The sequence below is a fragment of the Homarus americanus genome, unplaced genomic scaffold (genome assembly GCF_018991925.1).
Source record: "Homarus americanus isolate GMGI-L3 unplaced genomic scaffold, GMGI_Hamer_2.0 scaffold19318, whole genome shotgun sequence".
In the NCBI taxonomy this organism is placed as follows: domain Eukaryota; kingdom Metazoa; phylum Arthropoda; class Malacostraca; order Decapoda; family Nephropidae; genus Homarus; species Homarus americanus.
Genome location: NW_024732238.1, coordinates 2,788,159 through 2,913,199, shown reverse-complemented (window position 1 = coordinate 2,913,199; position 125,041 = coordinate 2,788,159). Strand labels below are relative to the sequence as shown.

Genomic DNA, 125,041 nt, shown 5'->3' with positions numbered 1-125,041 from the left:
TAAGTCTAGACGGGTCCGTCCCTCGTAACGATCATCTAGAGGTAAGTACTTCCCCGTCTGGTCCCCGAGATATGCTACTGCTAGAGACGCCTGTAGACTAACCTTTGAAGATTAACAGAATGCAAAATGACCTCTGATAATTTATCTCTCTTTCTGCCGGGTAAAGAAGCAAACAAGACAGAAGAAGACTGTGTGACTAACTGCATCCCCATGAAGACCTATGTCCCATGGGAATACCTCAATGAGTACCAGGCTACACACAGCTCACAGGACCACCCCTCCCTGTGCTTCGCTGTAGTTGTCCACAACAAGTACTGTGGTATAATTGACGACAAGCCTACGGAACGTACTTTATGCTTGAAATATAGAGCTGGGAGATCAATTAGTCGTCAGGTAGCTGTTAAGGCTGGAACAACATCTTGAATATTACCAAAAATTAATAAAAATACTCATTGGTGGTCTTGTTGGTGGGTTCATCCCGAGGTCACTTATTTTCACTTAAATCACCAATTATCACCCAATTATCACAGTTGGGGACTTTTCCGACTGGTACACTCAGCGTTGTCAATCCATGACCCGCTCCGTGAGATGTGAACCCAGAGAGTATTAACTTGTGAGCCCAAATCAAGTGAGGGGGAGAGGGTGGCCAGGGGATGATGGGGGCTGGTGTATGAGGGAGTGGCGGGTTATGGGGCTAGAGGTACAGTATATAGAGAGAGTAGGATCTGTGGTCAGAAAGTTAAAATTATGATAATTAAGTGTCCTCCTAGTAATTAAAACAATTAATTATAACATTTTAACATTTCGACCACAGATCCTGGTTCAGCACGTCGAGGAATACCCATACTGAGATTTTGAGCCGAAATAATTTTTTGACCCCCAGATTAAGGATTTGTGTTTAAAATGTTTTTTTTTATATAGATAAATAATTCTTCTAACAGTGACTAGATTATGAAAAAAAATATTTCCTCGTTAACTTGTTATATATATATATATATATATATATATATATATATATATATATATATATATATATGCAAGTAAATCACTGTAGGTGCGCGTGATCTAGGTATATGCTGATAACCACAAGGAAAGAAGAAAACACGAAGTTCCCAAGCGCTTTCGTGTAATTCACATCTTTAGGGGTGAGTACAGACTAGAGAGAGTAATACAAATCAAGGTGTATATATACAGAGGAGGGTGAGACCAGGTCCACAATGGTCAGGTATTAGGTAATGACCCTACTAATCTTTAAATAGCACACAACGGTTGGTGGTCAGGTCAGATGGTCAAGTGACCGGGCCTTCTCACCTGATGGTTATCAGCATATATATATATATATATTATTTACGAGTTGGGATTTAGAATATATTTAAAGATCTACCCAGATCCCAACAGGCAACAACAAAAAAAAAAAAGACAATCGGACTATAAAAGACAAAGGATGAGAGTTTTTGTTGTGTATAATAAAGTACCATAAATTCCTTAACAAAATATTCAGCTTTCTATAATTTACCCTTAACCATACTTAACCTAAACATTAACAGTATATTCATATTTATACAACATAAACAATTTTGAAGCAAGTGGACATGGGGGAGGCAATATAAGATTACAAATACTTAAGTGCGGAGCTGAGATGGCTGACGAGCAAGGCTGAGTATTGTAGAAGACGGTAGGTAGTCACTGTGCCGTAGGTTTCCAGGATAGGTGATCCTGTGGTCACTTCCCAGAGTGAACTGAACTCTCCTCGAACTGGAGCTGACGAAGAAGACTTTGAGGAGGTGACACAACAACCAGGATATGGAGAAGGGAAACCCCGGAGTGGTAACTAAGAGTAGTCATGCTCGGGTTTCGACCCTAGATGGCATTGCTCGTGGTGCTGGGTAGGTAGATCAGGACAATAGATGGTGTGGTTCGTAACAATATGTATATATATATATATATATATATATATATATATATATATATATATATATATATATATATATATATATATATATATATATATATATATATATATATATATATATATATATTTATTTATTTATTTATATTTATATATATATATATATCGGTATTAGTAATATTATATGAGTTTTGTCTTTCGGGGCAGAGGATAATGACAGGAACCAAAACATTGAATACAATACCCTGTACTGATGACCCCCCGCCCCCACACACACTCACATACTCACATTCATACACACACACACACACACACACAGGTCTCTCGCAGTCTGACCACATCACCCAAGGTTAATTCAGGTCTTATTGGAAGGTGACTCAGACAAGAGACTCTAAATTTTGCGTGGTGTTGGGTGAAACGAGGCTACATGTGGGGACAGACGAGGCCAATTTCAAACCTACAGAATACCATGTTAAGATATACTGTATAACTGTGTCTCATGTAGCAACTAAGCCAACCAGCCAGCCAGCCAACCAGACGTTAATGTGTTGTGTCATCCATCACCTGGGGTTACCTGCCCTGCCTTCTACTAAATAACAGTCACAGGAGTGTTATGTCTGACAAGGCTGCAGCGGCACGTCATCACCCTACTGTTGTGTGCTATGACCTCTGCTTACAACGAGTGTGGAGGCCGAGTGGCACCTTTAGTCCACCCAGCTGTGATTGGGTACCTAAGTTTACAATTGAGGAAGTGAAGACGTGCGACTACAGTGCCCGGCCACGCTGTCTCCTTGAGTACCGAAGGCTTAGTAATGAAGGAGATGTGTCAACACGGGCACCACCGCCCCGAGCGTCAGGGCCACGTCACTCACTTCCATTTCCAATATGATAGCGGCCCGGCTCATTAGACTACACGGGTCAGTGAGTGTTCACACCGCACCACTAGCGGCCCCCGTAGAAGCTCGGGGGAGACTCTCACTTCTTCTGTTGGGAAGTTAATATGCCAAAACGAACACCAGAACACCTTGTACAGGTACTGGTGTGCAGAATAACACGACAGATGTGTTCACTGATGTAAACGATAATTAGGAACTGTGTCACAAAGTGTTCAGGCGTGTCAAGGAGTGTCGTGCTGTGTGTCAAGGAGTGTCGTGCTGTGTGTCAAGGAGTGTCGTGCTCTGTGTCAAGGGCAGTGTCGTGTTGTGTGTCAAGGAGTGTCGTGTTATGTGTCAAGGAGTGTCGTGTTGTGTGTCAAGGAGTGTCGTGTTGTGTGTCAAGGAGTGTCGTGTTGTGTGTCAAGGAGTGTCGTGCTGTGTGTCAAGGAGTGTCGTGTTATGTGTCAAGGAGTGTCGTGTTGTGTGTCAAGGAGTGTCGTGTTATGTGTCAAGGGCAGTGGCGTGTTGTGTCAAGGAGTGTCGTGTTGTGTGTCAAGGAGTGTCGTGTTGTGTGTCAAGGAGTGTCGTGTTGTGTGTCAAGGAGTGTCGTGCTGTGTGTCAAGGAGTGTCGTGTTATGTGTCAAGGAGTGTCGTGTTGTGTGTCAAGGAGTGTCGTGTTATGTGTCAAGGGCAGTGGCGTGTTGTGTGTCAAAGATGGGTTTTATAATAACCCTTCTTTTAATAATCCAGGAATAATTATGACAAAGATAACGTATATCGAAAAATTAAAACATTCACGTAAATTCTGCCCAAATATTAAACATGAGGACACACATGATAATGGCTGCAGTGATAATTGTCTCGCCTTTGTAATAATTATATTCTGATGACGTCACTGTTCAGTATTTAATTAGATTTTATTACCTCGAATTTTCATCATTAATTATTGTAACTCAAACACAAGAGTACAGTCACAGACACAGGGACCGGTACAGAGTTGATACAGTAGTGATAATACATAACAATAGCTGAAGGTCATTACAAGGTCACTACACACAGGTCATACAAGGTCACTACTCAGGTCATACAAGGTCACTACATAGGTCATACAAGGTCAGTGCAGAAAAAAGTGTTAATGGTCATTCTACGTTGCTCGATAGACCACCTTCTTTAAAGACCTCACCTGGACCGACAGACCCTCCTTCACCTGAACCGACAGACCCCCCCCCCTCACCTGGACTGACACACCCCTTTCACCTGGACCAACAAACCCCCCTCACCTGGACTGCCACACCTGCCTTACCTGGACCAACAGACCCCCCTCACCTGGACTATCACCTCCTCACCTGGACAGACACCCTCACCTGAACCGACAGACCTCTCACCTGAACCGACAGACTCCCTCACCTGAACCGACAGACACTCCTCACCTGAACCGACAGAGGCCTCACCTGGAACTCACACTGAACCGACAGACACTCCCTCACCTGAACCGACAGACACTCCTCACCTGAACCGACAGACACTCCTCACCTCTCCTCACCTGAACTGACAGACACTCCCTCACCTGAACTGACCCCTCACCTGAACCGACAGACACTCCTCACCTGAACCGACAGACCCTCACCTGGACGACCCTCAGACCTCCTCACCTGAACCGACAGACACTCCTCACCTGAACCGACAGACACTCAACCTCACCTGAACCGACAGACACCTGAACCGACAGACACTCCTCACCTGAACCGACAGACACTCCCTCACCTGAACCGACAGACACTCCTCACCTGAACAGATTAGACTCCCTCACCTGAACCGACAGACCTCACCTGAACCGACAGACTCCCTCACTGAACTGACAGACACTCTCACCCTGAACCGACAGACTCTCTCCACCCCTCACTCCCTCACCTGAACCGACAGACTCCTCACCTGAACCGACAGACACCTCCTCACCTGAACCGACAGAACCACCTCCCCACCTGAACCGACAGACACCCTCACCTGAACCAGACCACCTGAACAGACACCCTCACCTGAACTGACAGACACCCTCACCTGACCTGACAGACACCCTCACCTGAACAAACCACTGACACCCTCACCTGAACCGATGACACTCACCTGAACCGACAGACCTTCACGTAAGTCAGAGAAATTCTTTTAGGTTCCACTCTCTGTCTCCATCCATTATGCCGGCAGAGATGACAAAAACTCGCTTCTTAAAGAATGACGCCAAAAAGTTTTGATTAAGACGAAGAAATGATTTAACAGGATGGCGATAAGACGGTGGTTCATGGGGCCCTCAGACAGACAGACAGACAGAGGGAGGGGGGTGAAGAGAGGGGAATAAAGAGAGACAGAAAGACAGAGAGAGATGGAGACAGAGGGATAGAGATAAAGGGGGGAATAAAGAGAGACAGAGACAGAGAGAGAGAGGAAGAGGGAGACAGAGAGGCAGAGACAAAGGGGGAGAGAGACAGAAGGGGAGAGGGAGAGAGGGACGCAGAGACAGAGGGGGAGGGGAGAAGAGACAGGCAGATAGACAGACAGACAGAGAGAGGGAGGCAGTGGGGGAAGAGAGAGAGAGGTATACATACATACATACATACAATACATACACACACGAACATACATACATTCATACATACATACATACATACATACATTACATACATACACACACACACACACACACTCACACACAGTATTTCACCTGATCTTCTGATGGTAACGGTACAAGTGGTCTAAACTCCAGCAAGAGGCGGGTAATTAAGGAGTTTCGAACTGGGGGAAACCAGAGTTTTTACGCCAACAAGAGTTTCCACATCGCAACAGAAACTTGAAGATAGACAGAGAAGTTTGTTAAGAAGAGAGAAATTGGGGAAGAGGATTTGAGATTTAGCTGCATTTTTCCTCTTGGAAGCTAAGTCAGGTAACATTGATTAAAAATTACCTGAGAGTCGTTAATGTTTATTTAGGTATATAAGTAAAGGTATTGGTTAAGCCCTTTGAATAACAAGAATCAGGTTACTAAGATCATGTCATCTCTTGCATATGATGAGTACATTGACTTAACCCTTGAGTACGATGTTTTAACCCTTGAGGACGATGTCTTAACCCTTGAGGACGATGTTTTGACTCTTTTGAATAAGATGGCCAATTCCATTCAGTACAGTAACTCCCTCATTCCCCACACGCTCACTCATTCCCCACACCCTCACTCATTCCCCAAACCCTCCCACTCCCATACTCTCTCCCTCATTCCTCACAACATCCCTCATTCCCCACACCCTCACTCATTCCCCACACCTTCACTCATTCCCCCCACCCTCCCTCTCCCATATTCCCTCCCTCATTCCTCACACCCTCCCTCTCCCCCATTCCCCACACCCACACCCTTACTCCCAGACCAGCAGACTCTAGAGGACACAAGAGACGCACCAGCAAAAACTCCGACCCAGTAGTTCCATCATAAACTCTTCAGGGGCTCCTCACTCAAAAACCTGAGGCTGGATCTGAGACGGTCCTGAGTCAAGGTTGGTGATCCGGGAGGTGTTAATTTATTTTATTTTTTACCGTGAGGCACCTTGGTAGATGTCAACCCCTTATTATGGACAGAAATGAGCAGATATTTTAGAAATAAAGTAGAACAGTATAAAAACAAACTCACGAAATATATAAAAAAAAGGTGTATTAGTATATAAGAATATCATCTGCATAACAGGAATGAAAAGCAAAAATAAAAAGTTTTGGTGTTTTATATAGTTCAAAGCAGATTAAACTGTTACACTTTTACTTTTATATAAGTATATTTTTTATCCAACAGCATCAAAAGTGAAAATCCTTTTTACAAAAATTAATTTACAAACATGGTGTTTTTTGTATTGTGGTGTGTGCGTGTGTGTGTGTGTATGTGTGTTACACTAAATAGGACAGGATTTTGAAATGCTATACAGGTATTTCCATGTACCGTATAAGTAAGACTGCTGAAGTTATTCAAATTAGAGATTTAAAGAAAACTCATATGTTACTGGTTGTGTCTGCTAGCCAACTGTAGCATCCAGCTGATTTGTAACTGCCTGCTGCCATTACTTAATATTTTTTAGCATAATTTTTGTTTGCCTTTACTTCCTTTGATAAATGTGTAACATATAGAAAATAGCCAGGAAAGCATCATAAGAATTATATTAGGTCACATCTCTATCAACAAGTTGTAGCCAGAGTCACCCAACAGTCACAAAGCATCAGTTTAGAGAGTATGACACAACACCGTATTCTTGTACACATTATTATAACAAAGATGTCACACAGTACTGCACACTATTCCAACTGAAACTTATAATATTCTTACTGAGGGAGAGGGGAGGGGGGAGTTGTACACATACTGTAAATGGTATTTATTTGTGTGGGTTTTTTATCGACTTTTTGGGTAACTGTTCAATATTTTTCCATGAAACATGACCTAAAAATACCTCCCAGGAACACAAACATACTGATTTACATTTTCTTAATTTCATGTTTTCAAGGAACCCATCCACTCAATTTTTCCGGGATGAGAGCTGGGCACCATCAAAATTCGTAATCTACATCTTCTCACGAACAATGACACCCTCACTCATATTAGTGCCACTTAGGATCCATCAGGACTACATTTATTGATAGACTTATAGGCATTACACAGTAGTCACTTGTGTACATCATCGCATAAAAAAATACACAGATTTATACACTTAAAAATTCAACTAAACAATATTATGCATACTGTAAATAAATATGTTGGTCATTTTACTGGCAAATGCTGTACCCAAAATGCTGGTTACTGAAACATGCCAGAAAATAAGCTTTTATTGTACACTCTGTTGAGCTGATATACAATACTGTACTGAACTATCCATTGTTACCATCAAAAGCTAAGAACACAATGTAGTATGTATTATAACACAAAAAATTAGGTTAATAAACTTTTATTTGAATTTTATGTAGTATAAATCTGTACAGTTATAAATCAATTGTACAAATGTATACAAACACAAATTTGATACATTTTTCATATTATACTTCATACTAAGTTAATGAAAGACTGTTATAAATATCAAGTGTTTTCCAATCACCCAAACAACCGATGCTATTCTTGTTAGGTGAAGGAATTTACTGGTACTGGGGATATAAGTCTTGTACCAGGTATGCATTTTATTATTCTGTTCAATAGCAAGTGAAATTATTGAAGGACCCTACATAATACAGGAGAGTACTTCTATATCTTTGATGTCAGTACAACAGTTTGACTGGTGCCAGGATACTCTGGAAGGTTCAGTTGATACTTGTCACTCATTTGTGCTGGTACAAAGCGTCCACCCAACACATGAAGCCGGCCTACAAGAAAAAAAATGTATCACACTATTTTGTTTTACCTAATCACTTTAGAACAATATCCCTGAGAACAAAGCTGCCTTACCATAAAGTTTGCAAAATAAAGAGTGTAGCAATCTAGTTCTCTTACAGTTACTAGATTTTGATGAAGAACCTTTAATGAGAACTAACTTTTTAATTGTTTGGGTGGATGATGAGATGCAGGCCCACAAGCCCTCAACCAGACACTGAGTCTATATGAACATTTGAAGGTGAGGAGTTTATCAAAATATTTGTGGCTTCCCATGGATGGTTTAAGAACTGCAAGAAGTGAACCAAATTTTACAGTGTTTGTATCAAGTGTGAAGCTACCAGTGCCAAAGTTTAGGCAACAGAGGAAATTCCTGAAATGCTAAAGGCTGTAGGTGAAGCAGAGGGTTACCCTCTGAATTTGGTATTCAAAACAGATGAGACAGGGCTGTTACTGTACCTGCCAGAACTTTTACCTCCAAAGAAGAGAAGGTTGTGAAAGCAAAGTATTGTTGCTGCAGGACAAGGCTCTACAAGCCTATGCCACACTTCTAACTTCAGATCACTTAAGAGAAGCATTCCAGTGGAAAATGTGTTTCTTCCACCAAACACAACTTCACTTCTGCAGCCCATCAAAGAATTATGGCATCACTACAACATCATGAAGGCAATCAACAATATCAGATGCATGGAGAGAAATGACTGATTGTTGCCTTATTGGTGTTTGGCAGGAAGTGTGGGAATGGCTCAGTGCACAACTTTCCTGGATTTGAGTCAGAGATTTCACCCATTATCAATGACATGCATGACACATGCAGTGGGCTTTAATGAAGTCAACATTCTTCCTCTGGGTACGAGGGGTCTCACTGTGCTGAATAAAATTGTCTGACGTAAGCCAAATAAAATATTACAATTGGTACCCAGAAGTGAAAGAGCTAACAATGTGCAATGGGGAGCACAACAAGGCTGAAGTGAAAATGAAATCCATGAACAGTAGCTGATACACACACTATGACTGAGAAGTTATGGTGCATGACTCACTGACTTAACAATAAGATACAAACCTTGAAAGTGTTTAGCACACAGTTTGGGGGCAGTAAGGGAGATAAGCATGTCTGGTGCTAGAGCATCAGTGTCAGCTGAAGGACCTCCTTCTACATGCCATCCTGAAGGTATGTCAATGCTCACCACTGGCAGTGAAGTCTGAAAAACAGTTAAGGGGACATCAAAACCCATTACAGTACTTCTTCAACTTGTCCCTTATCATGGATACCACTTCCATAATCCATCCGCCAATTTGTCTAAAATCTTTTCTCTATTCCCAAATGAGTGGGGTGAATATAGATATTTTTTTTTTTAAAGGGAGAAGCTGGTGAGAGTAAATGATGCAAGATTAGTGTGGAAAGCAACAGACATATTAGCTTCCAGCTTTACACATTACATGATACCTTCACCATTACTCATTTCTTATTTATTCCACACCCACTTGATCCTTCATATTACTGTATATTCTTTCACCATTCCATAAAGCTAAACCTACCAAAAGTCTCTTGCCCTATGAATTTTTTCCACAAAACGAGTCACCAGAAATACGCAACACTGTAATCATGTGAGGTTTTACAATGAATACAGTAACTCCTTAATTAATGAATTTCTATTGATCTATCAGTTAGGGAGGTTCTCTTTATTATATTTTTGTTTATACATAAAGATAAACTACATTCTAAATATAATGTATCTTACCTGACAGAGAACTTTCAAGACAGGAGTAAACAGAGGTCTTACTGGTGGCTTAAAACTGAATCCAAATAAAGCATCAACTGCTATGTGATAATTCCTGTGGAAAAAAAAGTTAATGTGTATAAATTCATGAATTAAAGGAATGAATCCTGAAATCCTATTTATGATTGACTGAGAATGGAACATTTGTTTGATTGATACAGTTGTATTTAATAAAAAACTGATAGAGGGATTTACTGAAAATAACATCTTATAAATTTTACCTGTTTAGAGCTTCTACGTCTGGCATCTCATAAATGAATGGTATATCATACATCTGACACTGCTTCACCAGGTTCTTGAAGAGAGGCTTATCAGTTGGCTTAGGGTACAGAATCACGGGAGAAAAACCCAGTAACTTGAGATGCCTAGAACATACAAGACCGTCACCACCATTGTTCCCTGGACCACAGCACACCAGCACACTTTTGTTGGGCTCATGACTATAGGCCTGTAAGAGATGGTTTGTTATACAGTACTGTACTCTCGGTCGTGGTTGTGCATGGGACGTTCAGAGCAGGGGCCAAGAGTTAACAAGAAGGGCACCTATCTGCCACCTCAAAAACAACAACAACCTGCTTATAGTAACAATTGATCTAAAAATCTTATTTCATTCATCAGTCATCATCATACATTTAATTCATTAATACATTTTACTTATTAGTCATCATCATCATCATTCATTTTATTCATTCATTCATTTACATTAATCATTACTCAAAACAAATCAGTAATGCAAAAAATCTATAAAAAATACATAATAACATATAAACATATAGCAATATACTGTACAGTCATAAATCACAGAGAATCAATGCAACAAATCATCTTGGGATCAAAGTACTGTACTATCTCCGCTTGTCCACTGCACTCCTGTTTCATATTACAGTATAAAGGACACCTAATTATTCCTCACATGGAAGTCTTATTTTATAAAGAACATTACAGTACCTACCTACCTCAGCAATAGCATGGGCACAACTGAGCCCTGCCAGTTCCATCAGTTGATCCACACTAAACTGATATTCATTAAACAACTCCAAATCCACATTGATAGCTTCTTGCTGATTCAAGTGACGAATTGTAGACATATTTCTGGTTACTGTTTCATATGGATTCTTCCTGATACCTGTTGGAGTGAAATGTGAAATCACTTAAAGTTGGTAAAAAACAAGACAAGGTTATGATGCAATGTTTCCACTCACTACGACTCAGCTTGTGAGATAGAGGGCGAGGTGCAATCAGAAAAAGATGATTCAGAAAAGGGACCACACTGAGCTAGGTCAAAAGGGAGCCACTAGTTTGGAAATATTGTACTGTACCTCAGAACTGCTTAAGGCTTAACATCACTTGCATGCAGCATCCAGGAGTGACAGAAGGAAACAGACTGTACAGTACCCCTACATAAGCCATGCAAACAGCAGAGAATTAAAGCAACCATATTTCTAGCAGCTTTACACTACACTTCTGATGCATTAAAAAAATCATTACACTCTTCACTGTTTTTTTTATCATATTCCATTCTAAAATCATGCTCTTTCTACCATCATGATCTAAAGTAAGCACTGCCTCACCACCACATCTCCCAGGTACAGTACTGTATTTACAAACCACTGAAGTAACCATTACCTGCATTTATAGTTATGGATATTTTTTATTAATAAATTTACTCTCACAGATTAAAAGTACAGTAATGGGAAGCTTTATAACCTAGTGAATGATGCAGAGGCAATAGCTGCTGACACTTCAAAGTTCCACACTGATTGACAGTAATTCTTGAAGCCCGTCTTATTGAACTAGAGCGCAATGCTGCTCCCACAACACCAACACATCCATTTCGAAACGCCGTCATTCACACTGTGGAAAAATGTACTATATCACACATTCATAATTTTCAAATAAAAGTAAAACAAGTTATATTATAATGCACATTCAGAGGCAGTTCACCTTTTTGAAAAAATGAGAGTTTGTCCATGAAAATCCATTTTATAAAAGAGTAAATAAGGAATGACTCATAAATGCTCACACACATACACAGAATATTGAGGGTTTTCCCAGTTAACCCCTGGACCATGGTGACTGGTGGTAATCCATAGGTCATTCACCTGTGACAACCAGTGTTCAGTGTGAGAGATTAAAGATCACAGTCTGCGATTATCTAGCATCACAAGTAGGTCCACCATACGATGAATTCCCACGAAAAGAATTCCTCCAAAACACTCATTGGATGGCATCACACTTATCCTCAATGATGTAACTGCTTTCATCATGAGCATCCTAGCAATGGGTTCCCATAACAGAGCAGGAAAGATTTAATACAAGAATAAATATATCATAATGGAAGAGATCTAATGAACCCTTTCTTTTAGTATGATACTTCTTTCCCCTTTACTTTAACTTTACCCCCTTCAACCTGTTCGCCTCTTGGGTGGTCGGCCAGACCTAACCTAACCAGCAGCTCCTTCACATTAATAAGAACACTCATTAAAATCAGAGACAAGCCACAAACTCCTCTGAGTTACACACATAAACACTTGCAAAAACACATGAGAGGAAAAGCATCTGCCCTTACCTCATACTGCACAACACCAGTACAGTATGTGGCCCAGTTTAAACCTCAAAGCCCTTATCTTATTCTCAATATATGAGGAATTAGATGCATTTACTTGAGGAGGTTGGCAACTGGAGTGATAGAGTAGTAATAATAAACTGGCTTTATAACATTAAAAAATAAGGGTAAAAAATAAGATGTGATTTGCACAGAAGAAAAATTGGGTGTACATCATAAGTCATCAGTCTCACTCCCGTCTCTGGACAAACTGAGTCTTTTTAATCTTTAATTTTATGGAACAGTTGTCCGTATTCAATAATTGCCAAGAATTAAACTTACGTAGGGTGACTTACAACCTCTATTTTTGATCTTGTGTTTTAATGACTTTAACTGGAAGTTGTTTAAATGTTTAAATATGGAGATGTGATCCTTTAACTCCAACAACAACAACAACGATTAAATCCCCCAAGGTGGACAGGGCTCAGGAGATGGGTGAAGCTGTGGGGTTAAAACAGAAGAAAAACACAAAACTAAGCTTTGACACCTGGCCTATCCTTTCCTAACCTAATAAAGTCCTCATAATATCAATAAAAGGTTACCTTGTGTAATTCTCTTTTAGTTTTTCGAGTTTTCCATCTTTCCTGTGTTGTGCTCTACGGGTTTTCGGTGTTTAGGATAGGTTAAATAATTTTCATGTAATGTATTATAGAATATTAAATAATAGCATTTAACAAGAGCCTAATGAATATTATATATTGATATTTCACAAAAAATAGAAAATGTAGAAATAAAAACAGAAATAAAAGTAAATATGAAGCGTGGTGTTGGCCTCCTCTTGATTATCATGAAATCTAAACTCGAGGTTCATAAAGTCCACAAGTAAAAATAAACGTAATATATCTATCATGAAAACGAACAATTTTAACACATATATTTTAATTTTATTACTATTTTATATAATAAACTACTTAAATATGTATCACTAGGGGGAGTTATTACCATTTGTCGTGTGGTTATTAGTATCCTGTAAATGGTAGGGGAGTGTAAGGCGGTAGGGACGATAGGGACGATAGGGAGTGTAAACGTTGAGGTCTGTCGGGCTCCTCGAGGTCTGTCGGGCTTGGTGTTCTTTAAACCATTCATTAATAAACCGGAAAAATGCCGCCCGTGGAAGCACCAGTCAACGAAGAGAAGAAAAATGTGGTGGGTTTTATATATCCCCCACCGGAAGTGAGAAGTATCCTTTTATGGCAAAGATTGATTGTTTTCGTTCTCTCTCCACAGCCACCTAAGGTCTGTGCTAGATATATGGCTCTACTGTACTGTATATGTGGCTCTACTGTACTGTATATGTGGCTCTACTGTACTGTATATGTGGCTCTACTGTACTGTATATGTGGCTCTACTGTACTGTATATGTGGCTCTACTGTACTGTTCTAGATATATGGCTCTACTGTACTGTATATGTGGTCTAAGGTCTGTTCTAGATATATGGCTCTACTGTACTGTATATGTGGTCTAAGGTCTGTTCTAGATATATGGCTCTACTGTACTGTATATGTGGTCCATGGCTCTACTGTACTGTATATGTGGTCCATGGATTGTGTAAACTAAAACACAACCTTGGCGAGTGTAACTTGGGTGTATTTTATCGTGGAAACTGTGTAAGTATGAAGTCATTGGGGTTTGAAGTTTAACCTCTTGTCTCGAGGCTTAAAAGTATACTACACTCTGTATACTTTTGATACTTAAGATGACATTTGGTCGTCTGGATAATTTTAGACTGGGAAAATGGTTAGTTTTATGGTCCACAGAACAGCAGTTGATCTACGGACTGAGTGTTGTGTTTGAGATAGTGTTTAGTTGTCGGTCTGGTCTGCTGGATCTGGGTAAGGCTGTGTTACTGGTATAGGTTTATTCACAAGCTTAATAATTTGGGGGAGATTTCCACTTGCATGTTTTTCATTGTTTTGTTTTTCTGTAATTGGGCAGATTATAGCAACCAAAGAATTCCGGAAATTCACTTCTCTCAATCGATAAATCTATTTTTTCTATTATTAATTTTTTACATACACTTCTGTCACAAATTTATAATAATGAATTTATTGGATTTTAAAAATAATTAAATCAGAGCACCTGACCCTGAGTAAGGTAAGAAATACAGTAATGGCTATTGTGGAGGCTGACCACACGACTCTGGGTTATTCCCTAGCTTATGGCCCTATCCGGGGGCGAAGACCACCGGGGCTCCGGGGCCAGAGCCCTCGGTTAGGTAAGTTTTAGTTTGGTTGTATTGCATAATCCACAAATCACTCGTTTTTGCTCTCCCCCATCCAAAGCCCCGAGTTCCCACTCTCTTCAACAATATTGTTATAGGAAGGGGGGAGGGGTTAAATCACAAACGAGTGATTTCTGACGAAAACGAAGGTCAGATTTGAATTAATCACATCAAAATCCATCAGAATTTTTTTCTTCAAATTCCATGGTTACTGTAATATGCATATTTACCATTTTACTTTCTTGTGAAACAGCCAAAGTGGTCTTAGCACCAATTTGAGGAAATTTCTTTCCTCGAAAAAATGGTAAATAATGGGTGAGGAATACATTTTACATAATATTACTTTTTATGTCTAAAATTGGCACAAGAAGACAGCAAGAAATTTCCTGAAACTGGACTTTTCTGGGTGATTGTACTGTACATGAAAGAAATTTCTTAAAAATCAGAAATGATCACCTGGGAAAGTTTCTTGGCATGGAATGACCCAAAAAGGCATGAGCTTTATTGCAAGTGTTTTAAGAATACAGCCACTGCACTGTATGCTTGTAGAGATCACTGGTTAGGTTTTGTCCTTCTACTGACTGTGTATTATATCCCACAGGGCTATTTTTCCCTTAACTCCAAGTCTCAGATATCGTTGACAAGACTGCTAATTTTGTGGCACGTAATGGACCAGAGTTTGAGGCTCGGATTCGTCAGCATGAGCAGAATAATCCCAAGTTTAACTTCCTTAATCCTGGAGACCCGTACCATGCGTACTACCAACACAAGGTCAATGATTGCCGCTCGGGTAGAACAGGTAGGTCTTCACTTTACACATTTCTGATGTATTCATTGACTTCTTATATGCAATGAGTCAATAGTTTATTTTATAACTGATACAGCGGACTGGGTCTCTCACCATTGACCAGCTTGTGGGTAAACCTAGTGTTCTATAGACCCTCTTGTGTGATTGGCTTATACTGTACTCCACCAAACCAGCAAAATTAGAAAACTGGAGACAGCATATGTCTCCCTGCTCAACCACAGCCCCAGTAAAGAGAGGTAGCACAAATAAGCCTTCCAGGGATATGTCAGTGGTCACAGATACGTTGGTTGATGAATGCATATTTTTAGGGTAAATTTTGAAATTCTTTATTTTCACTAAATTTGAGATAACCCCAAACCATCATGTTACTGTATTTAATAAGTTAATGCAAATTGGGGATCTGATCTTTCTGGCTGAAGGGGACATAAACTTTATATATGATTTGGGAGTGTACAGTATTCACTGAAGGACTAGACAAGTGGTTAACTGCTTCATATAATTTTATAAGTGTATATTTTCAACCCACTTTCCTTCTTTTGTAAGGGCAGTCTCAGCCCATTCAGCTGTAAATGGGTAGCTACCAGACTTTACAAGTTTGGGGATGGAAGGCAGTCGAGTGCAGTGCCAGCTATGCTGCTTCCTTGTGTACCATTGACTTAATATAACAGGGAGTCAAACCTTTAGGAAACACTTAGACTTTTTTCAAATACTGTACTAATGATTTGTTTGCCATCAGGAGAAAAAGAGTCTTCTGTGCCATCAATTGGACGATTGCCCCAGCAGTCTGTATCACAAGCACAGCAGCAGAAGCAACAAGAATTGCTGCGCTCTGCTGTTTTGGAAGCAACTGCTCCCAAAGAACCTCCACCGGACTATGAATTCATTGCCGACCCGCCATCCATCTCTTCATTTGATCTGGATGTGGTAAGTCATATTAAAGAGAATCTTCCATGTCTTGCATGATTAGCTTAGCTATAAATTCTTGGCAGATTAAAACGTCTATAATTTGGTACAATAAGGACTCTTCCCAAATACAGTATGTCAAAATCCACATTATGAGCCATACATTATAAATGCCTGTGAATAGCAGACAAGTACCATATACAGTAAATACCTGTACAGTATTTAAAGTGAAGGAACATCATCGAAGATTATAACCAGTGGATTCAAGGAGGTACAAGGGGGCCTTTGATAGAGTATTCTACAGTATTGTACAGTCATGATCCAAAATTTGTATCCAGGCCTTGTCGTATAAAGGGGTTCATAAGGGCTGAGTGACCAAACATCGCCCCCTCCTCCCACCAATGTGAGATTAATAATGGGTGATTGTTTATTAAGTTCATAAGTTTCACTTTTACATCATTTTATGTAATAGAAAAAATAGATGTTAGATTGGAAATTATAACTATTTCTATCATTACAGGTACGATTGACTGCCCAGTTTGTGGCCCGTAATGGTCGACAGTTCTTAACAACTTTAATGAACCGCGAACAGCGGAATAACCAATTTGACTTTCTGCGTCCTCAGCACTCCCTATTCCAGTACTTTACCCGACTGCTGGAACAGTACACCAAGGTTCTCATCCCACCCAAGGACCTTATGAAGCGACTCACAGAAGAAGCCCAGAGTGCACAGGCCGTCGTGAAACAGGTAAGTCCCAGGCTTTACTGTTAAGTGTGTGATTCTTGGCCCCAGTCTTCCTTGATAAATTAGCTTAACACTATATTTCTTACTAATGTTGCAGCTTTAGACTAGGGTTATGGAGTATTTGTTCTGTCCATTCAAATGTCTGTCTGTTCCCATTATCTTGAGGATTTTCGTGCTCATAATTGTCCACAGGATGTAATACAGTATAAGGTTATATGACTTGGTATTTGCGTGTCATCTTTACCTCACCATTATTCATTGTTTGGATGGTTGGCCTTGACTCGCAACACACTGAGACACCCACTACTAACAGGGCTATCTACACCTACCTATGTAACCAAACAATATTATAGGAGTACAGGTAATTAAATTAAACACTATGTACTGTATAGATAAAAGTAAAATCCACCAAAGCATACACAAACCCATGCTTAAATCTTGGTGCGCTGTATAAATTTAAAACCATGTGATTTTTTTTTTGCATAATGGACATGGAATTTGGATTTTTTTAACTATGTATTAATTTCACTTTACACATCACTTGATACTTTTTAGGAGTATAAATATCATGTCAACCAAGGAACATCTGCTTTTATACTGTATTATTAATAGTGATAATGCTTGTCCTTTAGGTGAGCCAACGTGTTGAGTGGGAACGTCACCAGGCCGCTGTTCGTAAACGTGAAGAAGAAGATGCTGAACGCGAGCGGCTGGAATATGCTGCTATTGATTGGCACGACTTTACTGTAGTTGAAACCATTGATTACCAACCTTGGGAAGTTGGCTCATTTCCTCCACCTACCACAGCAGCAGAGGTGGGTAGGCGTGTACTCTTACAGGAGCGCATAGAGGAAGGTGTTGCTCCCGACACAGACATGGTATTGGGTAGTGACGACGAAGAAGAGCCAGAGGAAGATCAGGGCGCTCCAGGCGACCGAGATGATACTCAGGTTCAAGATATGGAGGAAGAAAGTAGTGAGGAGGAAGACTCTGACGATGACTCACCAGCTCCACCACAACCGCATCAACCACAAACACAGCAGCAACATGAGATAAAATTACCACAACCTCCCCTTCCTCGAGAACCACCTCAGCCAGCACCTGCACCACCAGTAGCAGGACAAGTGGTAGTTAAGGATTATAACCCTCGTCAGCAGCCTCGCGTACCATCAGGTACAACAGGTGCCTCTGACCAGTACCTTGTGTCGCCCATTACTGGAGAGCGCATTGCACCTGACAAAGTAGGTCAGCATTTGCGTATCAATATGTTGGATCCACGTTGGCTTGAAGATCGTGACCGCCAGTTAGCCGAGCGATCCAATCAGGATACTGTATTTGCAACGGGGGATTCTATCCGTTCGTCACTGAAACAACTAGCAGAAAGACGTACCGATATTTTTGGTGCAGGAGATGAGGAGACAATTATTGGTAAGAAGATTGGAGAGGAGGAAAAACGCGAAGAGAAAGTTACATGGGATGGACACACAGGCTCCATGGAGGCAGCTACACGTGCTGCTCGGGCCAATATTTCTATTAATGAACAGATTCATCAGATTCATAAAGTCAAAGGTCTACTCCCTGATCAAGAAAAGGAAAAAATTGGTCCACAGCCAAAACTACCATCCTCCTCGGCTCCTCCCTCGAATATAAGTCATTCCCGCCCTGCTCCACCACCACCCAAACCACAGCAACCTCCTGCAAAACCACAGCCACCACCTCCACCTCCTAAATCTATTCCACAACCAGCTCCAGCCCCACCTCCACCAAAACCTTCCGTAGTTAATCCTTCTCAGAGTATGATGACTGTCAATATAGGTGGGCCTTTACCACCACCAATGGCTCCCATGGTTCCCCCGGGTGGTGGCGTAATGGTGGTGCCTCGTCCGCCAGTCATGATGGCTCCTCGACCCGGTGGTTTTATGCCTGGACCTCCTACTGCTCCTGTAGCTGGCTTTATGACATCACAGCCTCAACCAGCACCACCTACTGGATCACAGCCTAGTGTTGGAGGTCCACCAATGGGAGGCATGGGAGGTGGACCTGATAAGGATGATGATGAAGGCCCTGCAGCCAAAAGAGCCCGAACAGAGGAGACTCTGGTGCTGGAAGTAGAATGGGCCCGTCGTTTCAATGGTCCTGTCAAGTTTCAGGTGGCAGTGCCAGTTGTGGCCGATAAGCCAGAGTGGCGGTTAGCTGGACAAACTCTGACTTTGACTCTTCCTTTGACTGACCCGGTCTCTGTGGTCAAGGCTAAAGTACACGACGAAACAGGTTTACCTCCTGGTAAGCAAAAATTGGCCCGAGATGGTCTTTTCTTCAAAGATTCTCAATCACTTGCTTATTACAATGTTGGCCATGGTACCACACTACAACTTCAGCTCAAGGAGCGTGGTGGTCGTAAGAAATAAAGTAACACAAATTTTTCATGGCTTGGGATTTTATGTATACAGTACGTATATATATATATATATATATCCCCCAATATTTTATGGCATCACCTGTAATATATTCATGAAATATAGTTTAATAGGGTGGACACTCGTATAAAATTCCATTGAAATTCAATTGTCCCAAGGGATTAAATTTGAAGTAAATAATAATCTTTGAAAATTTACATTTGAATTTTATCATGCAGTTGAATTTGCCAGATGTTGAACTTTATTAATAGCCTCCATAAAAAAAGCTGTGTATGAGGACAAATTACCCAACATATTTCTTTAAAATATGATAGTTTAATTTTTTACTCCTTAACCATCATATATAAGTTCCAAAGCTTTGTTGGTATATCGCATGGATTAATTTAAGTTGACAATACAATATCTTAATTTTCAAAATAAGAATTAAGTGTCAATTGAAACATCCCGAGTATACATTTATGCAATTAAAGAATTTTTTCCTTTACTTATCTTTTCTCTTTTAGTCTTAGATTTTCAGTTGCACAAGACATGGTTGGTTGTTGGTCCCATTACAATACATAAATCAGGTAGCAGGCAGAATTCATATGAACACAGACCATAATCAAATAGCTGTGAATGCTTGTTAGGTTATGTGATGTATGTATACAGATAAAACATGAGGGACATAACATTAAAAGAGTTTGTTTGGTTAAGTTGAATACATAATCCCAGTAACATATTATACACCAACATCTTTATTTTGTGCACTTTCCTACCATGATTTTGGAGTCAGGTTAGTCTTAATTTTCCTGGATCCTTTCCTTTCTTCTCTAGCTCCCATACCAGTGCTGTTGTTTCTGGTTTCACACTTGTATGCCTTTACCATCAGTGCAGGAATGCTCCCAAGCTCAGTTCTTCCTTCACTAACCTACACTGTGTACAATTCTATCATACTAATCTAATCGCCACACTCGGTCATAACACCCGATTTATTTATTTTTTTCGTGCAAGGAGACATAACTCCCGGGTAGTAAATTCACTCTCATCCAGATTTAAGGAGGAAATAGTATAGCCTACAGAGCACACAAAATATGTTATTGCTCATTACAAAGTAGATTTATGCGCTTTATCTCCTCTCTCTTCCTGTTGGGGGTTAAAGAGTTTCATTTATATTTGTGCGTGTTGTTTTATTGTGATTAACTTAGTTTCTGCTTCATTTATCTCTTTATAATATCACAGTACAGTACAGGTATTCAAAATTTAAGTACAGAAGCCTAGGAGTATTTCACAAAATTATTATATTGCCACTACCTAAATTATTACCTTTTCCTAAATATTGCAGAAACAACTTTTTTAATTAACAATCATGGACACACTCTTCCCCAGCTACTGTATAGTCATGGCCTCACTCCACCATTACTCACCCAGTCAGTTAAGAAGAGAAAGTTAAAATTTTAGGTACATTTCATCTTAAGTTGTGGCTCACTGAAACGGTAAATGAAACCATGATATACAACATCAGTCTATAGGCTGACATGGTATGTGCAGGTAATGTGACGGGAGAATCGACAAAATGATGATGAGTACGAGAAACCCATAAAAATATCAGTTATATTTGGTTTCCAGGAAACACACAAAACCTTTGTTTTGTTTTTGTAGGTGTGCTAACTTGGGTAGACTTATGGCCTCAGGAACAGGGTCAGTCGTAAGCCAAATTGGTAATACAGTACTGAATGAAGGGGACATATTTTGAGGACATTTTCCATAGAAGATAAATCCTTTCTTACCTCATGGAATGTCCAAAAAAAGGGAAGGAATAAGTTTTTATAATATTTTTAAAAAATTTAATCCCAAACACATGCACGACCACAAGGTACATTCACCCACAAAAGTCCAGTCGCCTCTCCTCCTGAACCACGATCCCCAAGTTTCAGACTCTTGAATCCCGAGCATTTATGGACAGAATAATGCATCAATGTCTTATGTTTCGGGTACACGAGTCTGAATCTCGGGGCTCATAGAGCAACAACAGAGGCGACAGGACTTGTGTGGGTGACTGTACTACGCAGTAACTCAAAAGTTTACATCCTGGATGAATTCCGGACCATTTTTTGGACCTTTTCATGAGGTAAGAATGTGTTTATCTTCTGTAGTAGTTACTGCTTAATGTGTGCAACATTACTACTTATACTGAATTTTGGGGGTTTCGTACACTTCTCTTTATTTGTCCAGTGTACCAGAACCCTGTACCTTTTTTTTTGCCTGTGTTTGGTAAGGAAATAAACTTTTTAAGCATTGTCTGGTCAATTTTTGGGCACCTCAACCTTAATCCTTTTTTATGTATGTATTAAATTACAGGTGTTCTTTATATTGAAAGTTCTGTCTCTATTTTGTGAAATAATCCAAGGCTACAGTACATTATGAAAACATATTATAAAGGTAGCATATTCCATCTGTATCCTTATACTGTTGTCCAATGTGGAATAAAGTCCGAGGAAAATAAATTAATTCTATTAACATAAAGGACACTAAAAAGGTGTACAGTATTTTTTTAATATATATATATATATATATATATATATATATATATATATATATATCTATATATATTTTTTTTTTTTTTATTAAGAGAGAGCTTTTCTATAATGTAACCTTGACACAGTGTATGTCTGTGAAATAAAGTCCTGAAATTTGATAATACCAATATGAAAAACAGGAACTATAGAATGCCAGAAAATCTCTTCCCTTCCCTGTCCAAAAACATTTAAATCTTATTAAAGCTTAAAACTCTCTGAGTGCTGTATTGGATTATTCTTCAACTTGAAGAAGTGATAACTTGCATAATAATGATTACAGGTTTAAAGATTTCATACTCTAAGATCAGCAGAACATAAAAACAGAAGTGTATCAGGAAGAACAGTGTGGGATCAGGTAAAGAGATATTGAGTAAAATGTTTTGGGAGACAAAAGAACTTGGCTTATATATACCTGGGTAAAAGTTTATAATAAACAATCTGTTGAAAAAGGGGATGCATGAGCTGTTTAAATAAATGTGAAGCTGTTGTAAGTTATTTACTGGGAACAGTGAAGTGTGCGTTGTGAACAGTGAAGCTGGTTTCCAATGCAGAAAAGACAGGAAATAATTGGGGTATTTTGGAAAATATATTGAACAATTGTTTATGTTCTCCCATAGCAATGCATTATAATATAGTTAATATATAATACCCGAGCAAAATAAATTACCCGGTAAATTGGATCACAAATCCTTTCTTAACCAACGAAGACAAACAACACAATTTGTTTCCTATCAGTCACTAGCATTGGAGTTCCAGTTATATGAGATATAATTTACTTTCCATTTGTTGCTTTCCATTACTCTTTCCAGAGCTTCCTTCTTCTCAGGGAAAGTTACATTCCGGTGTACCCACCGAAGAACATCTTCAGTTGTGTTTCCAAAGTCAGAGGAATACCACCGTAGGAGTGAGGACAGTTGCACCACACCTCGAGCCTCATCTATCTGGAGACCTTCATCTGTCTCTAGGTATGCCTCTGTTGCCACACGTAACTCCTCATTAATATTCTGAAGAAAAAAAATCTATCATTTGAAGGACAAAGATCAATAGAAAATATGAATAAATACAGGTATATAATAATTATGAGAGCTACATGTACACAGTAACAATGAAAGTGAGACCCATATGCTGGGTGGCTCGTTGGACAGTATGGATACTGCACACTTAACTTTTACAAAAGGGGACAACGTAGCTGGCACTGCACTCGACCACCTTCACTACTACACCTAAAGTTAGGTACCTACGGTATTTACAGCTGGCTCATTTAGGGACCCCCTTATGTGGCGAGGTAACAACAGTACAGGTATTTTATCCAATTTACCCTTGCTTGTGTGTGAATTCTTAGTTTACGAGTTATTATTATTCAAATTAATTTGAATACAGCAGTTACTTTGAAAAATGCAACAGTTCTGCAGAGGTTTCAGTAATTTTCATTGGTGCAATAGAAGAAAAATTGGGTAAAATTCTTTTGCCAGTACTGTAGTCTAGGATGCACTTTATCACAACTGTGCCATGGTCTCATCAGCACTTCTATATATTCCCTCTGTCGTTATGATCCTGGTGTTACATTGTCTGCATAAACAGTGATCCCAGTTACATAATAAGAAGCATTTTAACAGTAAAATTAAAGTCAGGTTACTGTCCACCAAAGTGTGTTAAGTGATAAATGTTTTGTCTGCCAACTTAGTGGTGCCTCAGGCTTCTATGCACAACATTGTCACATGGCCAGTGTGTTTAGCTGTAGCCTGGGACAGTTGCACCATTTTCTGGCAAATTTTGATGGCAAAAAACACACCATCATATTAAATAATTTTTTTCTGGTAATAGCTACAATATATTTGTACATGCTTACCTCCGCACTGAATGTCTTAATTGGGGGACAGCTTTTGGCTCCACAGTTCAGAGCAAAGTGAATCCTTGGATCAACCTGTTGTGAAATACAGTCTGGGTTACTCATTAGCTGAGAAAAAATGAAACATAAGAGAATTATTCTTGCGAAACTGTATTTTATGGGTGGTTAAGGATAAAGACATGATCCATGATGCAAAGAAAATAAAACCATTTCTAAATCAGTTGTCTATACTGTATATGTATACAATATATATATAAAAAAAACTACTGTATTAATAAGCACTAGTAAAACTCCTGAGAAGCCACAGCAAATATAAAAATAGTTAATAACCTCTATCTACTGTTTGCCGATCAATGCACAGTAAATAATAAATGGGTGTAAATTTTAAACTAAGGACATCAACCGAGATACAGTATTTGAACATTACCTGAATAAGGCTTATCATTCGTCGAGGGTCTGATTTCCCAAAGGGTGCAAAAAGCTGGGTAACTCCACGTTTATTTGCTCGCAGCACACCATTTTCCATCTCGTTCAGGCTATAAATGTGGCCACCAACGATATATGATGTCTTGTCAAAAAACTGAAAATAATTAATACATAAAAGCCTATACTGCATCATAATATACATTTATATTGTATTCTTACATAACCTTTAGGAACCTCGTGTTGAATAATTTTTTGCCCAGTTTTTAACATTTAACCTGCACCTGTCAATGTGGTACATGAGTCAACTGATCAAATGTACCAATTGTAAAAGAAACAATTGCTAAGTACTGGGCTGCAACTTATGAAAAGATGATCATAGCATCCAGCCAGCAATGGAAGTGTACTGTACTTATTAAGTGTCAATTCTGAGTGGCATTCAAGACTGAACCAGGACTTGAATTTTAAATGAACTAGACTTGGCCCAAAGCATCATTGTTGTAGACAAAACGTTCAGTACAGTCATCTCATGAAGTAAATAATATATACAAATTGCTCCATGCAGTTTTTGCTCAATTATCAATACAGTAATCTAAATATCATATCCTGTCTCAGATTATGTACCTTTGAGGCTTATTTGTACCTTAAGTCTGGACAGCCAGTTGGAGGGAGGTCCATTCTCTACTGTAGCATGAATTACAAGAGCATTATAGATGTTGATGAAGAATGCTTTGCGTCCATCTTGGTCTAGTTTTTCAACAGCAACACGCTGCAACTCTCGGGATAGTTTGACATATTCCTTAAAGCCTTCAGTGTCCTTCATCTCCTTGTAGTTAACTACCTAATGGATGTTAAATCAGTGCTAAAAATAATAATTCAGTGTGAATTTTATCTAGACATTTCACAATCTGTATTTTCAAATACAAAATATTGTAAATGAACATATTGTAATATACAGTAAAACAAAATCAAATTTTAAAACTCTACAAAGTAACCCAGTGTTCAAGTGAAAGGGAAAGGAGACTCAATTACTTTGCCATCAAGAGATATGTGGTCACTGAAAAGTTGAAGTATTAGCTTGCGAAGTGTCTCAGACAACTCGGCAGCATTATCCAGCATACAGCTTTGAGGTGATCCTCCATTCAAGGCAGTTGACTCACAGTTGTCAATCAAACTGTCACATACATAAGAATAAAACATTCAACAGCACATAAAAGAAAATGTTGTAAACAGAACTAACAGAACATGCTCAATAATTAATAGTAATATTAACTAGCATTTAGCAACATCACTATTGTCATGCATACATAGTTTATAGAACAGTGAATCACTTTACCTATAGTACATCTTTGGATCATTCAAGAAAGAAGTCTGAGTAGAATCAAGAGGTTTTACGTATTTTTTCTCCAAAAGTTCTGATCCAATCTTTGTGGATTCTTCTTCACCTGGGAACAATGAAAAAATATATCAATAAAAAATACATAATCAACAATATCAGTAAGGTGGGAGAGAGAACTGGTAGAATCTGCTCAATGTGAAGTGTTATTTTAAAGTGCTACACATAAGATAAAATAAATCTCACTTTGATTGTGTCAATAGCTCTAAGAACACCAATCCTGACTGACTAATAGAGAAGTGTTTTACCAGCCTGTGTTTGTATAGCTTACAAAAGGTAATGATAGAAAGTTTAAACAAGTGTTGCAACCAAAACAAAAATCATTTACCGAGACTGGGTAAAACCTCGTTGGTCATCTGGGTATACATTTCATTTTCAAACACTGGAGATGTCTGTTCAAGATAGAATATAGTATTTTTACCAATAATGGAACTAATTTATTACTGACAAACTAAAGTGTTAAAAAATTACACTCTAGCTTTCAAAGACACTGAATATATCAACAATACAAAACAAATAATTTGATCTTACTAATATTCTTGGTTTCCATGATCCAGTTTATAAACTCTTGGCCAGAGAAAACATTCTTTGCACTGGAGAAGAGTGAGATGCGGTGATAGTGTGGGATGCCAGAAGCTCTTAATTCCTCTGCAATACTTGCTATTGGATCACTTTCACAGACAAACTTTATGCTATCCGCTGAAATTACAAGTATCGTATATAAATACATTTGATAAATGCATTTTGGAAACACTCCACACTTTGATTACATATGTCAGGCATTAAGACCTACCAGGCATACTGTACTGTAATAACAACACACTCAGGGACAACTACTCACATAATACAGTATTGTACATCTCATGAATGTTTTAGACAGCCTTTCAAAATATTTCTTTCTGATTTAATCGAAATCACACAACACCCAAATTGTAAAAGGTATTAGAAAAATGTTTATGTAATAAAAATGGTTGCATCATAAGACCATGTATTATGGAAAGATAAAAAAAATTATCACTGAGTAGTAAGCACAATAAGCAATGGGCCCACAGCTCACAGACTCCTCCCCACACTACCTCTTCCTAGGACCACACACACACACTCCCTGCCACCTTATCATGTACTTTTCACTATGTCTCCCAAGCATTCATAGGAAAACTTAAGGAAGAGGCTGAAACAATGATTTTTAACATTTTTTTTTATCCATTTTGGCCATATTGCTTCAAAATGTTAACTTACAAACAGTATCAGTAGCTTCTGATGGGTGAGGAATAATAAGAGCATCTTCTTTAGCTTCATTGACTTGAATGTCAGCCAACAGTTTATTCCATTCTTCCTCATCTTTCAAGAGTTTCTGTAGACTGTCATTACCACCAACATAAGTTTCATTGAAGAATATTTGTGGTACCGAGGTCTTCCCAGTTTTCTCCTGTAAAAAGAATGACAACTCTAATTATTTTTGCATAAATTCAGTGTCATCTTTTCCTAGTTTCAGCTCTTCATTACCAGGCACTTTCCTTCTATACAAAGTTAATGCTTTTAATCACGGGCAACCCGAAAGTGGTAGTACAGTACAAGTACTTACAGCAGGATTTTACTTATAGAACATTTGTTACTTAAATAATACTTAAAGCAAACTGAAGAAAAATGGATAATAGTCAGTCTACAAAGGCTAAGGTCTTTCGGCACTGCTAAATATGGTAGTTTCTATACTAAACAAGAATATTCACAAATTAATGTAGCTAGTTTTCCACTTATGTATATGTTCATAAAGCTTTAACACTTCATTGGGGCAGTTTAAACTATATTTTCTTAAATTTTAACTCATTCTCTTTGGTTTCTTCCCTATCAAATTTGCATTCTATAAATACTAATTAAAGATAAGGAAATTAGGTGTCGTCCGTCTGCTTATCCTTTATCCAATAGAGTAGAAGGGTATTTGGACGATTGGGCTATGAACACCCCTGCAGGCCCTTAATACCCCTGAAAACCTTTCAGTCAGGTTAGGTTAGAGGCTGTATATATATATATATATATATATATATATATATATATATATATATATATATATATATATATATATATATGCAAGTAAATCAAATATATAGGTATGTTTATCATATATATATATATATATATATATATATATATATATATATATATATATATATATATATATATATATATATATATATATATATATATATATTAATTTGATCCATTCCCTAAATGTCCAAAAAAAACTCTGGCCCAAATGTCCGTGGAACTTACTAGATTCGATAAAAATAGTTACCTGCAGCCACCTTCTCACTGCTGGGAAACGATCAACTGACACATCTATTAGCGGGACTCCAAGATCCCTCAAAGTCTTCTTAGCAGCCACACAGTGAGGGCAGCCCAGCACACTGTACACCACCACACGTCCTCGTACCTCCAACATGGTTCACTATCACCCTGAGACTGAGCCCTGAGCAGTATCACCCTCCTCCACTGGCTTAGTCATACCCCGCATTAGGTTGCTTAACACCTGAGACGAGACATGAATATAGTACAAGAAATATATTTTTTTCCTAATACTCAAAACTTATATATTACGAGTCCTTCCTATCTCGAATTGCATCAAACACACACAAATAAACATTGGACCTGCTCCCTCTACACACGTGAGTAATGTTTACGCTGCCATACAATAACAAAAAACAATAACATGAAACTCTTGAACCACAACAATTACAACCACACCTGTTCTCGGCTGCTTTAATTTTCCTTTAAACAAAATCTGACTCAAGTAAGAATAACAAACTTACGTAAGTGTATTATGTGAAGAACCAAGATTATCACAAGAATAAGTAAAATAATTGGTGTGGGGACTTATATGGTTCACAAATAATTATGAAATACAGTGTTTGTTAAACGAGATTAGGAACTATCTGAAGTACCGGATGTTGCTACATTATATAAATTATCTTAATTAAAATTAACTAAACTCACCTGATTAAACTAACCTAACCTAGATAATGTTTTAGCGAAGATCAAGTTAGGAGAGGTTACGTTAGATTACGTGGGTTAATTTGTATGAACGATAAATTATTATATGATGTAGCAGTATCAGACACTGTACCTGAAAAAAGTTGTCTAGCCGAAAGTTCACAAAGGCACTCTTAATTTTATACCTCTATATATAATATACATACTACAGTAGTCATTTTTATCTAGGATGGCATCTAGTGTTCCAGGGATGTCCCCCCTTCAATGATAACTTTCAAATACTGTTTTTAATGGCATTACCTATATTTTTCTTCAGTTTATATGTGGTTATCAAAAAATCTATATATACTGTGAATTGCATATGTATAATCAGAAAATAAACACAGCTACAAGACCTGTAAAAGTAAAGAAAAATGTTGAATATTGATATAGGAAAAGAGTGTAAGCAAGTCTCTAGAGCAGTGACGTCACTACGGCATCCGCATTCTTTATTATGAAAAAGCCTAACCTACCTCTGTAGTCCAATGCAAGCAGTGGCTATGTGAGTACACACCTTGATACCTGTGTGTGTGTGTATGTCACTGTGTTAGTTCAGACAAATGTCGCTTGCATCACCTCCATCAACAAGAGGAGAGATAACCCTGACTACTGTATTTAATTGTGCGTATTGAATATCTGTTTTGAACAAGATTACATATTGGTAGTTTTCTTAGAATTAGAATTGGTGATAATAAATCGTAAGTGAAGGGAAATCGGAGGAGAAAGTGAAGTGTAAAGACTTCCCTGAGTCATCTAGACCTACTGTACACAGCGCCCCGTCAGTTGGTGGTGTAAGGACTAAGGAGTTGCCAGTCACATGGGCCCCAGCCATCATAAACCCCATTTACCGAACCTCGGCCTAACCTCTCTATTAAATTTGAAAACCAACAGGATTGAAACCCATCAGGACTGGAACCCAGCAAGATTGGAACTCGTAAGTACTAGAACCTACCCATCAGGACTGGAACCCTTCAAGACTGGAATCCATTAGGTCTGAGTTTTTATTCCAACAGATAAGGGATAATAAATTTGGTCAGAGGAGCGTGTAAAGTGTTGGGGTGTGTATAAGTTATAGGGATTATATAAAGTGTTGGAAATTGTATAAAGTGTTGTGGGGGTGTTTAAGTGTCGGAGGAGTGTATAAAGTGTTGTGGGGGGTGTTTAAGTGTCGGTGGAGTGTATAAAGTGTTGTGGGGGTGTATAAAGTGTTGAGAATTATACAGTGTTGGAGTAGTGTATAAAGTTCTGGGGATTTAGACTAGCGCGATATTAAATTCTCCTAAACTCAAGCTTCTAATGACAGCGGCAACACGTACAAGTAGGCAATACTGTAAGGGACACACGCTAAGAAGGCGAGAGCTATGTCCACGTCTTATATTATTTTGCTAATGAAGAAATCTCGATGTCATTTCTTTATCTCTTGTCCATTTCAGGCGGTGGGAGTGTTGTAGACGTGAGGGGGACGACGCGTGGGCTGATGATGGGTGAGGAGTTGTCAGTGGAGGAGAGCAGGAGGGTAGGAGTGGCAGAGGGCGAGGCTCCTGCCCACGCCACCCAGTACTACGCCGCTCTGGCCGGTCAGTAATGTTGTCCAGGTTGGTTCATGTCGTATGTAGTTTTAACTGATGTATGCCTATAGCTCCCGCTCTTAAAATTTTCCCAACTACAGTTCACAGTTGTTTGGGATAGGACCCGTTAATTCCGCAAGTCCCAGAAGTTGACAGAATCCCTCATGTTCATAAAGGAAATGGGCGTAAAATAGCTGAGAGTGTAGTGACGGGCTTCTCTTAAAATACAAACACAGGCAACACCGGGCTCACCAGCTAGTGTGTAATAGTAACGAATCTTTACAGCAACGATGGGAGCGCTGGCGTTAGGATGTGTCATAGGGTACTCCTCACCCGCCGGTCCATACCTGCTGGCTCACACTACTGCGACGCCACAGCTGCTGACTAACCTTACTGATGACTCACAGACGCAGGTCAGAGAGAGACTTCAGTTGAACCAGGAGGAGTATAACTGGTTCTCGTCTTCACCTAACCTTGGAGCTGTGTGTGGCGGCCTGCTGGGAGGACCAGCCATCAACAGTGTGGGCAGGAGAGCCACCATGATGACGTCAGCTGTTATCTTCGTGTGTGGGTGGCTCATGATAGGTGGGTGGCTTATGGTAGGTGGGTGGCTCATGATAGGTGGGTGAGTTATGATAAGTGGGTGGCTCATGATAGGTGGGTGAGTTATGATAAGTGGGTGGCTCATGATAGGTGGGTGGCTCATGATAGGTGGGTGAGTTATGATAAGTGGGTGGCTCATGATAGGAGGGTGGCTCATGATAGGTGGGTGAGTTATGGTCGGTGGGTGGCTTATGATAAGTGGGTGGCTCATGATAGGTGGGTGGCTTATGGCCGGTGGGTGGCTCATGATAGGTGGGTGGCCTATGGTCGGTGGGTGGCTCATGATAGGTGGGTGGCCTATGGTAGGTGGGTGGCTCATGATAGGTGGGTGAGTTATGATAAGTGGGTGGCTCATGATAGGTGGGTGAGTTATGATAAGTGGGTGGCTCAGGTGGGTGGCTCATGATAGGTGGGTGAGTTATGATAAGTGCTCATGATAGGTGGGTGGCTCATGATGGGTGGGTGGCTTATGGTCGGTGGGTGGCTCATGATAGGTGGGTGGCTTATGGTCGGTGGGTGAGTTATGGTCGGTGGGTGGCCTATGGTCGGTGGGTGGCTCATGATAGGTGGGTGGCCTATGGTCGGTGGGTGGCCTATGGTCGGTGGGTGGCTCATGATAGGTGGGTGGCCTATGGTCGGTGGGTGGCGTCATACTACCTTGATAACATATCATGTCTCACTTGCCTTGGCTTATTATCCTCAAAAAATATAATTCTAAACCAAAGTTCCATTTGGTTTTTTTCTTGCAGCTTTTACCAACAACTTAGGCGTGCTGGTGTGTGGTCGAGTGGTAACGGGGGTGAGCATGGGCTTGACCAGCACTGCCGCCCCGCCCTATATTGGGGAATTGGCTTCACCAGACATCAGAGGCACTCTAGGTAAATGTTCTTTATTGTTACTGCAGTATCCAGTCCTGAAATATTCCTCGATTATCTCATGACTGTCTCCAAAATTTTTATTAGCCTTTCTTGTGAAGTATATTTCCGTTTCACAATGATGCTTTTCAGTGGTGTTGGAAAGAGGTTTCTCGCAGTGTTGTTTCACGTGGTGTTTCAGGTGGCGGGTTCCAGGTGATGCTGACGACAGGGATACTCTTCACCTTCGTGGTAGGGGAGGTGGTGAGCAGCTGGAGGTGGCTGGCGGCATGGTGTGTGGTCCCTCCAACACTCTACTTCATCCTGGTTTTCTTCGCTAAGGAGTCGCCCACCTTCCTCGTGGCTAAAGGGAGACATAAAGAAGCGGCAGAATCTTTACAGTATTTCAGAGGTGAGAATTTTTCGACGATAAAAGTTGGTCACGTTAGTTTCATCGACCATAAAAAAAAAACACGGGAATATTCTGGTTGACTACCATTGCAATCTTTATAGCAGCATAAACACAACGCTTCAATTTCTAAAGAGTAGATTGTCAAATGTGATTGATAGTTTGTTATCATACTGACAAATAGAAAAAAAAAAGTTAATATCTTGTTGTTTATATTCTTTATTGGTCATTCATAGCCTCAGGGGCGAGAGAGCGTCTATAACATAGTTCACGGTCACCATCCTCTCAGGCCAGCACTACAACATCCAGCCAGAACTGGACATGATGCGAAAAACACAGGACGAGGCTAAGGAGACCAAGGCGTCCCTGAAGGACTTCGGGGCCTCCAACATCCTCAAACCTCTCATCATCTCTCTGGCCCTTATGGTCTTCCAGCAGTTCTCGGGTGTTCCAGCGGTCATCTTCAACATGTCAACAGTGTTTAAGGTCAGCTGACTATTCTTCACAGTGTCAGTTTGGTGTTATGATCGGTGTTGGGTGTAGCAGCGTGCCATGGATGAGTGTTCCAGATGAATCACCTTCATAGTCTACTCTCTTAATCATGAGTGAGATGACTATGAAGCAGCCTGATTATATTACTTGGTCCAAATACTGTTTAGTGGTGTTACAGATGCATTTATATTTATCTCTTGAATAAGGCGCGGTGGTGTGAGTGTCACCACATGGAAGTTACTGCACCTGTACAGTAAACTTATATCTATACTTGATGATTTATTTAAAAAGAAATAGTTTTCTGACATTGCCATCATTATCGATTAAATTTCAATGCCGAGAGAAAAGTATATTTCGGTCGAAAAATTACTAAGGCATAAGGCTCACATTTTGGCGGTTTTTGGCCAAAATTGGATTTTGTTGAAAGTCTCAGTATAGATACTCTTGAGCATGCTGATTCCGAATCTATGGTCCACGATTCGATTGCGGAGTAATTAGTGGTTGTAATGCCGCTTGGGAGATTTTAATGACAATTTTCAATGCTAATTACTCGCCAACTATTGGTTTCCGAGGTGCGATTTTGGTGTTAATGTGTTATTCTGTAAGTAATTAAACCCCTTAAAGCTTTTCCTCACCACTTTAAGGTTGTGCCTCACATGCTTATGGAATTTGATGCTTCGTCTTCAACAATGACTTTCTGGAGACGAGGATCATGGGAGGGTCATGTCATATAAAGTGATAGATTTAATATGCTATTATACCTGGGCAGCAACAGTGACGTCATGGAGTCATCATTTATTTAATATATTTATTACACCCCTGGGGGGGGGGGGGACAAGCCTAGTCACAAGTCCACTCGGTCCAACACTAATACAGTGGTACTCGTGTCTCACAGTCATGGAGTCATATTAATATTTACGTGGATGACGAATTGACAATAACACACAAAGTAGGTTTATTACGCAAAAAAGCTCACCACCTTCTGTACAGACGCATCTAACGCACACTGAACATCTTCCACAGGAGTCTGGGAGCGGGCTGTCCGAGGGGGTGAGCGCGGTGGTGGTGGGCGTGGTGCAGGTAGTGGCCACAGGTAGCGCCACTCTCCTAATGGACAGGGCCGGCAGGAGGACACTACTGTTGCTCTCCGCCTCACTTATGACTGTCTCCATAGGTGAGTAGAGCTCCCCTATAAAGCACATTCACTGATATTTACATAACAGAAAATTTGTAGAAGATAACTCTGTGTCCTGTTGTAACTGATCCATACTAACAGTAATGAATGGTCCATCCCTCACTTGTCATTCTACCTCTTAGTCCCCACATTACACCTACACGTGAAAATGAACGTTTGTGTTGTTGTGTTCAGTGAGCCTGGGCATATACTTCTACGTGAGGGAGGCGGGCGCGACAATGGGCTGGCTGCCACTCATCTCACTCATCGTGTTCATCACCGCCTTCTCCCTCGGCTTCGGTCCTGTGCCCTGGGTCATGATGGGTACGTCCACAGCTTTGTTGTCATTTATCACCCGGCAGTTGTTAGCTCAGGGATATACGGTATTCATTCATATACAGTCATTGAGAACCATACAGATACTGTCAATATAAATGATGTCTGTATAATACAATACTTAATGTTTATTTTTAAATATAATTGGTCAGAAATACAGAATGCTTTCGCTTCACGATATTTTCATGGGGTAATGGTAATGTGTTGTGGTGGTGTTGTCAGGCGAGGTGTTCCCTGGCGGGGTGCGGGAGGTGACTGCCTGCCTGGCTGCTGCCATCAACTGGACCTCCGCCTTCATCATTACCCTCATCTTCCTGCCGATACGGGTACGCTCCCTCATTCTGCTCCTTGTCAGATTTACAAACTTTCATAATGCATATCTTTTGTGAACCTGTGTTTTATCTCCATAAAGTACGAGTAGATTGGGTTTTAAACTTTGTCATCAACTCAAAGTAGTGCTATAATGTGACCTCTTTTGTTTGTTTGGATAATGTGAATAATGTATTGGAGGTGTGATGGCCTTCTTCACCAGCTTATCTCTCTCTTACAGAACACCTTGGGAGACTACGGCGTTTACTGGCTCTTTGGCGTCGTCAACCTGTGTGCTCTCTTGTTCACCTTCCTGGTAGTGCCAGAGACCAAGGGCAAGACGTTGCAAGAAATTACGGCATATTTCAGAAACTCCTCAAATTCAACAAGATTCTTTGTTAGAAATTTAGATAACAGAAGGACAAGAGAAGTCACCCCAGCGCCAGTGTGGCCAGGCGCTGACTGCAGGAGAGCGTAATTATACTGTAATATCTCATAGGGAGAAGTAAAAAAAGGTTGATCTTCGAGAAATAAGGAAATAGATAAATGAAAGACAAATATATTAAACTGAAGTGTTATTGTGTATCAGAGTCTCCCAAGGCCGTTGCTCGACCTTCAGGACATTGGGTGCTTAGCTCTGAGTTCTATAAAACCACGAGCGCCAAAAGCGCGAGTTTTTTTAGGGTCCTGCCATCTGAAGGCAGTTAAAAGAAGAAATCAAACGGTCTAAAATACAGCAAAAATGTCTATTAAATTGGTTTTTTAGACTATTCCTGGGATGTGTATAATGGAAGTAGTAAGCCAACGTGTGTCAAGTTTGTGTAACTTGTGTATATGGTGATCAATGCTTGTGGAATGATATTGTTCTGTTGGAGTGCCTATGCGTGTGTGTGTGGTATGTTAGCAGTGTAATGGGACATGTGAGCATGCTCATTGGGTGTTAACGTTGGTTAATGCATTAAATGTTGCAAAAGTAAAATTGACATGTTTTATCCCTTCACTAACTTAATCACTGTTTACCACACCAGGTACACCTTTATTTTTTTGGAGGGGGGTGGGGGGGAGCATCAGACCATAAAAGAAAAAGAAAAATAAGAGAAACGTGACCGATCGCCCAAGCGGTTAACGAGTCGATCAGTGGTGAAGAGGATAAAGGTAAAGCAAAAAAAGTAAAGTATATCTTCTTGATTTGAGTCTGGCAAATCTGTTGATGACTTTATTATGTTCAATGCCATCCAGTGTATTCTTTTCAATGGACATAACTGCCAGGTGACTGAGTCTGTCCTGTACCATAGTGCTCCTTAACCATGTGCGTAGACGTCTCAAGGCACTGAAGGATTGCTCACACCTGCAGACAGGAATAGTCAATGCCACTTGAAAGATGGCTTTCAGAGTTGGAAATATCAGAATCAAGCAACTTGTATACACTGAGCATGTCAGGAGTGGCACCTGTCTCTTTCTTCCTAGCTAGAAAACTCTTAGCAACCAGTATTTCCTCTGATTCCTGCTGGATTTTGTAGTGTATAGCAACTTTTGTTAAGAACTCTTCAGAGAGGAAAGTCGCAGAGGCTGGCAGACAAGCCTGGGTACCTTTCATGGGATCAGCTCCCACACCAGTAAATCATTGGTCAAGCTCATTTGCCAATCTGTCAAGGCAAGGAAAATACAAGACCCTTTTCAGAAGTTCTGCATTGCTGAGATTGGAGTTTGTTCCACAAGAGGACTCCACCACATACTCCCCCATCTTCTTTTGTTTGCGTCTTGGACCCTTCTGCTCCTGGATGTGGTTAGTTTCACATATGGCTTTTGCTTTCTATTACAGATCTTCAGCCATTTCATCAGTCCTCTTTTCTCTCAATGTATCATAGACAGCATCTTTGAATTGCAGTGCTTGGGCCAAGTCCACAGTTTCCCTTTGAAGAAACTTATGCAATCCCTCTGTGGTGGAGAGCAAACTCTGGAACATGTAGATTGTTGGTAACCTGCACAGTTTTGCTCTGGGACCCACTGCTATGGTTGTTCCAATCTCCTCAAGGCACTGTGTAACAGCAGTACCAGGAGAAGTGATTGATAAATTAAGGACACTCATATAAAATTAATTTGATACGGATGGAAGTAAATCTTGAATTTAAAACATTATTAATTCTTGAAAAGATTCGGGATTAGACAAAATACATTCGGGGCTAAAGCTCCGGAGGCCCACCCCTAACGATGGCCATAGAGTCTCCTGTAAATAATCACACAAGGTGTCCATAAATTACAGGACCCATTTAAATAATTCGTCACATTAAAATACATTATAGAAAAAAACAAACGGTTTATTTTTTACTTAACAGGCAACTACTACTTTTCAGGTAATGTATGGTGTACAAATATTGTATCTTCAAGAATAAATGTAACTGATGTTTTACCCATATTGGTATATTTGTTTCTTATTGTGTTTTAAATGTCCCAGAGGTATGAGGGGCTGGGGCTTGATGGTGCGTGTTACCCTCAATAGATGGCGCTGATGTTTGTTTACCTGTGACGTGGCCTAAAACATTTTACACATTCGTTCACATCTTCTGACAGTAAATAATTAATGAAAACTAATGCAGACTATCTTAAATCTTACTGTTGATGAGGATAAAGTTCCAAGATTATATAATTGTACTTAAAATATTTGATATTGAATTTAATAATTAAATGAATACAATGGTGTTACAGTGGATGTGAACTAAGAGTGTCAGTGAGGGGCCGTGACACCATCGCCCGTCAGTCCCTACAGAGCAGTGGTCGTATTTACAACACTAACGTAGTAAGGCTTTTTATTTTGTAAAAGATTAAGGTAGCTTATAATTAAGCTTTAAATTTTAAGACTGTAATAAGTATAAATGTAAGTAGTTTTGGAGTTTCATGGTACCACTTTATCATTTGGTATTTTATGGTATCTTAGTCATCTTTTTACTTTTATTGTCTTCTTCTCTGATCGGCTCTTTAGCCGCTTGGGCGGTCGGTCACGTCACTTATACACTGTTGGCAGTACTGGACATGTACTGGATCCAGAATGTATCTGTACCTACGTCAGTGTTGCTCAAGTCTGGTTTTGAATGAGCTCACAGCCTCATACTCGGTGCCGTACAACACTCTGGCAGAATGTTCCAAGAGTTTTCAATTCTCACTCCAAAAATGTTTATCCGGACAATTTTCCAAACTTGTGACTTATTCAACCTTGAGCTGTGACCCCTAGTGGGACGGGCGTCCGCCAGTTCCAGGAATGAACACTCATAGGAGTAATACCCTCTGAGATGGTTATACACTTAATCACCTTTCCTACCTATAGTATTTGTTAGGCAAGTGTTGGCATTCTAATCTCTGGGTGGTAATATCTGAGAACAGCACTACCACCAGTCATTTTTTCACAAATGTACTTATCATTATATTATGTATTTTAAAAGGCGAAAACTTTTTATTTTAATTATAAGTATTTTTTCTGTTTATTTTAGTTTTTCTCTATTTATGATCATAAATCACCTGTAATGGGCAAGGCATTAAGGGTGATAATTTCCTTAACTTTACTTTTATAGCTAATCTAGAAATGTTAATTACAGATGATGCGGGTAGCTAAGTGTCCACACGAGGAGTTGTCCTTCACCAACTGTGTCATTGTGAACGAGAGCGACTTCCCTGCCAGTGTCAAGTACGTCTTATTTGCTAAATATTCTAGGATACAATTTGCTTCATCTGTGTCTACTCTCTTTTGCATAAGTGTATTCTCACTCTGTGCATTTACAGTACAGTACTTTATTCTCCTAATCAAAGTATTAATTTTTTATTCAATAGATTTCAAAGTAAGAGGATAAAGAAGAAGAACAGAAAAGGTAAGAAGATTAGGATGTAGATAGTCTATTGAGTGAGGTGATGAGAAAATGTTGCAAACAAGGGGTAGTGGGCATGGTCACAGTAATACCTTGGAGGTTTGAGGATGTGCCCTATGATACAGGCCAAGATAAGAATAGAGTTGCAGTAACTTGACCAATCTTTTTCCAGTGGAGTGGCTGATCTTCTGGTTAATCCCAGCTGCCTTAATAAGAGGCTACTGCACTTGGGCCAAATCACCTGGTTTTGGTAGACTTTATACTACACAATTTAGGTAATCTTGTGTGGCTCACTTTATCTAATGAATTTTCAGGATCACACTAATTTTTTATGATGTTACCAAAACCCTACTTCAGTACTGTAGTGTATTTTTATTGTGGCCTAAGTGCAGTGTGAAGGAGAGATGGTGATATGTTATGTACCGTGTATGATTATAAGTGAGTTGCTGGAATGAATGTACCTATACAGTACAGTAGATGTTAGACTTTGTATAAATGTAAACATACCAGTACAGTATACTGTAGTAATATAAATTTTCTGGGGTCTTAGTACTGATGAAACTGTATATTATAATATAAATAGTTATATTATTGATATATTGTATAGATATAGTACTGACAAGAGTATACTGCATTCTCTTTCTACAGTGTATCATAATAAAATGATAGTATTGAAAGTTACTTGTAGAATATACTTTTACATCTTTGTCTTTTTAGGTATGTACGGATTACTGCTGACCAGGGGAAGCAGTACTTATACACTATCAAGCAGGATCGTGCAGTCAGGCCCGGACACATGGGTTTTAATGCCATTCAGCGGAAGGAGGCCATGCTCTCCTTGGACCAAGAGGTGAGAACTTGTTTCCTGTTAAAGACTCTCAGTACAGTAGAGTATGTTGTTATCTCCTCTGCCATAACTTTTGCTTGTGTAATAAAAGATTGTTCTGCTCTTTCACTGCCACTAATTATATATTTGGTATAAATGGTTCTAAATACAGTATGTTACTAGTACAGTTCTAATTTAAGTTATGTGCCACAACAAAGTTCAGAACACAGTGTGCTTAAGTTATTTATGTGTGGTTCAAGCAAGATTTACATGGTTACTACAGACCTCATATTGTATGAGTGTGCCATATACAGTATAAGTAATACAGTTTAAAACGGCTACATTTGCAACCTTTTATTTCATGGTCGTAGTTAATTTATTCATAACTTATTATTCCTCATGTAGTCCCATACCTAACTCTATTGTATTTGTTTTGCAGTTAAACTAATATCTATTTACACAATCTGAACAGATCCGTGTTGAGCCGTTTGTTCACAATCTCAAAACACAGCTGATTGGCACATTGGTGATGGAGGCAGACTTCCTACAGAAGAAGAACACCACTAACCAGTCATATAATACTGACCAGATGGCACTACTATTTTTGGAACAGTTTGCAAAACATTGTTTTACTGTTGGTCAACCTATAGTGTTTAGGTTCCAGGACAAGAAGACTCTTTCTTTAACAATCAAGGAAATTGAAGGTAAGTGTTTGGTTGAGTTGTTAAGGGAGTGTTAGGTGAAGTTACTAAGTGAGTGTTATAGTGAGTTACTAAGGGAGTGTTAGGGTGAGTTACTGAGTGCTTGGCTGAGTTACTAAGAATAAGCATGGAATAACATAGCATTGTTAGGTAGGTATATATTGTACAGTAGATATTTATTCAGTAAAGTTGTCATAGAATGTTATGTTGATTTAGTATATACTGTATATAGACAGTAAGATATGCAAAACATTTTAGATAATGATGATTCATAGTACAGTACAGTACAGTACAGTACCAGTAGTTATTGAAGTTGCTCTTGTGAGGGATAGAGGAATTAAGTAAAAATGTAAACTGATGTACAGCACGAGAGTAAATATAGTACATGTATTAACATAAAGATGGTAAATAATTATATAAATCTTATTATTCTAACTGTACTTCATCTTGTAAAGTAAAGAAGTAGGTTATTGTGACTGAATTAGAGTTTAATGACATTGAAGGATTTAATGTGTTTTTATTTACTAGAGATATATTTGTGACTAACCACAAGTACAGTTCAGTAGTTGACTTTACATGCTGACAGATAGTTGACCAAGACAGTAAACTTACTTGTGTTCCCACAGTTGCTGACCCAGAAGCTCTTGCGTCAGGCAAGAAAAGTAAACCTCGTAATATTGACTTCGGTATTCTGCAGCCAAATTCTTCTGTTATTTTTGAGAAGAGTGAAGGCTCTTTCTTAATACTTACTGGCAAAGCAAAGGTATGAAATTTGCTTTTAATATCTATTGTAAACTTTTCCACAATGAATGGCAAAGCAAAGTTGATTGATTAATGTAGGGAGAATGTGTGTGGGGGGGTTATGTGGGCAGCATTAACCCCTTGTGTGCAGTGCCACCTCTGAGCTGAATAAAATCGTCTGGTATTAGCCAAATAAAACATTAAAAGTGGCATCCCCGAAGTGAAGAGGTTAAGCATGAATGAAAGGAAATTATGTTAGTGTGTTGTGCAGGTATGCTCTTGTTTGGTCATCTTCCACTGTAGTAGAAAAATGCTTAAAAGAATAATGATACTGTAGAACATCTCAGATTTATCCCACCATTAATGCTAGCACTTGACCCATACATCCACTTTCATTTCTGTTGTCAAATGTTAAATCTCCAGCTTTTATATGATCTTATGTTTCAGGCCCGGTCTTCCCACACAAGTCTCTTCACTGCAGATTGGGACTTCCAGAAGATGGGTATTGGTGGTCTGGATGAGCAGTTTGTCCAGATACTACGAAGGGCTTTTGCCTCCAGAGTTTTCCCCCCAGAAGTCACAGAACAATTAGGCATTCAACACGTGAAGGGACTCTTGCTCTTTGGACCACCAGGTGTGTTTTAAGTATTTGTACATTTTTAATTGACCCAATGATAGAATATTGTTTATTATGTATCTTTAATAATGGGATGTTTTGAAATATCTGAGTTGAGTGTTTTGTCTTGATTTGTATCTTTTATATTATTGACAAGGTTATCCCCTTACCCATGTGACTAATACCACATTAGGTCCTATTTCAGGAAAAAAATAGCCCCCCCCAAAAAAATTTTGTGTCATAAACAGGAAAAACTTTCATTATTTTCTAAAAGAAAAATGCTAAGTCTTAAATGATGTAACTCATTGATAGCAATAGCTTTACACTCTTTGCTGAAGAATGAGATTTAGCACGAAAAAGATGATTGAACTGTGTTAGCATAATTTGGGGAGCAAATGTGTGTAAATGATTTGTGCAGTTGATGACTGTAGAGGATAGTGTGGAACTGTAATAGATGGAGGTGTTAATACAGTAAACATTCATTTTTTAAGTCACTTGTCAGTTTACAGAGTTTAGCAGCATGGAATATGAATTCTTTTAGAAGCTTTTCCATGCTTATTGGGAAGGAGAATCCACTGTGAGAACACTGAATGTAAGATATAAAGTTTTGTCCAGAAATAGAAAAGTCCTTGCTGTGAACACCTAGATCAGGAATGTCATGAGGCATTTCTCCTTTGATAGACATTTTTGTTTAGGCACAACAGTCACAAACTAGGATCATTTGTAGCTCACTGAGAAGAACCATATTGTAAACCTTCAGTTTTAAAATAGATCTTTATAATATGTTATTTTCATTACAGGAACTGGCAAAACACTTATGGCACGCCAAATTGGAAAAATGCTTAATGCCCGAGAACCAAAAATTGTTAATGGTCCTGAGATTCTTGACAAGTATGTAGGAGAGTCTGAGGCCAACATCCGCCGCCTGTTTGCTGAGGCAGAGGAAGAAGAAAAGCGTATGGGTCCAAATTCTGGTTTGCACATAATCATATTTGATGAGATAGACGCTATTTGTAAACAAAGAGGTTCTGTAGCTGGCAACACTGGTGTCAACGATACTGTTGTAAATCAACTACTATCAAAGATTGATGGTGTGGAACAGTTGAACAATATCTTGGTGATTGGCATGACCAACAGAAAAGATATGATGGATGAGGCCTTACTTAGGCCCGGTAGGCTAGAAATTCAAGTCGAGATTGGACTGCCGGATGAACAGGGTCGTTTTGACATTCTCAAAATTAAAACGGCCAAGATGAGAGATAATAGTGCGCTGGACCAGGATGTTGATCTTGAAGAAATTGCTTCCTTAACTAAAAATTTTTCTGGTGCAGAAATTGAGGGTCTTGTAAAAGCTTCTGCATCATCTGCTTTGAAGAGATACATTCACCTTGGAAATAAGATTGAAGTGGATCCCAACGTGATCGATAAACTTAAGGTAACACGAAGCGATTTTATTTATTCTCTTGAAAATGATATAAAACCCTCACTGGGTACTAGTGATGAGGCACTCTCCAAGTTTATTGAGCGAGGCATAATAAATTGGGGAGCAACAAAAGAGCTTGCAGAAAAAGGAATGATGTTTGTGAAACAGGCACAATCTCCCGAGACGAGCAATTGCCTCCGTTTACTGCTGGAAGGAGCACCGACTGCAGGAACGTCAGCACTGGCAGCATACTTGGCAAAGAATTCTGACTTCCCCTTTATTAAGGTTATTAATTCTCGTGACATGATTGGATTTATGGAGTCTTCTAAGTGTTTGCGCATTAGCAAGATATTTGACGATGCTTACCGCTCCGAGTTGAGCTGCATCTTTATGAATGATCTGGAACACTTGATGGGTTATTCACCAATTGGCCCACGCTACCAGTCTCTTGTTCTGGATGCCCTATATTCTCTTCTGTCAGCCTCTCCACCCTCAGGGCGTAAACTCCTTGTCATTTGTACAACCAAACGACGATCTGTTTTAGAAGAACTGGGCCTCCTTTCAGCCTTCACTGCTGTAATAAGAGTGCCCTATATTGCACACCAAGATGATGTTAAGCTTGTTCTGGAGGAGTCACAAGCCTTATCTCCTAAAGAAGTAAGTACAATACACTACAGTATACCACTATGTTTAGAAAATGTGAAATTCTGTGTAAAATATAAAACAAAATACCGTATGTTAGTGGGTCACGTGCAGCCTAGGAGTGTAACTTTAGTACCGCAGATGAGTTGGTCTCAGTGGCTTGCCTCTCATAACTGCGCCTTAGGTTCAATGCCTCGGTTGGATGTGACAAGGGTATTATAGGTATCCAGTGCTACCCAACCAAACATGACAGGTTTTCTCTGGGTACTCTGGTGTCCTCCTGTAGTAACACGGGACAATCAGAGACAAACTCATCAGGGACAGTGGGAGGTTTAGACAAGCCACTGGCTTCCTGTCCCCATCAAAGCATTAAAAATAAGTACAACAAAAAGTATTAATAATATTTAAAAGAACAAAAACAAATATTTTTTTACTATACTGTACAGTAATTTGCAATTTTTGTTGACATAGAATAAGGACAGTATTGTACTGTACAGCAATGCTGTGTATGGTTGGGTGTTGAATCCTGGTACTGTAACATTCTTTACATCTTTTTGTTGTTTAACATTTATTGTTTACAAAAACTAATTGTTATTCATAAACACTTTAGGTTTGTCGTGTTTCCTGGTTGGTTCATAGACTGCTGTACTGTACACTACATACATCAGTTTTGTCCATTTCTATGTGTGATTACATAACTGATGAAAGAAGTTACAGTACTGTAATATTACATGATAGTTTTTGGTTGCCTTAGGCTAGTGCTCTTCACCTTTTACTTTCTTTCTCTCAACTACTGTGTGATACAGTACACTTCCTCCCTCATTGACTCAGCCACTCCCTTAAACAATCACTACATCACTTCTGTCTCCATTCAAAGTAAAAGACTCATTTCTCCCTCTTACATCTTCATGTGTTGTCATCACTTCACTTTCCTTCACATTCACTAATAACTTTCACCTACCATACCTTCCAGATTTAATGACCACCATATACAGATTTTACTTATTATATGGGCAAAACTTAACAAAATGGCTTATAAAGAAATGCATTGAAATGACTGAGTACTGTATAAGATTAGTGCATAATAAAATCCTATTCATTGTCATATTTCCTTTTTTTTTCTTTCAAAAGTCATAATTATAGCATATTTAATCCTTACAGATTGATGCAGTAATGAATCAAATTAGCCACGGGCGAATCTACGTGGGAGTGAAAAAATTATTAGGTCTTCTCGACTCCATGCGCGTAATGAAGGGAGTCGAGTCACGCAAGAGAGTGGCTGCTTTTGTAAACTTGCTGGAAGATGAAGGAGTGTTCACACCTCAACTCTGAATCTGATCTTAGGTTTATGATGTCACTCAGGTATTTGATGACAATGGTTGTATTAAAGTGGTAGTAAATATTAGATAACCTGGCCTAACCTAATGTAAAGATAAGAATCAAATACCCTGGTACAGTAACTTGAATAATTATTTCTGAAGTAATATTATGATGTAAATTACAGTACTGTACTGATTAATGTAAATGTTAATATATAAACAATGGAATATTCTGTAAAGAACAAATATACAGTAAATCAATTATTTATCACAAGTATATTTAAAGATAAACTTATAGAAGGAAAATTAAGGATGAAATAACCACTATCATATTTGCAAAGGAAAGTAAATTTATATACAGTACTGTACTGATATATAGTGTTCATTAAGTAGTCATCAACATTTAAAACAGAGAAATAACAGTGAAAAACTACATCATAACATGAAGTGAATAGTTAGGTTTTAGGGGAAATTTTTAGCTATGTCAGCCACTCTTGTCAATATCAGAATCCTTCATCATTATCATTTGGAGTTATGAAGCAAATGAACCTACAATGAGTTTTGATTTTTTATGTATAATCCTCACTGGTCCATAACACAAACTACCAATCTCAATCATAAATCTGACTAGGAGAGAATATTGAGATGATTCACACTGTTGTTAACTTCCATGTTCCTGCTGTAGGATATTGAACTGCACATTGATTAGGTGCTTGAATATTGTGCTCAAACCAGTATCCATTGTGTTGGGTCTAATGGGTCATTCCTAATACAGTACTGTACTTGTACCTTATCGGGCTTCAAAAAAGGAAGCATTGAATATTGTGTAGGCCATACCAACGCTACAGTAGTATTTCACATAACTGTATTATGAATTTTTTTTGTCATAGCAGTACTGTACTCTTCCCCCCCACCCCGCCTCCCATATACAGTGCTGTATTCAAATTATAAGGAGCAGATACAGTATGTAATGGGCCACACACTGATGTATTGTATATTGAAACTGGTGGACCACATATTTAGCATGTCAGGATGTAAACACTGCTTTATCTAACTCCTTCAGAGAGTTCAGTATTTCATCCTTGATATTAATTTTCTCTTTCACAGAGTTCCTTCTAAGTCAGGCACCTCATTAAACTATCAATCTTCAACATTGTACACCAAAAACAGAGGAACTATCAAGCACAAGAGGTATCCATTACTCCCTTACTGATCATTTGTTTCCTTTAGATATTGTAAGAGTGGTTAACACAATGATATTACTGTATTTTATGAATTTTTATGAAAGCAGTATTAAGAATTTATGATACAATTTATGATTAAAGTTACAAGGTGCCGTATGTATGTATGTTGTGAAATACTGGATAGCCGTGTTTATCAGCCATCGCATGAGCAGAAAATAGAATTAATGATAAATTAAAAATTATAATGCACGTATTTATGTTTAATTTGAATATACAGGGTATAGATAATGAAAATATTAAGTAAACTTGAACGAGAGTTAACTTTGTGTATGCGCTTAAAAGTTGACAAATTTTTTGGCTAAATCGTTAACTCATATGGCTGGGAGACTGCTCCCTATAGTGAGACAGACTCGGACTGTTTCAATGTATGTAAGAATATGTCTTTCAAGATTTGTAGAAGTTTAGTTGAGTGGTACACAATTGTAATGTAAAATTTAACACAGTACTTGTTATTGCTTAGGAACAACATTTCTCTTGCTAATATAATGTTGAAGGCTGTGAAGATGGCTCCTATAAGTTTGAAGGTCTTCTAGGGGCAGTGTTGATAAAGCACACTGAAAACTAAGCCTGCATTGCACAAGGAGACAACATAGATGCCACTGCTTTATACAGTTTTCTAATTTCCCAACGGTGTCAACAGGGAACGTCTTTCATAATGGCCAGCTGCAGTATTTGAATCGATATATCCACTTGCCACCACACCTCTCTAGAAAGACACTAAACATATGAAAATAACGTGAAAATAGACTTTAGAGTGATTCTGTGTATTTTCTCCTTATTATCATATACTACAGGTATTTATGTACCTACATTATTCTTTTCAGGTAATTTGTTATTTCTAAGTAATATCCATTACCCTGTACTGTGGATGATACATGTAATACAACTCTGCTTAAGAGATGTGTACCACTAAAGTGAGCATCTTACAAATCCTAAAAAAACTTCACTGTGACCTATCACGCCTTACGTAAGATATCACCACAACACTGAGGTTACATTATGGTCCCTTGGTGGTGTTATTTATTTGTTAATATTACACAAATATAATTGCTGGAGAATCTCCAGTTCAGTCTTGCAACATTCCAGATGTTTGATTGTTTGGCCAGTGTCTTTATACTGTATTTTGTAAAAATTTTGCCAGATTTTGCAAAATTCTATAAAAAAACACATTGTAGAAACAATTACTTAGCAGTATTGATCAGTTTGGTGATTTTAAACCCAAATGGATTAAAGTTTGCAGTAATTTGACCAGTAAAAAGATAGTTTGCTAAAGTTATGATATACTGTATTCCAGTCTTAAGCTTAATTAGAATAGGTACTCTGTATATTTAGAGGTCGTTTGGTCAATGGCAATATATTTCCAGGGACATAGAGTACTATACATATATACAGATAGCAACAATAATCAAGCCTTAAGTTTGCTCTGCGGTCATCTACCACCCCTTCTCCCTTTTTGTCTTTTATAATTCTAATTGCTTACTTCAGTCCTTCAAGTAATATGTTCAGTAGCTTCCGTCTTCTTCTTGCCACCAGGAAACATAAGAGGCAGTGTTGGGGCCTTCAGGAAGGAACTTGAACATTTTCTTTAAAGCTTCATGATTAACCAGGATGTATTGTAGTGATTATGTTGGTGTGCTGGCTGCTGGTCATAATAAAATGGTTAACCAGATTATTATTATACAGTATCTGAATCACTGTGGTCACCACTGTATAACAGGACATGATGCATTACATGTTAATTGATTAACTAGTTTTAATGTGTATATGATACTTTATTTATTGATTTTGTAACTGTGAGGAATTTATGAGTCTATTAGAAGTACTGTTGAATGATATGCATAAGGTTGTCAAAAGTCAGATTTTCCTGCTGATTATTTTGTCAGTGATTAGTTGCATCCCCTAAAAAGACACCACATTTACCTCTGGCAGGTGTATCCTACCTGTCAGGTGTGCTGCACTTACTGTATTGTCAGTACAGTATGATGTCTCCTCCATAAATTTCAAACTGCATCACCTTAAAACCTTCCATTTATACTGTACTCACTGACAGTATATTTTTAATTTTGAGGCTTAGTGGCAAAGTTCTGAACTATGATATACTGTATCTCAAGTACCAGCACATTATAAACTGTACAACAACAATAAATCTCTGTGTACTGTACAGAGAAATTATAATTGAGTAGCCCTGCACATCTATTTCTGTAATTAAACACTGATAGATAACTCGCACAAAAAATGGGAAGGCAACAAATACAAGATTGCTTTCATTATGCCGTCTATATGCCGCCCTGCCTTTAACTATGCCTAGGAAAGATTACCTCCAGTACACCATCAATACTCACACACATATGCACACATGTATGCACACTCACTCACACACACAGTTCTTTTTTTAGTTTTTATGGTATTTTACAGTAGTTATTTTTTTGCATTATATTGAGTGTACCTGTAAAGTATATCGAAAAATATGTGGTGAAAGTTGCCAGCTGCGAATGCATTCCCTCCTATTTACATTAATTCCTCTGGGGAAAATTGCCCCGATATTCACAAATTCATTATTCACAATGACTTTTAGAAATGCATCATTTGCGATAACGTGGGTATTATTCCTGTACAGTCATTGGTTTGAATTTTGCAATTGGGTTAGGAGTGATGGTGAGAGTAGAAGTGTATTGTGATGAAATGTATTGATCTGTGTTATTGACACCTTTATTTTGAAAAGAAAACAGATAGTAGAGTATTGTACTACACCTAAGTGTACTTTAAAACTATTGTATTATGGCTGTGCAAATAACATTCCAAATATTCATAAAATTAACAACTTAAAATGGACACACTCAGTGTTGTTGCTTTATATCATGAAAATTATGCAGATTTTAGTTATTGGTGATGGAAAATTACCATGTTGGAATGATATTTTGAAATGGCAAATAGTGAGTGATATGTACTTTACAGTAATGTGCAGTATGTGAATATTGTATGGTCTTTGATAATTTTGTATGGCCCCATATTTCAGTACACAGCAGTTCTTTGTTAATGTGTTCATATCAAGAGTTCTTTCTTATTCTGAATCTAGTAGCCAAAAAACTTCACACTTATAATTTTGTTTTAATAAAATTAAAAAACATTGAAGTTGTTAATTTACTTAATCTTTTCACTTGTAACTTTTGCCATAAACTTTATTATAATTCCCTTTAAAGATACTACACAGAACAGTACAGTACACCCTTTTTGAATATAACATTCATTGTTACATTTCCATTGGTCCAGCCCCAAGCCCCTCTTCTCATCTTGTACTTCTACAACTGATCTCCATTTATATAGCAATTTTGAAATACTTGAAACTCCTGAACCTGAAAATATGGTTTTTATGTTTAAGTGTTACAGGTCCTGCCAACACTACACTAACTCTGGTTTCTTAATTTGGAGGTTCTTCACTTTATTAATGTTTAAATTACAATAACTAATTTCTCTACAGCATATACTTTATTAATGAAATATGATGATATTTTATAATGCCAAATTGTTTAACAACATTATAAGCCATTGCTAAAACTGTACTCACAGGAATGAACATTTGAAATGTGAATGTTAGTATGCTGAAGAGAGGTTTACAAGGCAATGAAGCGTGAACAAGACGCATTCGTGAATGTGTTGAATAGTGAAGACCTAAGAAAACAATGTAAATTAACTTCATTGTACAAAAACCTATACGTACAGTGCTTTGATACTCAATGGTCATGTTTAAAATTGTAAGGTTTTGAAATTAAATAATTTTAATTTGATATTTAAGCTAAAGTATTGTACAGTGAGTGTTGGTTGTATGGTGCTAATACGTGTATCTCCGCAGTACTGTCCTGGGCTCAATCCTTGCAGATGATAGAAGGGTGTTGAAAGATTAAAACCTAGCAAACATCACTCAAACCTACCTTCACACCCACCCACTTCCATTATCAGATATTTAAATTTCTAAATCTTGTGTAGAAGAACCAAACCTGACATGAGGTACATTTTAAAATTAAGGTCTAATGTAATAAACTAACCTTATGTGGAGTCCACAATATAAACGTTGAATTTGGAAATACTTGATAAAGACAATGACACTTCCATTACCGATTCATCTGCGAGAAATAATATACAGTATTACCCCGCTTTATGCGGTTTCTCTTTACGCGATTTCTCATATACGCGGTGCCTCGCCAGAACCGAACTTTCACTTTCCGCGGTTCATCTACCCATATACACGCGCAGTGTCCGGCTCGACGGTATTTTTAGATTCGCCCCACCCGCCTCCGCAAGCCGCGCGGTAAGGTTGCGCAGTGCATGTCTCTGTTGCGTTATCACCGACGTCATATGACGTATCGGACTGTGATTGGCCATGCATCCCTACCCCCCTTTGCCGCAACCCACCACAGCCAGCCAGAGCCAGTGAAAGTGACTTTGAGGGATTTGTCAGGGAAGCCCTGACAACTGTAACTGATAGTGATGGTGATGCACCTAGTAATGGTGACTCACCTGAGGGCCAGTAATCTGCCTTCTGCCTCGGAACCAGCCTCCATCCCCGTATGCCGACCCATCTCTTCTACTAACGTAAGTGTTACACCTAACTTTTAGTTTTCCTAACCTAACCTTTATTTTTCCTAACTTAACCTTTATTTTTCCTAACCTAACCTCTTCTATATTACTTGTTTGTGCATACCATCATAAAGTTAAGATAAAATTTTTACTACAACATAGTTGTGTGTCGTCAAAAAGTGGAGTTTGGGGGTCGGGCCAGTCTCTATTGGAATTAATCCCATATGTTCTGTTGTTCCATTTACGCGGATTTCACTTTCCGCGGTACCCTGTGGGTTCAATTGACCGCGTAAATCGGGGTACTACTGTAGTGGTACTGCAATGTGCTTATCTCTGGAGAAGTGAAAGACTTTATCCAGTATGACATAACCAATCATTGCAGGTTTTCTGATTTTTCCTGTACTAACACAATGTAGGTTTCAAGTAAGAACATATGACATGAATGGCTATTAAGCTGATAAATACTTAGTGCAGGTGTAAAATGAGGCTATTTGACCCAGGATAAAAGATATACAGTAGTACTGTGTATTCAATTATTTTTTTATTACCTACAGTATTTACAAAAAACAAATACTGTACTACATGATTGCTCTGAAAAATACTATACACATGTAAAAAAACAAATATTATAAAATGGATGAACTGTATGTATACAGTATTGTCATTATTTATTGTCATTATTATTTCAACTTAACACGATGGACTTATAAATCTGTGAAAACTAACTTGGTAGCCACTGGCTTTAAAATTAAAATATCTAAATCTTGCATAAAAAATTATAATGTACAAATGCTTATGGCACCATAACACACACGTAACATGTTATATGGTGTGTGTGATCACAACCATCCTGTAGTTATCTAGAATGTATTAAATAACCTGAGAACTGACAGTAAGAAACAATGCCAGTTATTGTCACAAACTATGTTTGCTACCGGCACATTACACAGCTTCTTGCAACAAGTATACAATCCAGTATTGTACTGACTTTATAAATGCAACAAAAACATTTCAGTACAGTAGGAATTATATAGTTCAATTATCTTGAATGAATTACTATATACTGGCTAAGTTTACCATTATAAAAATGTGGTCTTCATCTTGTGGGGATTCACTTTGAACTTTCTTGGAATAAAATTTTCTTCTTTGAAATGCCTTAATCCACCTTCTTTCTAGGCTTGTAGATGATAGCAACAATGATAATGAGTGTGTTGAGAACAAAGGAAGTGCCAAAGTTCATCAGTAGTGCAGGGTCTGCTGACTCCACGTAGATTGTGAACAACCGTGCTGCAATGACAACAACTCTATACTCTTCCTATTAATTATATATGGTACACTAGTCAGTAAAATATAATAATAATAATAGCTGTTTTTTGCTTCTCAAAAGTGCCAGTTTTTCTAAAGAGTTCACTAACACTTGTAATACTACAAGGTTAAGGAACAGAGATTAAAAAAGAAAAAAATACTACAATAAAGATAACAAAAAGTTAGTTAATATAACCTTAATAGTTATACACTAGTAGTACGGTGTAAGAACTTTTTATTACCGATATATTTTATTTAAGATATTAAATTTTTTAAGTTTAGAAAACCACTTTAAAACCCTAGGGAAGATAAGATTGACCTATACTGTACTAGTAAAATGCCCCCAGGAAGAGCCTGTCTTTGGTAAAGAACTCCGAGATCTTTAATGACCAGAGACTCCAAGAGGAGGTTGGGAATATGTTGTAAGTAAAGACCCCTTTTCATAAATGTTGAGAATTTTTGTGTATAGCTCGGTCACATAAATGGATGGTTCCTGGAATCTCAGTCAACCTACCAGCTCGTTGACATAAGTACAGTCGGGGTCAAGATTTCAACTCTGTTTCAACAAAATCAATTTCTACATTATTTGTTCAAGTTACCATACAATATTCAAACTGGAATTAGATGGACGATATTTACATTTCTTACACTAATACAAGTGATAACTCTGCCGCTGTGCTACAGGTCATGTAAAACAAGGACTGGATGAGGATACTTACTGATACTTGTGTAAGAAGAGATGCACCAGGTTGGAATAGATACCGACTCAGAATTCTTGGAACGAATGATGGCTAACAAAGCAACCACCTTGCTGCTGGCTGATATTGGTGTACACATACCCTGTAACAAAGCATACATGATAATTTACTGTACTTCTCAATAAACAAATAAGGTAGGGTCATAACAGGTAGGGACAGACACACACTGGCTGCATGTTTGAAAATAGGAATTAAATTTTCAAGAATTATGTTAATACTGTATGTAGTTCAAGTATGGGTCAGATACCCTGACTCAAGTTACACCTCCCTCATCCAGGTGCCAGCCTTTGTTTCCAACCTTCCTCTTCTGATAGTGAAGGTTGTGACAGGAAGGGATGGCCAATTGCACTGTAATATTTACCCCTTAGTGCCGTGGTGGGTAATAAGCTAGACAGCAGCCAATGAAAAGTAACTGACTCAAGTTACCCTACAAGATTTTGGTGGTTTATGTAAAAGCTGTAATAAAACTACAGCATGGTGTCAATATTTCTCACTGAATCTACCAATACTATCCTAAAATTTACTGAAAATATCCCACATTATGAAACAAAATGCAAAATTCAATAACTTACCACCAACGTTTTTATGAGGCTGTTAGGAAGTGTGCCAGATGCAATAGAATATGCAAAACAGGGTAGAGCAGCAACAGGTAAAATTTCAACTGGTGAAAGCCGACCAGACAATGCCAGAAACAATGTTAGCATCACCACATCTTGTACGATTAATAACGGATACTCAAAATATGTAGTGAGGGCATAAGCAGAGTACACATTATAGCTGAACATGATGGAGTAACTGCAAAAGAAGAGACAGGAAGAATGTCAAGTCTTCATGCAACAAAATCAATGCTACAACTTTAATATTTTTTGGTCAATACTATACACTTCAGTACATATACAGTACAATATTGTGCACTTATACATAGTTACTGGTACTGTACATTAAATTAAAATGAGGATAAGTTCTTTACTATTGTATTTTCAATGTCTTACACTGAAAGGTATATTGAAGGAGTATCTCTAAGTACTGTATAAGGAACTAATATTTTACTATAATATTGGGCTCAAAGTTCCCTACTTTTGGAACAGGTAACCAGGGCCCTCACTAAGTTAGGGCAACACTACAACACAGTAATAACATAACACTACAACACAAAACTGCAACACACAAATAGTAGCTAGCACAACACTACAACACAGTAATAACAAAACACTACAACACACAAAAAGTAGCTAGCACAACACTACACCACAGTAATAACACAACACTACAAGTCACAGTAGTATCAACACTACAACACAACACAGTAGTAACACAACACAAAACTGCAACACACAAATAGCTAGCACAACACTACAACACTTCGACTCACAGTAGCAATTAACCTAACACATTAGTTACACAACAACACACCGTAGTATCACTTAGTAACAACACAAAGTAGTAAGGTTACTCTACAACCTAATCAAAACTCTAAAACACAGTTGCCATAACATGTAACACTAACACAAGCTTCAACAAACAATACAATATTACAATACACAACACAGCAGTAACATGTGACTACAGAAACAGAACACAACACCTACAACATACAGCAGTAACAACAGTCGCTACAACACAAACCAGTACACTACAGTAACAGCAATACACAGCAACACTACTACAGCAATACACAGCAACACTACTGCAGCAATACACAACAACACTACTACAGCAATACACAACAACACTACTACAGCAATACACAGCAACACTACTACAGCAATACACAGCAACACTACTGCAGCAATACACAGCAACACTACTGCAGCAATACACAGCAACACTACTACAGCAATACACAGCAACACTACTACAGCAACACACAGCAACACTACTGCAGCAATACACAGCAACAGGCCTACTACAGCAATACACAGCAACACCACTACAGCAAACACATTAGCAACACTACTGCAGCAATACAGCAATGTGTGCAAAAAGTAACACTACTACACACACAGCAAACACTACTGCAGCAACACACAGCAACACTACTAGCAATACACACAACACTACTACAAATACATGGTAACACTACTGCAGCAATACACAGCAACACCATCAGCAATACACAGCAACACTAGTTTACAGTGAAATACATGGCACACACAGCAAATATGAATACAACAATTACTGCAAGAAACACACAGCAACACTACTGCCACAGCAATACAGCAACACTACAACAGCAATACACAGCACACTACTGCAGCAACACACAAGCAACACTACTACAGCAACACACAGCAACACCACAACAGCACACACAGCAAACACTACTACAGCAATACACAGAAGAAACACCACTAAAGGCACACACAGCAACACCACTGCAACATAGCAACACTACCAGCAATACACACAACACTTACAGCAATACACCAACACTACTACAGCAATACACAGCAACACTACTACAGCAATACACAGCAACACTACTACAGCAATACACAGCAACACTACTACAGCAATACACAGCAACACTACTACAGCAATACACAGCAACACTACTACAGCAATACACAGCAACACTACAACAGCAATACACAGAGCAACACTACAACAGCAATACACAGCAACACTACTACAGCAATACAAAGCAACACTACTACAGCAATACACAGCAACACTACTACAGCAACATTAACTTACTATAGCAGCAGTCATTCACTCACCTTGTTAACTCCAGTAGAATACTTGCCAAGCTTAAGCCTTTCACAGACTTCTCTTTGGCCAGTTTAATAATCTGTGGTACCTTGTTGAAACCACAGAGTCCTATTGTGGTGACATCGCAGAAAGTGATTAAGGCGTCAATTATGAGAGACATGATGAGATAACTGGGCCAGCACCATGAACCGCTGCGTCCTCCCCTCACTCACCGGCGCCCATCACTGGCACGACCCAGCGGCTTTAACTCGATAGTCTCTCCTCTTGTAAACATCATAAACCAAGTAGAAATATATATTATGGAGTAAAACATCTATATACTATATTGTAGGTAAACAAAGTAATACAAAATAAGGGCGATATTATTTATTATTTTATCGTATGCTATAAAAGATTTGTATAACTAATAATTTTAATATTACAAACTATTAACAACATCTGTATCCATCTTTTTTTCTGATTGGCAGATTCTCTCTTTAAACTTTGGTTTTAAACGTATTATTACTTAGGAAATTATGGTTTTACTCAGAACCGTATTGTTAGATATGTATTTTAGGTTCCACTTTTGAATGAAATCCGAATTCGGGAAGACCGGAAAATGTATAAGTGTTAAACGCTTAATATCACTCTCACCCAACAAAGAAAAGCCCGTTTGAAATTGCATAAGGTAACCCATAGGGCAAATGTCAATGTGAAAGTAGAAAACCTCTAGTATTTCCATGATCAAATTATACATACATCTTAATGGACTGTGAGAATGACTTACATGTAATGTAATTCATCGCAAAATAAAACTTAGTAATCACGTTACTTGACTGCAATGTAAACCAAGTTAAATCTAAATAGACTCAGTATAACAATACAAGGACGAAACTGTTTATATTAACCTGACTTGTTTAGTATTAATATTTATATAATTTTATCTAGCTTACGTAAAGGTGATGGCACCGGGTGTGAGCTCATTTAAGACCACGACTAGCGCAGGTTCCCGTACATTCTTCAGTGAACACCCAGTACTTGCCAAATACCAACTTTACGTAACAGAAACATACCCGACCGCGCGCCTGGCCAGAATGTCGATCTAAGGGAGAAACAAATAAAGTAAAGTTAAATGTGTTACGGAGGGAGAGGCAGCAGGGACTGGGAGACCATACAACTGATGCAGGGAGGTGCTTGTGTAGCTTACCATCTACTGGTGACGTATGGGGAAGTTCATAACCCATTTACATTACAAGTTATATGTCGGGGTGTTGAAATATAGCACTATTGATACACGATAAGTAGGGAACATTATGACGTTGTTAAGTCATTTATTTTAGATAATGCAATATTCAGTTATATGGTAGCCATACAATTAAATACAAAGAAGTGAAAGGACTAATGTAATGACTTGAATAAACGTACTAATGTAAAACAAATCAAAGTAATGACTAAGTAAGAAATACAACTAATGATGATAGTGTTGGTCTGTTGAAAGAAACTGACAGACTGTGTTTACATTTTAATTCACTTAACCATATTGCCCAGGGACGGATCCAGGAATACCAAAATGAGGGGGAGGTCCAAGAAATTTTGGGTGGGGAAACATAGCAAGCAATATCATGAGCATTTTGATATTAGGAGATATTCTGAGTTCAACAGTAATTACTATTTACTATACAAAAATGCCTGAGTACAGTACTGCATTAAAGAAAAGGCATTATAATTTTCAGGTGAAAAGGAGGAGTCCGGACCAACACCCCCCCCCTCCCTGGATCCGCCCTTGTTGCCCAGTAGCTGTGTCTGTCTCCAATATATACTGTATGTACGAGTATAACTATACAGTGTAGCCTCAGTCATATAGTCACAGCTGCCAGTGACAATATACACTGTTTCCAGACACTACCTTAGGGACGACTGACATAAATAAAGAGTATTTACTGTATGTATTTTGTTTACTTCACCTTAACCCATGAAGTTCAGTCCTACGTTCCCGAGTATGTCATAAAGCAGTGCTGTGTTAATAGTGAGAAATATTGTGAGGATATTTCCTAGTTAACCTCATACAGTTAGTTAACACTGTGCTCCTATAAAGAAGTTTCTATTATCTTATCAGTAGTATTTATCTCTAGTGACCTGATGAGAAGATTTAGGTCACTTGGGGTGAATTATAACCCTCAACTATAACCAGATTCTTTGTTAGTCATTAAGTAAATGTTGGCCGTATAGGAACCATGATGGGGCCTGGCTCTTAACTTGTCTTTCCCCTCACCTTCATTTAAAGTAACTTATGATTTTCACTCCCAAAGAGAGAGAGAGAGAGAGAGAGAGAGAGCGAGAACAGACCATGTAAGGTTGTAGTGAGTAACCGTGCAGGAGGAAGGAACAGAAGACAAGACGTAACAATAAACCGCTACTTGTGGTCACAGGTAACACGTTTGGCTGGGAACCTCATCGCCCTGTGTAGGTTAGAGAAGCTACTACACCTGCACCTAACAAACGCCTTCTGACGTTTTCACTGTGCATTTGATCACTGTTACGAACCCCGCCACCAATTGTCCTGATCTACCTACCCAGCACTACGAACCACGCCATCTAGGGACGAAACACGAGTATGACTCGTCTTAGTTACCACTCCGGGGTTTCCCTTCTCCATATCCTGGTTGTTGTGTCACCTCCTCAAAGTCTTCTTCGTCAGCTTCAGTTCGAGGAGAGTTGACTTCACTCTGGGAAGTGACCACAGGATCACCTATCCTGGAAACCTACGGCACAGTGACTACCTACCGTCTTCTACCATACTCAGCCTTGCTCGTCAGCCATCTCAGCTCCGCACTCAAGTATTTGTAATCTTATGTTGTCTCCCCCATGTCCACTTGCTTCAAATTATTGTATGTTGTATAAATATGTATATACTGTTAATGTTTAGGTTAAGTATGGTTAAGGGTAAATTATAGAAAGCTGAATATTTTGTTAAGGAATTTATGGTACTTTATTATACACAACAAAAACTCGCATCCTTTGTCTACCCTTTTATAGTCCGATTGTCTTTTTTTTTTTGTTGTTGCCTGTTGGGGTCTGGGTAGACTTTTAACTATATTCTAAATCCCCAACTCGTAACAATCATCCATGTCACCGTGGAGACGTGAGGGGTGACTCGGGTGAGGTGAGACATTGGTAGTGAAAGGTGAGGGAGGAAGATGAAATGAAGGTTAGAGGGAGGGGGTGAAGAAGAGGGGACTTAAGGGGAAAAGGGAGGGGATGAGGAGGAGGGAGATGAGAAAGGGAGGTGAAGGAGACGGGTGAGACGGGTGAGAGGGAGGTGAGAGGGAGAGAGGCGTGACAAGAGCAGGAAGAGGCAGAGCAACAGATAATGAGGGAGGATGCTGGTGATGAGCTAGGATGTTTGACTGATACACTGTCGGGAGCGGCTACTGATAATGCTGTGTGTGTGTGTGTGTGTGTGTGTGTGTGTCTATACGTATGCAAGTATGTATGTGAATATGTCTGTGTGTTTATATGTATGTTTATATAAAAGCAGCGTGAGTCTATAATGTTTACATGTACAGTGTGTGTGTGTGTGTGAGTGTGTTTGTATGTATATATGTACGTACGTGTGTCTGAGTGTGTGTACATTTGTGTGTGTGTGTATGAGAGAGAGAGAGAGAGAGAGAGATCATATAATCTACAATAAATATTGATGGTTAAAGAGCTGACCTCTGGAGTATAGGTGTATCAATAGAGAGGTGTGAGTATAGAGTGTAGCGGTGTGGCCCTCGTACTCGACCTGGCCCTAGTACTCGACCTGGTCCTAGTACTCGACCTGGCCCTAGTACTCGACCTGACCCTAGTACTCGACCTGGTCCTAGTACTCGACCTGGCCCTAGTACTCGACCTGACCCTAGTACTCGACCTGGTCCTAGTACTCGACCTGGTCCTAGTACTCGACCTGACCCTAGTACTCGACCTGGTCCTAGTACTCGACCTGGTCCTAGTACTCGACCTGGTCCTAGTACTCGACCTGGTCCTAGTACTCGACCTGACCCTAGTACTCGACCTGGTCCTAGTACTCACAGTTCAAAAGTCTTAATAAAAGTTATGATGAAATTATTCTTATACAAAATTGGATACTAAAACAGTCAACAGTTAATCCAGGTATAAACTGGAGCCCCTAGAGTCAGCCTAGAGTGAAGCGCAACTGTACGTACCTCAGACACTTGTGCAGCGGGGAGAGGTAAACGCCTGTGTGTGAATCTCTTGTTTACTTGTTGGCGCTATGACAGATACCAGATCTCATCGTGGAATTATAATATAAATTTCGTGGATATTTTTGCTTCTTATTTTTCCTAATAGTTGCAACACAATTGGTGCATTTTCGCGTAAGACATTATTTAACACAAACAATATTTTTGTTGTCTAATAATACTCGATAAATTACAGTATCAGTTTATTCACTTTGCACTATGTAAAGACATTAACAATAAATATGTAAAGCTATAATGACATGATCACAGATATTAACTTTGTGACATAAGTTTAAGGCAAGTTAGGTGCCGCCCAGTTAACTGTTTCCTCTTGATCACCAGGACAATAATATGATTCACCACCAGCACCCTTGTTTAGGTGGCAACCCAGCAGAATTTTTTGCATTATCAATATTATTTTATCATCTTGGTCACTTGTCAGCTAACTTAATATTTTTATGTGAATGTAGCAACACTTTTTCAGGTACTCCTCTCCACTAACTAACGTTCAACTATTGTAAACTGAAGTTAATCGTAATCAAGTCACAATTATGACTTCTAGTTTTACGTATACTAATATATACTAAAGTGCTACATCATTACCATGCTACACAATCCTCTTCACAACTTCAACAACAGATTCGTACAAAAAATAACTTCCACATTAAATTTAATTTATTACGGTCTCACAATTTCTTCCCAGGATGATGAAATTACCAAACCAGCTGATCACAGTTAACAGCTATGCCACTACATAATCACCTTGGCCTTGTTTATTTTATATAGATATATACGCTCCACCATTTATCAGAGGGTATCAACTAGTACAACTATATTGCTGAAAACAGTTGAGGTAAGTATTGGAAGTGCGTACTAACTTATTTCCGTTCAATACTGCCTCGGCGGGGGACGAGGCGCTTCCCGGAGGTTTCATCATTTACCGTGTACGACGGTCAGATAACCGAGGGTCAACTTTGTAACTTTTTCATATAACTCAGTAATTTTTTTAGTTCTTGTTTGAGGATCAAGATTATAAAGGTTCACTATACACTACATAATTTTAACGAGGCTACACAGTGTTCAGGAAGACTAGAATGGCATCAACACGTCTTACTTGATATAAACATTATATTATGTATATATTAATACATTATAATTGCACAAATTAGTTAGCTTAAATATACAGTATATAAAAGTATAGAACACATAATTTACGGTCACAATATACGAATTACGTGTCAAAGGTTTACACGGCAGTAAGACGTAATACTGTTTCCTCACTGACAGTCTTGTTGCTATGTGGACGAAGTGATTATATACACCAGGATTGGCAGGTAATGGGCAGAGTGAAGTGATAACTTTGGTGGTAATAGCTTTGATAATTTTACATTTAACTCTACAGTACAGAGTGTAATCACATATCTCGGCAGTGACATTAAGTTGCAGGGGAGAGGATCCACCAAAATACTTGTAGTGGATCCTCTCCCCTACAAAGTAAAACCTCCCGAACGTAATCCATATTTTTTCCTCTGACTGGTAAAGTGTATATTCTTGAACGCAAATTATGTGCAGTAAACTGCCGTCTAATTATGTCTTACTACTTACTGAGCTGAAGCGAAAATTTAGTTTAATAGATTAAAACATTTCCACCATTAATATATCTAGTACACTAAAAGCCTTACGTTCCCAAAATGGTCATAAGTATTTTTTTTTACATAAACATATCATAATTATAATGTCTTAGCTTTAAAGAAAACTATGAAATATCTTGAATAACATCTGTATAGCCACACACATACAACCTGCTATATATACATACAGTACAGTATATTACAGGACACCACTCGTGGGCTTGTCTCAATAATTTGCCAAAACAGACAATTTGTTTGATATTGGTAATATAAAATAAGTTACATGAATTGTGATCAAAGAATTTTGACAAATTTCGTTGTGAATTATAATCACAAATGTCAGGGTATTTATATAGTGCAGTACAGTATATCTATACTGAACAATTTATATTCAATTTTTTTTAATTATTGTCCAAAATTGTCATTTATAATTAATGTTTCTCACAAGATCTATTGCCAAATATAAGTGTTTCACCGAGTCTAATATTTATATGGTCTACAAAACCTCACATTAATTTGTATATAATTTCTGAAAGACATGGTCCTACACATTTTGCGTGTTTGTCAATATAAAACTCATAATTCAGACAAAGATATCAACATCAACATGAAGAATAGTTTCTACACTAACACTGGGCATTGGAGGACAAACAATGGGGGGATTAAGCAAGCCACTGGCTTCTCGCCCCGTCACAACGGTAATAAAGATAAATAAGTTAATATATTGCCTAAATATTAGGCAACTACATGTATTCTACTAATCTGGGTTCAGTCATTTTCAGTGCACCTAAATTTGGAATTACTACACAGTATTTTGAATTTGTGTTTCTGGTTAGTTATAAGCTGAGAAAAATGGCATCAGGTGAAGTCCACGTTATGGCCTTCTCATTTGTAATTTCACGTCACCTACTTCACTGCATCAACTTTTTTCTCAGTAGAGAACTATACAAACTCGTAGTTTCACTTATAAGATTATCAAAAAGCTCGGTGGATAAAGCCTCTTTTATTTCTAACTCTTCCTGACCAAATTTATGCCAAAGTTTATCGTCCGCCCTCACCTCCGCCACCACCACATTCTGTACGAGTCGCTCAGTCAACTGTTGGTGTTGGTAAGACTCGTTGTCATCAGCGTTGAGGAGAGAACTGTTTCTAAACACTTGTAGGCCAGATGGGGTGAGTTGGCTGTTGTCTTCTTTCATTTGTAAAACACCGAGAACTCTACTTTGTACTAAATGAACTGGATAATTCACACACAACGACATCGCGTGAGAATAATGTTCATTACATTCAGACATTATGGATCTGACTAGATTAAACATTAGTAACTTATTAAAGCTTCTACCACCATAATATATACTATCATCACAGACGGCATTAGTACATGTACCCTCAGGACAAGGAACGCTCACCTCATCCACATTATTCACAAAAACACAGGATTGTATCAATTCCTTGAGTTGGGGCTCTAAAATTTCTCGTTTTCTCTCAATACCACAACTGTCAAGTGAGTTTTCTTTGATAACTTGGTCTTTGGAGGTCAACGACAGTGGACTTTCACTTTCACTCGCTGGTCTGTACACTTTGATGGTGTTGTTGTTGTTATGGAAGGTGACGGGGAATACTTCTTCATACTTTTCTCCTCTATTTTTGCATGTAAACTTCTCATTTACCTGGAAAAGAATGCAAAAATAAATTACCATCAATCTATGGCATTTTTGCCGGTAAATTATATCATACAATAACTATAAAAATTATAAAGAATTGATGGCAGAGAATATGAAAGAAAGCATAAGATAAAAAATAAATATGAAATTACAAGAGATAATAAAAACTATAGAGGCTAGACATTGTAAATCGAGGACCATAAGACAAACAAAACATTAATAAAGGTAAAATCAAAAGAGGAAGGAAGATATAAATGAGAATAAATGGGATTTGAATTAGACAGGAGGAAGAAGACATGTGTGAATACTGTACCACTATAATGACCCAGACGTACAGGTGTGTCATTACTGAAGGTCATTTGATGTTGTCATTACAAAAACTATAAAACAATTAACTTTTATTTAGAATAGTAATAAAAAATATAAAAACGACCGAGTTCATTGAATTCTTGGGAATGACTGATGCCTTAATCAACACTGTAGACAAGAATGTTAACTCTGGCATGACATGCAAATGATTAAACTCATTATTCGTTATGTTAACTGAAGCGTGAGTTAGTGGTGGGCGCAGACCACAGATGAGGGAGGTGGTGGCGCGGACAAAAACAAGCTGGTGTGTGGGAGAGAGAAAGAGGTGACAGTGTCAGGTGGCACCACCCTGTGAAAACTTACTGGCATAGTGGCCCCGTAGGAATAAAAGGCGGCCATGTTGTAGCACTCGAAGACGTCCTCCAGCTCAGATGGTTTCCACACCTCGTCTTCCAGTCGCTTCTCGTCGACGAAGTTCCCATAATAGTCCGTCGTCTCGTCCGTGAAGAAATCTTCGTCGTTCTGACTTTCCGTACATAAATATTTAGGAAGTGAATCAACATCCTCTAGAACAACAGTTTCTTCAGGTGATGTGAGCGCCTTGCCCTCAGCTCTCTGACGGTCACACTCTAGCTTCTTCAGGTCAGCTTCTAGTTTGGCGGCGAAGGACCCCACAAGATGGCTTCTTACTTGCCCATTCTTATAGATGACCGCCCCGCCCTCGGTGCCCATCACCCCGTTAACCAGCGGCTTCCCATGTGTTTTGTGAGACATGTCAGTCGTGTTGTTGGTGGGGGAGCCATGCTGAAGGATGGTGTGGGACACCCCGTTAAGTGTAGGTTTAGGCTGCTGGCTGGTCTTAAGACGTGGAAGGTGTTTGGGCTGTGGCTGTGTGTGAGGCTTGGGCTGCTGGAGTAAGGGGGGCTGCTGTGTGGCTGTGTTCGGGGCGCCCTCAGACAGTGCCACGGGATTGACGTAGCAGAAGGGGTGCTCCACCTGCAGCTGTGGACACAAAATATCTTAATAACACAATATGGACGGTAAAACAAAGTACATTAAACCTTTATCATGTAACCGTTTATCATTTAATTATAAATCTGATGAGTACTGTTACTTAATACAAGTACTGTATAATTATAGTAACGAACCTTTTCACAGTCGAACCAGGCGCCGTCTTGCTCCTCCTGACGTCTCCAGCAGCCAGGTTTGAGGGACCCACATTGGAAACATCCAACCAGGAGAAGCCTGACCGATGACGTCACATACTGGACAGAGGCCACCACCGACGAGGCCACCTCCCTGGGGGAGGAGGGCGACCGCCATGTTGAATCCCTGGTAGACGGCGCCATGACGCACCACGGCTAGTCATTATGTGGTGGATAAGAGCAACAGGGGCATGGAGGGTGCCCAGGCTGCCAGCCACGGCTCTAGCACCACTACTGTATTCTTACTCATTTTGATTTATTGTAGAAGCCGTAAATCTCTTCTTTGCATACTGCTCAGTGTAATACTTGAGGAAGCACTACACTTCTGAGTACCAGAATAAGTCCTTCTGTCAATATTGTTCAATCTGAGTTCACTGAATCTTTAATCACTCCTGTTGAAAAAGGAAAAACATTAAGCAACGTAACTGTTACTGTTAAATATATACAGACAGAGTAAAGGCACATTATAGCATTAATGAAGGCATCAATAGACAACTAGGTGAGTGTCATCTGGCCTCTGGAGGGGGTCCCGTTGATGACAGCACCACACTACAGTACTGCCTTAATCTCTAATACTGTGTTGGTGTGTCTCAAGTCGTTGTTTTCTTTAACCACCGAAAACTATTATCAATGCGCGAACCGTTACCATGGCAACACTTGGGTCAATTTTAGCGTGATTTGCAGCAAACGTTTATCACGTGGACCTGGCGACATGTTGGTGCAAATCTACAAAGCTGTTGTGAGTTATTTTGTGACACTCGCCAAGACTTCCCAGTAACTCGCTCATGAGTGATAACTTCCCGGAATGTTGTCAGTCTGGTATAGTTATTGGCCAGCTCTTCTTAATACTCCTTCCTTCAGGGAAACTTTAATATTGTCTCACCATAAAATATTTGTAGTTTGGCAATAACGAATGACGTGTTTTATGCCCATGATAATAATGATATAAAATATGAAAACTGATCTTGATCTAAATGGTAAATAAATAGAGTTGACGAGTTACACAAGACGGTGAAGCCATAATATAGTTCCTGGGCGAGGCACTACACTACACTACACTACACTACACTACATTGTATTCTTCACGCTATTAATCCACCACACTATGTCCTTCACGCTATTGGTCCACCACACTGTGTTCTTCACGCTTATTGGTCCACCACAATGTGTTCTTCACGCTTATTGGTCCACCACACTATGATCTTCACGCTTATTGGTCCACCACATTATGATCTTCACGATTATTGGTCCACCGCACTTTATCCTTCACGCTATTGGTCCACCGCACTATGTCCTTCATGCTATTGGTCCACCGAACTATGTCCTTCACGCTATTGGTCCACTGCACTATGTCCTTCACGCTATTGGTCCACCACACTATGTCCTTCACTCTATTGGTCCACAGCACTATGTCCTTCACGCTATTGGTCCACCACACTATGTCCTTCACGCTATTGGTCCACTGCACTATGTCCTTCACGCTATTGGTCCACCACACTATGTCCTTCACTCTATTGGTCCACAGCACTATGTCCTTCACGCCATTGGTCCACCACACTATGTCCTTCACGCTATTGGTCCACCACACTATGTCCTTCACGCTATTGGTCCACCACATGTCCTTCACTCTATTGGTCCACAGCACTATGTCCTTCACGCTATTGGTCCACCACTATATCCTTCACGCTATTGGTCCACTGCACTATGTCCTTCACGCTATTGGTCCACCACACTATGTCCTTCACTCTATTGGTCCACAGCACTATGTCCTTCACGCCATTGGTCCACCACACTATGTCCTTCACGCTATTGGTCCACCACACTATGTCCTTCACGCTATTGGTCCACCACACTATGTCCTTCACTCTATTGGTCCACAGCACTATGTCCTTCACGCTATTGGTCCACCACACTATGTCCTTCACGCTATTGGTCCACTGCACTATGTCCTTCACGCTATTGGTCCACCACACTATGTCCTTCACTCTATTGGTCCACAGCACTATGTCCTTCACGCCATTGGTCCACCACACTATGTCCTTCACGCTATTGGTCCACCACACTATGTTCTCAGCGGAAAGAACTTTAATTCATCTTCAAGACAAACTGCTGAGACCCGCGTCACCGTAGACGGTTGGGGCAGGATAACAACAATAATGACCGCACATGTTATTACACCAGCCATGGTACAGCGACGCCACAGCTACGGTACAGCCATGGTACAGCGACGCCACAGCTACGGTACAGCCACGGTACAGTAATGTTGCAGGTAAAATGGGCCTCAAACCTAATGTTAACCTACTGTACCTTAGCGCTGTTACCCTTAAGGAACTGGGGTTTGTTCAGACTGGGATCCCTCAGGACTGGGAGATAACTTACTTACGAGGGTCCAGCAGGACTTAGGAATATTACAGACTGGGGCCTCTGAGAGCAGTCATGGTCAGTACTGCCCACTACCACTGGTACAGGATGGCTGTTGTGCAGGGCTTGGTGTAGCTTGGTGTAGGGCCTGGTGTAGGGCCTGGTGCAAGATCTGGTGTAGGGCCTGGTGTAGGGCCTGGTGTAGGGCCTGGTGTAAGATCTGGTGTAGGATCTGGTGTATGGCCTGGTGTAGGGCCTGGTATAGGATCTGGTGTAGGACCTGATGTAGGGCCTGGTATAGGGCCTGGTGTAAGGCCTGATGTAGTGCCTGGTGTAGGATCTGGTGTAGGGCCTGGTGTAGGACCTGGTGTAGGGCCTGGTGTAGGGCCTGGTGTAGGCTTGGTGTAGGATCTTGTGTAGGGCCTGGTGTAGGGCCTGGTGTAAGGCCTGGTGTAGGATCTGGTGTAGGGCCTCACCGTTCACTAACACTTGTAGTGGACACCTTAACACAATAACTTAACTACTGTACACATTAAAGAGTGGAGAATAATAGTTCCAAGTTTCCACAGTAAATACTTCAGCCACATTGGTCAACGTAATGTTACAGTAAAATATATCTTTGGTATTTTGTTCAAACTATCACACTGTGTTTCCACAAACCACACGCTACACTGCACATCCACGACCTTCACCACCTACAGCAGGTAGAGTGTCCCGGGAGGGAGGGAGCGAGGGGGAGAGTGTACACCAAGCTGGCGCTCCACTACTACTGCGCCCCGCCATGATAACGCCAGTGAGTCAGTGCACCACCCCGTTAGACTCACCTCTTGTGTCTCTCTCTCCGTCAGCCCGCTCCTGCCCCTGCTGCTCCTGCTGCTGTTGGTGGTACTACTGAAGGTGGACTAGTGCTCAGCTGGTGGCCCACCTTGGTCTCTCAGCCAGCCTCGGGTTAATGCTCACACCAGCTACTTCATACAGTAATCTGGGCATAAACTTACAGGACCTTGACTTTCCACAGGTGACGACATAATACTGGACGAGACTTAAAGGCTGTAATCTTATCACCCTATTACAGATACCTTACTTCTGCCTCACAACCACTTACAGATTGTGTGAGAACGAGTGCTATAGGACCTGCTGGCTGCTGATACCTCATAAAACACAGGCGTCTATAATTACTGCGTAGCTCCTGACTCACACCCGGGGCACAGTGACACTCCGACACCCCAGTATTCCTCGCCCGTCACAACACATTATTGTGAGACATGACTGGACTTTGATTTACAAAATATACCATTCAGTGAGCGGAGACCAACTAGTACTACCGCTGGATCATAACTCTGCGTCAAATAATAATAATAATAATAATTCCTCAGTCAATCGTCATCCAAGAATACACTTAGTTCACAGGTAGACAGTTCCGCATCTGTAAATAGACCGCGAAGGTAAACAGTTTCAATAATATTCCTAAATCGCGTAGAATAGGTTATGTAAGTTCTAACAAGGAGATTATAATGTGGGAATATATATTATTGTTTATTTACGGAGTGTTAGAACAATACAAAGTTGTTATCATTTATCCGAGAGAAACTAAACGTTATGGTAGGTGACCGCTGGTGAGTGTTCATATGACCGCTGGTGAGTGTTGGGTGACTCACGGCTCTCTCCACCCTCCCTCCCTGTTACTTCCCCTCCATTCTCCCTCCTTTCACTCCATCCTGCCGTTTGTCTCCCTTCTTCAACTCCCCTCCTTCATTCCCCCCTTCCTCCTCCCACTCCCTTTTATCATTCCCTTTTCCCCTGTTTACTCCCACTCCCTGTTTATCACTTCCCCCTTCCTCTTCCCAGTCCCCGCCACCCTCCCGACATTCCTCCTCCCTTCTCCCACTCCCCCTTCTTCCCTCCACTCCTTCCTTCCTCCTACTCCCCCTTTTACTCCTCATAAGATCCAACTTTGACAGGAAGAAAAACATTGAAAAAATGACGAACATTCACATAAAGAGATATAAAAGAATAAACAATGGTTAATGAGAGAAAGAAGAAACAAAAGAAGGAAATACAATACACGTAAGAGAGAGAGAGAGAGAGAGAGAGAGAGAGAGAGAGAGAGAGAGAGAGAGAGAGAGACGGTTGTACATGTCTTGAGTATTTTGTCATATTTTTTTACTTTATGATGGACCCAGTGACGTGACATGACAGCGTACCCCCTAAACAACACACACATACACACACACACTTTTGTACATACATACACGGTGTACTTGACGATAGAGCAGTGTGTGTGTGTGTGTGTGTGTGTGTGTGTGTGTGTGTAAGCAGGTAGACTGGTGTGTGTGCAACTGAGGACAACTCCACCCTTACCACACCTACGGTCGTCGCCCACACACACACACACACACATTGCTCTATCATCAAGTACACCGTGTATGTATGTACGAATGTGTGTGTGTGTGTGTGTGTGTAGAACCTGATCACTACAACAGTTTACACAACACACATCAACACTGTAGAGGTACCAGCGGATCCCAACACCTCCCTGTCTCCAGCACACACATCACCGCTACACCTACACAGAACACATACCAGCTTGTGTAAATATCTAAAACAACACACCTAAAATAACTGCGTAATAGCCACACAAGTTACGGTACATAACACACGCTGATCACCTTCATCACACGAGAGTACTGTAGCTAACTGACCGGTATATAAGATAATTGTAATTCCTGGTTTAGATTTAACTGTTGTGGGGATAATATACAGTGCATAAGGTCGTGGGTTATGGGAGTAATAATAACGCTATGCTTCGAGGCGTCATGTTGCAGTCACAATAACACAGTTCCACCTGAGCAGGCATCAGTCACACTCTCTCCATCAGGCAGCAGTAGCATCCCACACAAGGTACATCTAGTGACCAACACAGATAAGGAGTTCACTGTACACTTCCACTTAGTCACGGGTCGATAAACTACTCACAGGAAACACTCGTAAGATTTAAATGGCCAACACCACTACCGCTGGGGTTTAAAAATGGCGGACTGTGATCGCTTCCCACAGGTTGCGTCGGCTGAAGGACTGCGTGTGGCCAGGGAGTTTCTCTCTTGTCGTACTGTTTCGTGTGTGTCACTCCTTAGTGTTCATTGTGACTAGAATCTTCCTGATCTTTAAGAAATCACTTACAATAATCACAAATTGTATGGAAGAGGATCAACAGCACTGTTTGTGATGGCATTGTGATATATTCATTTACACCGCGGCGCCACACACAACAGGGGGAGAAAAACAATGAAAATTTGGCAGGAGTGGAAGTGAGGAGGAAGAGGAGGCTGGAGGCAGGAACCTAGTGAAGGGGGGGTAGGAAATAGCCAATCTGGTGGTGGTTAGGTCATTGTCAACTACTTCCTTAACTTGTCCCATTCATACGGAGTTTCTACAGTTAGGTGGACCAGTTAAATACACCAACCACGGTACACCGAAGTGGGAAGGTATAGTCCAGGGTGGCAGGGCGCCTTATACCTTACTGTGGCGTGTAAGGTCGACGTATTCCTTATATGCATACAAGAGGTAAAGCTACGGGGGTGATTTTTTTCAGCTCAATCATGGCTACTTTATGGAGACTCTACCTTGGGCTAGACAACTGTTGATCTGTAATTTTAGAATATCACACAAGGTTATCTTGATTTAATCCTTGGGACCTGTAGAGCTCAGTTGACATAGTAAACTGAGGTGAAATGAACCATATGGCGAGTGGGAGTTGGACGCAGCCTTGACGCATCACAGGTGAGTCATGGACCGCTCCGGTTGGCGACTCATCTAACCTTTCATCAATTTATCTACACAAAATTCTCATGTCAACCAAATTAAAGGTGATGTTTATGAATCTTAAATTATTGTTCATTTTCCCTACAAATCCCCCAAAGACGCACAAATACCCGTTTAACAGAAATAGATAAAACAGTGAGTGTATTAGTGTCAAAATGAAGCCAGCAACACTCATCAGCTCGCTTCCTTCCAATGAGTCACACGAAGCTACGACCTCGTCCGTACGCCTGCCTGGCTCATGGCTGGCCTCACCTCACACCTGTCCTCCTCTCTTATATACAACACAGGTGACTCGACCGCTCACCGCACCACCTACATAATTATCACCACCTATGATTACCTTTAACAGATCTGAATGTTAATGGATAAAATGAGGAGATATTAATATGTGAAGCTCAAGGTAGACTATAATTAGGAGTGGGAACGAGACCTTGGTGAGCGAGTATGAAGGCTCCTGAAGGTGGTGTGGCCGAGAGGTGTATTGTGTCGCTGATGGTGTAGTAACTGCCAGGAGTAAACACCGCCCTCACTGTTAGGTTGGGTAATGTGTGCTCTTGTCTCGGTAATTTATCTCATGTTGATGGAACTACTACTACTATAGCCACACCTTCGCCGCCATTTTATTTCCTTAAAATTAACTAGCCTAATACATAAGTAGCTACCCTAGCTGTGTTGAGTTAGTTGAGCCGCAGATCTATGCGGCATTCAGTGACTGTTGCCTAAAAGTCGATATCTGCGACTGCTGTCGGCTTTGAGGCCGATGCTTTCGTTCCCCCGAGGCAAAGCAATACATACCTAAGGAGAGAGAAGGACAGTCGACATCTCATCCAGGCTGTAACATAACTTCTGGGCTGCTGCTTCCGTTCAGATAACACCTCCGCGGGTCTGGCGTAGAAGCATCTTGCACTTGGTCCCATCCCGCCAGAGGATGTGAACACCAGAGGAGTGAAGCTGCCTTGATCAACGTTCTGAATTCTCTCCCATATGCCCTAATCTTGTCGTTCTCGCTCCTCCTGTGTGCAGCATCGAGAGCTAGGTTGAGGTGACATGCGGCCATACACTGGACATCAGCGTAGTAGACTGGTTCCCTGTTTTTAATAGTTATGGACAACAGGTGTGGACCGACAGAACACAGAGCCTATTCACTTTATTGTAAAGGTCATAATTAGATATTAGGACTCTTATAATGATGAGTTATGACGAAAAAAAAAAGACGATTTTCATCAATGGTACTTTTGGCGAATTTTACCCATAACCGAGATATCGGGAGTTGAAAAAAATAACTGCATTAACCAAATCTCGTGATTTTACGTAGCCTAACCTGACCTAAACCAACCTATTTCATCTCTGAGGCAGCGTTAGGGTGTCTAATTATCAGGTAAAATAAGCTGGGTGCCTAATCTTCAAGTGATCTGTTCAATATTATCCCAGACCTTGACCATAATATATTTAACCATGAAGTAACCAGGTTAAGGTCATGTCAGGTCAGGTTAGGTTAATGTTATGTTAAGATTATACCAGGTTAACGTTATGTTAGGCAAAATGTTATGTTAGGTTAGGTTTATATTGTGATAATATTATGTTAAGTTACCGTTACTTTACGTTAATATTTAATTAATCTTGCCAGGGGTGTGTTGTCAACTAATAGGGATACTGACCCTGGGGGGTTACTTGTCTCGTTAATATATCAGGAATCTTATATACCTTGACATGCATAAAGTATCTTTGTATCCTCAAGGTTTCACTGAAATATTGTATTTTGTTGTATTTTGTAATGTTTCGGTATGTTAAGAGTTGAATAGGTTTCCTTAGTGAGGTTCGATGGTTTGGGAGCTTCATAAGGCTTCGAATATATGTCTCTGAGATAATCTAAAGTTTACACCACAGGGAATAAACAAGAGAGTGCAGAGTGGGTGGGTGGGTGGTGGTGGTGTAGTTTGTGCTGGCCGGTGTGGTGCCCGAGTCCTCCCCCCAGAGCCTTGTCTATGCTGCTGAGGATTGAGTGACTACTGTGTACAACTCAGGGGATGTGCTGGTGTCTGAAGGTGTTGTGTGTGAAGGATTGCTGCCGTGTTGTGGCTGTGGGGGAGGACGCCGTGGCCCCAGAGAGTGGCGGTCATCGGCAGCCAGACCTCAGCAGATGGGTCCAAACTTAAGTATCAGACCATCACCTTTATTAAGTTTTATGAGGAAATTGTTAATGTTTTTCACTATTTGAACTATATTGGGCCATTATTCCGCTAACATCGGCTTACAAGCATAAATCGTAAGCTAGTATTTACTGAATAATTACACAGCAGGTGAGTACAATGACCACAGTAGCTACTGTAGGTAGGAAGGTTAGGTTAGGTCTTTTTGTTACGTTTTTTATCCCACATTTTTCCCAATGCTTCGAAGTCCTGCCCACCTAGGTCAAGGTTAACAGGGTAGGAAGGGTCATTCACCAAACTTTCATTACCAATACTTTATATCATTTTTATTTGATTTCGACATTTCTCAGATAAAACGAGATTTACTGTTTGAAACGACATGAAATAGTTTTATTTCGACTTTAAAGGAAAGTGTCGACATAGTGTATTTGACTCGGCAATTCACCAGTTAGTGACAAATAACCAAACTAATTCAACAAGTGACTATTTCTCCACCTCAAACGACTTCTGTTATTACTTTAGGGTAAAGATTTAGTTTCGGTCATCCCTGCTACCTAGGTAGTAGGTAGTTGGCCGCTACCAAATAGGGAGGTACTACCGCCTGGGAAGATATTGGAAGCATAATGCATTGTCTAATGGTAGACCCTGCTGCCATATGGCACCACAAAAATTGTGACCAAGTCCCAGGTTGCTGAGCTGACTTTCTGCCTCATTTACACATAATTGCAGGGTCTCAAATGTTTCTCTTACTATTGACAACACAACATACATATATTGTCTCTCACTATTGAATTTTTTTTTATTTTTTTTATTTTTTTATGGCTCATTATTATTATTATTATTATTATTATTATTGTTAATTATTATTGTTATTATTATTATTATTATTATTATTATTATTATTATTATTATTATTATTATTATTCATAATTTGTATTAGTATTTATATTTTTATATAATAATTTATTTTAATTAAATTTATTATTATTATTATTATTTCAGTAATATCATTATTATTATTATTATTATTATTATTATTATTATTATTATTATTATTATTATATTTTCGCCCCCAGGCCTTGATGTGGGTCGGTCATTAAAAATGACCTGTGCCCGGGAGGGCTAATGGCCGTAAAAAATAAATTAATAAATAAATAAAATAAAAAACTAGCCCAATGTAACCAAATGTCACCTAACCGATTTTTCGGGTGACCGAAACTATGATGGTGCCTATTTTAGTATAAACTGCTCTTGGATTTAAGGAGGCATAAATTGATCGGAGTGTATATCTGCACCCGATTTCCGCACTGACAACCCGATCCCCTTGATGGCGATAATCGGGTGAAAATAGTTAAACCATTATTTTAACCCGATATGTCAACACTGTTATCGAATATTATAAGAATTTTGCATTGACAAAACTTGGGTGAAGATGACAGTTTCACTATCTCTTAAACAAACCAATAGATAAGGCCAGATAGATTTCTTTGGTTAGGTTGATGAGGTACCAGATATCAATGCAAGTTCTTTCTGCTTAATATTTAACTTCCTAATATCCCCCAGATGGCCGAAACTAAAACTTTACCTCCGGCCTTGGTCAGTTAACAGATTCATCAAAGGATTCAGCTTTAAGTACGCTATAAAATATATTTTAATAAGTTACTCAACAAAAGCAGCTATATACAGTTTCTTTGTTTATGTAATAGAAAACTTAGCACTCGTTGTTCTGGGGTAGCTATTTTAAGTTAGTACTATTTTTTTTCCTCTTACGTAGAACAATTCTGCAAAAAACTATTTCTTTATTTTCTAATAATTATTGATTTTATTAACATATTATTGTTTTATTAGCTTATTATATGTGCAACATATTGTGCAAATGATAAAAACAATGAACAACCCAGCCCACATCGTTCTCAACGGCAAGAAAAAACACCTGTATGGAAAGAAGTCCAGATGGGAAGCAATGTAAAAATAAATCTCAAATGGAAAAGTCATCTGTTCACTGAAGCACATTTCAAATTCCATTTCAGTATTTTAATTAATTTTTTTTATAAAGTCCGGTTGCACCAACACCATTAAGTGATGTGAGGAAAGATTGTGGGGTTATGAGATATTGGTTCACACTCAGGATGGGTTGGAGAAAGGAAACTCACAATGTGCTCTCTGTATACATATTGTATTGGGTGTACAATGCAGCTTTTCGCTGGGAAGGCAGCATGGTTACAAGCGTTGAGTAGAGAGTTGGTTGGTGAGGGTGCTCAGAGGAAGACACGCTGCTTGTAGGGCGGCATAGTCGCCGGCGGGAGTGAGGGAGAAGGTGTTGCTCGCTGGTGGCAGTAGGTAGAAAGAGGGTGGTCACGGCGGGGTGAGGTCTTCGAAGCACTTCACTCTTGAAGATCGTTACGAGGGACGGACCGTCTAGATATCTGAACGGCTTTCTTATAAGACCCAATAATTTATTTGTCTGATTTACCTTCTTCTCGCAATGGCCCGAGAACTTCAGCTCATTGTCAACATACACACCTAGGTCCTTCTTACATTCAGTCTCAAATAGTGCAGTTTCTTCATCCCGTTGGGACATGTGATACGCCTCCTTACCGTTGGTACGCCCCAGGTGCATCCTCTTACACTTCGTGACATTGAATCTCAGCAGCCATTTCTTTGACCATTCTTGGAGCTCACAGAGATCCTTCTGCAGTTCTTCACAGTCCGCTTGGTTCTTGATTTCCAGAAATAACTTGGCGTCATCGGCAAACATTTGTATGGAGGAGTGTACAACGTCAGGCATGTCATTTATGAAACAAACAAACAAACAACAGCGGGCCCAATACACTGCCCTGTGGTACCCCGCTTGTGACAGGTACGGATGATGATTTCGTGCCTTTAATCACAACACTGCTTGCGGTCATGTAGAAAGTCTTCCATCCACGCGAGGACATTTCCCCGAATTCCGTACCCTTCCAGTTTGATTTTCAGCCTTTCGTGGGGCACACTGTCTAAGCCTTGGCAAAATCTAGGTAAATATTGTCGATATTACCACCCCGTTCCAGTTTATACGCAATCAACTTTTATTGTAGTTTTCATCCGTTATGTATTTTTAGTTGTAGCTTTGAAGTGTTTGATAACATTGCTTTTGATGTGGTTAGGTGACTTGTTCCAGTTATTCTTATCATTAGTAGTAATAGCAGAATTATTATCATCTGTAGTATTAGTAGTAGTATTAGCAGTAGTATTATCATCTGTAGTAGTAGTAGTAGCAGAATTATTATCATCTATAGTATTAGTAGTATTATTAGCAGTAGTATTATCATCTGTAGTAGTAGTAGTAGTAGTTTTAATTAATAACTTCTGTTTTTATCATTACTTTTATTGTATTATCCTTATGATCCTTGGCTCAGCTCAGCGTTTTGTTTACCTTTATCATAGAGAGTCGAGGCGGTGGTGGTGGAGGACTGGTGGTGATGCCTTGACAACTTATAACATTACCTCAAGGCTGACATAACACAAGAGGTCACAAGGAAGTTCCGTGATTCAGTTTTATCAAGTAATCAACAAATTGTAGTGAAATGGATCGTAAAGGCCCCCGTGGAACTAAGCCCAAGAACATGCCACTCCCAGGTAACCTCATCACCCTCGGGAACAAGTCTGGGAGAGGTGACGCCCAGAGTGATAAAACCTCCAGTCATGGGTCGTCTTTTGCCCCAAGTAAAACATCTGGTAAGTGGAAAATATCGTACACACTATATGGTAAAAATTATATCAACAGTGATCACTACATTGGATCATTTATGTGAGAGATAATGAACTGATCAAACCTGTATAATTTAATTTAATGTTGATGTCATATATTTAAGGATATTCGTTATTGCTGTCTACTCGTTTGTTATATAAATAGAGGTAATTATATGGGACTAACCAGTGAGCGAAATTTATTTTTAAAAATTATGAAAACACCGGATTTTTACTTTTATATTATAGTGGACACTGTTGTAGTTTGTGTAAATATGTTGAAAACTGGATATTTTAAAAATAAACGTTACTTAACATTTGTGGATATGAAAAATATACCTAACCAACCTTACCTAACAAACCTAACTACCTTATACGGACCCCCCAGTATATTAAACAGAAAGAACTTAATATAATATGGTGAAATTTGAGGCATTTTCTGGATGCAAGATGATACGGCTGCATCGGCGCTATGCACCCTGGGCGGCGGAGTGATTTGCTGTGTTGGCGGGTTCCACAATAAATGATTATCATATCAGAACTCACTAATGAAAATATTGTAAGAAAATAAATAGTAATAAAAATAACTTGCTCATGGGTTAGTCCTATATATTAACCAACTGTTGAAAAAAAAAAAAAATCCCCCAACCGTTGACCAATCACCACGTGGCAAGTAGTAACTGACCAATAGCCGATGTGCATTTTGCTTCCTGTCAAGCTACCCACGCACACCCACAATGCTCCAAGTTCATTTAGTTTAGTACATGTCTATTTTCTCAAGGAAATAAAGGTGTTATTCAAAGAAAACACCAAAATACACCAGAAAAATGTTTTTAGGTCAAAATCGAGTTGTCTGTAATACCAAATAATTACCATATTTTATTTAGGTTAAGAACGGGTAATACTCTGAATCGCTGACTTGGAGGAATTTCAACTTTCCTACTTTTGAGTCGTAAAACTTTAAATATTGGACACCAAAGAAAGAGCCATTTTAGACAAGTTTTCTGTACATCTAAGCTTTTTTCTAATCTCTTGAACAATCAAAACAAGTGGAGGAATTACAACTTTTCTACTTTTGGTTTTATGATGTTTTCATCCTAACATGATTTTCCATCACTGAAGGAGCTTGCTGAGCTCTTGCCCTGACTTCTTTATGAGCCCATCAAGAGACAGACATTTCATCTACATTAACGCTTCTGTTAAATAAATAGTACAGTACCGATACCATAAAACCTTGTTGATTATTTTCAGGAGGCTCTGGCGACAGAGTTCGAGATGGAGGAACTGGGACATCTGGCATGCTAGGGAAGAAGCCCAAGGCAGGATTTGGAGGTGGACCTGGTGTTGTGCGACCTGGTGTATCAAAGCCGACTTCTGTAGACATGGTCAACTTACTCAGTGAGGAATGGGAAACTGGAGCAACAGAGGTATTGATTGAGTCTGTATACTGTACAGCATCTTGATAGATTTACAGTTAGACTTAATAAGAAAGAATAAAGTATTGTAATTAATTTCTTGCTTAGCCCTCTCTGCCTCGAAGCTCATTTCACTGCCATGGAATTGTTTTGTTAATTGTAATGGGGTCTTTTCTAGCATAAAATAGCCTGAAAAATTGTATGAAATCATAAAAAATTTAAAATTCGTAAAATTTAAGCCACTTTTTTTCGAGTAAGTTGAAAAAGTAGGAAAATGATTAGTAACATCTCGAATATCCATTCACATTTTCCTTGTATTATGGTGTTCATTAATAATTACTACTTTATATACCAAAATAAAGAACAAAGCCTGTAGAATATTGTGGTATAAGGAAAAATAATATAACACAAAAACTCCTGGAATAATTAAAGGGCCGAGCGGCGCACCCTCCTCTCGCTCTAAAGGCCAGAGCGACACTGGCTTCATGCTGAGCTGCCATGCACACAATGACCAAGACCGTCTCAGGGAAGGTGATAAGGCCCACACAAAGAAAATGACGTCCGTCAAATGGCGTCCCAAGTTCAAGTAAAGTCAGTTTCACTGAATAGTTTTTTAGTTATTTGAAAATAGCCCATTGGACGCCACGTTGGCATCACGAGGCTGAGAGGGTTAATATCTCTTTATTTGCAAATCCCTGTAATGTAGTGAAAGTTGCTGACTGAGAATGCCCCCCTCGTACTTTTATACTGTATTCTTAGACCACAATTAACACTCCGTTTCCCAGTTTTCTTCAGTTACTGGTATGTTTCTGCTGCACTAGATAAATAAGTGCCTCGTCTCCTGATTTGGCAGAAAATGATATTATGTATTGTATATGGGAGGGCAGTTTTATAGTGTGGCTTAATGTAAACAATGAGCTGTTCTTGCTAACCTTGTTTTGTTTTTGTTTTTTGTATTTATTTACATTCTTGAATTTTCACATGTACTGTTTTATTTCACTTAATATGTACTGAACTAATCGGCTCCTTCAACTATGACTTTTTTTTAGCTTAATTACGCTATGCTATTATGAAAGTCTAATGCAGTAATTTTATTTTTTATTTAAACAGGTGGACCCCAATGATCTTATTCCTTTCATAGAGGCTGGGGAAGAATATGGAGACAGTACTGAGATGTATTTATGTGGTGCTGTCAAGAGTCTTCGCTCTCAGAGAACAAAGCCAGACAACTTGCTGTGTTTCTCTCTAATGTATCTGGTTAAAGTTAAACCTCATCTGTTCAGTAGATCAAAAATGGTGGTGGAAGCTTTCTGTTCCCTCTTAAAAAGAGATCATTCAATGACCTATAAGTCAAAGGGAAATGCAGCTGTGTCTGTATTAGCGGCAAACATTCTTCTGGCGGCCTTCCAAGAAGAAAAATCGTGGCCTCAAATATTTGTACGCGTTTACATGGAAGATTCTCTCGGAGAGCGCGTGTGGGTTGACCACGAGGACTGTAAAGGCTTTGTGGATAACATTGCCACAGCCTTTAGGACAAAGTTGCCCCCAAAAAGCCTTCTTTATCCTGACCTTGGAATGGGGAGTCGACAAGACTGTCCTTCACCCCCGGTGTCTGGAGGCTCAGGTGGGGCAGACTCTGGTGATGGTGACTCAGAGTTGTCTCTCGAGTGTAAAGAGAGTCTAGATGTTAGTGTTACTAACAGATATGCAGAGTCAATGCAAGACATAGAAGAAATGGTGATGGAAGCTGTACAACACCAGCTTGGGGTGAGACACCAGAGCCCTGATGCTGTAGCCCGTAATTTCATCCGTTTTCTGTCATCTGTTTGTGGCATTCTGGAAGTGCGAAGGCACGTTGCTCCAAGACTAGAGATGTGGCTGCAGAGTCCAAAATTGCAAAGACCAGCCACAGAGCTTCTCATGTCATTATGTCTGAACTGCAACACTCACTCACAGTTAGATGTGGAGTGCATCAGCCACATAATACGTATCCGCTTAAAACACAAACCTCTCATCAACCAATACATGTCGTGCCTGAAGGAACTTCTTGCTGCCCATGCTGACAACATTCCCTCAGTCATGAAACATACATTGTATAATGAACTATCTCAAGCCAGAAACCCAAGCAATATGTCAATCCTGTCTGTAATTTTTCAGTTTGCACCAGAACATGCTGCTATTATACTGGCAGAGGAGTTCCAGGAGCTTCTATGTAACAGAGAAGATTTTCTTAGAGCTCTCAGAGCTCTCTTGCGAGAGATTGTACGTGCTTTGCGGCATGACATGCAGTTTCAAAAGTTTTGTCAAGGACTCATGAAAGATCGTAAGGATCCATCATTCAGAGAGAGTTTTGAATTTAAAGAGAGAATGTTTCACAGTATCACAGACCTTATAGTGCTAACTGTTTTTGTAGCCATATCTCCACAGGTCAGAGAAAGTGCTGCTCAGATGTACCGCGGCGAACACAGAGATCCTGAATCGGTGAGACGATATCAGGAAATGGTGGCTTCCATACAGAGAGATGCAATTCACTGGCTTTACAGAGTGGTTCCAAAGTGTTACAACCCAAGCAAGGAAGAGTTTAACCGCAGCCTTCATAAAATTCTTATGTTTGAGCAGGCAGAAGTATACTTCATAAAGGACAACTGGCCCACAGAAAATGACAGACCACTCTACTTCAGATTAACCTCAGAAATTCCTGTGAAACAAGAAACTGTGACACGAATGCTTATGATAGCTGTAATGAAGGACCAGTGGATGAAGTCTCAAGATTTGTTAGAATCAGTTGATAAGCTTATTAAGAGAGCCACAGCTCTTCATAATGATGATATGGAAGTGTTACACCTCGACGACATAAAGATTGTAGAACTGATATTCAACCTTTGTCCTTACATACCTCCAGAAAATTCTCCTCTGCCTCAAGGGTACCGGCCTCCGAAGACTGCCATTGCTAATTTGTATTGGAAGTCATGGATAATGTTGCTGCTCATAACAGCACATAATCCTTCTGTATTTGGGCTCTTGGCGTGGGAGTCTTACCCAACTCTGCGTACACTCATGGAAATGTGTATCACAAATTCTTTTGTGTTCCCGCCACCTACTTTAGCATCTGGAGAGAAAGGTGAGGAGATGACTACTCAGGAAATACATCTCTTTGCTATTGAACGTCAGCACATCTTGGATTTTGAATCTCATTTAGCTCAGAAGACCATTACAGAACAAAACAGCCTTCTTCTTAGTCAGCTGATAACCATGGACCCGACCGGACCAGCTCGTAAACCTCCTGTTATTGTGTTAGAGCAACTGAAGTCTCTTAATACTTCCCACAAAATTGGTCATCTGCTCTGTCGCAGTAGAAGTCCTGACTTCTTGGTAGACATAATTCAGCGTCAAGGAGCTTCTCAGAGCATGCCGTGGTTGGCAGAACTGGTACAGAGCAGTGAAGGTGCCTTTTCTGTTCTACCAGTTCAGTGTTTATGTGAGTTTCTCTTAAGTGAAGCTGGTACAGGTAGTGGTGGAGGAGAAGGTGCAACGAGACATCATCAACTGCTGCAGCACTTGCGTTCTCTGCTGCGTGCACCCCGTCAAGAAGATGGCGTCAGTGTTGAAATTTTAGAATATTTTTTGAGGCGCTTAAGTTCACAACAAGCTTTGGCCCGCACACAAGCTGTACGTGGACTGCAGTTAGTGGTTGCACCTATCAATGACCCAATGGAGATAGATGGTGACTCTCATACACCACATGCTTGGCTGCTCCAACATCTTCCCAACCTACCAGGGTTTGATCTGGTTCAAGGAGTTGCCAGTCAAGCTCTTCGTGCCGCTTGCCAGATTGAAACTGACCCCCATGCTGTTAGTGCTTATATTCGATTTTTGGCTGTACACACTAGAGATGACCCACTTCAAGATCAGGCAGAATTAGTGCAAGACATGGCACAACTGATTGTGGAGAGATGCACCATGATTTCTGCTATATTACCAATGCCAGACCGTCCAAATCAACCATTTGCTAATGCCCACAGCACCCTCAAAGCCTTACTGATCATTTTCATAAACTACATGCGAGGAGTCAGGTTGCCACCGCGAGAATCCTTCACATGGTCAGAGAGTCAGGATCAGGTGCGTGTACAGTGGGCATCAGGTGAACAGGCAGTCATGCATATACTTGTGGTTCATGCTATGGTGATTCTCCTGACTCATGGTCCAGACAACAGTCCTGATCTCTTTCATGAATTACTAACTACTTGGTTCCCAGAGCAAGAGGAAATGCCACAGGCCTTTCTGGTAGACACCTCAGAGGAAGCTCTCCTCCTTCCAGATTGGCTCAAACTGAAAATGATAAGATCCACCGTCCCTCAGCTCGTTGATGCTGCTTTAAAGGTACAGTATTTTCTTGTTATTGTGTCTTATATTTAACTTGAATGATACATAATTTGTTTTAAACATTTATCAGTAACATTTAAAATTGTGAAGTGTTTTCCATTAATTTATGATAATACTGCTGTTTTTCTCAGTCATGCCAAGAATAGATATATTAAACTAGAAGTGAGAAATATGATGTGCTTGAGAACAATTTGTGGAGTGTGATGACAGGATATAGAAAATTAAAAATACCTGTATACTACTGAAATATCAAGGTGTGGAAGTGTCAGTCAGAATTGAAAGAGGTTTGGTAAGATGGACTTACTGAGATGATGGGAAGCAAAGGAATGGTAAAAAAGGTATGATTGAAAGGTGATTAGTAGGAGGCAGTGAGGAAGACCTAGTAAGAGATAGAACGAAGAACATGTAGACATGCGGAGGTTGACGGGTTTTGAAGACATCGGAAAGGATCTTGGGGGATTGTTTTTAAACCAACCGTATTTAGGTACAATAGATATATAATGAACAGTGCATAATATTTTTGCATCCTTGAATTCAACACAATATTACTGAAGAACAGTATTAATGGTTTATGTGGGTTTTATGCATGCGAGTTGTGTAAATGTTGTGGAAGGCAACATAATTCTGTACTGTAATAGGACACTTGTGTTACAGCGATAGAGTGAATGAAGAGTGTGTTCGTTCTTGATTCTGGCTGCACTACAGTATACAGCACCATGCTAGATGAGTGGAAAACATAAAATGAAACTGACTCGGTTTGTAATATTAAAATTCCTGGGTCATTGTCCTTCCACTATTTTAATAAGAATCATCTCTTCCAGGATTTGGAGCCATCTCAGTTGGTACTGTTCATACAGTCCTTTGGGATACCTGTGGCAAGCATGACCAAGTTGTTGTGTGCTCTAGATGTTGCTGTTAAAACAAATGATGAAGCTGTGGCTGCTGCAGTGTTAGACAAGAGCCATAAAACATACATGGCTCAGTTAGTTGAGGTAATAATGATGAAGTTTTGCAGATAAATTATTCATAGTTATTTAAAGCATCAGATGAAAAATGAAAGTCATACAGTATACAGTATATTGATGTATATTCCGAATTTTATAATGGTGTTGATGTGCGGTCTTGTTTTAGGTTCAACACCAGCGAGGAGCAAAGGGAGGTCATGCCTTTGCTGCGACACTTGGCGAACGTGATGATATGGATGTAGTAGGAGAGCGACCTCCCCATATTCTCCCACTGGTGACTCCTCTCAAGGTGAGATCCAGGTTTTGCAGTTTGTTCTGATTATATGTGACATGAAAAGTAACAGTGTAATTTGCACTCAGTTTAATGTGTTTTATTAATCTACGTATATGTTTAGGGAAACTGCATTATGTTTTTTTTTTCAAAGTAAAGTTGCATTAGGTTGTAGTGAGTTAGTTTTGAGTAATATGAGCTCAGGTATTGATATGCAGATTGAAACATTAAAATTTTTATAGGTGTCACAGCCACTGCATACAGAATTAAGCAAGAGTGAAGTGCAGTCTTTTGTGCTACAGTGTTTCACCATTGAAGTTCTTCACCGAGAGCACAAGAAACAGGCAAGTTGATGGTACAGTATATTTATTGTTCAGACATGCTGCAATAAAAAGAAACCTATAAATAACTGATATGTTCTTGCACATGAAGAATGAGTCTCATTTATACTATTAATTGATAAGTATTTTAGATGTACTCCACGTCTGTGTGTAGCAATCCGATATTAACAAAGGTGACTAAGAATTGTTCATTGGTCGTTTAGGTACGTGACTCGGTACAGACCATTTTTGCAGAATATGAGGCAGTTAGGCCATCATCCAGTTATGTCTACAGACATAACTTCACCTACACATTCATTGTCTCAAGTTTTGATTTCAAAGCACTTACTAGCTGATTGTTTTATAAAGGAAACATGATTGAATAAATAAAAGTAATATGTTGCAGTTTGTGTGATTTGAAAATTGTACATCAAGAGACTGACTAACTTTATTTACTGTCAACACTATACTGTACTGCACTGCATACAACACTGCTTGAATACACCCAGTGCACGATCATGACATCTATGTTGGAAAAATAACAATGTAACAACTAAACCTTTTTTGTAACTAATACAGTGACTCAGGTGACTCATGTGCTGTACTGTATAAATCACTGTTAGTCTTAATTGGGATTTTAGAGTTGAATACTGTACTTGGATTTCTGTACTCTACGGTACAGTATAGCTTACTTTAATTTCTCCCTTTCAGGTCCAAGATACAATGCGTGTATTGCAGCGCCATTTTAGCAGGGAAATTAGTAGACAGGACCCAGAAGGTCCTTACATAAATGAATTCCTCAGTAGTCTCAATGCCATCATGCACTCACCGGTATGTCCTTTTTCCTTTTCTTTTTTTAAGTGCAATATGATATTTGAGGTTATTTTTGTGACATGTAATTATGTAATTAGATAAGCTGAGAAGTAATCCCAAGAATCTGACTGTCTTAGTAATTTATTGATTTTGTGTGAAATTTAATAAAGCTTAACATACACTTAATAATAAAGACAATGTTATATATATTTCAGCAACATGCTCCAACTTTTGTGGCTGGGCTACATGACCACTACGTCCACTCAGCATCACTGTTCCGTTTGCTGAAGAGCTTGGACAATAAGAAAGGATGTGAAAACCTGTATGGCCGCACATGCCAGCTGGTTGCCATTATCCTGAGAATGGCACCTAATAGGAAGTCTCCCTTGACACATGTTCTTCAGGCATTCAATATTGAAGAAATCCAATGTCAAGAAGTAAAGAAAATAGAACCTGAAGTGGAAGTAGATGTATCCTCAACTCAAGCAGTCTTGGTTCATCTGGCCAACACAAAGCCTAATCAGTTAGAAAAGGAGATATGTCATGTTGTGGGATGTGCCATGAAGGGTGGCAAGATGGCACCTGCAGTTGGTGCTCTGTCACAACTCTTATTGTCCAGTATCTCAGTGAAGCACGATCAAGAGGCTGCAGCTGGGACCAGTCCACCAACTGCTCTCTTGTTAGACTGGTTACAAGTGTTGGATCCAGAGTTAGAGAAGGGCTCTGATCAGCTACAGCAAATTTTACTTTTCAAAAAGCGCGGTATTGAACGAAAGGAGGGAGGTTATAGCCAGGCATATCTTTTGGCAGCTTTCACACACCAGGCACGATGGGATACACTAGAACACTGTGTTCGTGCACTTCTGCGTGTTCACTGCCCAACTTTAGATTCTGCAGCGGTTTTAGGATTTGTTTGGGCTGTGTTGCATGTGCCCAAGTTATGGCAAGGTAGGGAACGTCGTACACCTCGCCATGCACCCCGAGAAACATTGTTAAATTTCAGTGTCTCGGAAGTTGTCCACATATCTCAGTACATGATTGCAGAGTGCCAAGCAGCCTTAGAAGCTGGACGTGGTACAGTAACTTTAGAAACACATTTACCTTTGCTACTTCACTCTTTGGATGATTCACCTGTCTCAATTCAAGCCTTGGCTGAGCATCTAGCTAAGATTTCTCATGAATCAGGTTCAATGGGCCAAGCAGCTGGACACCTGTTGTACCACCTGTACTTAAGGATGCCAAGAATAATTTCATACTTGACACCAGGTACCATTAACAGGGTTGTATCAGCTGGTGCATGCGGAGGCACAGCTCAGGAAAGTGGGGCAGATGTTGCATTACACACGCTCCTTACTATGCTAGCTGCACCTGAGCCAGACAGAAATTTTCGCCGGCGTATGTGTGATTTGGAGTCTGCAGTTCGAAAACAAGCTGCATCTCATCCTCTGATTGTATTACGCCATCTTCCTTTGCTAGCTGCTTCTCTGAAAGGCACAAACCATCTTCAGCTGACAGCATTACGGGCAAGGAATTACTTGGAGTTATTTTCAATGATATTGGGAGTGCTGGAGCTCCTTCAACCACTTCTGTTTGCCCCTCAGCACCATAAAGCATTAACTCCCACTTTAGACAGTTTTATGGCTTTGTTTAAGGCTCATCCTAGAACTCATGAGTTGGGCCATTTATTGGTTAGATTTTCTCATCTCTTAATGGAGTGGGTTGGGTGTCAGGGTGGCCCAGCTGGAACTTACCTTTGCTCTCACTCAAACTTACTCGCCACCCTGCAGATGCATCACCCTGATATTGCTGCTGTTCGTTCCTTGGCTGCCATTGCTGCAGCTCGTGGTATGGATCAACCTAAAGAGTCGGCTTCAAATCAGCAGTTTGGTTCTGATCCCAGTTTGCCGGTTGGGGGTTCTCATGGCCCATTGCCACCACCATGGATAATGGCACAGGTTGGGGAACTGCAAGCTAGACTTGAAGCTTCAGGATTGCCTGAGGATCAGTTAGACATCCTTAGGAAAGTCATTGACCTTCCAGACCGTTGGGTTAATGCTGCCTTACCATCTTTCACCCACACATTTTGTGAAGGTATTGTCAGTGAACACCGAGAGGTTCGTTGTCTCTGCTGGGAATTAGTCTCTCGTTTACTACATCAACGTCCTGCTTTAGGTGGTCGTGTTGGCCAGGCTGTATTTTCTGCCCTCAGGAGTGAAGACAGTGCTGTTGTAGAAACTGCCTTAGAACACCTTCCTGAAGTTATTTTACTTTTGCATAACCAAGCTGCTGATTTGTTGACTGCAGCATTTGTTTCTACTTTAACAGCTTCTTCCAATGCTACTGGTTCACTTAGTGAAGCTCTCACTTTACTACATCTCCACACAGGGGCATAATTATATTTCCTTAATTCATGTAATAAAATTTTTTATTCAAAGAGGCTATTAATTGCTCATACCATTCATGCTTTTAAGTTGTAAAGTACTTATCTGCTCCTGCTAATGTCAGAAACTAGAGCAACTTTAAAATAAAATGCTAGAATTGTGTGGATGACCAAGAAACAAGTTAAAACAGTTACTTGTCCTGTGAGAGTAGTTATGAGAAAGTAATATGAAGAGGTGTAAGTGCATCATGGTATGATAAAACATGCATGTAAATCTTAAGATAATAAAAATCAGAGGATGATTATATTTCACTTGTTACTTTAATATTAGTATCCTGGGAGAGTATGTATCAGGTGTTGTAACACTTCAGTGGTAGCTTTTCCCAGATCTTTAAATGGTCACCTTCAGCCTAGAAGAAAGACTACTATTGTCTAGATTGAGCTCTTTCCTCTTCATAACACACCACAAATTCTCCGTCAGATTTAGAACGGGTAATCTTCTTTGCCATTCCTTGAAATAATCACTGGAACACTAAGTCTTTTATCACTTTATTAGTGTGTTGTCCCCCACTGTCCTGCATGTAAAAAAATCTGAATTTGTTAAATCACTTCTCCAGATTCTCACATGTGAAGTGTACTCCATTTTTTCATGGTTTTTTCTTTCTCCAAAAATATTTTAAGCCACCCACACCATAATATGAGACACTCCTCACACCTTTACTGAGCTGGAATGCTTAATGTCCTTCAATATATCCTGTTGAGCAGAATAGTCTGATCCAGAAGGTCAACACACTCCCAGCCTTTGTTCGTCACTTAACAAAGATTTAGCATTTCACTATACAGTACGTACTGTACAGTACTGCTTTCCATTGTTTCAAGTGCCAGGCGTTATCCACAAACAAGCCTTTTGTCTTCTTAGCTGTATTGGAAAGATTGAAACAAAGAACAAGATATTTTGGAAAAATATGTTCTCAAATATAACTAGCTGAAAAGTGTGATATTGAATACTCAAGGGAATGTGGTAACTACAGGTGTTTGAAGCTGTTAGATCAGGTTAGGAAAGTATTAGAGTAATCAAGAAAATAATAAGAGTGAACTTAAACCTCTTGGTGGCCTTCGACACAGGTTGTTTTACTAAGCCTAACAGCTGCCAGACCTCGGCAGTGGCTCAAAAGTTTTCAAGGTGGGCACAGGAAGTGAGAGAGGGTCAGAAGCACTGACTGAGCCAAAGGCCCAGGGTGGATTTTTAAATTATCACCGAGACGCAATTCTTCAATGCTTGTCTCCAAAATAAGAAATAGTTGTGCATATCTTTGACCCGACAAACCCCTCAAATAAAAAACAACCAAAAGTCTCGCTTTCCAACTAAGCATATTTCTCACTAATTGGGGAAGACCCCAGATTTGGGAACCCTGGTGCGTTAATATTCGTCCATTGGCTGTACGCAGGTTCCCGCCATGTTTACCTGAGGTTATACTCCTCGCTTAAGTCAGTTGTCTCTTCCTTTCCTCCTCCTTGTAGGTTAGGTTAGGTAGGTTGGTTGGTTCCTTTGGTATGAGAACAGTTTTTGTTTTTAATTTTGGTCAAATTTGACCTCCATTTTTGTGCAAATTAGCATTTTAAGTTTTAACTTGCCGATCAGTGGTGAAGAGGATAAAAGAAAAAAGTAAAAGTAATGTCAGATTTGAGTACAACACACCGAAAAACGTAAAAAAAGAAAAAACTATTCACATATCAAAACCTTAAAACATCCACTGGACGAATATTTACCCATTGGTGTGCAGTAAAGTAGAATAATTGTTATATCGTTCAACCACAATAAAAAGTAAAAGTAGAAAAGTCTCCCCGTAAAATACTTTCATTTTCTTTAATTACATCAAAGAAAACGAACGTAAATACTGTGATGAATGAGTTTAAATGACTTTGAATGAGTTTAAAGTTGTTACCGTAGTATTAAACAGACCAACTGAGTATCACTTTAATTAAATGGCTTACAATAACAATAACAATTAACAACAACAATAACAATTAACAACAACAATAATAGTAATATAGGTCGTTTGCGCGGGAAATTTCATAGAAGTAGTGTCGTAGAATTGTTTGATATATTGATTGCAAAGAAAATTCTCGAGATTCAGTTGGTGGTAATGATAATAATAATAATAATAATAATAATAATAATAATAATAATAATATCTATGCATAGGATAATTACCATGTCGCTAATTCTGGACAGAGTTATATTAAAGAAATTAACCTTAGACGTAGAAATTTTAATAACAAAAAGTTCACATAATGGATCTTTAGTCAGATTTTGAGAAAAAAATACGTTATAGAATATTCGCAAAAAATCATAAGAATAATTGGATTTCAGGATTATTAGGAATACTAACCTAGTATATTGATTAGGTTAGGTTAGATTAGGATATGTTAGGTGAGGATAGATTAGGATAGGTTAGCTTAGGTAGTTAAGGTTAGGATAGATTAGGATATGTTAGATGGGTTTGGTTAGATTAGGATAAGTTAGGTTTGTTTGCAATAAATTAAGTAATATTTGGTTAGGTTAAGATAAGTTAGATTAGATTAGGATGATACTAACACACAAAATCCCTATAAGTCTTGGAAGATAACTCATTGCCACTGTCTTCATTCAAGAGCCGGTGCATACCCAGTACTTGCCAACAGTGCATAACAGAGACGTGACCGATCGCCCTAGCGGCTAACGAGCTGATCATTTGGTGAAGAGGATGAAAGAAAGAGAAAAGTAACAGAGACGTGACCGATCGCCTAAAGATATAGTTTGTTCCTGGCAGAGGAGTGTGAAGGACCGTGGACGCATCTTCCCGCGCAGGAACCACCTTGAGTCGCCAAAACAAGAAGTTCTAAGACAGCTGGGCGGAGTCGTCTTCTGGTCGTCTTGGTAACTATACAAGTCTCTTGTCTTAGTCTGTGTTGCTTAATTTTATAAGTTCTTAAACCCCGGAGAGGCAGATTCATATACCGTAGTCACTCTTATACGGAACACCACACACACACACACACAGTTTATACAATAGGTATGTGTTAATATATATTAGAAACACTATAACTGTACAGTACAGCTTGGCGTCGCTCTTCCCAGCCAGTGTCCCATAAGGTGACTGGTGACTCTCCAGTGTGGTGACGTACTCCAGCGGCGCTTTAAGGATCTTGCCGAGAACAACATATCCTGTACACTCACTTGAGAATAAAATACTATCAGTGTGTTTAGGAAAAATACTTTATTGGTAATTTATGTAAGAGTTTGAAAGTTGCAGTTGGTTTATATAATAAGAAAGTTCCATATTGTTTATATACGCGAAAAAGTTAGAACTAATTAAGTGAATAAAGCAAGTTTTTTGTTTGTATATTTAAGAATTAAATTACATTGTGGTTTATTAAAGATATCAAATGTATGTAAAACAAAGCTCAAATTGGATTATGTAAAAGATGAAATCGATGCCAAAAAGAAATTTATATAGGTGATGAAGCAAATCTCTTGATATTAATGAGGATTGTGACAAAACTTTTCATGTGTATTAGAAAGTTTTATATAAGAAGTTTTCCTTAGTTTAATTAGGAGAGTGAAAATATTTCCACTCCATTTTATTTTATTTCACCCTATTGAAACCATCATCTCTCCCTTCACACCCATTATAACCCTATTATATTCACCTTCACCTCCAATGCTATTCCATTTACTTACCCTGTTATTATCTGCCTCTTTCACTCCATTACCCTACGTCAATACCCCTATTAACCCTCCCTATTAACGGCAGTGTCTCCACATTTCACCTTGGCCCCATTAATGACTGACAGACGACAGCAACCGCATCAAGTTGTGGATATTATTGACATGACATTTGACTAACTTAAACAAATGACGATCGGTCAGCTGGTCTCTTTTACCTTAGGTAAAACCCTTTTTACGGTATATTGGAGAAATAGTACGCGCACACACACACACACACACACACACACACGAGGTCTGACAAAAAAAAACGAGATTGATGCTGTAACTCTTTTCATTTACCAAATTAAGACCAAATTAAGTAACATGAGTGCAGAGGTCTTATTGCAACTATATCTTGCGCTAGTCAGGCCGCACCTCGATTATGCGGTTCAGTTCTGGTGCCCCTATTATAGAATGGATATAAATTCACTAGAGTCGGTGCAGCGAAGAATGACAAAAATGATTCCGGGACTTAGAAACCTTCCATATCAGGATAGGTTAAAGAAACTTAACTTGCATTCCCTAGAAAGACGAAGAGTGCGGGGAGATATGATAGAAGTATTTAAGTGGGTGAAAGGAATCAATAAAGGGGATATAGATAAAGTTCTTATAATATCCGAGCAGGATAGGACTCGGAGCAACGGATTCAAGTTGTATAAGTTTAGGTTTAGGAGAGAGATAGGAAGAAACTGGTTCACAAATAGGGTGGTGGACGAGTGGAACAAGCTTAGCAACTTTGTAGTAAGTGCGGGAACTCTGGAAAGTTTCAAAAGGAGGCTAGATAGATTCATGGATGATAGAGAGTGGTAGTAACTCTCGACAGGAGCTGCCTTGCACAGGCCAACCGGCCTATTGCAGACTCCTTATTTTCTTATGTTCTTATGACACCTGCTGTCCCCTTGGGACTTGATCTCACTCTCCTCTACTGTATATATAATATATACAGTAGGCTAATATATAATATATTAGCCTTGTCAAATATTACTACTCCTTAGTCTGTACTCTGTACTCATCCCAGAAGATGTGAATTACATGAAAGCGTTTGGGAACTTCGTGTTTTCTTGTTTCCTTGTGGTTATCAGCATATACTTGGATCACGCGCACCTAAAGTGATTTACTTGCACACACACACACACACACACACACACACACACACACACACACACACACACACATATATTTTATATTTTCAGCCTTCTGGCTGCCAAGCTCTTTCAATAAACCGTTAATTATTATTATTATTATTATTATATATATATATATATATATATATATATATATATATATATATATATATATATATATATATATATATATATATATATATATGATAACCAGCATATACCTAGATCACGCGCACCTACAGTGATTTACTTGCATATATATATATATATATATATATATATATATATATATATATATATATATATATATATATATATATATATATATATATATATATATATATATATATATATATATATATATATATATATGACTCATCACTTTTTCATTGTTTCAAATTCATTCATTCATTCATTGTATGCGTTATACAGTCACTCATATCTGTCTTACAATCCTTATGTACAGTACAGTTCATTATACAGTCACTTACAGTATATGTGTCATACAGTCACATATATGTGTCTCAAATTCACCATTATATTCCATCTTGCAGGTTCCCACTTCTTCAAATATTACATTTCAAAATGAAGTGACGTTTTAGTCGACCCAAAAAACTTGTGTTTGAAAGTGACAGAAGACAAAAGGTTACGTCAATCATCTGTCTAGCTTTGTTTAACTTGTGACTCGAGTGACCGACGCCAGAATATGTTGTGGCGAGTCTTAAGCATTCAGTGTTCCTTCCGGCTATACGAAAAATGATCGGGGTTATACAGTGGCGCATTTAACTTATTCCAGTTGATACAGGAGTAATCTCTAATATATAATCATACACCATTAAAAAAAACAATATTGTTTAATCCTTGGGTGATCAGTAATGAAGGGCAAGCATTGAGCTGTAAAATGCTTTTAGGTAGTTTTTTTTAGTTTATCAAATTTATTGACAAAGCTTGGAGTACAGTTTGCCTATTCTGAGAAATTCAGTCAGGTCTTGACACTGAGGGTGGTATCACTTCTCACTGCCACGCAGGACAGAGGTTCATACACAAAGGAATAGATCATATTTATTAACAGTATATATAGGTCAAATTCATGTGGGTTGATGTCACTGCTCACTGCCATGCAGGACAGAGGTTCGTACACAAAGAAATACATCATATTCATTAGCAGTATATTTAGGTCAGAGTCATGTGGATGATGTCACTGTTCACTGCCATGCAGGACAGTGGTTCATATACATTGGACGTCATATTCTAATTGAAGACTAATCAGTGTGGGCTAGTAAATTTTGGATAAACAGCAAGAATGTCCTCAAGCACCCCTGATTCAATGTAGTAATTACAAAGTTCATGATACAATAAGCCAGGTGGCCTGAAGTCTTTGACAGTGTCACATTCAATAATATAGAGTTCAAGTGTATGCTTTAAAGGTTTATCACAAAGTTTACATGCTGAGTGTTCCGGTATGGGTACAGCGTTACTAACTTGCCAGATGTGTCTGTATCCTAGCCTAATACTGGCCACAACTACTGTATATCACATTGTCTAGTTCTGCCCTTATGCTGGCCATACCGGTACCTCTTGTCACAAAAAAAATCATGTTTACTAATGCTACTACTAATGCCTTTAGGCAGATCAGAAAACATACATAAAATATACATTTTCAACGTTGCTTTAATCCTTTGAGGACGACGTTTTAACCTATTAAGGACGATGATACGATGATATAAACTATCCATTGTCCTCAAAGGGTTTAGCTATCGTCCTCAAAGGGTCAAACCACCATCCATTTTAAACCATCGTCCTTAAAGCTTTATTACACATCCTCTCTAGCGAGGAGGTAAACATCAGATGGCTCTCAAACGCCCAGACAGGAGCGTAATTAACAGAGTGCAGGGAGGCCAGATGCTCCCGGACCTCCCTTGTCTGGTGGCCTCTTATTAGGGTGATACGCTACTGCACCTACAATATACTAAACAAGGGCACACACACACACACACACACTCTCTCTCTCTCTCTCTCTCTCTCTCTCTCTCTCTCTCTCTCTCATAGGATCTTTAAAGCTATAAATAATTTTTCACCAGATGATGTCACCAAGCGTGGGATTTGTCCTGTTGATGGCTTCTGTTGTTGGAAGCCTTGCTGTTGTACCGTTGTCTGTACCTTCAGGTGAGTCAACCTTCCTGTTGTACCGTTGTGATGGCGAGAGACAAGCGCATAGATGTAAAATTGATGTAAAATTATGGCTTATCACATATTTCCATTGTATGGAATTAAATTTAGCCAGCAGTCGTGAGAGTTGGTGCTTACGAACCAAACAACGATTTTAGTTGCAAGACTTTTTTTTAATACAACAAATGCCGTTTCAATCTTTTTGTTAACCCATTTCACTCCCCGCCATTACAATAATTTATTTCAAACGAAGACACAATTTGTTTCTCTGTGATCATAGAGCCGCCTCACACCTTGGCTATACCGAAAGCTGGTGAATAAACTATATTTATGGTTCTTTTATCGTACAATATATACTCTCTAATACACACTGTTGATGTGACCTTATAGCACGATTACATATACATTTGATCAGGCAGGAGTACCAACCCATATTCAGTACTGGCCCGAGGTGAATAAGCCCCCCCCCCTCGCCTCCCCATAGTTGCTGTCTAACCCATAGGTGAAACTTCTTATCGTGGAGTGACCATAAGAAGTTAATTTCAGGTGTCTGGTTTACGGGGTGTGTGTTGTTTACTGGATACTAATTGCAGGTGAGGTGGAGGCGCTGAGGCAGGTGTTAGAGGCCTCCTCACAACCCCAGTGTTCCCTCATTATCCTCACAGACGGGACCACCTCACACCTCACCCACCACCAGGTGAGTTACCCCCCACCAATGGCGTCAGACCAGCGATATAATATTTGTGTTGGTCTGTTATTTGCTACGACGTCCATTGCCCAAGTTAGTGGACCTGTAAATCATAACTGAGAAGTATTGTATCATGTGTGTTTTAAACAGCAGTGACCCATAGTAGGGAGGGAATGTGTTTGTTAACTGTACACTAAATAATTATTACTTATTCAAGTGTGCTTCTAACCGCCTTTAACTACAGTTGGGATATATATAGTCAGAGGGACGTCTACTAACACCGGGTTGACCTACAGCTGATGACGGAGATGGGGAGGAGTGCGGGCGTTGTGGTGTTAGAGGTGGACAGTGAACAGGACCACAACACCACTAAAATGATGCTGTCCCACGCCCTCACCCAGGCTCGCACGGTAAGGCTCTCTCTCCACACGATGGCAGGTGTCACTGGTATACTAGGGTTGGTATCCCAGCAGGTGTCACTGGTATACAAGGGTTGGTATCCCAGCAGGTGTCACTGGTATACAAGGGTTGGTATCCCACCAGGTGTCACTGGTATACAAGGGTTGGTATCCCGTCAGATGCGGGTGTTGTCATGGTGTGTGACAGTGGTGGTGGTGAGCGACTCCCCCTCCTTCCTGGCCACCTTTGCCGCGTCATCAGACAGTGGCCGCCTGCTGGTGTGGACGACGAAGATGCTGGTGGTGACCAGAGTGCCTCTCCCTGAGCTGCGTCACCTCCTTCACCACTACTGGGTGTTCTCCATGATGAACACCATGTTCCTCACCCTAGCTGATGCCTCACATGACCGAAGGTGGGTGAGAGAGGACGAATTTATCTTTATATTAGGGGCAACTCCCAAGTAAGTGGAGGGGAAGAAGCTAAAAATACTGAGAGCACTTATTACGTGGACTAATTTCTGGGATTCATGTTAGAGTAAGCTCAGTTAGATGCTAAAAGTTTCCAAAGAAATTAACTCGTTCACAATGTTCACTTCCTACCAAGTAAGAATATTTGACTCTTACTTTCTCTCTGAATATGAAAGAGAAGGCTTGACGTCCACGAGTGTTCCCTGCCTGTTGTATCACTTGACGATGTTCTCCATGTGTTAGGTTAAGTTCTTTACGGGTGCAGGGTGCTGGAGGTCGGCAAGCTGGGCTACACTACAGCACCACAACAAGACGTAAATTTAAGCCTTTCCTCTTCTTCTGTCTCCACCAGATGTGAGGTGCACGTGTACCTCCCCTATAGTACAGGTGGGCCCCAGGTGGTGGGTGTGGCTTCCTGGACCCCTGGCCGTGGTCTCAGTCTCAACACACACTGCACACTCTTCCCAGACAAGTATAAAAAGTGAGTGTTGGCGTCAGCTGGAAGCAACACCAACAATATATGATGATTGGAAAGTTTATAACCATTTTATTATTGATAAATGACGGTCGTGAATATCAGGTTTTATCGGGAATATCCTTACGACTGTCACTTGTTAGATCACTACCCAGTTGACCAGTTCTCTTGTGCCTTTTAGAAGGTTATCGGCGTGTACAGCTCTTATCTCTATACCCAAATCATGCAAATGTTAATCTAACTTGGGCTTTGTCACAATTTTTTTTCCTTGATTCAAATAAAGTATTAAAGACAACGTTATTACGGGCGAGTCGCGATAACATATTTTATGGGCGATTGAGCGCAATATGAGTAAGTGTAAGTGTTAATAGAATACAGATGCTACTGTAGTATAAGTAAGGTAATTGTAAGTGTTTTCGTCTGTGTTGGTAGCTTTTTTAACTCCTTGAGTACGATGACTTAATAAATAAATTTAACATTGCTTAGATATTATAAAATGGACTGTTTGCATTGACTGTATGTGTTATAACTAACTTGAGTTATGTTGGCCAGCTTACACGGCGCCAATCTTAACATGACGGTGTTCCCCTTCTCGCCGTACTGGATGGAGGTGGAGCAGCAAGGCCCGGAAGGTGTCACAACCTCTCGACGGACCGGCCGAGACTACCTCATCCTGGAGACCATCGCTGGCGCCCTCAACTTCTCCATCAACGTCCTTCCTTATGGTGATTGGGATGAGGTTAGTGGAAGTAAGTGATGTCTCTTGCTTCATTATCCATCATCTGAGACGAAGTTAGAATGATGGCGATGCATCTTCGTCATGTTTACTCTGTTATTGCATGTTTTCTCTGTTCTTTCGCTCATAGCTTCACTATCAATATCCTCTCGTTTAGTGAAAGATATACTAGTGTACAGGTAAAGTTATAATATAGTCATTAATGGTCAATTATACTTAAGTGTAAGACAGAATTTGTTTTTCTACTGTGTGGTGGGTTGATGAAGATGCAGTACAGTTCACATGACAGTGCGTCCTCTCAACAGCAACAAAACAGACAAACTGACGTTTGTCAGGCTTTACGTACGAAGCAAATGTTCTAATTTTGAACTTTTCTCAGGTGATGAGACGCCTGGAGGAGCGAGTGGCCTTCGTGTCACCCATCAAGCTGGCCATCATGCCACACCTTCAGGAGATCTACGACTTCACCTTCGTGATTGAGCCAGCCACCCTCGGGTTCAGCATGGCCAAACCCACCCTTAAGCCTCGTTGGCAGAGCCTGTACTACCCTCTGAGTGGTGAAGTGTGGGTGTCCATCCTGGCCGTCCTGCTGCTGGTTCCTGCCGTCCTCCTCATGGTGAGTCTTGCTTACACCTTGAGGGACACAGCGAGTGAAGTTAGACAATATTACATTTAGTAAACATTATAGTTCCTGGGTGAGGACTCGGGGCAGCTCACCATGTCTCAGTATTATAACACGTGGTGACGGTAAAAGCGGCACCTTAAGTGCGTCAAACAATAAATTTTCGTTCTAGATAAACTACGCCAGCGAGGGGAATGAAGCAGGACACAGACTGAAGGTGTGGACGGTGGTGCAAGAAGTCTTCGGGACGTTGCTGGGACAAACCTTCTCTAAAGGTCTCCCCAGCAAGAGCTCGACGAGGGTGCTGATGGCGACGTGGCTGGTGTTCTCCTTCATCGTCGGCATTGCCTATCGTGGTAACCTGACAGCCTTCCTCACCGTGCCCAAGTACCCCACCAGAGCTGAGAACCTGGAGCAGCTCATTACTGTAGGAGCCACGTAGGTCCAGCACATAGTATTACAGAGTAGGAGCCACGTAGGTCCAGCACATAGTATTACAGAGTAGGAGCCACGTAGGTCCAGCACATAGTATTACAGAGTAGGAGCCACGTAGGTCCAGCACATAGTATTACAGAGTGGGAGCCACGTAGGTCCAGCACATAGTATTACAGAGTGGGAGCCACGTAGGTCCAGCACATAGTATTACAGAGTAGGAGCCACGTAGGTCCAGCACATAGTATTACAGAGTGGGAGCCACGTAGGTCCAGCACATAGTATTACAGAGTAGGAGCCACGTAGGTCCAGCACATAGTATTACAGAGTAGGAGCCACGTAGGTCCAGCACATAGTATTACAGAGTAGGAGCCACGTAGGTCCAGCACATAGTATTACAGAGTAGGAGCCACGTAGGTCCAGCACATAGTATTACAGAGTAGGAGCCACGTAGGTCCAGCACATAGTATTACAGAGTAGGAGCCACGTAGGTCCAGCACATAGTATTACAGAGTAGGAGCCACGTAGGTCCAGCACATAGTATTACAGAGTAGGAGCCACGTAGGTCCAGCACATAGTATTACAGAGTAGGAGCCACGTAGGTCCAGCACATAGTATTACAGAGTAGGAGCCACGTAGGTCCAGCACATAGTATTACAGAGTAGGAGCCACGTAGGTCCAGCACATAGTATTACAGAGTAGGAGCCACGTAGGTCCAGCACATAGTATTACAGAGTAGGAGCCACGTAGGTCCAGCACATAGTATTACAGAGTAGGAGCCACGAGGTCCAGCACATAGTATTACAAGAGATAGCTTTCTAAATCCAGCACATAGTCTCTCCAGTAGGACTTTGCCACCGGACTTAGTGGACTTTTACAACAGCTTCAAGAAGTCGGACTCAGCCGTCTTCAAGACTCTGACTGAGAGAGTCGAATTCGTGCCCACCTTCGATGTGGGAATGCAGCAGTCTCTTGAGATGAAGTGAGTGAGTGTGTGTGAGAGTGTGTGTGTGTGTGTGTGTGTGTGTGTGTGGTTTAAACAGCCAATACATACCCTGGGCTAACAGTATATTAAACCCAAAATAATTATTCTGGCATCAAATATCATCATTTTCCTATGTTTACAAATAACCTCAAATTTCTATCATAAATAATAATAATAATAATAATAATAATAATAATAATAATAATAATAATGATAATGATAATGATAATAATACTAATAATAATGATGATGATGATGATGATGATGATGATGATGACGATAATAATCTAAACATGGCCATGAAATCCATTAATAACACTACTTCATGTGCAGTTTATATTATAACAGATTCGGGTTCAGTAGCAAGATGTATTGAGTGGAAACATCACAGGTCTTCTCCGTACTTAACAAGACACACAAAAGAACATAAGACTCACGCCACTTCATATATAAAACTTACTACGTACAATCCCTTCTTCTCCGTCCGTAGCAAAGCATACATATACGAACGTATGTTTATGGAGTTGATGATCACGGAACACTTCACGGACGGAGAGGGAAACACACAGCTGTACGTGGCCAGGGAGAACATCATGCCTGGCTACTGTGGCTGGCCTCTCATCAAGGACGCTCCCTTTAAACACAGCTTCGACCGCCTTATCATGGCTTTCCATGGTGTATGTTACTCTTGTGTGCAGTTTATATTATAACAGATAGGAGTTGTATTGAGTGGAAACATCACAGGTCTTCTCCGTACTTAACAAGACACACAAAAGAACATAAGACTCACGCCACTTCATATATAAAACTTACTACGTACAATCCCTTCTTCTCCGTCCGTAGCAAAGCATACATATACGAACGTATGTTTATGGAGTTGATGATCACGGAACACTTCACGGACGGAGAGGGAAACACACAGCTGTACGTGGCCAGGGAGAACATCATGCCTGGCTACTGTGGCTGGCCTCTCATCAAGGACGCTCCCTTTAAACACAGCTTCGACCGCCTTATCATGGCTTTCCATGGTGTATGTTACTCTTGTGTGCTGTAGGATTAGTAGTTGTGTAGTATGTATGAGTACTGTAGTAGGATTAGTAGTTGTGTAGTATGCATGAGTACTGTAGGATTTGAATGGATAATACACCATAAACTTCCTCACAGGCGGGGCTCATCGGCAAGTGGACCTACGACATCCTGGAGCGAGCTCGTCTGGACAGTCGGGAGAAGCAGGCAAGGAAGATGGAGGAGGAAGAGAAACAACAGGACACTAAGCCAGTTGGTGAACAGGGTAGTGGACGCATTATGGCCCTTACTATAGTACACATGCAGGGGCCTCTCTTCCTGTTGTTGCTGGGACTCCTGCTCTCAGTTCTCACCTTCATCCTGGAGATGTTGGGTACATGGTGTCTCAGATGCAGGGAGGAGGCGCCACCTACCTCAACCTCTCCCTAATCTAACACACACATGCACACACACACCTCTTATCAATTTATCTATCGGTGTATCTGTTACAATAGGTCAGGTAGTAGCAGCAGCACCATTCCTCCACACGTGTTGTATCTCTATTCATTGTAATAAATAATGTAAACAACTGCACCATGCCTTTGTCTGACCCATATTTAAGGTTATTAGTAAAGTGGTTATATTTTTTTCTTCCTAATATTATTATAATTATTATTATTATTATTATTATCTGGCGAGGATTTATGACAGAATTTTTTTTTACATACTGTTTGGCAAATTTAAATCATTCCTTTTGAATTCTACTCCTTCTATGTGTGTTTTTGTGCAGCAGCTATGTGTACACTCATTCATGTAAGTAAACTCAGAGTACAGGGTATGACTGTCTTTGTGTGGAGTATAACTTATTCGTTATAAATGTCAGCTGTCTCGCCCGCATTGCTAAACAAATGACATGTAAAGTGTATTAACCATTTAGAGGGCAGCAAATGAATGACGTCATGACTGCCTTTGGCCAATTAGCAGGCTAGTGTGTGTGACCGACCTGACCAATCATTCTGTTTGTATCATAAATCCAGAGTGACCAATCATCTATTGTCTCTTTTTGTGGCGATCAATCACTGAGCTCCAATCTAGGCCGAATTAACTAATCCTCACGTCAGTATTAGTCTTACGTGAATCACTGCTGCTCGTATATTTGTTCAGGTTATCCAATCATTCCATTTGTACCAATCACCACATCCAGACTTAAGTAAATTATCCAATCACTCAATGACTGATGGGCTCTTCCTGCGCATGTCTGGTAGGTTAGTTATATACAGTCCTGTGAACCTACACTGTTGTCTCACTCCTCAGCTGTGCTCACAAGCAGGTAAGTTATACCAACTTAAAGTAGGAGTTGATTTATAGGAAGCAGATAGACAAAGATAGTGCAAACTAAGAGGAAATAATATCAACAATTATTACAACAACTTCTACAACTACAAAATGTAATAATACAATAACTACTACTACTAATAATAATAATACAAAACTACCTCCTACAACTAGAACGCCTACTACAACCATTAATAACACTAATATGGTAATGGTGTGATAATAATAATAATAACATCAGAGTCACTTGAATAAAGTTACTTGGTGTTCTTATCCTTCAACAGTTGACAGACTCGAACAAGAATGTTATTTGCTGCTATCCCATTGGCAACACTGGTTACTGTCTCACTCTTGCCTGTGGCGTTAACAACACTTTTCCAGACCCCAGGTGAGTAGATAGATAGATAGATAGAGAGAGAACTCGTATGACAAGTTTACAAGTCAATACGAGGCGTGCGGACTTATGTGTTTATAAACTGGTTAGAGACTTCTGGGCTGAAACATTTCTGGCAATCAACGCTGTGAATAAAGCTGTAGTTACTACAGGTGTGTCAATTACAAACGTATCTTACGATGATTTAATAACAAGTGTGTAATTAATTATAATTCCAGGTGAGGTGAAGGTGTTGGGGGAGGAGGTGGAGGCGATGAGGCAGGTGTTGGAGGCCTCCTCACAACCCCAGTGTTCCCTCATAATCCTTACAGACGGCACCACCTCACACCTCACCCACCACCAGGTGAGTCACCATCTTCACACCTCATCCTCCAACAGATGAGTCACCATCCTCATACCTCATTCTCCACCAGGTGAGTCACCATCCTCACACCTCATCCTCCACCAGGTAATTCAAGTGACTAATGGTAATTTTGCTTCTTGCAGATATGGGAGGAGGTGAGGCGGACCTCGGGTGTGGTGGTATTGGAGGTGCGGGGCGACCTGGACCACAATAACACACACATGCTGCTCTCCCACGCCCGCAAGGTAAGTGTCTCCAACGTCCACATCTGTACACTTCCTGTCATCCCGCCTGACAGGTGTTGTTCGTCTATCAGAGTTGGTATCTTACCAGGTATTTTGGTGAACAACTATTGGTATCCCAGCAGGTGTCACTGGTATACAAGGGTTGGTATCCCACCAGGTGTCACTGGTATACAAGGGTTGGTATCCCGTCAGATGCGGGTGTTGTCATGGTGTGTGACAGTGGTGGTGGTGAGCGACTCCCCCTCCTTCCTGGCCACCTTTGCCGCGTCATCAGACAGTGGCCGCCTGCTGGTGTGGACGACGAAGATGCTGGTGGTGACCAGAGTGCCTCTCCCTGAGCTGCGTCACCTCCTTCACCACTACTGGGTGTTCTCCATGATGAACACCATGTTCCTCACCCTAGCTGATGCCTCACATGACCGAAGGTGGGTGAGAGAGAGAAAGAGAGAGTGAGAGATAGAAAGAGAGAGAATACCCCAAAAAGACTTCAGGTACACTCCATCAAATTAACTATGTACAAGTATGTGAAGATACAAGTATATTTCACCTGGACTTAGTTTAGTTGTTCACATGAATCCACTGGTTGAAGATCATCTCCAGTGCTCACACTAACATGGTTCACACTGTCTTTAGTTCCTCTTCATCTGTTTTAAAGGTGGGACGTATATGCTCAGCTGCCGTACACCCCAAGAGGAGCAGTAGTATTGCGGGTGGCTTGCTGGAGTCGAACTCGGGGACTGGTGCTTCTCTCTCACCTACAGCTGTTTCCAGAGAAATTCGAGAAGTGAGTAAAATTATGCTGTGCTGTACTTTAACCTTCACAGTGATGGTGGGCTGATGTCTTACCGGTGTAAGGTACAAGTGACCTCTACCTCCCATGCCTCATACCCACCACTACCTCCTACACCTCAAAATTAACACTACCCCTCATAGATCATTTCCATCTTTGTCTATTTCTTCGTATTTATCTAATAAGAAAAAGGTACTGCGTTTCTCACCTCAATGAATCATAAATCTTACCCCTCAACAACGTAGCACCTGATAAATATGGCATATATAATTTACCTAGACTGAAGTAGTGTGCTAGCCTCACAAAATCATCCTGGTTCCCTTAGTTTCCACGGGGCCGCTGTGAACGTGAGTGTGTGGCCGTTTTCGCCGTATTGGATGGAAGTGGAGGAGACCATCCCGGAGGGTAGGAAGGTCTCCAGGCTCACCGGTCGTGCTTACATCATCTTGGAGACGATCGCCTCTACTCTCAACTTTTCTATCAACGTCCTCCCGCCCAATAATCTGAATGAGGTTATTAAGAAATATTGGAGAGAGAGAGAGAGAGAGAGAGAGAGAGAGAGAGAGAGAGACTGAAGCCTATACATTGTCCTTCCCACCAACAGGTTATGCAACGTATCGAGCAGCGAGAAGCCTTGATGATGCCCATGAAGCTGGCCATTTTGCCTCACCTGCTGGAGAAATACGACTACACTTTCGTGATAGAGGAAGCCACCTTGAGCTTCGCCATGGCCAAACCTCAGTTGAAGCCTCACTGGGAAGCTCTCTACCACCCCATGACAGGAGAAGTCTGGGGGTCTATATTACTGCTGTTGCTGCTGGTTCCTGTTACCTTGATGCTGGTAAGAAAGGAACTGGTGGTGGTTGTGTTGATGGTTGTCATGACGATTCTGGGTCAGGATAGGAAAATGTCTAACGATAATAATAATAAGAAAAATAAGAATTATAGTGACGATTGGTTGTATCTGAGAATAGTCTTAGGTTAAATTCTTTTTTCTTTTTTCAGTAGGTCATGTTAGTCGTAGTAAAAGTTACATTATTCAATAGCGTCCATAGTTCATCCTGTTTGCAGGAGTCATCATTATAACATTCTCTCTGATACGGTTTTACAGAGAACGACTTTATGGATAACTCATGTAAACCGGATGTTTTATGGACGGTGGAGTATAACATGAAGGAGTGTGGGTCTTAATCGGCTATGTGTATTAATATAGCCATTATAGTAGAAAAAATTTAATTCTCTGATTTATTCTAGATCACGCGTGAGAACCTCAAGACAGGTCGCCATAGAAGACAAGTGACAGACACACTGATGGTTATACATAAAGTGTCTAAAACGGCAAAAGAAGAGAATTTGTCTCAGAAGATTAGTGTCGACAAAGACGGAAATATACAAAACCCAAATGTTAAAGCGTGGACAGTGGTACAAGAGATCTTAGGAACTCTTCTCGGCCAGAACCTCACAGGACAACTCCCCAGTAATAGCTCAACGAGAGTCCTGGTGGCGACGTGGCTGTTGTTTGCCTTCATCGTCGCCTCCGCCTACAGGAGTACTCTCACCGCCTTTCTCACCGTGCCCAAGTATCCCGCCCGACCCGAGAACCTTGAAGAACTGTTGATGACGAACACGAGGTGAGGACACACACACTCACCCACGCACCCCCCTCCCCCCACACACATATTGGTAATATTAAACTTACATTGCCTTTTTATCCTTTTTTTGTTATCCATCAGCTTTTCTGTCCTGTTATTCTTCTCTTTCTTCTTTGTAAAATCAAATACAACGTGAGAACCCTAGTCCCAATAATAACTTAATCGAACACCATCCCACTAGGGTGATGATGCCACCGGACCTACGTGTCAACTTCTACAACAGTTTTAAGCAATCCAACTCCACCCTCTTCAAAACTCTGGTCGAGAGAATCTACTTCGTGCCTTCTCACACTGTTGGTCTCCAGCAAGCCATCGACAAGCGGTAAGTTTTCAATAATTTCTTAATACAGTGAAATATTAAGATTTTGGAGGCTCTGCAGGAAGCCACCGTTACTATTTTCATACTTTAAAGTCATTGAGGGAGTCATTAATAGATCTATTTTTTGTTAGAACTTCAAAACTCTGCAACAAATATTAGTTGTGGTGTAGTTATGATCAGGATTAATCTACTTGGCCGTCGCTTGTCTTGTTTTTTAACTCTCAACTTCTGCTCAGTCGACTCTGGCCAACTCAGCTTTATTGATCTACAATATTTGATATTTTCCAGCCTCACTCTTGTCTTACATAGAGATACAATAAGGAAAATACTCCTCTTATCTACATTCCTATACTCCAGCGACGCCTACATATATGAGGGGTTGCTGTTGAAACTGTTGATCGCCAAGAACTACACAGGGAAGGACGGGTGGACACCGCTGTATGTGGCCAGACAGGCAGTGGTGCCGGGCTACTCCGCCTGGCTCCTGCCTCGTGACGCCCCATACAAACACAACTTAGATCGATGTATCTTCGCCTTCCACGGGGTGAGTGTTCATAGAGGAAGAACTGTCAGCGGAGAAGTGAGAAAAAGAGTTTGAGCAATGAAAGAGTTTGCTGTGTGATGCCCTTTCTTATTTTATTTTAAATTTTATTTTATTTATTTAGACATGTCTGGAAATTTGTACTTACTTGTTACCATCTATTTCATTAATTAGTTAACTGGTAATTGCGCTGCCACCACCCAGGTATGCCTGCCATCACATAAATTTGGGCTTCAGCATTAAAACCCCTTAAATTATTTTGTTAGCTGGCAAAGAGGTCAGGTCACGTTGATTCTGGGTATTTTCTGGCATGCAAATCATACTCTCATGTACAACCACAAACCAACTAAGTGTACCAGAATAATAAGTGAATAGTGATCACCAGGGTTTTTAGATCAACAAAGACGTGTTCCTCTCCAGGCTGGGTTGATCCGGAAGTGGAGTCAAGTAGTACTGGACGAGAGCCGCCAGCGTGAGAGAGATAAAACTCACCACCAACAGCAGGAGGCCGTGGAAGTAGTCGACCATGTCGAGTCTAGTTCTGGTTTCCAACAACTCACCGTCACCCACCTCCAGGGACCTATCCTTCTCCTGGTCTTGGGTCTTACTTTAGCCTCCCACGTCTTCGTCGGGGAGGTGCTCATACGCTATTGCTTACGGTGAAGGACCTTCAGGAGAACAACACACAGTTATGACATGATTATAAAACGGTAGATTCTACATACATGGTAAACATTTTACACGTGTTAACTTTGCTTTAGTCTTCTACACACATTAACCCAAGGTAGGTATCTACCTACCTTGCATTAACCGTCACCCTTTACCAGTTTTATTAATCAGAATTCCTGCACACAACCATACACATAGAACTTCTTTTTAGATTTTCAGCATTACACATACAGGTCCTGTTCTGTTTTGAACTCATCGTTTCAGGCTCAATAATATGGAAGACTGTAAATATGATTACATAAATAATAAAATTTAAGCATCAAAATTCTTTCATTTAAAATCACTTGATGATCAATCAATGGATTTAAATTATTATTATTATTGTAATAAACTATTAATAACATCATGTTGGAATGGAACAAAACTTCGCCAAACATAGAAAACGTCAATACAAACACAGTATATAAGCGAGCGGTTAGACCACAACACAACAACGAGGAGACGGGACGGGTGTACACTACCAATACAAGAATCTTCAGTTGCTGACACTAAAAATATCCATGTAAGTTTCACATAAAGAGAGTTATGCGTGACATTACGAAATAATGATAATCCATATTGGTAGTAAAAAGGGTGAAGCGACATGAAGTCATACTAGTGAATGATGGAACAGAGGGGCTAACCTTTAACTATGAACATTGAAAATTAAATTACTGTATTTAGATGTATGGCAAACGAATTTTATATTTGTTTACTTTTGTTGCATGCTTGAACCAGCAACTTTAGGCTATCTTATGCAAGATAAATGATGCGGTCTTTCGGCTCAATATATGAGAAAGTCCGGAGAAATATTTAAATGGCTTTGCAATTAGCTTTTTAATTTACGTTTCAGCCACAGCAATAAGTCATATGTGTTGTATCCACTGTTGTGGCAGATGAAAAGAAGCCATAACAGAATTATATCTACCGGTATAATATTTAGCAGGAATAGAATACTGTATACAGTACTACAATCAGTAATTTTAAAGCTTATGCTCAAACAGCAACAATCAGTGGTTCGTTCCTACTAAAATAAGATATTGTTCAGTGTTTATTTGTTTCCATTAACTTGAAGAACATATTATGTACCCATTCATAAATATAGTAGAACCACTGTTATCTGAAAATTGAGAGGTGTTGGATAATGAGATTTTCTGGTTAGTTGAATCTGACTCTAAGGATCCCTCAATAAATCCTACAATGCACACTGTTACAGGCTGACTCGCAAATTCGTGTCTCAGTAAAACAGACTTCCTTAAAACTGTATAAAATATGTAGCTTATAAATAAAGATAATGTAATATTAAACTGCAAAAAAAGTAAAAGCATGGATGTGTATGTGTGGGAAGTGAATGTGTGTGGAAGCGGAGGGCTATAACTGCATGGTCGCACTCCCTCCCAATGTGATGACTGCTTGGTTGAACTGTATCATGTTGCCCAGAGGATGGTTTGAGTGTGGGAGGACCTATTTTTTTTACATAAAATATGCACTACAGGTTGGACCCCTCTAATCTGGGACCCGATAGTCCAGCAGCTTTGATGGTTCAGGACAGCGTCATGGCTCACTTCTAGAGGCTGTTGCCACTATTTTACCTTTAAATACATATAATTTGCCCCTAAATATGCCTCCTAAGGGACCAGCAAGTAGTGGAAGTGGTTGTAATGCAGCAAAACATAAGCTTGTGACATTAATAAATAAAACAGTTAGACAGTAATAGTACATTTTATGCTTTGTTTTACCTCTTTTAACCTCGGCTTCGATGGCTCAGAATTTTTGTTAATCCAGAACAGGCCTGGTCCCAAGCCTTCAGGAATAGCAAGGTCCAACCTGTATTGTATTTTATGACCTGCTGTGTAGCTATCAATTTTATTTTTTATCAGTAATAAATATGGCAGCTCATCCTCATTGTACCCGGTATTCAAACTTACAATTCCAGCTGATTTTGGAGGAACTTTTATTATTATTATTATTATTATTATTATTATTATTATTATTATTTAATTTTGTAGCTGGTTACTCAGACTCTGGCTAACCAGGGTTCTTCTTTACTTTTGTATAATAATGTTCTTTTTATTCTATTTAACAGAAATACAGTATTATGGAGGTTATATCACCAGAGGGCATGCGTCAGGATGGCAGAACACCACTTTGTCTGCGTACAATCAGTTGCCGAATGGGGCTGTATGAGAGACCTAATGGCAGTGCTTACATTGAAATGGGAAATACAAAAGTTCTTGCTGCTGTTTATGGACCCAGAGAGGTAGATAAGAGTATTTTGTGTATCACTATTTAAATTATTATTTCCAGTGGTACAGCAGTTTGACCTCTTTCCTCACACACAATTCCCTTTCCACTTATTTTTTTCTTCTATTATACCAACTCTATAGTATATTGTATGATTTCATTGTTTTATTTATGTTTTTCACCATTTTACATGTATTTAAAGAAAACATACTGAAGTACCATATACAGTGGCATTTATGGGCAACTCAAGTATCTCAGACCTACAGTACTGTGGCCACTAATACTATTTGTGGATTTTGACGGTTTGCAGGGTCTGTGGAACCTAACCCCCATGAATAGCAGAAGGTCAACTGTATCATTTGAACAGTGTGTTTATATCATATCTGTTAATATGTACCTTTCTTTCATTAATGGTGTTTTGCATTTATAAACAAGTTTGTGCATTTAAAATATTTAATAACATATTACTCATTTTAGGTTCGGAGTGTCAGTAAGCAACAGCTGGATGAGTGTGTTATCCAGTGCCAGATGAGTCGCATTGCTGCTAGTCAAGGAGAAAGAGTGAAGCGTCCCAGAGACCAGAGAACCCGAGCAATAGGTCAACAAATTGCAGGTGTATTTCATGCAGCAATACGAAAGAGCAAATATCCTGGCTCACAAATTGACATTTTTGTGCAGGTAAGAATTCTTTTTAGTAAAAGAGGCAAGATAAGGAACTTAGTTACTCGCTAATAAAAATGCTCATTCTCTGTTGAGTTTACAGCACCATTTTATATGATCTCTCCATTATCTGTCAGTTTTTCATCTAACTGACACCTTTCTGTCAGATCCCTTCTGTCTATTATCAGTGTTTGGTTTAGATTAGAGGCTGGTACTCTATCTGATTATTGTCTACTAATGGTTCACTGAATATCTAGAATATTATCAAATTATCTGTCTTCAGTGACTGAGTAAAGAACAAAATTTGATAGTTACTGTAATTCATTCCTCAGGTCTTACAAGCAGATGGAGGTGTAATGTCAGCTTGCATCAATGCCTCAACCTTAGCCCTCATCCATGCAGGTGTAGAATTGGTAGACTACGTGGCATCCTGCACCGCCTCAATTAACAGACAAACTCCACTCCTTGATGTAACAAACCAGGAATCTATGTCGGGTTGCGAGGTAACTGTCTCCATCCTGCCAAACAAAGGTTCAATAGTTTCTCTGGATACATCAAACACTGTTCATCAGGATCAATTTGAATCTGTGTTGGACCTTGCCATGCTGGGAGCTCAACAGGTATATGAAGAGATGCACAGGGAGGTTGAGAATTACCTGGAAGATAAACATGCCATAATGTCTCATAGGTAAACACTTTCGAGTGAAGAGAGATCAGGCCCAATCAGTAAACACCTTTTTAATATTTTATGTTTGTCTTTGTAGTATTTAGAACTTGTGTGATTGTATGGAATATAGTATTGCATCATTACAAATTCATGCAGTGTCATTATTATTTCATATTATTTTATAATGAGTGACAGGATATTAAAGCTAATTGTGACTAGAGTAAATACATAAAAGGATTTGTGGTTCGACTCATGTTTGGATTTTTGACAACTTTTTTATTACAGTATTGTATTGTATATAAGAGATAGACAAGAAATTCAAAGTTGAAAACCTCAAAACTGGCTGATGAACTGACAAGGTTAAGTATGGTATACTGTTCTACACCACATAAACAGTAATACTACTAACTCCTCATCCAGCATCTTAGTCAGTTAATAATCTCACAACATTTTTCACCCTTTCATATTATAGTATACAAGGAAAAGGCTTATGTAACCCTAGTATGGGGAAGGATCTCATATGTATGGAATTCTTCTATTAAACAGTACAGTATATTTTTTTGGGTACTGTAAGTAATTCTGAAAATAAAATGCAATGTTAAATAATATATATTTGTTGATGGATTACCTCACATTACCAGCCACTACTGAGTCAGGATCTAAACCACAATTGTGGTCACATTATTTTATTGGTAATTTTTAATAAAGAATTTTATTCTTACTGGTGTATATATTATTGATGCTCCTAACCTATTGTATGCTGTACAAGAGTCAGGAGCAGATCCAGGATTTTCTGAGGGGGTGTTTGGAGTTTGGGTGAATGGTAATAATGTAGCAAGAAATAAAGTACAGCACAGTACCCAAAAAAAATTCAATTTTGGCTTGAAAAGAATTCACATTTGTTAAATTTAATAGTAATAAAATTCAGTATTTACCAATTACACTTTCTAAATTAGATGATCTCCCACCAATCACATTTCAGGACGCTACCATTCTGCCAATTTCTAAAATAGATCTGCTAGGTCTCAACATTTCCTTTAATATGTCATGGAAGCCACACATCCTCAACATTGCTAAAGCTGCCTCCCGAAAGCTGGGAATGCTGTACAGATGCTGTAGCTACTTCACTCCTGAGCAATTGCTTCAAGTATATTCGTCCTAACTTGGAGTACTGCACTCATATCTGGGGTGGCTCTTCTTCTGTCCAACTGTTATATAGGGTGGAATCAAAGGCATTTCGTCTTATTAATTCTCCTCCTTTAGTTGACAATTTTTCTTCCCTTTCTCTTTGCTGCAATGTTGCTTCACTCTCTCTCTTTTTACAGGTACTTTAACGGGCAATGTTTGGTGGATTTGGCATCCTGTGTACTGCCGACAAGGCCGTTGGATCGTAACACATATCTTGCCCTCGATGCCCACGATTTCTCTATGGCTGTCGGTCACACTAGAATACAGTAACCTGTTATAGTACATCCTTCTTTCCTCACACAGCCAAACTGAGGAATGCTCTGCCTTCTTCTGTGTTTCCATACTCATACAATGTCTCACTTTAAAAAGCTGGTTTTTCTGCATCTTTGTGGTGTAGATTAATATAACCCTTTCCTTTTCTATTTTTAATTTCTTTTTATTCTTATTTTTTTGCCCCCCAGTTCCCAATGTGGGTTGATAACCTGTGCCCAGGATGGGCTATTCCCCGTAAAAAAAAAAATAAATAAATAAATAAATAAAAAAATACAGTATCATGGTCTTATTGGTATATTAAAAAATTACATACATCTTGTTAAATACTGTAATCAACAGAAAGTAATGAAAGAAAGTTTGTGGTCATACTGCCCTGACAGCAACCACTGGATCTTTTCTGACATTTCCACCACAAGTTAATTTTTGACCTCATGTGATGGGTGCCACCAGACTATGGAGGAGGTGAGGATAGAAGTTAAGGTAAGTGATCACAGGTGCTGGCTCTGATGCAGTCACCACACACATGAATTAGACAACAGCAAAATCGAGGACAATTTAGACATCGAGGAAGCCAGACGGATGCTGATATACGGTAATAAAGATTTGTTTATTTAAGGGTTAATATGTAGGATTTTTTAATTTACCTATTCAACTTGGAAGTCAAGATAATCTTTCTTTAACCTCTTGTGTACGGGGTCCCCTCTGAGCAGAATAAAATAATATGACATCTGGGCCTGGCTGGACAACTCAGATAAAGACCATCATGATGTCAAGATCACAGAGGAACCGTGTATACCTGTTGTTGGTTCATTATGAGAGAGTAACCACAAACTCACGCCTCCTGCCATGGATGTTATTGACGGAATTAAAAGTGGTTAAAAGTTCTGCCACAAATTCATGTGTTGGGGAGTAGCAGGGAGTGTTGAGGAGAAGCAGGGAGAGTTGAGGAGTAACAGGGAATGTTGGGGAGTAGCAGGGAATGATGGGGAGTAGCAGGGAATGATGAGGATGGAGCAGGGAGTAATGGAGAGTAGCGGGGAGTGTTGGCGAGTAGCAGGGAGTGTTGAGGATGAAGCAGGGAGAGTTGAGGAGAGCAGGAATGATGAGGGGTAGCAGGGAATGTTGGGGAGTAGCAGGGAATGTTGGGGAGTAGCAGGAATGTTGGGGAGTAGCAGGGAATGATGAGGATGGAGCAGAGAGTAATGGAGAGAAGGGGAGTGTTAAGGAGTAGCAGGGAGTGTTGAGGATGCAGGAGTGTTGAGGATGAAGCAGGGAGTGATGAGGAGTAGCAGGGAATGTTGGGGAGTAGCAGGGAATGTTGAAGATGGAGCATGAAGTACTGGAGAGTAGCAGGGAGCATTGGAGAGTAGCAGGGAGTGATGAGGAGTAGCAGGGAGTGATGAGGAGTAGCAGGGAATGTTGGGGAGTAGCAGGGAATGTTGAAGATGGAGCATGAAGTACTGGAGAGTAGCAGGGAGCATTGGGGAGTAGCAGGGAGCGATGAGGAGTAGCAGGGAGTGATGAGGAGTAGCAGGGAATGTTGAGGATGGAGCAGGGAGTGTTGGAGAGTAGCAGGGAGTGATGGGGGTTAGCAGGGAGTGATGAGGAGTAGCACGGTGTGATGAGGGTTAGCAGGGGAGTTAGGGACTAGCAGGGAGTGTTGGAGAGTATCAGGGAGTGTTGAGGAGTAGCAGGGAGTGTTGGGGAGGAGCAGGGAGTGATGAGGGTTAGATCGGGGTGTTAGGGAGTAGCAAGGAGTGTTGGGAAGTAAAGGAGAGATGAGGAGTAACACCACACACTATCTTCCGCACTCATTAACTCTCTCCCTCTTATCCACCCTCTCACCCCCTCCCGCCCTGCAAGTTTTCCCGTGTTTTGGCGACGTGCCATAGGGGGCAACGAGCCTATTAACCTGCCTCCAATTGGGTGTGTGTCCTGGAGTCTGTGCACACACACACACACACACACAAGCACAGGTTGTGGTGTACAGGGTCGACCTGCGTGAGCAGGACAACGCTTATGGTCAGAACAGATAATGCTAAACAACGCTGACCACTAAGACCGCAATTCCTTCAGGCAAACACCACACAGATCGTCCTTATAGCGAGTGGATCATCATTACTTCCTGAGATATAAAACTCCCCAGAGCGGACAACCGGCTGAGTAGTTGCAACTTTTCCCGTTTTGTTTAATATTTTCTGTCTGTGTTTAACTGTGTTTGTTTTTGATGTCGAGGAATATTGAAGGAGACGATGATGGCGTCCCTCTCTCGCGGTATTGACGAGTCGTGGCGCGTCAATAATAAACTTGTGGTTTAAATAATAATGTTGGACTCACTGGGGAAATATACCTTGATGGTTGCGGTGTTGTGTTGTTTTATGTTGTGTGTGTCTTCGTGTATATGTTGTCAGATCGTTTGATAGTTGTCTTGATAACAGTTGTTGTTTGTGACAGTCATCGGTAATTGATAAAAAGATATCGTAAATTATCTGGCAAGTGAAACAGTCAACAAAATGCAGTGGGATTTTCCTCCTCTGTGCATCATCGCATATGTTTACGTTTCTTTCTCACCTTACAGATTGCAACGCTGTCAAACACTCGAGCTTGCTTACCGTAGCCAACCAGAACGAGGCAATATCTTCACCGTCTCACCCTACACATCTGAAGGAGGACTTGAGAACTATAAAAAAATTCAAATATTGCAATAGAGGTAGTAGAGACGCCGCCACAAGCTACAGATGGCGAAGATGCAACATGAAAAATAGCTCACGTGGCAACCGGAGGGCAAGAGGTCGAGCCAACACGTCTGGTCACCCTCACACAGAGCATCACTCAGTCGTGTGTGTTGTGCCGTGGAGTGAAGGTGTCCCGACCTGCTGCTTGTGTTTAGAAAAGTCCTCGACGTTTCCTCCCTCGGTGCTTCCTCACGTGAGGCTTAAACACGTCTTAAAGACTAACGAAAGAGCGAGTGATCTACGTGTCTGATAATAAAATTTGAGTGTGAAGGTTAGTTTATGATAAAGATTTGTGATTTATGTGAAAAAATAAGGCACCAAAAAGCCTAGTTTCTCTGGCGAGTTAACGGAGATTTATCCGAGAATGAATATTGGGGTTGACGGCAGGTGAGGGGGCTCAGGCCAGCAGGTGCGCGAAGACCAACACATTTACTTGTTTATTTACATATTTATTCACTATTTTTCGTAGTAAGTATTGTAAACAGTATTTTTGACGTTAGTGAATGCTAGTAGGTAGTTTGATGGTAAATAGATGTACTGATGATGAGGAGGGTTGTGATAGTCTATTAGCTTGGCTTTATGCTCTACTGAAACGGAAAATGAAATTCTTTTGAAATATTATGACGATGGGAATTGATTTTGCTCTGACTAAACAAAACTAGAGAAAAAGCTGAATGGCGTACCTGCATGTTGTGTGTGTGTGTGTGTGTGTGTGAATGTATGTTGTGTATGTGTGTAGATATACTGTATGTTTACATTGGCGTGAGGGTGTCTTTGGTACAGAGGAGGGGACTACTGAACTGGCCAACCAAACGCTGCCAATATCCTCTGGTTCTGTTTGTTTGTTCATAGTATTTCCGGAGGGTAGAGGCTGTGACCACATAAATATTACAGTTTCTAAATGTTATAAGAGAGGCAGGAGAGAGAGAGAGAGAGAGAGGCAGGAGAGAGAGAGAGGGAGGCGTTAGTGGCAAGTGAGGAGGAGGGGAAGACTGGGTAGGAACGTGCTGAAGGGGAGAGCATCCGTGCGTGTAAACAAGGTGACAGTGAACGTGTTTATAAGCGTTCAGGGGAAAGTAACTAACAGAAAGAATCATTAATGAACGCTGCTGCAGGAGTGTGACGTCTAGCAAAGAGGATATTGTTTCACACGTGTTTAAAGAGACGTAATATAAATAATTACTTTTAAATGCATCTTTTAGCGTGTGTGTGTGTGTGTGTGTGTATGTAAAGACGGGATAAACGTTCCTCTAACACTTGTTTTTTCTGACATAACGAGGCTATTTTGTTGATGTATTTTCATATTGTCTACCGTATTATTGAAACCAACATTTATTGCCTCTGAAGATAAACCACTCAACTTCACCCAATGCTTAAACACCCCGAACGCCATCTGGGCTGTGTGGAGGGAGCAGCGGTTAGATTAGGTTAGGTGGTTAATCTTAAGGTAAAATAAGGTGGTGGGGGCCTAATCTGTATGCGATCCCTTATTTTCATTTCATTTTGGATATCTCTTTCCCGTAATGTTGTAGGTAAGATCATTGGAGGAATAGACTGTTGTGGTGTTATTATCGCAACGATAATTTGTACAAAAGTGACGATTCTGTTGAAAACATAAAACATCTTGTTTATTCTTTTTTATTTACGCTTTTTATTCATTCTTTTCATTCCTGCTAACTTAACCTAACCTAACGCTATCCTAACCTAACGCTATCCTCACCTAACCTAACGCAGGTGCTGGTGAGAGGATCGGGGCTGTGTGGTGAAGAGCGGTGCTCCTCCCCCACCAGGTAACCTGAACTCTTTAGGCTTGTGTCGGCTCTTCTGGGGAAGCTGTACAATGATGCTCTCTGGAGAGTGTGTTACCCCTTTGGTGTTGAGGTCTGGTGTGGGGTGTTGAGGGCTGGTGTGGGGTGTTGAGGGCTTGTGTAGGGTGTTAAAGGCTAGTGTGGGGTGTTGAGGTCTGGTGTGGGGTGTTGAGGCTGGTGTGGGGTGTAGGGGCAGTGTGGGGTGTTGGGGTAGTGTGGGGTGTTGAGGTCTGGGTGTTGAGTGCTGGTGTGTGTGGTGTTGAGGGCTGGTGTGTGGGGTGTTGAGGGCTGGTGTGGGGTGTGGGGGATAGTGTGGGGTGTTGGGGCTGGTGATGGTGAAGGACAGGTGTAGGGGCTGGCGGGGAGGTGTTAGAGGGGCTGGTGAGGATGGAGGACAGGTGTAGAAGGCTGGTGAGGGTGGAGGACAGGTGTGAGGGCTGGTGAGGGGAGGATAGGTGTAGAGGGCTGGTGAGGGTGGAGGACAGGTGTAGAGGGCTGGTGAGGTGGAGGACAGGTGTGAGGGCTGGTGAGGTGGAGGACAGGTGTGGGGCTGGGTGAGGGGGTGGAGGACAGGTGTAGAAGGCTGGTGAGGGTGGAGGACAGGTGTGGGGGCTGGTGAGGGTGGAGGACAGGACAGGTGTAGAGGGCTGGTGAGGGTGGAGGACAGGGCTGGTGGAGGACAGGTGTAGAGGGCTGGTGAGGGTGGAGGACAGGTGTAGAGGGCTGGTGAGGGTGGAAGACAGGTGTAGAGGGCTGGTGAGGGTGGATGACAGTTGTAGAGGGCTGGTGGGAGGTGTTGGAGAGCTGGTGAGGGTGGATGACAGTTGTAGAGGGCTGGTGGGAGGTAAAGGGGTGTGAAGGACCGAAGGGGGAGTGGATAAGCCCTTCACTTAGCCTTTGATGGAACGTAGTCAACAAAACACGTTCTCACAGCCTCGTTTCGACCTCTCTTGTCATCCTTCAAAGAGACCATCGCCCCTCGTGTAATGAAGACAAGACCACCACACGTCAACACGCCATGGTAGTTCTAACATGATGGGGGGGGGGGACAAATAGGGTAAATACAGTAATATTGTAACAAGTCATGGCATTAGATCTCAGAAAATTGTAGTTTAACCTAACCAAACGTAACCAGGGAGGGTAATAATGGTGTCAGGGAGGGCGGTAGTGGTTTCAGGGAGGACGGCAGTGGTGTTAAGGATGGCAGGGGAGGGTGGCAGTGGTGGCAGGACGGGCCCAGGAGGCACGGAGGTGAGACTCCCCAATATCCGGGTGATAATGTTGTTTACCTGTGATTACCTGACGCGCACCTCAGGAAATGAACTCCTCCTTCTTCTACCTCCTCCTGCTGCCTCCTAGCCTGTATAATCCGTCTATCCCCGCGCCTCCTGCCCTGCGTCCTCTTCATCCTCCTCCTTCTGATGTGTTGTGGGCGTGGTGTAGATCAGTGTGGTGGGCGTGGTGTGGTACAGAGGGGCAGTAAACACGGGACTTACTGTAACATCCGGGACTGGGTGTGTAGTTGCCAGACGTACACCGTATAGTTGCAGTCAAGGTCTCAGGATAGGATAAACACTAGTTTTATTAGAGGTGTGGCGGCCAGGGTGGTGTGTGTGTGTGTGTGTGTGTGTGGTCAGGGTGGTGTGTGTGTGTGGCGGCCAGGGTGGTGGTGTGTGGCGGCCATATCAAGATAGATTAAAGAAACTAAACTTGCATTCCCTAGAAAGACGAAGAGTGTGGGGAGATGTGATAAAAGTATTTAAGTGGGTGAAAGGAATCAATAGAAGAGATATAGATAAAGTTCTTATAATATCCGAGCAGGATAGGACTCGTAGCAACGGATTTAAGTTGGATAAGTTTAGGTTAAGGAGGGAGATCGGGAGGAACTGGTTCACAAATAGGGTGGTGGACAAGTGGAACAAGCTAAGCAACTTTGTAGTAAGTGCTGGATTGCTGGAAAGTTTTAAAAGGAGGCTAGATAGATTCATGGATGATAGAGAGTGGTAGTAACTCTCGACAGGAGCTGCCATGCACAGGCCAACCGGCCAATTGCAGACTCCTTATGCTCTTATGTGTGTGTGTGTGGAGGCCAAGGTGGTATGTGTGTGTGTGTGTGTGGCGGCCAGGGTGGTATGTGTGTGTGTGTGTGTGGCGGCCAGGGTGGTATGTGTGTATGTGTGTGCGTACCGTCTAGGGTGGTGTATGCCACTGCTTGTTGCGGCAATAAATTGGGTGGCGGCCGGGGAATTATATCAACATGAAATTTATTGAAGGTTGACGTCACTTGTTCTGATGTTACCATTTTTGTCACTCCGAATTTTATTTACAACAAAAAATTCGCCCATTTACAGTACATAAAAGATATGTACATAAAAGATATGTAAATAAATGTCAGTGGTTACAGATGTTCTTAGTAATGTTTTGGTGTTCTCTATTAATGTGTATTAATAATGATATTCGTATTTCAGGGATCGTGTGCGTGAAGGTGTACGAGGTGAAGTGTTGTGTGTAGCGGTGGATGTTGATACACCGTCGACCATAACACTGTTGGCCACTTCTCTCCTGACAAGGCAGGTGAGGGTCGTCTTGGGCTTATGCTGCCTCAAGTGACTCTAGATCACCACCAGGAGCTGCTCGTCTTCCACCTGCAGGCGGTCGCTACCACGATGGGTGAGAGTGTAAACAGGAGCCAGACAGGCGTCAAAGTGTAGACAGGTGTGAAGGCGTAGACAAGAGCCAGGCAGGTGTGAGAGTGTAGACAGAAGCCGGGCAAGTGTGAGGACAGATGAGTGGTGCAAAATGTCAGACTCGGGGAGCGGGGAGAGTCAGGGGTCTTGTGGCTGTACCTGTGACGGGGAGTGCGGCATGTCGCTCTCTCCGGCCTCCTCCCGCCGCGGGGCAGAGTCCACCTCCGGCTGCCCTTCGTCGTCAGATTACCTGCCTTCAGATCCCATCTCCGGCAGCCTTTCGCCAGTCATAGACACACGCACCACGGAGCCTCACACGGTCACCAGACGAGGCCGGCATAGTCCGCCCCCGCCCTTACCTGAGAAACGAAAGCCCCGCGACCCCTCCGTCCAGCAGCGGCGGATCAAAATGCCTCAAGCAGAAGACCCTGGCGGTGTCGTTCGCCCGCGGATGATGATGTCGTCTTCAGGGTGTCCCTCACCACAGGGCAGGTGCTGGTGGGATCATCAGCAGCTGTCGCCGGGGAGCTGTGCCTCAGGGTACTGGGAACAACACCAGCAGGAGGACCCAGGAGGCGGCCGGGGGCACAGGACTCCATCACCTGACTCTGGCGGGTCGGAGGAAATGGAGCAGATGAAGGCGCTCTTTAATGCTTGTGATACTGATGGCGACGGCTACATCACCAGGTGTGTGTTGTGTTGTGTTGTGGCGTAGGCAAGGGTGGGATACTAGCCTTCATCAACCACTTGTACTTAAACACAAAAAACAGAGCTTATTTTAAGGCTGTGTTCAGGACGGGGGGTTAATCTTCACACACAACTTGACAATTTGCAAAACTTATCAAATTCTTAGTCTCCAGGGGCCATTATTTACAATAGTTTCACCCAAGTCTATGTTTTGTTTTACTCTTGTTTTATTTACATTACCATTGAATATTAATGGTTAAATAAGAGAGAGAATAATATTTGGAAATAATTTGGGGATGCTTCAGACCGCCAGGAGTGAAATACGAGCCTAAAGCCTAACAAGGAAAACTTTATCTTGAGGTTGGCAGCGGCGAGGGGGTGATGGAGCGCCTGATTACATTGTGACAACTTTTTCATTCTGGTGCATTTCCTTTCCTGATTCTTTACACAGATTTTGTAAAAGGACAAAATTAGAGAGAAAAGATTGTATAGACATGCTAACTTAAAGCTACCCTACCCTACCATACCCTACCCTACCCTAATAAACTCTACGATTTTCATATTGTCATGGTAACATACCAGAGTATACCTGTAGTTCTTCGTAGACGCCTCACACTTTGCCTCATGTGAAGTTGCCAGAGTATTGCCTGAGTGTTGCCTGTATCTAGCCTGGGGGTTGTTGATATATCTTACTCTGCCTCTGAGGGTGATGGCTTGGCTGGCGCTCTGACGTTAAGTAAACATCTCTCTCTCTCTCTCTCTCTCTCATATACCGACATGTTCCACAGCCTCAAGTCTTAGGGGGAACAGATCGAGTCTTTGTACACGTCTGTGGAGGCTGTAAAGACTTCTCCTGTTTGTATGTCTGTGTTGGAGAAATGGGGGTGGGGTGGAGTGGAGCTCTCCCTCAGGATCCGGGCTATAGTTTGTGTGTGTGTGTGTGTGTGTGTGTGTGTGTGTGTGTGTGTGTGTCCTCCGTCACACAGCAGAGGAGGGGAGCGGGTCCTCACGCCCCAGGCAACAGTGGAGTCGCTGGGTCAATGATGATGATGATGATGTAGAAGTCTGTGCTGCCTCAACCCTTCCCTCCCCCTCCCTCTTCCTCCCTTCCCCCTCCCTCTTCCTCCATCCCCCCGCCTCCTTCATTCCCCCCTCCCCCTGTAGCCTGGAGTGATGGGGAGTGCCTGTCACCTGTAGTGCCTCGGTGCCTCTCCCCTCCGTAGCCTGCAGTCACCTGTAGTGCCACCAGTGCCTGCTACCCTCGTGCCAGGATGAAAAAGGTACCGATTTTCATCTGAACTTGGAAATATCTTATACCTGAAATATCTTGTACCTTATTGGTTCATCTTGTACTGGGTGATGTACACATTGTAGTGCGTGTTGTACATCTGTCACCTGTGTTGATGTACAGTGTAATGCTTCATCTTAAACCCAGTGATGTACATATTGTTTCTCGTCTGTCTGTCTGTCTTTGTGGTGCGGTGGACGAGAGGATACACAACTCACCTCCTCACCTCAGGGATCTTAGTACCTTCAATACCCTAATCCAATCATCTGTGAATAAACACCCGACTTTACAATTGAGGAAATGAAGACATCAAGTTCAATGCCAGTCACACTACTTTTTTCTACCACCAAAGCCGAGTCACACCCTGCCCCCCTAAACCCTGCAAGTACCACCCTGCCCCTAGTAGCACACCCCACCCCTACAGTAGTAGTAGTACACCCTGCCCCTAGTAGTCACCCTGCCCCTAGTAGCACACCCTACCCCCAGTAGCACACCCCCCCTAGTAACACCTAGTAGCCCCCCCCTAGTAGTACACCCTGCCCCCTAGTGCCCCCTAGTACACCCCTACCCCTAGTAGCACACCCTGCAGTACACACCCCCCTGTAGCACACCCTACACCCTAGTAGCACTACCCCCTAGTAGCACACACCCTGCCCCCTGTAGCACACCCTACCCCTAGTAGTACACCCCCCTAGTAGTACACCCTGCACATCCTGCCCTTAAATGTCCAAGTTAATTCTCAAGTCTCGCCTTTATTAAAACTCAAGAGTGAAATTGAATTATATGTGAAGGAATGTAACCACGTCGTATCTCGGTTTAGGATTTGTTTTTATAGTGAGTCGGTGTGTGTGTGTGTGTGTGTGTGTGTGTGTGTGTGTGTGTGTGTGTGTGTGTTTGGTCGTGTATACAGTTATTGGTATATTAAATAGGTCACCTGAAGATTAGCCACCCCAATTTCATTTGATAAAACACCCTAACTCGACCTGGGAGAGGGGTTAGGTTAAGTTAGTTGAAGTTATGTTAGATAAGCGTTAGGTTATGTTAGGTAAGGTTGGATTTTCGATAATATAGGTTAGGTTAGGGGCTAATCATCAGGTCAGGTTAGGTTAGGGGCTAATCATCAGGTCAGGCTAGGTTAGGGGGCTAATCATCAGGTCAGGTTTGGGGGCTAATCATCAGGTCAGGCTAGGTTAGGGGACTAATCATCAGGTCATCCATTCTGAACATATTTCTGTTTTCTTAACCATTAATTAGACCTTTTGTTTAGTTTATCCTGAACCATTATACTCAACAGTAATTAAAGTCCCCGTCATTTTTATAAAGCTTCAACTCAATGTGGCCAATTAGCCTTGAGCCTCGAGCAACACCTGAGTTAGTGGAGTCTTTTATACGTGTGTTATTAGGCTCGTTGTCCTCTACCTTCGTCCCGTATATATGACCGTCGTGCCTAATAACAGGATCTAATACACAATAGTGGAGACTCAATGCTAAATACGTCCCCAGAAGCGATTCAAATTCAGATTGTTTTCCTTCGTTCAAAAAATATAACCAAATATAAATTTACGTTCAAGGGGTAAGTTAAAAGTAGGTCTCTTACCCCCTACCTGTAAAGACCTCTCTCTCACTCTTCCCCAACCACATATAAGACCTTCTACCCCACACAAAGACCCTCAAGACCCTCCAAACTCCTTTCTACTCCCCCCAAAAAATAAAGACTTCATACCTCTTAAAACAAACACAACCTCTCGGAAAAATAAAGACCCTTTACCCTTACCACCCCTTACCCCTACCACCCCTTACCCCTTCCGCCACTATTCCTAACCTACCCCAAACATCTCCGCCACCCCCACCCCCTTCCCCTCCACCCCCACCCCCCTTCCCCTCCACCCCTAACCCCCCCTACAGAGAGAACCTGAAAAAATGAGGACTGATAATCAATAACTGACGAGAAGAGATGTTGAAGACGTGAGTGCCATTGTTTTAGGGAGCCCTGCTTTAAATGATGTTGGTGAGAGGGAGGATGAGTGGGGGGCATGAGTGGGAGGGATGGTGGAGAGTTAGAGGGGTCGTTGCAGGGAGGGTGAGTAAGAGGGATGGTGGGAGGATGAGTGGGAGGGAAGGGTGGTGAGTGGATAGTGAGAGGGATGGTGGATGAGACGGAGAGGAAGATTGAGTGACAGGGAGTGGTGAGAGGGAAGGAGTGTTTGAGGGAAAAAGAGAGAGGGGAGATATTATTGTGTTTTAAACTATTTCCGTATGTTTATTTCACTCTATTCTATGTTTACTTGACCTTATTTCTGTACGTTAGATTCACGAGAAAAAAAAATCATTAAAGATACCATTGAAAATTGGGTCCGTCGTAACCTACTTAGCGGGGGTAACTAAGGTAGAAATGAACACACAGGAAGGTTTGTGTTCACGGTCGGGAAAACAGTTTGAAATGTGTAAGACTTGAGGTGAGTATGACTTGAGAAGCGTCGAGGAGTAGCACCAGGAGGGTTTTAGGCCATTATGTGTTAGTGAGTTGACTTAGTAGTTTTCTTAGTCTCAGTGTAGTGGGAGATATTATACTTGTATTTATATTAATGGTGATTGTTGTTTTCTTTCGTTTCTTGTTTTTGTGTTACTTATAAGTATTTTCTTTACTTATAGTTTATTTTTATTTTTTTTTTTCTCTCTCTCTCTCTCTCTCTCTCTCTCTCTCTCTCTCTCTCTCTCTCTCTCTCTCTCTTAACTTACAATAATTTCATACCAGATACAAGAATGAATATAAGTTCCCCCATTGATCGTCTTTTGTTTTGCTGTTTACAAGTGACTTTCTCTTCCCCTTCTGACGCCTATAGTTCTTTGAGGTCCGGATTTCCTTCCCTCGTGTTCACATAAACCTTTCCCCGGGCGACCCACCACTACCTGACACAATACTCCACCTTCAGGCAGGTCCTTGGCTCACAGTATACGAAGGAACACTGCCCATTTGATGCGTCTTGAGAGAGAGAGAGAGAAAGAGATTGGATTCAACATGTCTCTTGTCCTAAGGATGTCTAGTTTAATCCCCGGGGCGCCCTTAGTCCACCCAGCTGTGAACGTACAGTGCCGAGCCGCCAGACCTATGGAACCCACTTTTACTTTCGTGTGTGTGTATGTGTTTACCTATCTTACAAAAAATGTCAGTATACTGGCTGGGGAAGGAGGAGGGGACTGAAGGAAGGAGAGAATGGGTAAGACAGTGAGGGAGGGAACGAAGGAAGGATGAGAGTAGCGCGGGGGTCTCAGGTGAGGGAGGGAAGGAGGGAGGACCAGGTAATGAGCGCCTCTACACGGTGTAGCCCTTCGTCAGAGAGCTCGAAGGACGTGCTCGAGGGAGGCCGGGCGTAAGTCAAGACGGGCCTCGGGTGATGCAGTGTGTGGCAAGGCGGGGAGGGGAGGTGTGTGGCGAGGCGGGGAGGTGCAGCGTGTGGCGAGGCGGGGAGGGGCGGAGTGTGAGAGGAGACAGGAGAGGAGGACGTTTACTCCCTTGTTTAGTTATTGAGGTTAAATAACTGTGTCGCCATGTGTGTGTGTGTGTGGTCTGGGGGCTGAAAGGGCTGCTGGATAGAGGGATGAACGGTGGGAGGGAACTTGGCGAAGGGCTGTGTACTGGGGTTGGAAGTACAGTATAGTTAAACACGGAGAGTAATATGTATAGTCTGAGTTGTAACCTTTGATGAAAATAATAATAATATTAAAAATAAAAGTTGGCGCAGAATAGTTACCAACTCAAAGGCAAAAAATTACTCGAGAGAGAGACACAGGCAGACACAGGACCCGACTCGCACTCAGGAGGCAGCAGAGGGAGAACACGAAGCTCCTCCTCCTCCTGCAGACGAATCAAAGAACAACAAAGGCGAGATCCCAGTGGGTGGATGACACACACACACACACAGGGGGAAGAGAGTGGGTGATGATGCTGGTGTAAAGAGGAGGAGAAAAAGGAAGAGGAAGAGGAGGAGAGGCCGAGGAGGAGGAGGAATATGCGAACACTGGACAAAAAAGAGTTAGATTGCCTTCGCCCTCTTCGTCAGGCAGTGGAGGAACGGAGTGTGTTCTCGTAGTTCCCTTACCGATCATTCACTCAATCATGAAGAGTTGCTTTTAATGCTTGAGAACTTCTTAGTGTTATCTTGTGGTCTTGAGAACGCCTTGGTGTTATCTTGCGGTCTTTAAAACGTCTTGGTGTTATCCTATGGTCTTGAGAACGCCGTGATATTATCCTGTGGTCTTGATAACGTTTTGGTGTTATCTTGTGGTCTTGAGAACGTCTTCAATACATCATCTCACATGAGGGTTGAGGCGCCACACTCAACACCTAGAATGTTTGGAAGGAATAAATGGAGAATTCTTCCTTCTCATATTTACATTCAACCTTGAACGGTTTATACAAGTGTCAGCCTTCCATTTGGCACCTCAGAGTGTCAACCGAGTCTTAGAAGGTCTTGTGAAGGTCTTGCGAGTGTATTTACTAGTCTTTACCAGCACGAGATATAGCATAATAATGTTGACACGGTAAATATTATGACGTGTGTGTGTGTGTGTCGCTCTCTATATAATCGCAGCAACCTCTTCTCCAAGTCCATATATGTATCAA

The 125,041-nt window shown here is 40.6% G+C and overlaps 13 protein-coding genes across 26 annotated transcripts in view; 9 read left to right on the top strand and 4 right to left on the bottom strand.

Annotated features, from left to right (window-relative positions):
• Positions 1 to 7,619: 7,619 nt before the first annotated feature.
• LOC121868312 (NAD(P)H-hydrate epimerase-like) lies at positions 7,620 to 13,230 on the bottom strand. 5 transcript variants are annotated; one of them, XM_042368786.1, is made up of 7 exons: positions 13,096 to 13,200; positions 11,656 to 11,802; positions 10,905 to 11,074; positions 10,170 to 10,396; positions 9,910 to 10,003; positions 9,231 to 9,369; positions 7,620 to 8,160 (listed from the first exon to the last, which is right to left on the bottom strand). In XM_042368786.1, the coding sequence occupies exons 2-7, from the start codon at positions 11,795 to 11,797 to the stop codon at positions 8,042 to 8,044; spliced, it is 891 nt and encodes a 296-aa protein (XP_042224720.1). In that variant the 5' UTR covers positions 11,798 to 11,802; positions 13,096 to 13,200; the 3' UTR covers positions 7,620 to 8,041. The 5 variants fall into 5 exon arrangements, with proteins under 5 accessions (XP_042224720.1, XP_042224721.1, XP_042224722.1 ...); XM_042368787.1 differs by lacking the exon at positions 13,096 to 13,200 and adding an exon at positions 12,836 to 12,973; XM_042368788.1 differs by lacking the exon at positions 13,096 to 13,200 and adding an exon at positions 12,850 to 12,959.
• A 311-nt stretch (positions 13,231 to 13,541) lies between these two features.
• Positions 13,542 to 21,925, top strand: LOC121868308 (splicing factor 3A subunit 1-like). The gene is made up of 5 exons (XM_042368777.1): positions 13,542 to 13,733; positions 15,407 to 15,574; positions 16,320 to 16,507; positions 17,007 to 17,234; positions 17,864 to 21,925. The coding sequence occupies exons 1-5, from the start codon at positions 13,655 to 13,657 to the stop codon at positions 19,637 to 19,639; spliced, it is 2,439 nt and encodes an 812-aa protein (XP_042224711.1). The 5' UTR covers positions 13,542 to 13,654; the 3' UTR covers positions 19,640 to 21,925.
• Positions 20,800 to 28,491, bottom strand: LOC121868311. Its single transcript, XM_042368785.1, has 9 exons — positions 28,165 to 28,491; positions 27,111 to 27,300; positions 26,403 to 26,570; positions 25,812 to 25,920; positions 25,508 to 25,649; positions 25,119 to 25,316; positions 24,480 to 24,632; positions 24,053 to 24,127; positions 20,800 to 23,207 (listed from the first exon to the last, which is right to left on the bottom strand). The coding sequence occupies exons 1-9, from the start codon at positions 28,309 to 28,311 to the stop codon at positions 22,935 to 22,937; spliced, it is 1,455 nt and encodes a 484-aa protein (XP_042224719.1). The 5' UTR covers positions 28,312 to 28,491; the 3' UTR covers positions 20,800 to 22,934.
• An 858-nt stretch (positions 28,492 to 29,349) lies between these two features.
• Positions 29,350 to 35,622, top strand: LOC121868310 (facilitated trehalose transporter Tret1-like). Of its 4 annotated transcripts, none has more exons than XM_042368780.1 (10): positions 29,350 to 29,519; positions 30,332 to 30,475; positions 30,752 to 31,051; positions 31,819 to 31,947; positions 32,126 to 32,335; positions 32,622 to 32,818; positions 33,848 to 33,998; positions 34,194 to 34,322; positions 34,557 to 34,660; positions 34,885 to 35,622. In XM_042368780.1, the coding sequence occupies exons 1-10, from the start codon at positions 29,459 to 29,461 to the stop codon at positions 35,119 to 35,121; spliced, it is 1,662 nt and encodes a 553-aa protein (XP_042224714.1). In that variant the 5' UTR covers positions 29,350 to 29,458; the 3' UTR covers positions 35,122 to 35,622. The 4 variants fall into 4 exon arrangements, with proteins under 4 accessions (XP_042224714.1, XP_042224715.1, XP_042224716.1 ...); XM_042368781.1 differs by lacking the exon at positions 29,350 to 29,519 and adding an exon at positions 29,533 to 29,832; XM_042368782.1 differs by lacking the exon at positions 29,350 to 29,519 and having other exon boundaries at positions 30,381 to 30,493.
• A 1,703-nt stretch (positions 35,623 to 37,325) lies between these two features.
• LOC121868309 (vesicle-fusing ATPase 1-like) lies at positions 37,326 to 49,144 on the top strand. Of its 2 annotated transcripts, XM_042368779.1 has the most exons (9): positions 37,326 to 37,440; positions 38,234 to 38,322; positions 39,218 to 39,350; positions 39,799 to 40,030; positions 40,654 to 40,790; positions 41,216 to 41,402; positions 42,185 to 43,464; positions 44,611 to 44,811; positions 45,876 to 49,144. In XM_042368779.1, the coding sequence occupies exons 2-8, from the start codon at positions 38,234 to 38,236 to the stop codon at positions 44,779 to 44,781; spliced, it is 2,229 nt and encodes a 742-aa protein (XP_042224713.1). In that variant the 5' UTR covers positions 37,326 to 37,440; the 3' UTR covers positions 44,782 to 44,811; positions 45,876 to 49,144. The 2 variants fall into 2 exon arrangements, with proteins under 2 accessions (XP_042224713.1, XP_042224712.1); XM_042368778.1 differs by having other exon boundaries at positions 44,611 to 49,144.
• A 1,962-nt stretch (positions 49,145 to 51,106) lies between these two features.
• LOC121868307 (solute carrier family 66 member 3-like) lies at positions 51,107 to 55,608 on the bottom strand. Its single transcript, XM_042368776.1, has 4 exons — positions 55,371 to 55,608; positions 53,223 to 53,445; positions 52,612 to 52,732; positions 51,107 to 51,874 (listed from the first exon to the last, which is right to left on the bottom strand). The coding sequence occupies exons 1-4, from the start codon at positions 55,520 to 55,522 to the stop codon at positions 51,744 to 51,746; spliced, it is 627 nt and encodes a 208-aa protein (XP_042224710.1). The 5' UTR covers positions 55,523 to 55,608; the 3' UTR covers positions 51,107 to 51,743.
• A 4,164-nt stretch (positions 55,609 to 59,772) lies between these two features.
• On the bottom strand, positions 59,773 to 69,815 carry LOC121868306. Of its 3 annotated transcripts, none has more exons than XM_042368772.1 (4): positions 69,729 to 69,815; positions 64,335 to 64,783; positions 63,550 to 64,188; positions 59,773 to 62,883 (listed from the first exon to the last, which is right to left on the bottom strand). In XM_042368772.1, the coding sequence occupies exons 2-4, from the start codon at positions 64,533 to 64,535 to the stop codon at positions 62,125 to 62,127; spliced, it is 1,599 nt and encodes a 532-aa protein (XP_042224706.1). In that variant the 5' UTR covers positions 64,536 to 64,783; positions 69,729 to 69,815; the 3' UTR covers positions 59,773 to 62,124. The 3 variants fall into 3 exon arrangements, with proteins under 3 accessions (XP_042224706.1, XP_042224708.1, XP_042224707.1); XM_042368774.1 differs by lacking the exon at positions 69,729 to 69,815 and adding an exon at positions 67,413 to 68,080; XM_042368773.1 differs by lacking the exon at positions 69,729 to 69,815 and adding an exon at positions 67,452 to 68,080.
• Positions 69,816 to 76,125: 6,310 nt separating this feature from the next.
• LOC121868305 (integrator complex subunit 1-like) lies at positions 76,126 to 87,054 on the top strand. Its single transcript, XM_042368771.1, has 8 exons — positions 76,126 to 76,441; positions 77,705 to 77,880; positions 78,979 to 82,248; positions 83,073 to 83,243; positions 83,383 to 83,505; positions 83,730 to 83,831; positions 84,519 to 84,638; positions 84,836 to 87,054. The coding sequence occupies exons 1-8, from the start codon at positions 76,291 to 76,293 to the stop codon at positions 87,011 to 87,013; spliced, it is 6,291 nt and encodes a 2,096-aa protein (XP_042224705.1). The 5' UTR covers positions 76,126 to 76,290; the 3' UTR covers positions 87,014 to 87,054.
• A 6,905-nt stretch (positions 87,055 to 93,959) lies between these two features.
• Positions 93,960 to 97,873, top strand: LOC121868209 (ionotropic receptor 93a-like). The gene is made up of 8 exons (XM_042368521.1): positions 93,960 to 94,041; positions 94,638 to 94,741; positions 95,029 to 95,142; positions 95,311 to 95,543; positions 95,951 to 96,079; positions 96,626 to 96,812; positions 97,189 to 97,425; positions 97,604 to 97,873. The coding sequence occupies exons 1-8, from the start codon at positions 93,960 to 93,962 to the stop codon at positions 97,871 to 97,873; spliced, it is 1,356 nt and encodes a 451-aa protein (XP_042224455.1).
• A 1,824-nt stretch (positions 97,874 to 99,697) lies between these two features.
• LOC121868190 lies at positions 99,698 to 100,399 on the top strand. The gene is made up of 2 exons (XM_042368498.1): positions 99,698 to 99,878; positions 100,013 to 100,399. Exons 1-2 carry the CDS (start codon positions 99,714 to 99,716, stop codon positions 100,301 to 100,303), a joined length of 456 nt encoding a protein of 151 aa, XP_042224432.1. The 5' UTR covers positions 99,698 to 99,713; the 3' UTR covers positions 100,304 to 100,399.
• Positions 100,400 to 101,144: 745 nt separating this feature from the next.
• LOC121868189 lies at positions 101,145 to 106,460 on the top strand. Its single transcript, XM_042368497.1, has 12 exons — positions 101,145 to 101,183; positions 101,473 to 101,576; positions 101,801 to 101,925; positions 102,069 to 102,170; positions 102,363 to 102,595; positions 102,826 to 102,954; positions 103,286 to 103,472; positions 103,565 to 103,801; positions 104,215 to 104,591; positions 104,794 to 104,934; positions 105,289 to 105,475; positions 105,893 to 106,460. Exons 2-12 carry the CDS (start codon positions 101,492 to 101,494, stop codon positions 106,133 to 106,135), a joined length of 2,046 nt encoding a protein of 681 aa, XP_042224431.1. The 5' UTR covers positions 101,145 to 101,183; positions 101,473 to 101,491; the 3' UTR covers positions 106,136 to 106,460.
• Positions 106,461 to 106,610: 150 nt separating this feature from the next.
• Positions 106,611 to 110,472, top strand: LOC121868304 (exosome complex component RRP41-like). Its single transcript, XM_042368770.1, has 4 exons — positions 106,611 to 106,703; positions 108,267 to 108,440; positions 108,902 to 109,102; positions 109,417 to 110,472. Exons 2-4 carry the CDS (start codon positions 108,279 to 108,281, stop codon positions 109,774 to 109,776), a joined length of 723 nt encoding a protein of 240 aa, XP_042224704.1. The 5' UTR covers positions 106,611 to 106,703; positions 108,267 to 108,278; the 3' UTR covers positions 109,777 to 110,472.
• A 3,568-nt stretch (positions 110,473 to 114,040) lies between these two features.
• The window catches only part of LOC121868303 (colorectal mutant cancer protein-like), a 46,956-nt gene continuing 35,955 nt past the window's right edge, over positions 114,041 to 125,041 (top strand). For all 4 annotated transcript variants that reach the window (XM_042368767.1, XM_042368764.1, XM_042368765.1 and 1 more), the window contains exons 1-2: positions 114,041 to 114,218; positions 118,224 to 119,129. In XM_042368767.1, coding sequence (XP_042224701.1) covers positions 118,555 to 119,129 — 575 coding nt within the window. In that variant the 5' untranslated portion in view covers positions 114,041 to 114,218; positions 118,224 to 118,554. The remainder of the gene's footprint in view (positions 114,219 to 118,223; positions 119,130 to 125,041) is intronic.

Coding starts and splice junctions, on each gene's coding strand:
- LOC121868306 (XM_042368772.1), bottom strand. CDS start 64,535: ATGGCGCCGTCTACCAGGGATTCAACATGGCGGTCGCCCTCCTCCCCC. Junction 64,189..64,334: donor CCTGGTTCGACTGTGAAAAG/GTTCGTTACTAT, acceptor TTGTGTCCACAG/CTGCAGGTGGAGCACCCCTT. Junction 62,884..63,549: donor CCTACGGGGCCACTATGCCA/GTAAGTTTTCAC, acceptor ATTCTTTTCCAG/GTAAATGAGAAGTTTACATG.
- LOC121868190 (XM_042368498.1), top strand. CDS start 99,714: ATGTTTATGGAGTTGATGATCACGGAACACTTCACGGACGGAGAGGGA. Junction 99,879..100,012: donor TTATCATGGCTTTCCATGGT/GTATGTTACTCT, acceptor ACTTCCTCACAG/GCGGGGCTCATCGGCAAGTG.
- LOC121868307 (XM_042368776.1), bottom strand. CDS start 55,522: ATGTCTCTCATAATTGACGCCTTAATCACTTTCTGCGATGTCACCACA. Junction 52,733..53,222: donor GCCTCATAAAAACGTTGGTG/GTAAGTTATTGA, acceptor GCTTTGTTACAG/GGTATGTGTACACCAATATC. Junction 51,875..52,611: donor CTCTTCTTACACAAGTATCA/GTAAGTATCCTC, acceptor TTGTCATTGCAG/CACGGTTGTTCACAATCTAC.
- LOC121868312 (XM_042368786.1), bottom strand. CDS start 11,797: ATGACGGCGTTTCGAAATGGATGTGTTGGTGTTGTGGGAGCAGCATTG. Junction 9,370..9,909: donor TCTTGAAAGTTCTCTGTCAG/GTAAGATACATT, acceptor ACTGTTTTTCAG/ACTTCACTGCCAGTGGTGAG. Junction 8,161..9,230: donor GTGTGCTAAACACTTTCAAG/GTTTGTATCTTA, acceptor TTTTTCTTGTAG/GCCGGCTTCATGTGTTGGGT.
- LOC121868189 (XM_042368497.1), top strand. CDS start 101,492: ATGTTATTTGCTGCTATCCCATTGGCAACACTGGTTACTGTCTCACTC. Junction 101,577..101,800: donor AACACTTTTCCAGACCCCAG/GTGAGTAGATAG, acceptor TTATAATTCCAG/GTGAGGTGAAGGTGTTGGGG. Junction 102,596..102,825: donor GATGCCTCACATGACCGAAG/GTGGGTGAGAGA, acceptor TCTGTTTTAAAG/GTGGGACGTATATGCTCAGC.
- LOC121868308 (XM_042368777.1), top strand. CDS start 13,655: ATGCCGCCCGTGGAAGCACCAGTCAACGAAGAGAAGAAAAATGTGGTG. Junction 13,734..15,406: donor TCCCCCACCGGAAGTGAGAA/GTATCCTTTTAT, acceptor TCCAAGTCTCAG/ATATCGTTGACAAGACTGCT. Junction 16,508..17,006: donor CTTCATTTGATCTGGATGTG/GTAAGTCATATT, acceptor CTATCATTACAG/GTACGATTGACTGCCCAGTT.
- LOC121868311 (XM_042368785.1), bottom strand. CDS start 28,311: ATGTTGGAGGTACGAGGACGTGTGGTGGTGTACAGTGTGCTGGGCTGC. Junction 25,650..25,811: donor GATCCAAAGATGTACTATAG/GTAAAGTGATTC, acceptor TGTATGTGACAG/TTTGATTGACAACTGTGAGT. Junction 24,633..25,118: donor ACTGGCTGTCCAGACTTAAG/GTACAAATAAGC, acceptor AATTATTTTCAG/TTTTTTGACAAGACATCATA.
- LOC121868310 (XM_042368780.1), top strand. CDS start 29,459: ATGTCGCTTGCATCACCTCCATCAACAAGAGGAGAGATAACCCTGACT. Junction 30,476..30,751: donor GTACTACGCCGCTCTGGCCG/GTCAGTAATGTT, acceptor GAATCTTTACAG/CAACGATGGGAGCGCTGGCG. Junction 33,999..34,193: donor ACTTATGACTGTCTCCATAG/GTGAGTAGAGCT, acceptor TGTTGTGTTCAG/TGAGCCTGGGCATATACTTC.
- LOC121868305 (XM_042368771.1), top strand. CDS start 76,291: ATGGATCGTAAAGGCCCCCGTGGAACTAAGCCCAAGAACATGCCACTC. Junction 82,249..83,072: donor TCGTTGATGCTGCTTTAAAG/GTACAGTATTTT, acceptor CATCTCTTCCAG/GATTTGGAGCCATCTCAGTT. Junction 83,244..83,382: donor ACATGGCTCAGTTAGTTGAG/GTAATAATGATG, acceptor GTCTTGTTTTAG/GTTCAACACCAGCGAGGAGC.
- LOC121868209 (XM_042368521.1), top strand. CDS start 93,960: ATGTCACCAAGCGTGGGATTTGTCCTGTTGATGGCTTCTGTTGTTGGA. Junction 94,042..94,637: donor ACCGTTGTCTGTACCTTCAG/GTGAGTCAACCT, acceptor TACTAATTGCAG/GTGAGGTGGAGGCGCTGAGG. Junction 94,742..95,028: donor CACACCTCACCCACCACCAG/GTGAGTTACCCC, acceptor GTTGACCTACAG/CTGATGACGGAGATGGGGAG.
- LOC121868304 (XM_042368770.1), top strand. CDS start 108,279: ATGGAGGTTATATCACCAGAGGGCATGCGTCAGGATGGCAGAACACCA. Junction 108,441..108,901: donor CTGTTTATGGACCCAGAGAG/GTAGATAAGAGT, acceptor TACTCATTTTAG/GTTCGGAGTGTCAGTAAGCA. Junction 109,103..109,416: donor AAATTGACATTTTTGTGCAG/GTAAGAATTCTT, acceptor TTCATTCCTCAG/GTCTTACAAGCAGATGGAGG.
- LOC121868309 (XM_042368779.1), top strand. CDS start 38,234: ATGATGCGGGTAGCTAAGTGTCCACACGAGGAGTTGTCCTTCACCAAC. Junction 40,031..40,653: donor AACAATCAAGGAAATTGAAG/GTAAGTGTTTGG, acceptor GTGTTCCCACAG/TTGCTGACCCAGAAGCTCTT. Junction 43,465..44,610: donor AAGCCTTATCTCCTAAAGAA/GTAAGTACAATA, acceptor TAATCCTTACAG/ATTGATGCAGTAATGAATCA.